At 43.1% G+C, this 107,460-nt stretch overlaps 2 protein-coding genes and 1 long non-coding RNA gene across 3 annotated transcripts; 2 read left to right on the top strand and 1 right to left on the bottom strand.

The window, feature by feature from the left end:
- Positions 1 to 27,832: 27,832 nt before the first annotated feature.
- On the top strand, positions 27,833 to 100,297 carry SIAH3 (siah E3 ubiquitin protein ligase family member 3). Its single transcript, XM_032790002.1, has 2 exons — positions 27,833 to 28,059; positions 99,582 to 100,297. The coding sequence occupies exons 1-2, from the start codon at positions 27,925 to 27,927 to the stop codon at positions 100,173 to 100,175; spliced, it is 729 nt and encodes a 242-aa protein (XP_032645893.1). The 5' UTR covers positions 27,833 to 27,924; the 3' UTR covers positions 100,176 to 100,297.
- Positions 51,216 to 51,860, top strand: LOC142046143 (apelin receptor B-like). The gene has a single exon (XM_075061890.1). It carries the CDS (start codon positions 51,216 to 51,218, stop codon positions 51,858 to 51,860), a length of 645 nt encoding a protein of 214 aa, XP_074917991.1.
- LOC142046101 (uncharacterized) lies at positions 63,634 to 87,548 on the bottom strand. Its single transcript, XR_012655024.1, has 3 exons — positions 87,441 to 87,548; positions 87,087 to 87,192; positions 63,634 to 63,848 (listed from the first exon to the last, which is right to left on the bottom strand). It is a non-coding gene; the product is annotated as an uncharacterized LOC142046101 (long non-coding RNA).
- Positions 100,298 to 107,460: the final 7,163 nt, after the last annotated feature.

Genomic DNA, 107,460 nt, shown 5'->3' with positions numbered 1-107,460 from the left:
TGTTAATATCGAATTTAGCACTACTCCTCTCGTCGGGGTGGAGTACAGAAATCGATTTAAAGAGCCCTTTATATCGATATAAAGGGCGTTGTAGTGTGGACGGGTACTGCGTTAAATCGATTTAATGCTCTTTAAATCGATTTAAACACGTAGCGTAGACCAGGCCTGAATCAGGGTAATGGCAATGGGATATGTAGCCTCTAAGAAATCAGGTTGAATGCAACTCAACCAATAGTTGTCACCATCTGACTGTAGTCTTGTAGCCTCTGTGAAATGAAAGAGTTGAAGTCAGTCCAAGTCCCACAGGACAGGTGTTCACTAGGTATCCTCCTTTTACAGTCAGAAGGGGGTAATGCATTGATGGGCAGGCCAGCTGAAATATCCTCTCACCCTAGAAGAAAGCCCTCTTGCTCAGGGTTGAAACACCTTGGTAGGGAAATTTGCACCGCTACTGCACATGTTGTAACTATTCTGCAAAATTCTCGTTCACTTTGAGAAGAGTGGACAAATTAAAAAAAAGACACGAAACGGTTAAGATTCCCATCAGGTTACAAAACCTCTTTGATTGTGAAAGCACCAATAATTTACTTTCCATTAAGATGCTGAAGCTTTTCAGCTGTTCAAAGGCTGACAGTAACTGTTTTCTAAGCAACGAACCCTTCATGTGTAAAAGTATTATAGGTAATGGAAAGATTAGGGAAAAAAAATAAAGTCCAGCCATCATCCAGCTATATAGACAACCGATGCCACAGTTACTGCATCTGGATGCATGTTACTAGGAACGTTCCGTAAAGCTCAGGAGAACTCCCAGGAATTGTTGATGTTATTTTTACAATTTTTATCTGTCAGCTTTCACAACGAGGGGGAGAGGGAACTAATTAAAGAGGAAGGTAGGGGCAAGTGTGACAATGATTTAGTGTTCCATAAAGCCTGGGATAGCAAAGATGAAACCTTAAAGGGAACTCCCAGCTTTCCACTTACTGACTTAGAACTTCCAGCTCTGTCACCTGCTTTTTGGTCCATCCTGGAGCTGTATTATAATTTTAAAAAATGACCTTATTACATGTGTCTGATGAATGGTCTTGCATGTGTTTGAGAATCAATGCCTTTCACTAGCATGACCCTTACCCCTGCAGGAGTCTAAAGTGCCGGGTAGAATGTATCTACAGGGACCACTGACCAACTACTGAAATGCAGCCACCCCCTGGGTGGAGTGCTGCAATCTTTCTGTGGCAGCAACAGTATGCAGCAGTTTTTTGAGGGGATATGAAGGATAACTTCTCTATCTAGGCTGGCTAAATTATCCCTGCTGGGATTTGGCCAAGATAGCACAATTAAGACTCTGCTTTTGCAAACGGATTATTTTTAATGTGAGAGTTAAAAGTGCAGGTTTGAAGATAGTAACAAGGATGTATCCATCCCTTTTTAACCTCTGTAGACAGAGGCCGATTCCATATTCCCAGCTGGAACTGGCATGAAACTTATCCATTCAAGGTATAGGCTTTAAACTAATGATGCATTCAGTATATCTGCATTACAGTGGAAATCATAGAGAAATACTTGTCACAATCACAGTTAATACTAGATTAGTTAAATATGATTTAATAATGAATTTCAATGGTATATAGCCAGGATCATCTCAGGGCTTTAAAACACTGGATGCTAAAATATTCAGTCTATCATCATAACCAAGATGACCATTACACTCTTTTGACACGTTCTTCCTATTGCCATTGCCTGCAGTTCCCTGATTTGTCCTCCTTTTCACCCAGGTCTTTCCTGCACAAAAGCGACTTAAAATGTGATTGTAGTCAATAAATGAGAGTAAAACTGCCATTGCAGGGGCTCCATCTTTATTCTCTTGCAGTGATTTCCATAGCAAATCTATCCAGAGCTACAAACTGCCCTGACAGCTGAAAATCAAGCTGTTGTTCTTTCTGCCTCATACTCAGCAAAATAAAGATTCTCCAGTTAGAAGCTTAATCATTCTCCTGATGATGCAATGAGGCTAGGGCTGCCAACCCTCCAGGGTTGGACTGGAGTCTCCCGGAATCAGCATTGATCTCCCAGTGACAATTGAAAACAATCTGGGATATTTTAATAGGATATTTTAAGAAAATGACATTACATCATGTTGGGGAGGGGATCTCCTGGAATGGCTTCAGTGAGAGTTGGCAACCCTAAATAAGGCAGACTGCTACATGATGGCTAGAAAGGTTCTGAAGTGGCAAACAGGACTGAAAGCATTTTTTTTTCTCGGTGAAGCAAGCAGATATGATTTGAAATCATTCATTGGCCAATGTGTAGAGTAAAAGTGGGCTATTTTATGATAGTAACTAGAAATACCTGGGATAAGATTCCCCCTTTCCCTGCAAAAATGTTGACAAAAATGGAATTTTTTTGTTTTCATTGAACTATTTCTGGTTTTCATTGAGAAATTCAAATTTTAGGATTTTGAGAAATGAAAAATCTTTGAGAACAGAGTTTCTTTTTTTGAAGATGTCCACTTACTCAAAAAGCCATTTTTCATTGAAATAAATGCTGATGACCAGTTTTTGACCAGCTCTACTAGTAATTTTTAATAGAGCGGAAGTTCTCTTTTCAAAACGAACACCTTTTTCTTTTAGAGTTATTTAATTTCTTTTGACTCCTGACAGTGCCCCATCCCTTACTCACAATACAGCTCAGTTTGTCAGTCACATATTAGACCCAGTGTTATGAAAACAAGGGCTGGGCCTAGTTCCACCATTCAAAACCTACAGCTCTTTAGAAGAAAAGCCAAGATCTCATGCTACCCTCACCCAGCCAGCATTCCGTTGCCCTGGGAAAGTCCTGGGGGAACAGAGGTCAGCAAATCCAGGCTCCATTGAACTGATTGGGGAAATGAGAAGTCCTCACTGAGAATGCCCTGTCACCAGCCTCCTCACGATTAAAACAAAGGGATAGGAGCTGAGGAGAATCAGCTGGTCTTGGCTCCTGTGGGATCACAGAGGAGCAGCACCTCATGATTGTTGTGAAAGGCTGGTAATAGACCTAAAAATATCAGCTATGGAGACAAGGCAAAGGAGATCCTCAATGAATGCTGCTAGCACCAGTTCTATAATACCCTAATCTGAAGCTTGAGTTAGAAGGCAAAGGATATCAGGAAAGATCTATTGCTCCTGGATTTGAGTCACTAACAACTTCATGATAAGCTTGCCAAAAAAGGAAAGTTTGGAGTCAGGGTATTAGCTGGAATAGTTGGTTGGACTGAGTGATGATTTCCCAAGCACAAGCTGGAGTATTGTGTATTTCATGTTTGCTGGTAGCTCTTGTCTCTGAAGTTCTTGGGCAGTGGCAGATCCAGCCTTCAACTAATAGGGACATGGGTCCCCCTCCATGTATGGCGATGCTGGCTTCTCTCAGTGCTCTCAGGACATTTGGTTGTGAGACTGGACTGAAATCATGTTCACTAACCTCTGCATGCAGTCCTTCACTGCAGCACTGGAGAGATTGTCTTAGATAGGGTGAACATATCCATAAGGTAGGGGGAAATGTCTTTGCAATAGGAGGTACTCGGGTCTGACACTGATTGAAAGCATTCTGAGTTGGTGATTAGTCAGACCATTTACTGTCTGGACAAACACCACTGGTCAAAGTTTGGTGGACACTAAGGTAGAGGAGGAGGAGGATTCCTTGGGCTCTCTCCCCATAAACAACTGGCATCTGGGAGGAACTACCCAATCAACATGTTCACACAGGATTACTACAAAAGATGGTCACTCAGAATGGATGATGGGAATTAGGTGGAAAAGAACAGAGCAGGGAAAGCATGCAGGGTCAGCTAATTTTGTAGCTCTGACACAGCAAATCAGTAAATGGAATGAGGTGCTGTAATCTACTTAGCATATGAAAGTGCAAGCCCTGGGTGGAAGGTAATTCAATGTTTACAGACAGGGAGTAATTTTGAGTGGATAGAATTTCTCTGGGTTCCCATTCATCTTCCAAACACAAACAGCTGTCAGAAATGAAAGACAGCATAGTCTAGTGAGCAAGGGATGGCTTGGGAAGTTAGGAGATGCGGCTTCTATTCCTGTCTTTGCCACAGGCTTGCTGTGTAAGCTTGGACGAGTCACTTCATCTCTCTGCCCCTTTATAAAATGAGGATAACAATGTTTACCTGCCTTCTGGGCATTGGAAGACTTGGCATGAAATCCTGCCCTATAAAAGTTATTTGGAGTTTTGCATTGACTTCAGGAGAGCCAGTTGTGATGCTAAGCATCCCTGTATTCACACCCTGCACACTACTGTAATAATCTTTGTACAAAATACACCTTGTGTGGTATCATTTGAAAATGAATAACTCATTGATCATTAACAATCTTCCATGATGCATGTACATGGTGAATATTAAGAGTTATGGACATACACTGGACTGAAAACTAAAATGCGTTCTAGAGAGGCGCATTGGGGGAGTTGATCAACAGGTTGCTTTAGACAAAAGTATGCATATTTGATTCTCTGACCAGTCCGATCTTCTAGCAATGACAACAAAGGTCCATATTTGCATGAAAGCGGAAACAGGACCATCAAGACAGCAAGGAGAGGAAGAGGCAAGAAACAGAACAATTTGCATTTCAGCAAACACAAGTAGGGGAAGAAAAGGCATAGAGCTTCCTTCACGACCAGACTCCATGTTGCCTTCCTAATAGCTTAAATACATTTTACTTTGAGGAGTAACCCTCAGAAGAACCCATTTCAAAGATTTATTGGTCTATAAAGACAGAGGTGGTGGTAGTTCTGAACATCCAAGTGAAAAGAAATTGAATCAACTGATTTTATACAATATTAGTGTATTATAAGAGTGCAAAAAGTGAGGTCTTCACTGAAAGCTAATGCCATACTGGTGATCAATATCATTGTGAAATGTATGTATTAACAATATGTAAGGAGTTATGGATACTCATTGATATTAGGTTGTACAGTGAGCCCAGACAGAACGGAATGTCACAGCTATCTACCTGTCTCCTATGTAAATTAAACATGGTGGAATCAGAAACAATGGAAGCTCTGTTCACATAGAAATCGTACAGAGGGAGGGGAAGCCCACAGGAAGGGAAGAACAGCATGAGGTCATTTGTCTCTTGAAACAAGTTCATAGAACTTTGGAAGATATAAGCAAGGACAGACGCCATCTTTGGCATCCACCACTAGACAGAGGCAAGAGGCCAGAGCTCATGCAAGCTGAGAAAGATGGGTCCTTCAACCAAGTAGGGGTTGAAAGCTCTGGAGCTGAATGTAGGTGAGAAACCTGCTTAGGCAAAGATCTTTTACCTAGGAAGACAAGGAACGCCAGCACCTTGTGCTTTTATGGAAGGTACTGACAGGGAAAGTCAGACATACCGGAAAGAAAATGATTGGTGAGAGAAAACATCTTGAACAAAGCTTGTATCTTGCTAGACTGCATTTTAGACTTTTAGAAGCATGCCCGGTTTTGTTTTACCTTCTACTTGACCTCACTTAATCCTATGTCTATTTTGTTAATACATTTATTTCCTTTTTATCATAAAGCAACTCAGTGCTGTGTTTAAAGGGAAGGGTGTCTTTACTCCCCAGTTAAGTTTACACAATGTGTTTTTGTGTCTTTAAAGGAATAAACAAACCACATTATTTCTGTGAACTGTCCAGGGAAAGGCTGGACATGCAGATCACATGGTTTTGGGAAAATCTGGAACTGGGAGTGAGTTGGGGGTCACCCTGCAAGTAATAACTAAGGCTGGTGGAAGCCAGAGTGGGGATATAGAAGGGCTGGACTGGGGTATGATCTGTATAGCGCACAGAAACTCAGGGTGTGACTGCATGCTGGCAGGCTGGTAGTGAGCATTCCAGGTTGGGAGCTATAACAGCAAAGCGTTGTGAGGCACCCAAGGTTATAAGACAGGTGGTGACACAATACCTCACTGGTCTGGATTGCACTCCCATATCCCGACAAGGTGTCACACAAGGATTTTGCCCTTAATCCCTTCTTCCTCCTTGTAGAGGGGAGAAACCTTCTCCAGCCTGGAAGGGGTTGGAAAAGGCCTGCAGAGGGCAAGGTAAAACCCTGGCTGATTGGGGGAAGTGGCCGCAGCTGGGGCCACACCCCAAACCGAGCAACAGGGACTTATAAGAAGTCCAGAGCAGCCAGGAGCAAACAGTCTTCCTCTGCCTGTAGAGGGAGATGGGCCTGGCTGCAGGGAGCTAGAGACAAAGTACCTGAGTGGAGCAGGGCTGGGGAGCTTTAGCATGGAAAGCCCCAGGCTGCGGTCTAGGATTGGGCTAAAAGGTACTGCGGGTTGCAGAGGGCAGCCCAGGGGTAGGCCAAGGCACCAGGTCCAAACCCCTTTGCCTATGATGAGTGGCTGATACTGCAGTCAGCCCCAGGGAATGGGGGCTAGATGGAGACTTGGCAGTAGCCAAAACTGAGGCAAAGTGGGGATAGTGGGTTGGGGGTTCCTGAGGGAGGGAAGACCCTAAGACTGAGAGGTTGCTGCCAGGGGGCAGCACCCCAGCTAAAAGGGCACCGGGGTCCAGGGAGGGACATGGGAGGGCCAAGAAGATAAGCAGATCACTGGCCTGCAGAGGGGACTCCAGAGCTGGAACGAGTTAATTCCCAGGAGTAACCAGCAGGAGGCACTGCAGGGGTGAGTTCGCATGTCTACACTCCTCCTAACTGCTCTCCACGTGTGTGTAAACTTCATTGAGATCCTTGGACAAAAAGCTGCTATGTAAATATCCCATTAGTATTATTAGATGGCAAATAAATGACACTTACCCCAGTTTCATTAGTTAGGATGTCACTTTCCAGGTGGAAACAGACTATAACCATGAATCATCTCATCATTTAGCTAACAAAATGGAAAATGCTGGCAATTAATGGGTTACGAGAATAAGGGTGACTAAGTATTTATAAATTGATATGGTATCCTGAGGGCACCACTATTTGTAATAAAGTGTGTTTCATAAACAGATCTGGCTCTGTGTTATAGTCCTGCGAAGCAAAGTGGAGTTGATCTGTCACAAATTAACTGTAAATGAGACTGACACCCTCTAACACAAATGGAGATACCCTCAGGGCTGCATTTACATTAATGACAGAACACTGGGAAATGATGTGGAAATGCAAGAATAAAGGATGCTTTCTTATCCACGGTGTAAATTTAAAGAGGACCCTGCAGACTGAGGGAAACTTTCATGTACAGGAGATGAAAACGATAAAAGTCTTGTTTGCTAATTAGTAATCAATTTGTGTGGAAAGAAGGTTTGCTCCATCCCAGCTCTCCTTCTTTACTGCAGCAAATTCAAAATCCTGATTTTCCTGACATGCATAGCTTCCAGAGGGTGCCATCTCGAAGCACGGTATTACACCATCATGGCAGGACCCAGAAAAAAATGAAACTGGGCTGGAAGCAGAAAAACGGTTTTTTATCAAAACACACAGCTCCTGTGTTGGATCTAGTGTCTTCCACAGGAGAGCAGGTGCTCGGATCGTTTTGAGATGCTGCATGTTGGTGTTCTGGTGTTTTGAGGATAGTGGGAACCCACCAAAGGGAGGAGGAGGATGGTGGAGAGGCAGCAGGAGAAGAGAGGAGATAGTTTTTGGAAGCATACAGTCACATGATGGAAATGGTGACAGAGGCCTGGTCTACGGTGGGGGTGGGTCAATCTAAGTTACGCAACTTCAGCTACGTGAATAACATTAATAATGTAGCTGAAGTCGACGTATTTAGATTTACTTACCGTAGTGTCTTCACCGTGGTAATTCAAATGCTGACACTCCCCTGTTGACGCCACCTGTGCCTCTTGCTCCGGTGGAGTATCAGAGTCGACAGGAGAGCCCTCGGTGCTCGATTTATCGCATCTTCACTAGATGCGATAAATCAACCCCTGCTGGATTGATCGCTCTGGAGGTAAGTGTAGACATGCTCAGAGACACCATCAGCAGCAGCTCCCAGGCCACCAGTGGAATTACTCATGCACTACAGCTTCATAATAAGTGCAATAACACTTCTTCAACCTTCCACACTTGATTCCTCCTCCCCATCCTGGAATCTCAGAACTGCTTCCCACCAGTACAGTATGGAAAGAGATGAGAACTGTCACCGCCCCGTGACCCACCAGGTGCAAGCAAGGAGCAGAGCTGACATTTAAATGCCATTTGTGTTCTGGTTTGCACAGCCCCAAAAGTGTTTTGCATGATTGTTTTCCTAATAAAGATCCTGTTCTGTAATTACATGTGCCTGCATAAAAAGCCTGGGAACAGAGTTCAATACATGCTTCATTTTATTACATATAGCCATGAATGCCAGACAACAATTTAATCAGATTAGAATAAGGCCAAATAGTGAAGAACATTTAACAGAAGCATCACACTATGTGGATTTCACTTCCTCTTCCTCTTACTGACTTCAAGGATACGTATGAGTGAAATACTGCACTTACCTTGTTCACCACAACTGCAGGACCATCACTAGTAGCCTTGGGACTCACAAAGAGTTGAGGAAAATGCCCAGCCTCAGCATCCCATGTGTTTTCGCAGCTTTCCCAAACAAGAGGGAGCACAACACAAGCAGCCATGGCTGTAGGGATATACTCCAGTTCTATGCCATTTAGCTTCAGTAGGAATTGCCATTTTCCCTTCAGTCTCCCAAACTGTCTGTGTCACATCACCAAAGTGGTACTAAAATTACCCTTTGTTGACATCCTCCTGATGTGGCTATGGCTGCATTAGCCAGAGTAGGCTGGGCTGCCAAGAATCACTGTTGGCGCAGATACACCACATATTTCTCAGCTGTGTTGGGGGAACAGAATCCCTGGTTGTCTCTTCCTTCCCAGGATGGAATTCTTTAATGTCCTAGCATTATTAACCTTGCCAGGTCAGCTAACATTTGCATCCGTAGAACATCATCCAGAGCAGAGTAAGAATTTTGATTGTAGAGCTCCATGGCCTGATTGTGAGGGCAAAGAATTGGGAAGGGTATTCTGTCAATAGCCCCTGCACAATTTGGGAAACTCCAGTATTGTCCAGAACCCTCCATTGTTTCAGGAACATGACTCACATGGCTCAGCAGCACTTGCTTCATGTTATGCCCACACCCAATACATCTTTGGATGCTGCTACAATCTCCTGTCTGTCCTTAGGTATCACCATCCAGACAATGGAAGATGCAGCCACCTGAAGGGTCAGTAAAGTCTCAGTGATGCAAAATGGCCACTATGCCCTTGATCATTATTATTATTTATTTGACATTCATATTGTGGTAACACCTAGAGACCTCATCCAGGGGTGGGGTGGGGTGGGGTGGGAGGGGTTGTACACAGTAAATGACAGATTTTGGAGTCAGAAGATTATAAATTTTGCCTAAGAAATCCCACCTGAGGAGGGAGCTGCAAAGATACCCATAGTCCATGTGTAACACCGACAGACCCCTGTTGTCAGCAGATGGGATTGAACCTGGGATTTCTGGAGCTAAATGCATGAGCCTCTACTGTATGAGCTAAAAGTCATGTGGCCCTTAGCTCAGACTGTAGCAGACTCATTAATCTCTCTCTAAGTGGTCTCACTGACACTAGGGGGAATAGAGCACTACACCCAGGAGGTATGTAGTTTCACTAGCATTGGCAGCTGCTGCTGGGTCACTATGGGATATCTGCCCAGAATGTATTATTAAAAATGTGAACAGCCAAAGAGCCAGGTCTGGCTGCGAAAACACATTTATGATGGCATAGAAGCTGGTGTGTCGACACAAATGGAACTCTGTAACTCAGGGGTCGGCAACCTCTGGCATGCGGCTTGCCAGGGTAAGCACCCTGGCGGGCCGGGCCAGTTTGTTTACTTGCCGCATCGGCAGGTTTGGCCAATCGCGGCTCCCGCTGGCCACGGTTCGCCGTCCCAGGCCAATGGGAGTGGCAGGTAGCCATGGCCAGCACATCCCTAGCCTGCACCGCTTCCTGCCACCCCCATTGGCCTGGGATGGTGAACCGCGGCCAGTGGGAGCTGCAGTCCACCAAACCTGCCAACATGGCAGGTAAACAAACTGCCTTGCCCTCCAGGGTGCTTACCCTAGCGAGCCGCGTGCCAGAGGTTGCCGACCCCTGCTGTAACTTGTGGCTGTAAAACTGGTCACATTCCTAACTGGTTATAAAAACTTGACTCTCACTGTTGTGTGACTTGGGATTTATGCCCATATTATAATCACACAAAATCAAAAGGTCTGGCTATGTTTAAAAACTCACGAACAGCATTACCCCAAACTGGCCATTGCACCCTCAGGGGTACGTCTAGCGACTATTTTCATTTAATTTTGCTTTTGTTCCATGCAGTGGTGTGTCTCTTTAAGGTTGGCTCTTAAACTGCAGACCCAAGCACTGCTGGCAGGATCAATCAGTAGGGCTTTTACAGAGTATGAAGCAGGCTGCTGGAGCTCTGCTAATAAAACATTCTTTCACTTGTGCTTTTGTGTAGGTGTTGTGTGTAGATTTGCTTCCCACAAGACTATACATTATGTAACTAATCAGCAAAGAAACGCCAGCTGGATGTTTTAATTTACACACAATACTAACCGTGTTGCCAAATAGTATCACCATGTGACCATGACTCTAATAATTCTGAGTGCTTTACTTATTCATGCTCTGTACCAATATTAACTAATCTTCATCTCACCTCAGCTGGGTACTAAACTATTCCTATCCATATTTTTCATTTGGCTAAACTAAAGCACAGAGAGGTGCTACATAACAAGTCAATGGCAAAACTAGGATTAGAACTGAAAAACTCCTAACTCCAGACCCTGTGCTTTTTCCTTTAAAGCCTGCTGTCTTACATTTCAGACATGCACATCTTGTTTAAATTTGTTCCGCTCTTTAAATCTAAGAGGGCCTTTATTTTTATGCTTTACTAACTAGCCCATTAAGTTTTTTATTGTTCCTATAATCTACTTTGTATTTTTTTGTTACCAACAGTAATGCAATGAATACATTACATGAAAAACAGAATCTATTTATTGGTTTGTTGTTAGTTAAAAATGAACGTGCCTAGGTGTACAGTGTGAAGTATGTATACTACGTTTATAAAAGCAATGAAAGGAATAATTAAACTAAATACATCACAGCCACTTTTTCAAACCACTTGAACTGGGATGTTTTGCACAGAAAATACTGATAGTCCTTTTGGCAAACTTTTAATACAATCATTTGGGTTGCACTTTAAATGCCTGGCATATTTCAACCCTGGAGGTAAATTAATCTCAGTGGGATTGCTGAGTAATTAAGAAAAAAGTGTCTCTAATGGTCTTGCTTCATGGAGAGGGTGAAATAACACCAGGTTATTCAGCTGATAATCCAACATCCTTGCATTTAAAAAAAAATTGCAATCCCCGCAAGGCATGTCATTGTTATTCTACATGGCGTGCACTGGATTTCAAATAACTCAGTATTTCAGTGTTACCTGTATCATGATTTTATAAATTTCCATTTAAAATGTAAAATAGTATAAATTCTCAGATTGATTTTCCTGTTGTCCACGGATCCCAAGTGTGATGGCCTACAGAATGCAGGTCAGACCTCATCTGTTTCATCTGGTCTTTGTGAATTGAGGTCAATAGATGGATGAGGATATCTCAATGACAGTGGGTAACAGTGGTGAGCTGTTTGTTCTGTAGCCAGTTGTTGCCAATAGATACTGATGGGTTTAATTTTTTAAGATGGGCCCAGATATTATCACAATGGGTTTGATATAAATTATTAAAGTATTTTATAAAACTGTCTAGAAATTATAATTTACTAGCTACAGGGAGTTCAAATACTCAGATAAAAACTTAGGTAGAAAACCAGGAAAAAACAAACAATCCTAAATGAATTACTGAATGACTACTTGATGTGGTAATGTTAGTATCTATGCAGTGTTAAACCTAGAGCTATCTCTTACAAAGTACGTTGTAGAATGTGACTTAGGACATGTCTACACTACAATTAGAGGGTGTGACAGCAGTTCAAGCTGACATACTCAAGCTAGCTTTAATCTAGCTAGCTCGTTGTCCCAGAACAGTGAAGCCATGGCAGTGTGAGCTGCAGTGCAGGTCCACCTGGAACCCTGGGTAGCTACTCGCAGGATGATCCTGTATTGAAACATGAACTGCCATGGCTTCACTGCTCTGGACCCAAACTAGTGAGATTAAAGCTAGCTTGGGTTTGTCATCTGAAGATGCAGTCACTCTCTGTGTGTGCAGTATAGACATACACCTCTTTTAGCAGTGACGATTAGGGATTTGTACACCAAGAGAGCTATCTCAAGTTAACTATCATGATTGAAAATCCGAGTGAAGACAAGGTAGTTTTTACCTCATTGTAGCTAGTGGAGATACACCATAGCTACAACCACCATAGCGTTGACCTCAGCTGGCTACATCAAGGCAAAAACTACGGTACCTTATCTCCATTAGGATTTCAACTCAAGATAGCTATCTTGATGTAAAAATACATCTCTTTTAGCAGTGAAGACATTGCCTGTAGCAGTGTAATGCCAGAGCATTAAATAAAGGACCAACATGATCATATCACAGAGACAAAATAGGTCACATTTTCAAGAGTAGTCAGTCAGTTTCTGGGACACAGACCTTTGATTAAGAGATTCACAGCAAATTAGAACTATCTTCCCTTTGAATGACTATTTTAAACTACTCCAACTGTTGTTGAATAAGGGATGATTGCAGGAGTGGTTCATTTTTGTATTTAAAAAATTGTCGAGAGCTAGAGACAGAAGCTCCTTTTTACTGGTGGTGAATATCAGAATAAATGAGTTGTATTTCAAAAGAGAGAAAGAAAAGCAATAGGGTCTTTCCAACAGCCCTGCTCCAAATAAAGGCTGCATCATGTCATCCACATTAAACTGACCTCCTCATTGAAATCCAGGCCATAATATGGCTTTCAGTGATTATTCTTATGATATAGACTCATAGACTCGTAGGTCAGAAGGGACCAATATGATCATCTAGTCTGACCTCCTGCACAAAAGCAGGCCACAGAACCCTACCCATCCACTTTTATAACAACCCCTAACCCATGACTGAGTTATTGAAGTCCTCAAAATTGTGATTTGAAGACCTCAAGCTGCAGAGAATCTGGATGGAGAGAGGAAAGGCGTAAAAACCTCAGGGCCCTGCCGCATATCCGCGCCTGGAGAAAATTCCTTCCCAACCAAATAGAGAGATAGCAAACCCTAGCATGTGGGCAAGACTCACCGCCTAGCAGCTCCATAAAGATTCTCTGGCAGTAATCAGATCCATCCCCATCCAACTCCCAATGAGGAGAGAAGACTTATCTGCTGATAATCTATCAACCCTGGAACACACTTTTTTAATGCATTAGGGCTAGCTTGAGCAAGCCTTACATTGATAGGAGCAGAATTACCTGGCGAATAGTTCCATTGAGGTATGTGCTTCAACAATGTGAGTAAAAGATTGTACAGGTCCTAGCCCTTAGGAAGTGGTGTGTGAGTGAAAATGTAAATCCAGGTGGACCAAGCTTGCAACATCAAATTACTTGTGTGTACCAATCAAGAACTGAACGTACACCTCTACCCCGATATAATCAACCGATATAAACACAATCGGTATATACGGGTAAAGCGGTGCTCGGTTGGGCGGGGGCAGGGCTGTGCACGTGTGGCGGATCAAGGCAATTCAATATAACCGGTTGTCACCTATAACGTGATAAGATTATTTGGCTCCTGAGGACAGCGTTTTAGTCGAAGGTAGAGGTGTAGTTGTCAGCAGGGAGGATGAGTATCTGTTTGTTTCTACAGCCATGATCAAATGGGTGAGTTGCTAACCTAACGCTCAGTCACTGTCCGACATTCAAACGTATAAAACAGATCTGGGTTGCGTATAAAGAGACCTCAGCCTGCTTACCATTCGCAAACACATGTTAAAAATTCCTTTAACCTTTTATTAAAGGATTTCAGAAAAGAAAGAACAAAACTGGTTAATGGCATTTGAAAAGTGAAATGTAATTAAGTAAAACTTTTGTTCAATAACATCCCTCATTCCCTCCCCGGTTCTGGAAGACGTTTTACGAAGGCAAAAAACCCTCTTGTTTTGACAGTCTCTTTACAGCGCTCGGCGGTTCATTTAAGGTACTTAGAAGCAGTCCCGTGATCGCCAGCGATTATGGGACGGGGAGGCATTGTGCCAGGGGGGCGGCAGGCAGCTCCAGTGGAGCTGCCGTAGTCGTAACCGCGGAGGGTACCTTATGGTCCGCGGCTCCTGTGGACCTGCACCAGGCATTTCTGCGGACGGTCCGCTGGTCGCAGCTCGGTGGAACCTGCACAAAGGCATTTCTGCGATGGTCGCTGGTCCCGCAGCTCCGGTGGACCTGCAGCAGGCATGCCTGCGGCAGCTCCACCAGAGCCGCGAGACCCGCGCGCGAGGCGGTGAAATGGCCCGGCACCTAGGGCGCCAGAAACCCTGGCACCGGTCCTGGTCTCTTAGATGGTATCAGTGATGGGGAAAGGTGGAGTTGTTGTTGTTGCTGCTGTTAAAGGTCCAATCCCATTTCATCTCAGGTGGTGTTTGGGATTCAGCTGGAGCTGGTAGGGGTGGAGTCATCATCTGGGTCCCTCTTTCAGGACATCTGCCAGTATTAAGACAAAGGCCTGTTGTCCTAGGAGATGGTGGGGGTGGCAGCCATGACTGTGAAGGTCACTTCAGTAGCCTCCATCTGCTTTTCCCCCCAAAGTTTCTTTCTTTAAGGACCCACAAAGGGAATGATGGGTAGCATAGCCCATCCCCTCGTGATTTTGTTCACCAGTTAGGCCAAACATCCAACTTATCAATTTTGGTTCATTAATTTCCAGTTCCACAACTCCTGTTTTTACCAACCATGATTTTAACATTGTCCTTGAGTTACCTCAGGAAGCTTTGTTTAGACTCATTCAGTTTTTCTGTCTCCCTTTCCTATCTTTTCCCATCAATATTTGTTATTATAGGTTACTGTGACATTTTACGAACTTTTATACACATTTTACAGTTGAGCTCACAGTGAGGGTAGGCCCAGTTATTACAACAGAACTTATGGATGCTGCAGGAAGCTGATGAAATGACCTTTGAGGAAATCTTTGATTTCTCTCTCTCTGTTACCCCATACATCCAGACCATATCCTCATGCATTCTCTTCTATAGCATATCTGAAAGCCAACCTTTTCCTTCTGCCCACACAGTTAAACTCTCAGTCAGACGCTGCTTGTCTCCTGTGTTGATTACTACATCCTCCTTCTCCTCTCTGGTGTCCCTAATACTACATCATTCTCACCATTCAAGTCCATACAACACTCAGCTGCTAAGATCAGCTGCTGCTCTGACCCTATCCGAAGCATTATTTTTCCACTTAAAATGCAAAGACATCATAAACAGATTGGAGCAGCGATGTGACTAAGATAACCTTCTGTAGATTGTCCGACCTTGGCATTTGTGCAGTAAGCTGGTAGTGGCAAAATATCTAAAAGTGCATTGTAGACATCATGACCTATTTCTAGGACATGAGGAACCTGCTGTTGAGAAACTAGTTTTTACATGTAGTTAAGAATGCAGGGTAGCTGCAGGGCATAACCCTGGATAAGCTAGATATCCTTCACTAAAATTGGCTGGCCTATGAGCACAGTATCAATCAGTTTCCTCCACTAACATCAACATAATTGAAAAGGTAGATTAGACTAAAGCATAGCCCATGAATTGATTTCATACCATACTAGTCATCTCTCTTCTCCTTTCAAGACTCTGAACAGGTGAAATAAGTGCATTGGCGTCAAACTCAGGCATCAGAAACCCATGTTCAAATCCCACCAACTTAAAGGGGCACGGCACACATGTGTCTGAGAGCACAGTCTGGCTCTTACAGCAATGGGGCCTATTCCATTTTCCGTGTGGAAAAAGGGGTCATGCCACATGGGTAAAGCAAAAATGCAGCTAACATCATTACAAATGAGAAGAGATGAGGAACAAGTAATTGAGAAATTTGGAGTAAATAATAATATGCTTAATTAGCCCCAGTCTGATTTAATCTACACCATGTTTATGCCAATTGACTTCAGTGGACTTAGTCCTGATTCACACTGTATAACTGAGATCAGAATCAGGCTCTGTGTGTTCAAAGTGCCGTGGGAACAGAAGCTGAGTCAGAGGAGCGTGAATTTCTTGAAGGAGGAAGAGGATTAGATAGTAAAGTATAGTTTGATTACAAGTGATCTTTCCTTCTGGACAAGAACCCCTTTTGTGTTGTCTCTGGCAAAGCTGTGTTTAACTTGAACTTGCCGGAGGATTTATTATCTGAAAAATACCATTGGCAGCCAAGCTGCATTTGGTGCATGTGGATGGGAAGGAGCACAATGCTAGCAAGCAGTCACCTGGATTGAGACACAGCAAGGATAAATGATTTACTCAAGGTCAGTGGCAGAGATTAGAAAGTTGGAGTTCTGATTGTAATATAACCCGGAGAGCTGTTCATGTGCAGAATAAATGCAGAGGGGTGCAATTTTCACCCTCCAGCACTAGTGGGGCAGCTGAAGCCACATCGGAGATTCACCACCAGGACAGGTCAGGTAGTGTTTGCATCAGTGCCCTTTCCTGGGGATTCAGCCAGGGGACAATAGCTCCCAAGGAGCCTTTCTGGCAGAGGTTCCCTGGGATTTGTGCTGAATCAGTGCAAGGACCACTCTAGCTATCCATGGCCTCAGCGGCCCATTCAGCAGCTGTGCTAGCTGGTTGTGGGGTCTTTGGCAGAACAGAGGTTGCAGGCACTTCGCAGTGCTGGAATCCCCCAACTACCTGGAATTTCTGCCATCCATTGAGATTCACCCAAAGAAGCAGGTGTAACTCAGGTTTTAGGGTGGTTCAGGGGTTTTCACCCAAATAAGGTAAGAACAAGGAGGAATGCAGCTGCAGAACAGTGCAGTCTTTGCTCAGCAATGTCATTGTGTGCACCCTATACAGCATAAAACTCCTGGGAGGTATTCATATCCAATGGGTACTCCCTTCCTACAGCGATGGGGGACATTTAATGGCCTTGCTAAATACTGTCCTCATGTTCACTTTAGTTTTTCTCAAAGAGGTTCGGTCCCTCACGTGTTAGGGAACCTATAGTTTGCACCAGTGGGGTTGACGCAGACCAAGTAATGCATAGCACCTCAGTATGCTTTAGAAGTCGCACTTTCCAGGGGTGTATTACAACTCACTGTAGACAAGCCCTAACTGGGAGTCTTGTCCTTGGAGAAAGGAATGACATGACTGGGAATAGTCTGTGCTTTATTTGTAATGGAAGAGGTGTTGGGGCAATTTTTTTACATTCATAAATGATGCAGCAAGCCCGGAGGAGCTGGGGCTATGAACTGCCAAGCCTGGAGGGGCCGGGGCTATGAACTGCCAACCCTTGAGGGGCTGGGGCTATGAACTGCCAAGTCCGGAGGTTCCGGGGCTGTGAACTGCCAAGCCCGGAGGGGCTGGGGCATGGCCTTGGCACAAATTAAGCCCTGGGAATAGTGCTGATTGCTTGTGCTTTCTGAAGCTGCTTATTATTTGCTATCATAGCAGAACATTTTCTCTTTCTAGGACTCTCTTGCTTCTGAAAATCATGCACTGACCCTCAAGGGGTTATGGTTCCCCCGCCCCCTGCGTAAACTTGGTGACAAAAAGCCTACAGTCAATTTGGGATGCTCTTAATTCTTGCTCAGTGAGAGAACCAAAATTCTGACTGCAAGTCAGCTCTGGGGATAAGAGCACAGTAACAAAATTATATGGTGACACCAGTGCTGTCTCCAATTTGCGATGCTGGCCGCTGTTTACTCAGGTTAAGTATAGCACTCAGTGCCAAATGCCAGAGCATGAACAAAAGGAGAAGCAGCCTTTCGAAATGAGGCATGCTGTCAATTGAAATAACTCAGACCCTAAAGCCTGTTAAAAATTAGAGGGACGCCTCATTGCGCGAGCTACAGCTCATGCAGAAACAACCTGTTTCTGGGCACTTTCTTTTCCTCTGACATAAGGTGATATGTGCTATTAGGTTACATTAGCTTTCTGAGCTGATGTAGCCCAATGCAGCATGACTCGCATGTGGGCACTATATTACACTGACAATTTAACCAGGCAGTAACCACAAAGAGGAAATCATGGCGGTTACTTTACCTAATAACAGCATGAAAGTGTGATGTGTCTTTATCAAGCTGTCGTGTTGCTCCTGTGCATTAAAGGAGACTCGCTCTCTCTGGTGTAACATTCACAGATAGAAGTGGCATGAGATATTGCCATAAACTGTCCTGTTAATAAACCAGCAGAGGGTCATAAAAAATGTAGCAGTTTGATGGGAACAAATTAAGAAGATGGAGGCAACTTCTTTCCCTTGGCACCAGACATCCCTCAGGGAGAAATGCAGCATTCCCCTCTTGACCCAGTGGCTAGAATACTCCTTACTAATAATAATCACATTGGAAAGGTGTCTTTTTAAATCCCTTATAGCATTAATGTCCTTCTGTGCCGGAGGGAGATATAAGTTTCTGCTGAATGAAGGTTAACAAGAAAAGTCCTGCTCAGCAGGTCTGTACTGAGTAAGTTGTGCAGGCAGCCCCTTTGACTTTTACCATGTGCCTGAGGAGAGAGCCGTGGGCCAAGTTAATGGATGGTACATAAAGAGGGGTTAGTTACAAGTTGATAAGAGGGCACTTATCCCTGAAGGGTTTAGATGACGGTGTTGAAAGCCTGCAGTGGCACAAACTGCCTACAATAAACTAAACAGACTTACATAGCCAAACAGGGGACGAGGCATTCTTTATGATTTGTATGACCATAGTACCTAGGAACCCAGGCATCGACCAGGATCCCATTGTGCTAAATGCTGTCCAAATACAGACCAAAACCAGCACCCTCACCCCAAAGAGCTCACAATCTAAATGCAAGACAAGACACAATGGATACAGATAGACCGACTGAGGAGTACAAGGAAACAACTGTACAGTATGGTCAGCATGGGAGGCTGTGGTCTTAGCACACTGGCAGCCTATCCATTGTCAATGTTTGTGTAGGTGTCACAGCAAAGGAAAGTTCTAAGGAGGGTTTTGAAGAAGTAGGTGGTTGGTAGGGGGGATGGTTGGTAGGGGAGCTTGCCTAGTGGTCAGGGGCTTTGGCTCCGTGAATGGCAGGCAGAATGTTAGTAGGGGAGCCTGAGCCCTCTCACTCTACTGGGCTCCAACCCAGGGCCCATTGAGGGCTATCAGTGATCTGACAACTGGGGTGCTTAAGCCTGTCCTCCCTGGGCCACTTCCTGCCACCTCCCTGCAATTGTCCCAAAGTTACTATCCGGGTTAAGGCAGGGTGAAGGGTGTCCACTCACCACAAGGCAACTCCTGGTGGCTGCGTGTAGTGTGGTAGCTTCCTTTCTCTAGGGGCAGCAACCAGAGGTGTAGTGAGCGCCCTCCGTACCCTCCGACCGGAGGGTGCCCCGCAAGGAAGGGGGGGCCCTAAAAGTGGCAAAAAAAATGTAAGGTATAACTAGGTAAGTGACATTTATTGACGCTATTGCACAATCCATGTCGGTTTTACTGACAAAACCGTGAAGTCATTATGATACATCATAATGCTATTGGCTACATCAGTTGTCCTGTCGCAGTTCGAATGTAGTGACCCATTTCAAGAATGTGTATTGCGCGTTCATAATGGCGGTCGGCAGATAAATGTTATTAATTTAAGTGTTAGTTTTTATCGTTTCCACACGCAAAGCGTGCTGTGATAGTCTAAGAGAATGTATAAGAGCAGAGCTAGTAAACGAAGCAGCAAAAGATGCCGAAAGGAACTTGAGACAAATTTCTAAAGTTGTTCAACGTATTTTGCACCTGGCAAATCCAACGACAGGTACAGGCAACATGAAACGACAGCGCTAGCACGTGAACGAATTGTAATCCAGAAGTATCCAGAAGTGCTTCAAGTGAGATTCGCAAGAGTGAAGCCAATTGTGACCAAACAAACTGTGAACAGATAGATTGCAGCTGCTGGCGGGAAAGAAGTACGGCCGCTAGCATCTGAATCTGAACCACTGACTAGATGATCCTAAGAGAGATTGGCCATCATAAATATCGAGACAGGCAGTGTGTGACGTTGTTGCAAGTGACACACCGCAGCAGAATGAGTTACAATTCTCATTTAACGAGGAACGACGGAGGTATCACAAGGAATACCATTCAATCGAACCATGGCAAATGGCAACGAAATAAAACGTTCATGAGATTAATGTACTCAGTTCAGAGCAGATGACCATTGTTTTGTTTGGTGTTAAATTATTTGGCACTGGTGACATACCCGCGACATCGGGGAATATCTGCTTGGAAAGCCCTGCAAAAAGACTCAGCAGCATGAAACGGCAGTCATCAAGACTGTATGGTGAAATGTGTTGAACCTTCGGTCCAGGCATAGTAAACCGTAACATTCTATTGACCAACCGAATGCAGGCTTTCTGAAAGAAAGAGATTTCTGGAAAATGTTTGCAAAACGCATGGTTGAGTCGTTATTTTCTTGTCCGGAAAGAAACTGGAGTTTCGAGGAAGTAATGAAAAGCTCGGCGATTCTTCGAATGGCAAACTTCTTGGACTGTTTGAAGTGCCTTGCAAAGTATTGAACTGTCCTCAGCAAACTTTTAACAGAAGGAGTTAAGAAGCAGAGACACACAATGTTCAGTACTGCAGTCCACAATCCAAACGAGTGATTCAACTTGTTGCCAGTAAACATAAGAGGCCAACATAGCAACAGCTTTAATAAAAGGCAAAATATTATTCAGTTATTTGGGACTGTACTCCCGACGTGTCACATGAAGAACGATGTCTGTGGTGTTACGCTTTGCTTGAATGCAAAGGTGAAGATGTGCAATATTCGAGAAGCGTTGTTGGTTTTCTTATGTTCATGATACAACGGGCGAAGGGCCTATTGAAGCATTTCTTGAAAAGGCAAACAATTAGGAATAGACATTGCTGACATGAGAGGCCAAGCTTATGATAACGGCGCAAATATGAGAGGAAAGAATAAAGGAGTTCAAGCCCGCATGCTAGAAATAAATGACCGTGCCTTGTATGTACCATGTGGAGTTCACACTTGGAATCTTGTGATCTCAGACGTGGCAAAGTCATCGAAATATGCCATTGACTTTTTCGGTAAGGGGCCCCGGACATATGTTTGCAGGGGGCCACGTTCTTTGTTGCTACGGCCCTGGCAGCAACTGCCCCCTGCTGTGGCATGGCCCTGTCCCCGTACCAGGTCAGTGCTAACCACAGGCACCAACTTTCTTCTTTTCGGGTGCGTGCTTCACCTCCTGTCTGCCCATAGGCTACATCCTCACTCCACATCTTTCTCCGAGGCCCCACCCTCGCTCCACCTCTTCCCAACCCCGCTCCACTCCCTCCCCGCAGCTCCTCCAGCAGGCTGCTAAAAAGCTGATTGGCAGGGCTCAGCGAGCAACTGATTGGTAGGTGGCTGGTGGGGGCTGACCACCCACTATTTTTTCCATGGGTGCTCCAGCCCTGAAGGACCCATGGAGTTAGCGCCTGTGGTGTTAAGACTTTTCCCTGCTGGGGTAGTCAAAACAAAACAAAGAGGATTTAACAAAACTCGAAATTCATATAAGCGCAGGAGAAGAATGCTTCCCCTCAGGCTATCTCTGTGGCAGGTCCTCCCTTCCCCCAGGGAGGGACCTTTGTGCAGTTGTTTTAGGGAAAGATTCTAACTTTCCTTCAGCTCTTCTTGGCTGCAGCTGCAGGATGCAGGTCTGCTCTCTTCCCTGGTCTGCCAGCAAGTGAACCACTCCCCTGACTTTTAACTCCTCCAGTTGGTGCATTTCCTGCAGGTGGTGGCGAGGCAGGGCTGGCTGAGCCCAGGGCTGTTCCTTAACCCCTGGTTGCCCAGTGTGGGGTTTCTACCCCCCACCACAGAGGAGAATGAGCTAGTTTTGCAGATGTTTACAGGGAGCTTTCTACAGACACAAGAGAGGCAGCATGGGAGAAAGCATTCAACTGAAACGATCGTTCATTAAAAATATCTCTATGCAATACTTTTTTCTTTGTTTTCATAGTAGTAATTGCCAGACCTCAGGACATTTTCTTTAGACAGACGACCAAACTGCCTCAGATTAAAAACTCCTCCCAGAGGGCCAGTCCTCATGAACTGATTCCTGCATTTGTTATTGCTCAAGTAAAAATGGTCTTCTCTTGTATTCTTTATCTTTGGAGGCTGTCTGATCAATGGCCAAAGCTAGTAATACTGCTATCCCAGCTGTTGTAAAGAATATGTTAGTGTTCTTTGCTAACTATTCTCCCTCTCCCCCCCAAAAAAAGTCTTTAAGACAAGATTTTCTAAAAATATATGCTCTAATTCAGTGGTTCTCAACCAGTAGTATGTGTACCCCTAGAGGTACACAGAGTCTTTCAGGGAGTACATCAATTTACCTAGGTATTGTCTAGTTTTACAATAGGCTACATAAAAAGCACTGGCAAAGTCAGTAGAAACTACATTTCATAAGACAATGACTTGTTTATAGTGCTGTATACACTAGACACTGAAATGTAAGTACACTATTCACATTCCAATTGATATATTTTATAATTATGTAGTAAAAATGAAAAAGTCAGCAATTTTCAGTAATAGTGTGCTGTGACACTTTTGTATTTTTATATCTGATTTTATAAGCAAGTAGTTTTAAGTGAGGTGAAACTTGGGGGTACGCAAGAGGAATCAGACTCCTGCAAGCCATCTGGAAAGGTGCACTGCTCTAATTCAGCAATAAATTATTGGGATTGATGCAGTAATTACTGAGTGCTAATAAATTACTATGTTATACAGGAGATCAGAATATATGGCCATAAGAGTCCATCTGGATTTTATATCTATGGGCCTGATTCTCCTCTCCCTTATGCTACTTTTACACTTGGTTGACTTCAGTGGCATTACTTCTGATTTACTGCTGAGAGCGAGTGGAAAGGTCAGGCATCGTGGATGCTTTTCCCCAACATAAGTGAGAACAGAATCAGGTTCCAAGTGTACAGTGTGGTGTACCATAAATGAAGACAGTGAGATTTTTAACTAAGGTTATAGGTACAAACCTGCCTACTCATAAAAACTTCCAGGAAATTTTTAAACCGAAAGTACAGCAGACAGGACTAGAGTTTTTAAGTTTGCATTCCAAAGGCACAGGAATGAAATCCATCCTTGGAAAGAGCAAGGGCTGAGTAAAACCTGCTAGGTTTAGGCATCTGAAACCTGCCATCTACTTCCTTTCTAGTTTATTGCTACTTTTTGAAGGCTGTACTGCTTGAAAGGTGACCATTCCTGTAGCAGGTGTCTTCCAAATGACCTGGTGAATGGACACATGAAGTCTCTTGCCAGGCAGAAAATGGATGTGCAGCTTGGCTCAGGTAGTGAAATTGCAATGCATTAGAACTAGTATCAGGTTTGAGAACAAATTAGTAGCTATAAAGGTCAGTATAGACTACGTACAAGGGGTTATTCCCCAAAGCAAAAGGTAGTATACTCCAATCCAGGCTGTACCTGCAAGGGGGCAGCAGCATAGCTGCTTGACCTGTGTGTTTCAAGGTACTAGAAATCTATAGTACCTGGGCCATATGCATACAGGGATGTCCTAAGTCAAGCAGCCTTGCCTGAAACTTACAGGGAGTCAGTAATAGGGTCATGCAAACAGGCTAATCACCTGCCTGAGTAGATACTCATAAAGCACTGCATCCTGCAGGCAGTGTTTGCCTCATCCTTCCTCAGGATCCAGGTTCTCACAAATGCTGTCTGAAAAACATTTAATTTCCTTCCACTGGAGCATAATGGAACAGATTCCAATATCAGTTATACAGGAATAAATCTAGAGTAGTTGATTTGAGTTCAATGGAGTTAATGCAGATTTAAACAGGTGTAAGTGAGAACAGAATTTGGACCAATATACCGAGAGCCTGTCACTTGTGAGAAGTAACCCAGAGAGAGCAAGATGTTGAAAGGAGGAAGAGAAGGCAGAATTTTAAAAGGTCGGCCCAAAAGGTGTCTAGTAAAAAAAAAAAAATCAAACTGAAATCTTTCAATTTAGCATTTTGCAATCTTTTTTCCTCATGCCTGAATACCTGCAGTTCCTAACTAGCGTCTCAATTTCACCACAGGAACTCCTGCTAAAAACAAAGAAGGCAAAATGGATATCTAGCCTCAGGAGCTTAGCCACCACAGTAATGAGTGCGTTAGTAGTAACTAGATAGCTCCAGGGTCCTAGCCTCCTTGCAGCCTCACCTCATGGCTGGCAAAAGCTCTGACTTCTCATGCACTTTGTTCTTTGCCTTGGTTATGCATAATTTATACGGACACTTTGCCTCTGCCAAAATGTGCTACCTGCGGGAGAGTTTAAAAATATTAACACAGCAATAGTCTCTTTAGGAACTTAGGTCTCATGCTGATACAAGCTAGTCTAGGAAATCGTATGACTGTGGTTCCTGGCTGGAAGGTCCAACATTCAGAGTGTGACCTCACAAATATCCTGAAACTTCTAGCCATACAAATTGGGGATGGTGTGGAATTCCCTGGGGAAACAAGTCTTGGGCTTGACTCACCTCTGCCTTGCACCTTGCACAGTTAAACATGCACAGTGATAGCATTTGGCACCACCTGCATTCACTGTGCATAAGTGTAAGTGACTACACAGTGGACTACAGCAGTGGAGAGACAGGTCTCCTAACTCCCCAGGAGGCTCAAACTTTCCACAGAGGTCTCGGTCAGCATGTACCCTACACTACTCAACCCTGTAACACGAGCAGCAAAACCTCACAATAGCATTTCCATCTGTCTCTGATGACATCAGACTTTGAGACTTGGGGGACTCCTGCAGCTGCAGCATCTGAACCATCCCTTTCAAGTTCTACAGTGTAGCCACTTGTTTTCTTCTTCAGACAATAAGTAGGGAATGTTGACAAATTAACAAGTGTTTTCAGCTTGCATGTGAATTTTAGAAGGAGCAAATCATGGTGGGAGTGGGAAATAAAGGTCCAATGAACACACCAGAAATATTTTAACTGTTACATTACAGATCTGCTGTGCTCTTTTTGTACAGTTGACCCTATAATCACATTAGGACCATGCAGTAACAGCATCATGTGAAGTATTATGCAATGATAAACACACCCTTACTGCACTGATGTCACTAGAGCTGTGCTTATTTACCAGATCCAGATTCTACTGAGGATCTAGCCCATGGTTAGATGATATGGAATTAAATTACCTTTGGATTTAGTAGTAGTGAGCTATAGAAACGAGGGATTCATAATTAAATTAAATTACTTGTATTGATCAAGTAAATCCAGTGTCTGGGCTGGATTCTCCTCTCACTCACACTAGTGTGTAACTCCCTTGCATTCAATTAATCACAGTAAAACTCATGTCAGTGAAAGGAGAATTAGGCCCTATATACTTAAAATAGAAATAAAGGGTATGGAAATTATAAAGTACTTATCCCTTATAGTTTATAGCTAGGTCCAATTCTGCAAAAGACTATTGATGAACATGAACATAAATAATAACCACAAGATACATTCAGTTGTATCCACACTCTTGCAAGTCATTTTCTGCAAACAGATCATAGCAGCGAATAGTTATTTGGAAGATTATTTGTGGAATGTGAAAGACTCATGAAAATGTCAGTATATTGCCCTCTTGAAATACAGTATCTTTGATAGTCCATTTAGAGCCAGAGTTAGTCACCAAGGCACTTTTGAAAATCACAGTATGCACCTATCTGCAACTTTAGGCACCTAAATATATTTAAAAATCTGGTCCTTACTGTTTATAAACATTTCAGCCATTCAATCACGGAAACAGAAATAATTCCATGTTACTTAAGTGATAAATCACACACCACAAGTAATGTACAACATTCGTTAGAACAAAACATTATTTGCAAAATATGTGCTTTGACAGCTCCTAGGTTGAAATATGTTCATATAAAGTGCATGAACAATTTCAAATAACAAATAAATTTTAAAAAATGGATAGTCTGTAGATAATTCATAAAGAGAAAAAGGCTAAATTTAATCAAATAAATTCATTATAATGTTTGCTCAGTTCTTCTTCAAGCTTAGTTGAAAAATATTCTCCATACATATTCTCAGAACTGCAAGGAATTTCTTTTGTTCTAATTCTCAAACAAACTTTTTGTTCCCCATTTTTTCTCTTTCCATAACCTACTGTACCAGAATTTCACGATATCCCACACATTTATCTAATCAAGGTTTTTGCAACGACCCTCTGCAGTCTGGCAGAGACAGTATTGATTTAGGAACTAGCAGTTGTGACAATTCAGTCACAAATTGGAGCTGGCTCGGTATGTGGGCTTGTCTGTCATGAGCAGAATTCTGATCCAAGCTGGTCTCATGTTTAAAAAAACAACAACAAAGAGCTACTTTTATCTGTTATGCTCTGAAGGAAAAAGGATTACAAAGGCTAAATAAGCCATCTGAGTACTTAGCCAGCAATCCTAAATAGCACCCTGATAGGAAGTACAGGCAGAGAGCTAATTAAATTAGCCTTCTTTGATTTATTGACAAGCAGAGCAACAGATCACACAGAATTGTCCCACAAAATGAATAAGCATTTTGAGCCACACATTTGCTATGGAACTTCCACCCCTGCAAAGTCCTGTCATGGGACTTAAGTTTAACAAGTCCTGATCATTTAGGTCAATGTCCCTCACTCACCGAAGCAGAGCCATATTGGTAATAATATAGCAAAGCATATTATTTTGCATGCATGATCTTAATCCCATTTTTAATGTCCAGGACAATCTAGTGGTTAATTAGCAATTTGCTGCCCACCACTATGCAAATGAATGACAAGTAAAAGCCTTCTGCATCTGTAATTGTTCCACTGATTTACAAGCCACTTTTCCTTCAGTGTTCGTTCCTCTGTGTGGGTGCATTCATGCATCATGTATTCCATTATTTTTAGAAGCATGCTCTGTGCCCTTTTGTGCTCTCCTAGTTCCAGCATCCAGTAATTACTACTTTTTGGATACCATGGACCTGATCCTCGGCTAGTGTAAATCAGAATAGCTCCACTGACTTTAATGGAACTATGCCAATTTACGTCAGCTGAAAAACTCGTCTTATATTTTTAAGAAAGATGTTTTAGGGCACTTGGGATTTCTTTGCTGAATAGTTGAGAATAAGATTCAGAAAAAGTCAGAGTACCATAAATCCTAATTGCAGCTTGCAAACACACATACATGTACATTTATTTATATGTACAGATCTGCTTCTGCTTTAATCCCTAGAAGAAATTGTAATACTTTCCTAATATTTGATTTTTCTCCTGAACTGCTTTTATAAGTATAACACAGAGTATACTTAATCCATTTGGCTACTTTCTCACAGTTTTTACTGGTGGGTTTTTTTAATGTTTTACATTTAGCCTTGGTATTAGAGAGCTCTTGTGTTAAATTAAGTCAATTAATAAATGGAGACATTAAACAATCAATTTTGTCTGCATATCTCCACAGCATTATGTATGGCTGGCTGTAATCACAAGATAAATGCAATGTGCTGATGTATGGTAATGTTCAATAATGCATTCTCCACCAGGCTCAATTCATCAGGGAGTTTTTGTAGGCGAGGGCGGGGGGGGGAAGCATTTGTTATTGGCTGTCTCTGGACCTCAAGGATAACATTCCGGTCCTTTTGATTGGCTGACCCACTGCTGCAAGATTCTAACCATCTTATTTTGATGATGAATATGAAGGCATGCTAAGCTGTGCAGGAGTGTAGTTCTCACAGGCTGCGCTCCTTCCCCAGTCTCAAAGACTGACAGTCTCCTTCCTTGCTTTTCTCACCAAACAACAACAACAAAAGTTGTGATGCTTTTCTTCACCCAGTGCTTTGGGGCTGTATTAGATCTTATTCATCTTAGGTTTCAACATTACAAGGCTAAGAGGGTTTTTTCAGCTGCTGGGCAACTTGTCTGTGTTGTAAACCCAACACACAGCCTAAAGGTGAGTTAAAAATATGTTTCTATTCCAGTGTTTTATGCTACTCATTTGTTTCTCCATAGGGAGTGAAATGATGCTTTAGCACAATAGGACAGATTGTTGTGAGCACATTACTAGCAAAGAGACTGTTTCATATGGTCTTTCTGTTTGGTTTACTTTAGAGCTAAAGGCAAGCAATCAGTGGCTACAGGGAATACTGTGAAGTTGTTGCTTCTCTCTCTAGTAGCCCACCCCCCCCTCTTCATCTGTGTATCAAATATTCCAGAGGCAAGGGTTTGGAAAAAATTGTTGGAAAAGTTAGTTTAATGAAAATCTGTTTCCTTTTGTGAAACAGTGCAAACACAGATCCTGGAAATCTTTCCTAACTGTCTGATACCAAAGGGTAATGTGCTGCTGACTAGCAAGCTGAAGAGGGAGAGAGGGAGGTTTTCTTTGAGAGTCTATTTCTTCTATAGGGAATTTGGATAATTTCATCTGGCATATAAAGTGCCCCATGTCATTTGCAAGGTGAACATATTTTAGTCATGAGTTTAAATTAGCCTTAATAAAGCAAAACCATTTATAGTCACCATAAAAATAACCCTCTTGCTATATTCTCTTAGTAAGTTTCTAGATTTCCATTGACTACGTGGCAGTAGCTGAGCCTATGCCAAACCCCAATGATTGTGATCTCATCTAGAGAGGAGCTAAGCAACTAGTGAGGCAAAGAGACTATTGGGAGTCTTTAATTGGTTTATTATGATAACAAATTAGCAGTTTTATTAGTGCCCATCTTGGTTGCTGGAGGTCCTCACCGACCTCTCTTGAACAGAATGTCCTGTCCTGCCATCTAAAACCACAGATGGATTCTTTAGGCAGACTCTTCTTTGGCTGTTCCAAAGTCCTTGTCAGGAACTCAAAGGGAACCTCTTCCCAGCATAGGGTGTTAGGGGATCCTTTGAGAGAACGGATCTCGCCTCAGAACTCAGGGTCAAAGGAAGGTAGGCATCTAAATGCCTTTAAAATACCATTGGTTATTGCCATCACAATCTTGTTTTTCATTATTCCAGAAAGTAGCACTCACAAAATGCAGACTGTTAGGAATGCTATTTACAGTGTCGGACAACACTATCTTGGAGAGTCCCACTGATGAGAAGAGGTTATTTCTAGAAGTACAGCCACTCCTGGAGGGTATGTTTCTAAGCATGCTGAAAGCATGTTGGGAACCCCCAGCAGTATGGATGAGGTAGGGCAGGGCTGCAAAGGGAACGTTTAACAACTAGCTCACTTTTCATCTCATCTCTTGCAAAGTGAGTCTCCCTCTCCCCCACCAATACAACCTATCTAAAAAAATGATTATCTTAAGGTTTGGTGTGACTGTTCAGAATAGGTAGGAACTATGTAGAAAGAAATATTCAGACTCTGTAAGTGGATGGAAGATATTTTAACAAAATGGAGAATTCTACCCTAACCCCTTTGATGTATCACAGTAGCAGGAGACCATCAAATCATTCTGCTTAAAACAACAACAAGAAGCAGCAAATGAGTGTCCTAGGTTATTGCCAGTTGAGGTACAGTGGAGCCTAGACAGGTGCCAATCCAGTAGGATGTAGAGTGCCCATGGAAGGCAGTGGAAGTTTAGGGTTCTCAGGATCTCAGCAGATTGGGCTTGCAGTTAATCAGAGCAATTTCTCTCAGGTTGGAGCTGCAGTCTGTACGTTCCAATGCTTTGAAACAATTTGGTGTTGCTCTTCTTTATCCCCAGAAATAAATAGTGTCTCACTTTCTGAGCTCATAGTGGCTGAGCCCTTCAGGGCCCTGATTCAGAGCCCACTGCCATCAAAGAGTCTTGCCATTGATCTCACTGGGCTTTGCATCAGGCATTACATGCAGAAGTCTCACTGAAGCAAATGGGAGTTTCAGGTTTGGTGGAACAGCAGGATTGAACCCATAACAAAAACTCCCCTTTCCTTCAATGGGAGTGGCTTATATGGCAGGTTTGCAGGATCAGGCCCAGTGAGCCTGTTTCACTGCATACTTTATAACACTAGGGGGATATGAGTGTGATCAAGAAACCATTTCAATATGAAAAAAACCAATGACGTGTACAGTGAAGTGTGCTGCCAACTTACTAATATATAAGTGCTCTAACTATTACTTGGAACTTGACACAGAACATGATACTGGTGAAATATTTCCATATTTGGTAATAAGAATAATAACTGTCACAGGGCAAGCATCTGAAGACTACAAGCAGATTGGGCCTCATAGCGCTAGGCACTGTATAAATATATAATAAATTACATAGATTATGAACTTTAGAAATAAAGTGTCCCAATATATTAAAATACAAGTGATGTATTACAGTACTTTAAAATAAAAAGCCAAATATACTCCTTAGGTGACTTACAGTATTATGACAAACTTTGATGTCCCATATTTGATGATCCATGTTTTGGTCATTTTAACCATAATTTGTTTTGGACAATCCTAAAATATAAATCAGGATGTAACAATGAGAATACAAATCTGACTGAGAACAAGGGCCATGAACACAGGCACTTTCCTCACCCAAAATGATGAACATTTGTGCTCACTCTAAAATTGTGATCTCTTTGGGCAGGGGTTGCTCTTACAGTAGCAACCAGATTTGTGCAGCGCCTAGCACAATGGAGCACTGATGTGATTGCTACTGTAATATGAATAACAAATAAGTTTTATCACATTTCTTTACATAATCAATTATCTTGACAGATCCTCCTTTGGTGTACACTGGCATAGCTCCACTGAAGTCAGTTTGTGCCAGGGCCCTGTTCCTGCACCATTAAAGTCAATGGGGGCTTTCAGTGCATGTAGGATCAAGCCCAATCTGAGGCTCTGTGGTTACACATCATGTACATTTGACATGATTCAGTGATCCTGTATTTATCAAGATGTTTACTTGCCAATGCAGTGCCAGGAAATGCTAATATTCTGCAGAAAGAGATATGTGAAGTTCCAGTCTTCCTAACATGGTGGTAAATCCAGGGGAATTTCAGTGAAGTCAATGGAATTACTCCAGATTCATTCCAGTGTACTGTAACTGAGATCAGAATTCAGCCCTAAGACTGTAAAGAATGTGCTACTTTACCAATTCCTTTAGTGCTGGTCTCTGTGTTGGCAGTAAAATACACACTTACAAACATATATTCGTCCTCAGGCAGAAAAGACTTAACTAGGGAGGCTTATGCTCCATTTAGAGTATTTTTAAAAAAATGCTAAAATATCAATGCAGATAGCTGTATTGATCCGCTGTTATTTTCTCTTCATATGACAGACTAACACAGGCAGCTGTAAACAAGAACAGACAAGATTACAACCATCGCCCTCAATTTTCTTTATTTGATGTGGGTATAAATAGGTTTTTTGAAGCCTATTTCTCTTTCTTGCAGCTTTTTGTACTTTCTCCTTTCATGAGCTTTCACAAGAATGCCACAAGCATCTTAAAACCAGAGGCATGTGCTGAGCTGTAATCAAAATTCACTTGCTGAGCAGAGAAAATCATGTATTTACCATGCTTCTATAGGTCACCTTCATTCCCAATCATATTATATCCATTACTTAGCAACCTGGGATTCCTTCAAGCATACAGACAATGTGATGCCTCCCTTTTGAAATAAAAGGCAAAACCATTATTATGTAGCTAGCCACTAGCTAAATGATTACAGTCTTTAAGACTATGATAATTAAAGGGGGTTGCTTAAAGAAGCAATGCTTATTGTGCCTGGATAAAGGCCATTTAGCTTACTGTGAAAGTTTTAAGTACTTTCTCTGCGTGGAAAGAACAGGAATGTATTCTGGTTCATGCGCAAAGAAGGGTCAATGTGTTTTCTTTCTTTTCTTTCCTTTTCTTTTCTTTCCTTCCATTAGTGATAACTCCACTGTACAGGTTCCTCAGCCCCTCTTACACCTTCCTTCCATCAGCCCTTTCATGTCTTATATTTCAATTCCCAAACAGAACATAAGAATGCAGGAAATTACAGGGATGGCAGAAGTGAACTCAAAAGTCTCTGCTTCTTTCCTTTTGCTGCAGCAGTTCAGCCTTACAATGGAGTATTTCCACCTTAATTATTTATTATTATTATTATTAAATAATAATGATGATAATAACAGTAACAGCAACAATAATATAATATTTTTATTACGGTTGTGCCTATAGACCCTAATCAAGATAAAGGCTGTATTGCGCTAGACACTGTACACACACTCATTATAAAAAGACAGCCCCCAAAACTTACATAAAGTCACCAGGGCATAAATTGTAACTCTAACTTGTTGTGATTAACACCACCTTCCTTTGTTTATTTCATATTCTTGGTGTAAATAAGTGTGTTGTTCTTATGAGACCATCTTTTCTTCTTTCTACAGGACCTTTAGGCTCTCGTGACATTAAATATGGTTCCTTATGATAAAGAGGTGCCTAAACACAGTTTAATCTTGTAGCCATTCGGAGTATTGCATGGCTCACAAGGCCAAACTGTTATAACCGGATCATAAAAAAACCCAAACAAATCTGCTTTAACTGAAGGAGAAAAGGGTTTTTAATCCTGTTATAATGCTTTGTCTCCATGCACACTGGTCAGCCAGACAGCATTGTAATCCACTTTATCCCCAACAGACTTTGAACCAGGATTAAGTGCCGTGGTATATTGTACACATGTGGGATTTAATTATTTATTTAGTGTAAGGAAAGAGAGAGAGGCAGCTTGAAACATGCTGCTAACAACCCACTCTGCTATATTGTCCCACTCTGCCCACCCAGAAGCCCTTCCTTTCTGGTTCAGGATTCCGACTAGTTTAGTTCATCAGGCAATTTCCCATATTAAGTAGTACTATGGTAACAATCACCACTAGAGGGCATTCAGAATACAATGTGTACACACATACTACATTATAAACATGGTTAGTCTGATAGTGCAAATGAGTCCTTATTAGCTTTAGGTTATTTCTCAATTAGTATTTGACACAGTGTAATTTGAAGAAGAGATAAAAGCTTTAGCTAAAGCCTTAAATGTGCGCATAGTGTCCCCAGAGAAGGCGCCAACCATAGCTGACTCGCTGCATCTCTTAACCACTGCCTCAGCTGAACAGGCTTCAAAATGTAAACCTGGAAATCAGCTTAATGACAAATAGCCAAGAAATCTCCGCAGTTTGCTACGTCTTTGTGCAAACGCAACCATCGTGATTCACGCACAACCCTTTTCCTGCATCAAAGGCACGTGGGAGCATGCTTCACTGACTCTCCCTTGGGGGAGACCATCTATTAATGCTGCTATCTGTCTAATCCCTGGAGTTCTTCCCTGTTGTAAGCCATTAACCCTGAGTTTATACACACACCCCACAGAGGCTTAGGACAGGGCAACAAGGGCTTCATTTTCAATGTCTAACACAGACATTACAGTGTAAAATTAGGACAGCTCAGAGTTTAAATGTAATCAGATAGAACAGCAATTGTGATCTCTCCTAAGAGAAAATAAAGCAAAAGAAATGGTGGGGAAAATAGCTTCTGACTTAATCATCTTAAACTGACCCCCCTCTTGTGGGAGATTAACTATTGCTGTTGTCTGTTGTGATACAGCATTGGGGGCAGGGGGAGGACAGGTAAATATGTTGTTTGGTGTTGAGAGGAATGTGATTTTAAAGAAGTTTTTATTAAAAAGAAAAAGTTCCTCACAAGAAGTTTCAAGTCAGGCATTTTCAACAGAAGACAGTGCAGTTATTATAATATTAGAGAAATACCCATCTTCTCAGCAGGGGATTTGACAGCAGGTGTTTATAACTAGCTATCTAATATGGTCCCACATGCTGATCCATCAGCTCCACCCACAACACACTATAGCCATCATCTTTCAACATAGTTCTTAAATTCTATTGCACATAATGGGCCAATACATCTCAGGAGAAATGTAGACTCATAGGGTGACTAATGCTAACACAGTAGGTGCAAATGAAAGAGATGCGTGAATGAAAGGCCTGACAATGTGAAATGAGTTGATAGGTCTCAATCCAGTTCCCAGTGGACATGTGTCGCACAAAAAATAATCACAGCTGGCACTAATTGACACGCTTTGTAGGTTACTCAGCAGAAAAGCCACAGATTAAATGCAATATTGCGAGCCCCATGCATTCAAAAATCATGGGTTTAGGCACTCCCAAATTATGAGTTTGGCTCAAAAATAATGAGACTTAAATAAGAATAACTGTTGGGCTCTTTTTGTTTTTTGGTGTTGGAGACTTTATGGTCTGTTTTCAAGCTTTTCTCTGCACCCACGAGGGCTAAAAATGTGCTTATCTTCCTTAAATGAAAGCTGAGATGCTCAGGTTCCAGCATGTGGGTTGGGGGCTCATAGCAGACCTTCAAAATTGCTAGACTTGCAATAAAATTGTCCAACTTGGCAACACTGCTATGTTCATGGAGACTGAATTACCTTCTCACCCTCCTTATAAATCAGGGTTAAGACATCTTCCCAGTACAGGGTGGGAAAGCTTTACACTGACACTGCCTATTCTGACCCAGTTCTGGGAATAAACAGAAGCTATAATAAATGTCTGACACACAGGCATACTGATAAGAGACTGGACTTTATTTCCTGGTTCTACTCATCTGACCTGGGTCAGGGTGACAAAGGTTCATACTCCTGCCATATGAGAAGGATCAATAACCTGGGGAGTCAGTTTACACAGAGAATTCCAGAGCTGTCAATCTGGCACCTCTCCCCTGCACATTTACACACACAAAAGAAAATAAAAGGCCACTTCATTTGCCTTGAGAGATGTTGCCCCCAGGCCTGTGCCTGGGAGGTGGGAAGGGAAAGAATGCAGTTTCAGTCTGATAGGATGAAGCTTTCTTTAGAAATCAAAAGTGATCTAGGAAATATTTTGCTCCTATTATGCTCAATTTTTATAATAGTTGCTGTAATGCAAGTAGAGATGAGCTGCCAAATTCAGTTGATCAGGATCCAGATCCAAACTTTGCCAGTTTGTATATGTTCAGAGCTGAGGTTTTTGTCTGGACACAGCTGTAAATGTGAGCAATTTCCTAGCATGCCCCTTTGTCCTGATAGGTGTTATATTTGGAAACTGAAAGTCTGACTATCAAGGCATTCAACACCTTATTGGATTGCTTCATTTTTATTTCTTTTCATAGCCTGCCTCTTTCTGTAAAGTACTTTCCTCTCCTTTCTGTTGTTCCTCACACTGCCACTTGTCTGCCGTTAGAAAACCTGAAGCAAAAGATTTTCCTGCTTGCTTTTTAGTAACCTGATTTTGGCCTGCTCCTGTCTCCACTGAAGTTAAACTCCACAGACTTCAGAGCAGGAGTGGGTTCCTGATTTGCAATTTAACTAATTGAAACAAAATTGGAATCATTTTTCTATGCAATCAATTCAGCTATTGATAGACTACACCAGCAAAACAATCACCAGTCAGAAGATATTCAGGAACTGTAAAAGCAGAGAGATTTAGCCCCTTTCACCTCATTGATGTGAATGGAAACATGTGGCTAAATCCGAATGCATCATGTACCTTCAGACGTTTGTCAATATCTCTGTTTATTGAAATTAGTTTCTAGGGATATATGGGTTCAGTGGCAGGAATGAGTATAGCTGCATCAGGGATAAAATTTCAGTGGTTCATGGAGGTTTTCTAGTAACCTCAGTGTGAGCGTCGTCTTCAACACTTAGCCAGACAGTCGGCCATAGCGATCGTTCGCCATTTGACCCGTTCCTACACAACCGCAAAGTCTTGATGGCCTGAGAGTCCGACACCACATACAAGATTTCTGCCTGATGCATGAAACATGTTCTACCCAAGTGTTCTATGTCAAGAGGAGGGGAGGGAGAAATATCCTGGCATTTCAAATGAGCTGCCTTACGTATACTCAGTGTACCACCTGAATCAAAAACAGTTAACGTATTTAGAAGGATTTCTGAATGTCTGGCAAACATTAATGGATTTATCCTCACATCATCCCCGTGCGGAAGGAATGTGTTGTTATCCTTATTTTACTGATGGTGAAATTGAGCTCCAGAGAAGTTAGGTGAGTTGCCAAAATCCTGCAGGAAATCTGTGGCACAGATTGAAATAGAATCCAAATCCCCTGACTCCCAAGCCTGGAGCTTACCAACACTATCCTTTCTCTGGCACTATCTGTCCATTGAAATGAAAGGCAAAACACAGAAAAATGGAGCACAAACGAGACAGAAAAATATTGGATCAAATCAGTAACCTCTCATTGTGTAGAAAACAAATAGAGGCTACAGATAAACAATGAGGTGGGCTTCAACAGAGCAGAGAAGAGCATCACCCCATCAGAAAATGAAAATATGCTTACAGTGTTAGAGGCTGCCATGTGGAAAATAAGCAACATAATAAGTGTGAAAACCTAGTAAAGAAACACAAAGGGGGTTCTGTGTCCTGGCTGGGGTAGGCAGAAGGTTATGGTCACCTTCAGGCTTTGCTAAATGAGAGTTTGAGATGGTAACTGCAGGATGATGCTATTGATAGTGTCAGAATATTTAGCATTGCAGAGCCACATGCTGCAAACATATTTGTACTGGACTTTAAGCACAGGAGTAGTAACATGAACTTAAAGGAATTGCTTAGAATGCTTAGAATTTAGCGCGTGTGTAGGATTGGGGCCTTAGTCATCTGTCTTCAAGTTAGAGGTATCCAAATTTCATTCAGCTGGAGCCTGTAGTAGGAACTTGCCAGGAACCTGAGAGCCACACTTAATATGTATAAAACAGAATAAAATTCAGCCACCTTCTCCTTTTGATAGGGAGGTACATGCTAGAAAAATTACTGGTCCCAGTGCTGCAATGCATCATCTGCTCCAATGAAGATGCAGGGTTGCATATTGGGACCTGTAGTCTCTACCGTCTGCATCCCTCTGATAATGATAAGGACAACTGTAAACTACATTTTAGAGCAGGGGAACGCAACCTATGGCACAGGTGCCGAAGGCAGCACTTGAGCTGATTTTCAGTGGCACTTGCACTGCCTGGATCCTGGCCACTGGTCCAAGAGGCTCTGCATTTTAATTTTAATTTAAATGAAGCTTCTAAAACATTTTAAAAACCTTATTTACTTTACATACAACAATAGTTTAGTTATATAATATATAGACTTATAGAGAGAGACCTTCTAAAAACCTTAAAATGTATTACTGGGACACGAAACCTTAAATCAGAGTGAATAAATGAAGACTCGGCACACCACTTCTGAAAGGTTGCTGACCCCTGTTTTAGAGTTATGTAAGCCAGGTTTGGCTTGTGGGCTGCATGTAAGTTTCTTCTTCCGAGAGGTACTAAGAGCTCGAGAGAAGATGTCTCTGATTATAGGTAGCTATCACCTAACAAGTAGTAAATCCAGCCAGGCCACTTCCAGGTCTGAGACCAAAACTAACAAAAAATGGTTTCTTTGGTTTGTCCAAAAGAAAATCTAGCCAAGATTGCCAGACCTCTTTAAGATAAACACAGGTGATATGGATATGATCACAGCATCCAAACATGATATGCAATATGATTTTACAAGAGTGTGCAAGTTGCCTCAATGTACAGATAAGTCACCATGCTTCCTGTCCCAAAAGGCATACAATCTAATTTCAGATAACATCAAAAAGAGGGTTGCCAAAAAAATAGCGTGAGGGTAGAGGACAAAGGCATGGACTACATCACTGAGATTGTGTGGTTACTCAGCGAAGATGTGGAAGATACTTAGCAATGTAAAACAGACATTTAATTTTAAAAAAGGGTCTATACACAAATAAATACATGTCCTTGACTCCTTTCTTGTAGGAGTCATGGAAGATGGAGCTCTTCAGGAGAAGTGGAGAATGGCTTTTCACACTAGCTCAGAAAATATGTAGGGAGGGCAGTTGAAGCTGATAAACAGGGCATTGACGCTGTCACGATTGGATTAGGAAAGGACAGTGTGGGTGGCTAGGCTGGATAAGCAGGCAAGGGCAGAGCTGTGCAGGCCCTGGAGTCCAAGTACAGGAAGTTTAAACCTGCAGTGGAGAAGGGGAGCCAGTGGAGTATTTTGAAGGCCGTCGGTGATGTGGGCAGATCACCAGGCTAGGAATATCATTTTAGCACCTAGTAACAAAGAGTCCTGTGGCACCTTATAGACTAACGGACGTATTGGAGCATAAGCTTTTGTGGGTGAATATCCACTTGCCTCTGACAAAGTGGGTATTCACCCACGAAAGCTCATGCTCCAATACGTCTGTTAGTCTATAAGGTGCCACAAGATTCTGTCACTGTTTACAGACAGACTAACACAGCTACCCCTCTGATTTTAGCAACTATGTTTAATAGGTATTGTAAAGCGGGGTCTTGTGGGTGTAGGAGAGACCAGAGATGAGAAGAATTACTCCAAAATATGCTTAGGGATATGTCAGTCACTCATTGATATGTACAGGCAATGTGAAATACATTACTAAATGGAGAAGACAGAGTGCTCCATATCCAGTTCCCTACAGCAAGCCATGTTTTAAGTAGAGCTGAGAGAATAATTTGCTCAATGAATTTAGCATCCTTCTCCTTGTGGAATGTCTGCAACTGGATCAAGGTTGCCTTGCTTAAATAAATGTTATAATTATTTTTTTAACTCTATGACTTGCTCACAAGCAGTTCTTTAGCAATCACGTTAAGGGAATTTTAGAAAATACCTTTCCCTCCTCTGGGCCACACAGACTTGTCTGAGGTGTCATTCCTAAAAATAATTAAGCTGTTTCTAATACTTATTGGCTGGGATGCAGAGTTTAAATTTAATTTTCTGTCCTCTCATTCCCACAAAGTAATTCTGTCTAGTTGGTGGGTCACGGTCCTACTTGCAAATAGGGGGCAGGGGTCAGATCCATGTTTGACTTTAATTTTCTCTGTGCCAGGGCTCTAGTGAGGGGCTTGAGGAACTGCTGTCAGGGTCCCATCCCCTGTAAAATACCCCACTTGTGCATGAATGCTTGACAGTGAACTCTTGACAATGAACTCTTCTCACACGCTTTTCAATGTTTGTAGACTGTGAACACAAAAAAGGCAGCCAGGTGGCTGAATCAAATTCATTTTAAACTGGAATTAATGCTTGCAGGCAGTTTTCTATATAGTTTCAACCAGCTCAAGATTTAAGGTATCTTGTGAAAACAGATATAAGCACTTGTGGTAGTTCTAAATCATTTCACCCAATTCCCCCTTGCAGCCTTACTGGAATCTTCCTTCCAATTGTAACTTTTGCCTGGAATCTCAGAAGAGTGTAAATCAGCCAGGAAATAAATAAATTTAAATTCATTTAAAATAAATGAAACTTTTACTGGATTTCTTAGTGTAACAGAAAATATTTCAGAAAGAGACTCAAAGCTAAGGTTATGAGAGGTGGTATAAACACAGCCACAGGCTTGTAAATAACAAAGTCCTGATTACCAAGCCTGAATTTTCCTTTCAGGCTGTTGGTGCAAGATGAAGACACTATCAGAAAACAGATCTGAAACTAGCTGAATCTCTCCAGTGGATCTGGCAGGGCAATAGTGGATAATTTAACATTTCAGTTAAACTGGAAACATTAGCTTAACTTGCAAGACATCTCTCAATAATTTTTCCACCCTTTAATGTATTTTTAATAGTGAGTCAATGATTAGAAAGAATCTTCCTTGATTCACAGATAAATCCAGCAGCAATAGTATGTTACCCTTGGCGGTGTCAAGGCACTAAGCCTGATTATTGTTTAAGCGAAAGTCACTTTGATTTGCCAGAAGCCAACCGACCTCCTTTAGCAAGAGAACTGAGGCCTGGTCTACACTACGCGTTTAAACTGACTTTAGCAGCGTTAAACCAATTTAATGCTGCACCCGTCCACACAACGAGGCCCTTTATATCGATATAAAGGATTCTTTAAACCGGTTTCTGTACTTCTCCCCGACGAGAGGAGTAGTGCTGAAATCGGTGTTATCATATCGGATTAGGGTTCGTGTGGCCGCAAATCGATGGTATTGGCCTCCGGGCGGTATCCCACAGTGCACCATTGTGACTGCTCTGGACAGCAATCTGAACTCGGATGCACTGGCCAGGTAGACAGGAAAAGCCCCACGAACTTTTGAATTTCATTTCCTGTTTGCCCAAGTGATGGTACAGAATGGCTTGGTAACAGCTTCATCATAGCACTGGGATCTGAGCTCCATTCAGCTCCTCCCTTTCATGTTAAAGAAGATTCTGTACTGCCTGGACTATCATAGCAGCAGGATGCTGGGTTCCTCTCCCCAACCAGTTAATGTCCTACCTGACTATCAAGAGCAAACCGGAGGGCTGCCCCCCCTCATTTTATCCACTCTAACAAGTCAGTGTTTCTTATTCTGCATTCTTAATACTTCATCTCTACACAAATGGGGGGACACTGCAACTGAGCCCAAGAAGTTGAGAGCAGGGAAGCACACGGGTGGGGTTGGTTGCAGGGGCACCCTCTAGAATGCATGTAGCTCATTGTTTCTTGCGTCGGAATCTGACACGGAGTGGCTGTGCTCTCTGGTTCTCTGGTACACTGGTTCTCTAGTACACTTGCACCATATTCTAGGCAGGACTGACTCTATTTTTAGATACCATAAAGGAGGGATTGACTCAGAGAGATATTCCCATTTTTGTCTTTGCGCCCCCGGCTGACCTCAGCCAGGAGCATCCATGACAGCAGCAGACAGTACAGAACAACAGATAACCGTCTCTGCTATCTTGCAAAGGCAAATGAATGCTGCTGTGTAGCGCTGCAGTACCGCGTCTGTTAGCAATATCCAGTAGACATACGGTGACAGTAAAAAAAAAAGCTGAATTGGCTCCATGGTTGCCATGCTATGGCGTCTCCCAGGGCAATCCAGGGAAAAAGGGCACGAAATGATTGTCTGCCGTTGCTTTCACGGAGGAAGGAATGAGTGACGACATTTACTCAGAATCACCCGTGACACTTTTTTGCACCATCATGCTTTGGGGTCTCAACCCAGAATTCCAATGGGTGGGGGAGACTGCGGGAACTATGGGATAGCTACATGCTAGCTACCCACAGTGCAACGCTCCAGAATCGACGCTAGGCTCAGACCATGGACTCACACCACCGAATTAATGTGCTTAGTGTGGCCGTGTACACTCGACTTTATACAATCTGTTTTACAAAACCAGTTTATGTAAAATTGTAATAATCCCATAGTGTAGACGTACCCTCAGACTAAAGACGCAGATGTTAAGTAGGGAAGGAAAGACCTTTTCTTGACTCACTAGCAGGGAAAAATAATTGACACTGAACCCAGCCTCTCAGCTCTTTATAAAAATAACCCTTTTTGTTCTTGCCTTTTACAACTTACATGAAAGTTACAGATGAAATAACATAATGCATGTAGTTCTTTTCATTCAGAAGGATGCCAAAGCACTTCGTATACTGTGGGCCAAATTCTGCTCTCAGATACAGCTCACCTAAAGCCTAACTGATGTACTTGTTTATAATTCATGCATCACTATATAATTTCTGAGCACTTTGGTGCTTGCCTATAACTGAAAGCAGAAAATAGAAGAAGCAACATGATATAATGGGTTGAGTCTTATGCTGGGAGCCAGTTTTGCTAGTACCTCACTGTCTGGTCTTGGGAAGTCCCTTAACCTCTCTGGGTCTTGCTTGGTCTCTATAAAATTGGGTTATTAATATTTTCTGACCTCACGTGGATGTTTTGACACTTGAGTCAAAATTTTTAGATGTGGGTGCCTAAAGTTAAGCTCCTAAATCTGTATGAAGGACCTGTAGATAAGGTCCATATGACTTTTCAGAAGTGCTGAGAAACCTGCTGATCCCACTGGCATCAATGAGATTTGTGGGTACTCAGCTCAGCTCACAATCTGGCTACATGTTCTTAGGAGCTGGAATATGAAATTTGAAAGTTAAGTGTAGGTACCCACATTTCATATTTGTGGCCCTAACTACTTCATGATGATTAACCTGTACTTTGAAAATATAAAACACTTAAAAAGTGTTAAATAATGCATGTAGGGATCATTCCTCCACTGTTCATACGCAGCCACCAATGGAAAAGAATGAAGCAATCATTCTGCACCAGCATTACACAGCACAGTTTATCTGTTTGTTTTTAGGAGGGAAAGTGAAGAAAGCTTTCCCCACCTGAAACTGTATGGAGTTGGGTGGCTGTTTAGGTAACAGAAAATTATGATCTGAGGTAGAAGTTAGCTGGGATATCATGGCTGGCCAGGATACGGGTACTAACAACCTTCCTCTTCTGAAAAGTGCCCGTGTCTCTTTGGGAGTATTCACACTCAGTATAGCTCACCGTGGATTACACCTTTACTTTTTCCCCAGTAAAGACACAATTTAACACCTTCTACCTCAATGTAGACTTCCACCTGGGGTAGACTTCAATATGCTACATTGAGGTAGAAGGTGCTAACTTGGGTTGTCACTAGAAAAAAGGTTGAGGGATCATGAAAGTTGGTAACTTCAATATATTTTTCCAAGTGAAGACAAATCTTTTAATGATTAGTCATGTCTCATCTATAAGAAAGACCTACCACAGCAAAGCATGCTGGGGCATTTGTCAGCATTGTACTAACTTAAGTGGGCAGAGTGGAGCCTACTGAATCAGAACTCTGCTGTACCAACCTTAGTTTTCCTTGGAGGTCTCTCATCCACATACTGACCAGGCCCTGCTGAGTTTGGGACATGACAAGCTCACAGCCTGAGGTGGTCTAGTTGCAGGCAGAATTCTGAATAAAGTGAGATATTTTCAACACAATTTAGCCTCTGACCTTTAAGTCTGGGACACATAAATCTCATTTACACCCATCCAATATCCTAATGTTACACAGTAAACGCAAAATCAATTCAATGCCCTTAAGGGGGTCTTGACGGGCAGATAACACAAGGGGATAACCCCAAACCTTTGCAGATTAGGGTAGAACAGGAACAGAAGTGCATGTCAGAAGAACCAGGCGTCACCCAATGAAATGAATAGGCAGCAGGCTTGAAATACAACTTTCATGCAGCCAGCCTGGGGAACTCATTGCCAGGGGATGCTGTGAAGGCCAAAAGTATGACAAGGTTCAAATAAGAATGAGATAAATTCATGGAGGAAGATAGGTCCATCAATGGCTATTAGCCAAGATGGTTGGGGTGCAACTCCATACTCTGGATGTCCCCAGCCTCAGACTGCCAGAAGCTGGGAGGGGACAACAGAGGATGAATTACTCAATGATTTCCTATTCTGATCATTCCTTCTGAAGCACCTGGCATTGGCCACTGTCAAAATGGATGGACCATTGGTCTGGCCATTCTTAGTGCTTATGTCAGGGAATGGTCTCTATACAGGTGCAATGTGGTTCAAGGAGAGCTCTTACTTTATCCTGTCAATGTGTCTTGTTTTTCAGTTTTATCAACAAACATCTTACACGGTGTTTGAAATTGTGTACGAAATTTGTATTGTTTGTATTCATGTTATATCACCACAATCAACTGTTTTCTCATCGTGGCTTTTTAAAAAAAAATAAAATAAAAGGGGGGAGATTTTGAAAAAAGATAAAGGTCTGAATTACCGAAAGAGACACACATCTCCAACATCTCCATTAGTGAGAGAGGTACAAGTCATGCAGCAAATTCCATCCAAACCACTGTCTTGCTTTCCTGTAAAACAAAAACATTACTGGGAGCAAAAATTCAAGTGGAAATTGAACCTTTCCATTGTCTTGTGAGAATTCTAGAAATGTAAGGCTGGAAGGGACCTCTGGAGGTCATCTAGTCCTTCCCTCTACCCTGAGGCAGTATTAAGTAAACATAGGTCTTCCCTGACAGATGTTTGTTCAATCTGTTCTTAAAACCTCCAGTGACAGGGATTCCACAACCTCTCTAGGTATCCTATTCCAGTATTTAACTACCCTTGCTGTTAGGAAGTTTTCCCTAATATTTAACCTAAAGCTCTCTTGCTACAGTCTAAGCCAATTACCTCCTGTCCTACTGTGATGCTATCTTGGAGTGTCCAGAACTATAAGCCACCTTGTTACCTTCTGCCTCAGTGAAAGTGAGATTTGCTGTTGCTAAACTGTACCTCAGCTCCCTGACACTCTGTCTTGTTAGCTAGCCTAGCAAACTCCTCAGGACTCTGCCAGTACTTTCCTTTCCTGGCAGGGAACTATGGTTGCCCCCAGTTCCTCTGCAGCATCCAGCCCCTATCACTGGACACTCACAAAAATTACCAGGTGCACTGTCTCCAAAGAGACAGAGTACACACCCGTCTGCTGGTTCAGTAAAGGATGCATGCTTCACTTAATATAATAGCACTGAGATGGATCTATAATAAAACTTACTGTTTTATTAACAAAGAACAGAGATTTAAGTGATACTAAGCAGAAATAATATAGATGGAAAATGGTAACAAAAGTATGATCATCCTTTCCAGTGACTAAAACTTAGTGGATTGCATTCCTTGGCTCAGATATGTTTCTTACCTAAAGCAACTTTCCAGCATCACCCCCACACGTAGCAGGAGATCCACAGTTCATACAGCAAATGCTTCCTCTTTGTTCCCTAAGTAATGGATAACTAGGGGTTTATTCCCCTTCTATTTATAGTCCAGTCAAGCTTTGAAATGTGTAATTTTGAAGTGTATCCTCAGATAAAGTTTTTCTCCCCTACTGTTGGTGCTTTCAGAAGCTTACAGCATGTTATTTCCTCATGCTCCTGATAACCTGCTCTTCTGTTGACTTAGAATGCAAATGAAGCATCCTTTGTGCTGGTTTCAGAATACTTGATTCACAATAGATTCCAAGGCTGACAGGTAAATCCATATTCCTTTGTTTAGGACAAACTTGTTTAACAACTCTGCCACCAAGATGTATTTTAGGAACATATTTCCAGCACACATGCATAATTCTTTACACACCATCTGTACATACATCACACAATAATAATAGTGACTGCTGTGTCACCAGCTTTCATTTGACTCTTCATACAATACTCTTTGTAGATAAATACTGTCGTGAGTTTGTCAAGCGTAATATGGGTAGTTGTTACATGGCAATGAACCCTTTGTCAGTGGGTATTAAGGGGCTCTTAGGGTCACCTCTATCCTCAGTGGACAAAGAGAACAATCGATCACCATTCTCTTTATAACAACCTCCTAGATATCTGAAGACAGTTATCATGTTGTCTCCTCAGCCTTATCTTCTCTAGGCTAAACATGACCAAATCTTTCAACATTTCCTCATTGGTCACGTTTGCTAGACCTCTTTTTTTTTTTTTCTCTCCTTCGGACTCTCTCCAATTTGTCTACATCTTTCTTAAAATGCAGTACCCAATAATGGACACAATACTCTAGCTGAGGTGGCACCAGTGCCAAGTAGAGCAGAACAGTTACCTCCCATGTCTTATGAATGACATTCCTGTTAATATAGCCCAGGAAAGAGACATATTTCTTAAACTCAAAACTGCTAAGAAAAAGAAATGTGTGTGCATAATGGGATAAATCCTTCCCCAGGCAGTGGCCTGAACCACTGGGCTGTGGGTTGGAGTATTCCATAGGGGTGAAACAGAAGGAAATCTCCCCTGGTTGCTGAGCCACAGAAGAGGATCTCCTGCTCCACTGAGAGCAATGGCTGGCAGATTCATTTAGCAGCAGATCTCTTGTCCTTGCCCTGTCTCTCCTGCAGTCATATCTCATACTGCCTGATGACAGCAGGCAGGGAGTTCCTACATAGCAATCAGGGGTGTGTATTCCTGGCATAGGGTCATCAAAGGCTTCCCTGTACATTGGAACTATTCCGCTGCATCTCAACACTGCTAGGTCAGTCTTTCCTCCAAACACCAAAAAAAAAAAAAGTCAGACATTATGGGCCTAACCCTATGGAAGCATGTTTTGCATTGTATAACACAAATGACCACTAGGACGCCTGTGAGGGATGCTCCAGCTCTTTATCCCAGTATTTAGTAATAACTTTGAGATGCAAAGGGTTCTTTTTCATCATATATGGATGGCATGAATCTGAAGAGTTTGTGAGAATCTTTATTACACCCTGTTGTGATGCTGGCGGACCTGTGTGCCAGCTCATGCCAAGGCCCCAGGCCTCCCGCAATGCCATCTAAGGCATAGCTGGAAACCAATCTGGCTCACCTGTGTGTTAGCATTGTTAAAATAGGTATTAGAGATATATGAATGTGTTTACTCTTTAGGACATGCTTATAGGATGCTGGATGTATTAATCTTACTTATAAAGTCTGTATTCCATGTTATAGGGTAATAGTTAAGTGTTTGCTCTGTAAGTATAAAAGTGTTTGCTCTGAAACTGTAAACTCCCACAGCCAGGAGAGAAGCATTACCAGCTGTGAAATACCAGTTCACCACAAGAGGTGTTATCTCCTCTCCAACAAAAGAGAGGCTATAGACACCAGACAAGCCATTGTTGAACATAGAGGATATAAGACTTTGTTCATTGCTTCTCCCACACCCACGAAGAGGGGACATGCACAAAAGCTCTTCCCATGAGTTTGAGTTCTTGGGCAAGGGAATAAAAATCCCTGTCAAGAAGAAATAGACATTACTATGCTGCTTGGGGAGGGGAATATTTCTCAGCTTAAACAGGGGATCCTCAAGCTGTTTGGATTGGGGTAGGCCTAAAGGACATATAGGGCTTGCTTATTACAGCAACTTCTTTTTGGAACCTAAGACTGTCACTTGTGTGTGTGTGTGTGTGTGTGTGTGTGTGTGTGTGTGTGTGTGTGTGTGTGTGTACACATGTTCGTCTAGTTACCTGCTTTATCCTTGTAAATAACTCTTGTTTCCTTTTTTTGGTTAATAAATCTTTAGTTAGTTTATTATTGAACTGACTAGAAGTGCAGTCCTTGGTGCGTGATCTGAGGTGCACTTGGCCTGGAGTAAGTGACTGGCCCTCTGGGGGAATAATCTGAATGTTCTTGTAACTTGTGGTGTAAAGGACCATCCATCACAAAGGCAGACTTGCCTGGATGGCAAGATGGACAGGAGTGCCCAAGGGGACTGTCTGTGATGCCATGTTAAGGCTGTTATAGTGCTAGAGGAGTTCACACTTGATACTTGATTGGTGAAGCTAATTATAGAAAACATAACCAATTGGAGGTTTGTGCCTTGGGTTGTAACAGTCTGCCTGAGGGTGGCAGCTAATGTTCATGAGCAAGGCTAAGATTAAGTCATGGAGGTCATGGAATTCGTGACTTCCAGAGACCTCCATGACATTTTCCACTTCAGCCACTGCAGCTCCCAGCTGATGGGGGTAGGGGGTAGCGGGGGGAAGGGCCTTGCAGCTCCCAGCTGCCGCAGGTGGAGGAGGGACCCTGCAGCTCCCAGTCGCTGTGGGCAATGGGGGGGGGAATCTGGAGCCGCAGCATCGGTGAGTGCTGGACCCTCTCCATCTCGCCATTTTGTCACAGTTATTTTTAGTAAAAGTCAGGGACAGGTCATGGCTTCTGTGAATATTTGTTTATTGACTGTGACCTGTCTCTGACTTTTACTAAAAATAACCATGACAAAATATTAGCCTTATTCACTGGTACTTCACAGGTGTCGGGCAGCCCTCTGGCTCCTGGACCAAAGAGATAAGTCAAAAAATGTTCCTGCTGTATATACTGCTATATCACTGTGGTAGTGAGGTTATACTGATGTTGTTGGACCTTCAAAGGGATTTTCTTCTCACCATCAACCAAGTAAGTCTCACTGTATGTTTGGTTGGCTGCCAATCTGTAAGTCAGAATTAGCCCAGACAGTGACTTCTGTATGGTTTTGGGGTGACCTACTTGCCCAAATGGCACTTGCTCTCCTGGTGGCCACTATGGAGGGTACCCTGTTTTCTCTGTAAGGTACAATGAGGAATCAAAGACTCCTAATAGGGGATTGGTTTCATTAGTTCTGTTTCAATCCTCACCTATATGCAGATGTTGTTACTCATGGGTTGGAACCAATGAGAGGCCTGAGGCATGACAGAGGTAACATAAGAGTTCTGAAGATCTGTGAGCCTGAAACCACTCTTATCAATGTGGAGTTGAAACTTCCTCTAAGATAGCCCAGGGCATTGTGTTGGACTCCATATAAAAGGTCTTAATAATCTTTTATAATAAGATGGAGACATGATGACAGGTAGCTTACTCAAAATGTACAAAAAATCTAGGTAAGATATATAGTTTAACTGTGTTAATGTAATACCCTCCCCCCCCCCCGCCCCGAGAGACAGTGCCTCCCACCAACTAGTATCCTCCACTAGCTGTAGAAGGGTGGGTTCTAAATTCATTTTTACAAGATTTTCTAGATTCCTTGGTGTATTTATCCCCAAGTATTTAAATACCTCTGCTTACGAAATGGCCACTGGGAGAAAAGCCTGCTAGAAGGCAGCTGAGTAATCCCAAGCAGTTCTGACTTTTCCCAATTAATTCTATAGCCACAAAAGTTAGCCAAAATCCTGGATTAATGCTAGAAGGGAGGGGGGATTGCGGTTTCAGGATTAGTTATAAATAAAAAGTTATCGTTGACATATAGCAGAGATTGGCAACCTTTGGCCAGTGGCCCGCTAGGGTAAGCACCCTGGCAGGCCAGGCCGGTTAGTTTACCTGCCATGTTTGCAGATTCAGCTGATCGCGGCTCCCACTGACCACAGTTCACTGCTCCAGGCCATTGGGGGAAGCAGCGGCCAGCACATCCCTCAGCCCATGCCGCTTCCCAGAGCCTCCATTGGCCTGGAGTGGCAAATCGCAGCCAGTGGGAGCTGCGATCGGCTGAACCTGTGGATGTGACAGGTAAACAAACCAGCCCGGCCCACCAGGGTGCTTACCCTGGCGAGCTGCATGCCAAAGGTTGCTGATCTCTGATCTAAGCCATGCCGGTCTTTAATAAATCCCACCTGGTTTCATTATATGATGCTGGGCACAAATCCCTCCAGACTGGCTGTCAAAATTTTGGCCAGTATATTCACATCACCATTAATGAAGGAAATTGGTCTATAGTCTGAGAATAACATGAGCTGCTGCCCTACCTTGGGAATAACTGAAATCTAGGCTTCTGGCCAGATTGGAGGGGATCGGGGGGAACCACCTTCTTACAGAGATGTGTTGAACAAGGTAGTCAGTTTACCTGCAAAGGATCTGGAAAAAATGTTTACAAAAAACAGGCAAGCTGTCTGGGCCAGGAGCCTTACCCAATTTCATGGATTTCAGGGCCTTAATAAGCATGCAAGTTGATAGTTCTGCTACTGGCCCACAATGAGTTGGAATATTGGTATTTTACCAAGGAAAATTTCCAGGATCTTGTGTGAAGGGGCAGAAGTTTTGTCTTACCAGAAAATGTACAAACTCAGCTTGAACTACATACGGCTTATTGAGTTTGTACCTATTTTTGGCAGAGTGCCTAGCTATCCTGGAGAAGGATGTTTAGTGTGTTTTCAGTCCAGCTCTGACTTTCCTTTCAAGGAGCACTATGCTTTCCTTTTTCTTTCCCCCCTTTTTCTGTTAGCTGCAGCAAAGCTAATAATTCTGCCTCTCAGGCAGGCTTTTTAAGTTTCTTAAAGAAGCTTGTCAGAGGGAGTTGATGGCTCACAGGTACCCAGGAAGAGGTCAATTTCCTTCTTTATAAGCATTTCAAAATCAGAGCCAAAAACCAGTGAGGTATTAAACCTCTGTCTATTTTTGTTTCTTGCCAACTGTGTCAGGAGTAAATTGTAGGATTGTCAAGGTTCCTTCCCCACTCTGAACTTTAGGGTACAGATGTGGGGGACCTGCATGAGAAGCTCTAAGCTTAACTACCAGCTTAGATCTGGTCTTGCTGCCACCATTCAGATTTCTTAGTGTCTGGAACACTCTCTTTCCCCCCAAAACCTTCCCCTCCCTGGGTAGCCTTGAGAGACTTCACCAATTTCCTGGTGAACATAGATCCAAACCCCTTGGATCTTAAAACAAGGAGAAATTAACCATCCCTGCTCCTTTCTCCCACCAACTCCTGGTGGATCCAGATCCAACCCCCTTGGATCTAAAAACAAGGAAAAAATCAATCAAGTATTAAGAAAAAGGCTTTTAATTAAAGAAAAGAAAGGTAAAAGAAAATCCTCTGGGAGAGATTAGCATAACTACTCTCACAGGCAACAGATTCAAAACACAGAGGATGTTCCCCTGGGCAAAACCTAGTTACACAGAATTACCCAAATACCCAATTTGATTCTTCCTCTAATTGCACAAGACAGGTTACAAAGAAATAAACATAAACCTATTTATTCCTTTCTAAAACTTACTACTCTGATAAGAGGCTGGTTCCTTGATCTTTTTCACTCTGGCTGAAACTGAAACTGACTAAACAAAGGAAACTTCCTTCTTTCCTTTTGAAACATCTTGTTCCCCTATTGGTTCATCTGGTCAGGTGTCAGCTAGGCTAGGTGAACTTCTTAACCCTTTACAGGTAAAAGAGGCATTAACCCTTAACTATCTGTTTACGACAAGGATAATGGGGCAAAGTCAGAGATCACCATTGTACCAATTGAGGAATTGGATATGGCTGGAGCTAGCTGCCTTGAAATTAAGAAAAAATTCATTCATGAATATGTATAATGGACAGGGGAGAAAAATAAGTAATCTCTTTCCATTGGGTGCATGATCCTACACATAATATTCAGGGCTGACTCTAGATTTTTTGCTGCCCCCCAGCAAAAAAAATGTTCGTCATCCCCCCTCCCTCTCCCCTTTTTTTTTTGGCTTTTACACATGTTTACACTTTGCAATGTTTTTGTTTTGGTTTCGTTTTTGTTTTGGCTCACCCAGTTTGGGGTCTGGAGCGATTCCACTCACCCCTCAACCCAAGCAAACAGGAGCCCCTCTTGTTCTCTTTCTGTCTGCCTTCCAGCTTTGCTCTGGGCTGGGAGGCAGGGGGTGGGCGTACTCTGGAAGTGAGGGGAGAAGTGATTTACCTCAGTTTGGCTGGGATTCTGGACCCGGCTGTGCCTGGGGAGGAGGGCAAGACCCTGGCCCAGGACAGCCTGGCTCCCCCACAGGCTGGTCTCGCAGAGCAGCAGCCAGGGGTGGGTCTCTGGACCCGCCACAGGGGGTAGTGGCAGAAGCCCCCTTTATAGGCAGTGGGCGGTGACGGTGGCAGGGCACAGTGCAGGGCCATGGAGGATGCAGCTACTGACCCGCTGGGTGGCGAGTCCTACTATTACTACGGGGAAGCGAACGAGAGCAGGCGAGGCATGCACTGTGAGTGGCCGGTGGACTGGGAGGTGTCCTTCTCACTGCTGCCTGTGCTCCACATGCTGGTCTTCATGCTGGGGCTGTTGGGCAATGGGCTGGTGATCTTCACCATGTGGCGGGGCTGGCGAGCCAAGCACTACTCCGCAGACACCTACATTGGCAACCTGGCGCTGGCCGACCTGGCCTTCTTGGTGACCCTGCCACTGTGGCCCGCCCACACGGCACTATACTTCCACTGGCTTTTCGGCTCAGCGCTGTGCAAGCTCAGCAGCTACCTGGTTCTGCTCACCTCTGTCTTCTGCCTGGGCTGCCTCAGCTTCGAGCACTACCTAGCCATCATGCGCTCGCTGCCACATTCCTGGCAAGTGTACCCTCATGCCTCTGTGCTGCTCTTGCTGGCCATGTTCTGGCTACTGGCCAGCCTACTGGCCCTGCCCACCCTGCTGCTGCATGACACGCAACCTAGCCCTGCTGACAACTGGAATCTGCCCCCGGAAATGTGCTGCCCCAAGCACGTGCTTGCTTTGCTGGTGCCTAAGCCAGTCCTGATAATCTTACATCTTTAATCATGGATTTTGGTGCTCATCTGGACCAAGTTGGCTTGCAATTAGTTGGGGAGGATCTATCTATTATCCTTTATGATGAGGATGTGTGTATCTTTGTGCATTCAACTAGGGAATGCCCCAGGGCCCATTGACTGGTCCATAAACTCCTTCCTCTCTCCCCTCCTTCTTTTTCCTTGCCATCATACTTTCCTTCCCTACCTTGTCAGCATCATCCCCCTATTGGTTGTAAAGTACTGATTGGGTTGATTTTAGAGTTTAATGAAATGATTTTGCATATGAATCATAGCACTTTGCAGTATATTACCAATGAATAAAAAACACTATAAATTTATAATTATCTTTTTGTATTGTGATGTTTTCACTGAAAAGCAAAAAATAAAAACTCTTTAATTAAAAACCCCATTATTAGCCTGATCCTGTTCTTAATAACATGGTGCATTCCCTATCGATGCCAGTGAAAAGTGAAATGCACAATTTTATTTTTGTTTTTGCAAAACACAACTATGATTAAAAAAATTGTTATTCAACATGAGATTAAGGTGTAATCAGTCTCTGCCCTTTCAAGATTGCAAGCGAGAATAGAAATTTGAAGAGACACCTCTCTACAGTGAAAAGAAAACCCTACAAAACAGTAGGAAAGACTTTGTTTCCACCTTTCCCTTGCCTGCTATTTCTCAATACTGTCAACCCTGAGAAGTCTTAATAACTGTATGAGCTTGAGCCAGCCAAGAAGCAAGGTCTTTAGAGCCAATAAATTCCATCCTGAGAAGTGAGGCTCCTGATCTTCCAAGGTTTGAGTCTAAATATAATCAATTGATGTTATTTAATTACCATAAAGCAACTGCCCTGTTGTATCTAGAAATAGATCTATATTTGCCATTATTTTACAGTGTGGTAATTAAATACCAGTTGCTTATTTAAAAATATTTACAGAGGAAAAGTCACAGAGATGGATCTCTTCTTTGTGCTCAGTAAATATGTCTACAAAAACCAACTGGCATTTAATCAGCTTGCGTATGGGTTTGCTGCTGAAAAAAAGCTGTTCAGAAGAACTGCTTAAAGTCTGACACTGAAGTAGTTCCTCAAATAAAGACAAATCAGCTGCAGATCAGCAACAATCTCTTGCTTTATTACTGCCTGTTTTTATAGTTCACACAGGCTACTGCCTTCATATACTTTAAGTTAGACTATTAACCATATGTGTATACATAATAGAACAAGGTGCACTAATTTAACCCTAAATCAATCTTTAGATACAGTAAGCATCCAAAGAGTTCTATAATATTACTAGCCTATAACCATAAAGGAAGAACAAACTGCTGTCGCTCACAAACCTTGGTGATACCTAATATGATTTAATAAGGTATTTATGCTAATTAGGGTCTGACAAAGTCTAATAATAATAATAATGCAAAAAATAAATAATCAGTCCCTCAAAGATTCCACCTGTTGTGACTTCAGCAGCCAGGAATTCCAAGAATGAAATGATTTCTTCATTTCTACAGTATGCTTAAGACTCAACCCATACTGGAAAATTAGAAAGAACTGCTCCTTCAGAAGAGTGTCTGATGTGCCAGTTGTCATGCTGCTGAAAATGGGAGATATGTGTCTGTTACCTAGTTGTTACATTTACGAATGTTTAACAACTATTTGATACTTCATGGCTGTGCAATAACTGTCTTCTTAAGCCTAAATCAAATGCACATTTCAGAGACTTAGGGGTGAGGGAACACATACTCCATTGTTTTCCATTAAGTTTGTCCAGTCAATTCATCATATACATTGCTGAAAATATACATCTTAAAGAATGAACAAAGCTGCTGGTGGTGGTACGGGGTGGGTAGCACATCCTACTTCCTTGCTCAGCACAGACTAGAAGCTCTGAAGAGGTAACAGCAGTGTGGAGCCTGGGCAGGAATGTAGGATGATTTACTTGCCTCCCTGAGTATGGTTTAAACTATCCCAGCCATGAATGCAAAAATGGCTACATAGATTTTAAGGCCAGAAGGGAACTTTCTGATCATCTTGTCTGACCTCCTGCATCACACAGGTCAGAGATTCTCACCTAGTAACTCCTGCACCATAACTTCTGCTTCAGCTATAGCATCTCTTTTAAAAAGACAGATGACCTTGATTTAAAGACCTCAAGTGACAGCAAATCCACCACAGCCTTTGGTATTTTTTCAACAATTTATTATCCCCATGGTTAAAACTGGAAATAAAGGCACAGATGTTTAATTTAATATCTAGTTTCAATGTCCAGTGACTGGATCTGTTATGCTTTATTCTGCTAGATTACAGCATCTTGTATGATCAGTTTAGATACCTAATGTCTTTTGAAATCATTGGGAGTTAAGAGCATAAATACCTTTGAAGATCTGGGCCTAAAAGACTGATCAAGTAATCCCTTACCTTTCTTCTCTGATGATCTTACTCTTCCCTTTGATATTGTATCCATGACTCAGAAGAATTGCTCTGAAGAACTTAAATTTTTACCTTTGCCAAATAGCCAGGTTTTTAAAAGAATGTTCCTGGAAAGGAAATCCTCCAGGCTACTTGCAAATACTCTTATCTCCACTTTAGAGATCAAGAAGCTGAGCCCAGAGAAATCAAATGGCTTGTTGAAGTTCATCCAGTAAAACCTTGTCTACACTGGCACTTTATAGCACTGCAACTTTCTCGCTCCGGGGTGTGAAAAAACACCTCCTGAGTGCTACAAGTTTCAGCGCTGTAAAGTGCCAGTGTAGACAGTGTTCTGATTGCTAATGAACACACCACAAGCTGCCTGGCAGAGCTCGTTTAGTAAAAAAAATCAGAAAGGAAACCTGTTGTAGTATCCCCAGGCAAAGTGAGAAATTGGCACTTGAGTTGGGTGTGTAAGGAGTGGAGGTTACTTATTTTTTTTCTTCAGAAAATCAGTCATTGTGCAAGAAAGAGATATTTGTGTAACTGTGATACAGCTTAAAACAGACATGGACCAGAAAGGAAACTTCAGGCTCAAACATTCCTGGATGCTGGAAAACATCTACTTCTGGATCTAAACTTTGCATTTGTGGACCACCTCTACTTAAAACCCAAGGTGGGCAAATTGGTTTGGAAAAATAGAAATCTTCTTTTCCTGCCCAATCCCACTTGCCCGATATTCGGGGCTGGTGCAACCATTTAGGCAAACTAGGCGACTGCCTAGGGTGCCTAGTAGTTGGGGGCACCTAAAAGTCCCCTCAGGTGAGGAGATGGAGTGGAGGTGAGCTGGGGGGGGGGCACGCAGGGAGGGCTCCCCGCAGTAATGGGGAGGGGCACACAGGGAAACAGTTCCCCGCCCCAGCTCACCTCCACTCTGCCTCCTCCGCTGAGCACACAGCCCAGCTCTAAGTCTCCTCCAATCAGCGCTGCAAGCCTGGGCTGGGAAGAGAATTAGAGCAGTGCCAGCGTGCTCAGTGGAGGAGGCGGAGCTGAGGTGAGCTGGGGTGAGCTACCCAGGCAGGGTTAGCTGCTGTGGCAGGGTTGGGGGGAGAGGGGGGAAGTCTCCCTGGGCAGGGTTAGGTGCCGTGGCGGGGGCGGGGAGAGGGGGGAAGTCTCCCCGGGCAGGGTTAGCTGCCATGGTGGGGGGAGTAGGAGAGGGGGGAAGTCTCCCTGGGCAGGGTTAGCTGCCGTGGCGGGGGGAGTGGGAGAGGGAGTGGGAGAGGGGGGAAGTCTCCCTGGGCAGGGTTAGCTGCCGTGGTGGTGGAGGGGAGTCTCCCCAGGTGAGGTTAGCTGCCGTGGGGGGGGGGAGTCTCCCCGGGCAGGGTTAGTTACTGTGAAGGGATGGGGGGGAGAGGGTTTAGCTATCGCGGTGGGGTGGGGTAGTTACTCTGAGGGAGCTCCCCAGGTCAGGGGCTGAGTTAGCTGCCGGGGGGGCGGGGTTAGCTGGGTGGGGGGTGCAAGGTGGAAATTTCACCTAGGGCACAAAACTTCCTTGCACCGGGCCTGCCACTATTCCTCCAGACCTATTGCCCATTACGGCAGCTGACCAAACCGTTGTGAAGATTCTGAAATGTTCAATTCAACTCCTCCCCCTCCAATGTCCATAATTTTTTCACCTCTGCCTGCCACAGCACTTGTGAAATCCAGCCAGAAGCAAAAGTGCCAAAAACCACGAGAAAGACCATTCTTGTGGCGTTTTCTGCATTGAAAGAATAAAGAGCTTGTGGTGAAGCCACTGCAAGGGGATTTGGGAGATATGAAATCAGTTCCTGGTTTGGCCACAGAATTTGAGAGAGATCTGACAGGGGATAAGATTTTCTAACAGGAGATAAGATTTTCTTACCTCACAGGGGTGCTGTGAGGATACATCCATCAATGCTGAGGTGCTCAGACACCATGCCTTTGGGGGCCATGTTAGATTCACTGTATGACTGGAAGCAACTAATGCAGGAAATTTCTTGAAGGAGCCTGTTGGAAATGCAAAATTTCTAGCTCAGTTTTACAGACTCGAGTGTTTCATTCTTCTTCATTTCTTCTTTGTTCTCAATTACGAAGAGAAGGAAAATAAAAATACTTTTTAGATCCAAACGTAAACGAAGTGTTTGGAACACAGAGTAAAAATAGGTTGTTGAAGAAAATCCTGATTTTGATATAGGCAGAGTTCAGGAGATTTCATTTGAGGAAAACTATCATGGTCATGGACCTTGCTATTGTTACTCCTTTTGTCCCAAATGGTTAGCCAATATTTGGGGTCTTGCCAGGTTCTTTCCCTTAGCAGAAATTAATTTTATGAGTCTCATATTTCTTTGTTGCAATCCTGTTTATTTACAAAGAATGTACACAAAGTCCTGTTTCCCTGAACACAGTATGACTCAAACAGCAGGAGACCATTTCTTTGCTCTCAGTTCTAAGCATCTTTCCAGTCAACACTCTTCCCCAAAGCGCTCTCAGTTTTTAGTTAGCCAGAAAAACACTTGTAGCATGTTCCTATCTCTGGTACTTCCCTGCTGCTTTCTCTGTCTGCTTCTGTAATGTTTCTGCTACTGCTGCTGCTTCTTCTGTCACCTACACACACACACACACACCTGGTCTACACTAGCAAATTAGATCACCTCAGCGATGTTACTCAGGGATGTGAAAAATCCACACCCCCAAGCAGCGTAGTTAAGTCAACTTAAGTCTTCATGTAGACAATGGGAAGTCAGTGGAAGACTTTTCCCATCAGTCTAGCTACTGCTTCAGGGAGAGATGGATTAACTGTGCCAACAGGAGAACCCCTCCTGTCGGTGTAGTTAGCATCTACACTTAGGGTGACCAGACAGAAAGTGTGAAAAATTGAGACGGGGGTAGGGACTAATAGGCTCCTGTATAAGAAAAAGTCCCAAATATAAGGACTGTCCCTATAAAATCGGGACACCTGGTCACCCTATGTAAACTTGAAGTGCTAACAGCAGTGCAGCTGAAGTTGTACCACTGTAGTGTTTCAAGTGTAGACAAGCCACCCATGAGAGCGCGTGTGCGCACGTGTACACACACACACACACACACACACACACACACACACACAGAGTTCCCTCAACCAATATCTCCCTTCATGTATTTGCATTCAGCCCCCATTCAAATCCCTCCACCTACATAGCTCAGATTTCTGACCAGCCTTATATGTGACCTGTGTTTTGGGTGGTGGCTTCAATTGATTCAGCTATCTATTCCACATTTGACTTGTTTTTTAGATTTCTCCTGAATGAAGGGTGGCTGCTATGCCCACCAGCTTCAGTGAGTTTTTGGCCAATTCCCAGCATAATACTATGGATAAGCCTCTTTTGCAACAGCCTGAATATACTCCTGTGTTCTGCTGGCTTCATTTCAGCTTTAATACAGTGTTCACACTTCTCTTTGAGTACAATGACCATATCAGTTCAGTTATTGCCTGGCATAGTAAGGGGATCAGACACGCTCCCTGGCTCCCGTATACAACCTTTTAGCTGTCATGTTGTAATATATTAGAATAAACTCTTACAACAATTAAGATTCAGACATTGGAATTAAAAAACACTGGCATTACACACACAATGTGAAATTACAGACATGTCTACCTGAGTAACTACATGTACATGTGTTACCTAGTTTATGGAGTCCAGGAAAAGATACAAGGGAAAGAAAATCATTTCATGACCAAAAAAAATAAAATAAAAAAATCCTGGAGTAATTCTTTGCCTCTGTGTAACCCCTGATGGCTTTCCCTCAGCCATGGGTCAACTTTCCTTTATTTATTTTGTTACTTAAAGCTGTAATGAAATCAGGAGAAACCCTTCTGTCTCCTTTGCAGTCTAGCTTCCCTTGTATCATGCAGATGTTTGTGGAGAAAGGGATAATGATTTAAAAGCTCTAATTCTGTTATGGCCTGAAGCCTCTCTGTGATCTAAGCTGATTGTAATATGATTTGGGAAAGATTTTCTTACTTAGACAGGGTCAATTTATCTTGGGGAGCGGGAGTGGTAGGAAGCATTGGCCTCATTGTTTAGCACTTAGAGTAGAGACCTGTTAATGCAGTGCTCCTCACTATGTCATAAATCTGTGGTACAACTATTTATCTTATTCATTCCTGCCTTCTTTATATTTATCATGAACTGGACTGGCAAGATCCTTTACAATGTGCCGTATATAAAAGGACACTCCCATGTCTGGAGACTGAAACTGAGATTGCACCAGACTGGGTAGGATTATGGGGAAGATATGGCCCTGATTTATCAAGCACCCTAACATTGATGCTGTGGGGAGCAGCACTAAACCAAGAACATTTAGCAGTTACATGGTAACATGGTGCACTTCTCTGTCAGGGGATAGCAGAACCACACAGCACCATGTCCCTATACAACTAAATGATGAGATGCTTATGTTGTTTCATAGATTCCAGGCCAGAAGGACCATTGTGATCTAGTCTGACATCCTGTGCTACACAAGCCATAGCACTTCTACTCCTAGGGGAATTTGGCACCAAAAATTAAAAATCCTATGCACAATATTTTAAAACTCTGTGTATGTTATTCTGTCAACAGAACACTATATAATCATGCCCAGTTTCAAATTTTGGTAATTTCAAAATACCTGTCAGCAACTATGTCTGTAACAATACAGACAAAAAGATTCCCCCAGGAATGGAGAGTTACAGAAAGCTCTATGACATCCCAGTTCCTGTTTCTCTGCCCCCTCTCCCTTGGAGCCCAGCTGCAGCATGTCGCTTCTCCCCCTCTGCACAGCCCAGACAGCCACAGCTCCTCCCCCTTCCCCCCACCCCAGAGATCCAGAGGGAGAAAGCCTGATGTGGGTCCTGGGCTTGCATGGAGTTTTCCGCATGCTGACTCCTTCCTTAATGTCATTCTAGGAACTGTAGCTGCCTGGAACCCTTCAGCTCCCTTCCCCTCCCCCCAGCAGTGTCTATTTGCAATCTAGGGAACTTGACTGTGCTGGGTCCAGTGGCCCCTAGTGGAGGCCAGCAGCTCTGCAGCCCATTTCTGGTAGGCGAGAAAGGAAATTCTGCACAGAACATTAATTGTGCACAAATTCTGCACTGTGCCATGGGGTAGAAGTCTCCTAGGAGTAAACTTCCACAAAATACTTCCTAGAAAATATCTTTTAGAAAACATCCAGTCTTGATTTAAAAATTGCCTTCAAAGCAGAATCTACCCTGAATTGTTCCAATGGTCAATTACTTCACTGTTAAAAAAATTACACGTTTCCAGTTAGAATATATTTTGCTTCAACTTCCAGCCATTGGATTGTATTTCCTTTCCTCTGCTAAACTGAAGATCCCATTATTAAATATTTGTTCCCCAAGTAATCACCCTTTAACCTGATCTGTTAAGTTATAGATGGAACTTCGCAAGTCTATCACTATAAGGCATGTTTCCTGATTCCTTAATCATTCTTGTGGCTCTTCTCTGGACCCTTTTCAATTTGTCAACATCCTTCTTGAATTTTTTATTTCAGAAGAGATTGCACCATGCCAAAAACAAAGGTAAAATAACCTCTAGTCCTACCTGAGATTCCCATTTATGCGTCATAGGATTGCATTAGCCCTTTTGGCCGCAGTACACTTGGCCCTGGTCTACACTGCGAGTTTAGGTCAAATTTAGCAGCATTAGATCAATTTAACCCTGCACCCGTCCACGCAACGAACCATTTTTGTCAACTTAAAGGGCTCTTCAAACCTATTTCTGTGCTCCTCCTCAATGAGGCGATTAGCACTGAAATCGACCCTGCCAGGTCGAATTTAGGGTAGTATGGATGCAATTCAATGGTATTGGCCTGCGGAAGCTATCCCAGAGTGCTCCATTGTGACCATTCTGGACAGCACTCTCAACTCAGATGCACTGGCCAGGTAGACAGGAAAAGCCCCATGAACTTTTGAATGAGCTCCAGCACGGACCGAACAGGAGGCTCTGCATCTGATTGCTGTATGGGGAGACGAATCTGTGCTAGCCGAACTCTGTTCCAAAAGATGAAATGCCAGAATATTTGAAAAAATCTCCAAGGGTATGAAGGACAGAGGTTATAACAGAGACCCACAGCAGTGCCATGTGAAACTTAAGGAGCTCAGGCAAGCCTACCAAAGAACCAGAGAGGCAAACGGCCGCTCTGGGTCAGAGCCCCAGACATGCCAGTTCTATGATGAGCTGCATGCCATTCTAGGGGGTGCCCCTACAACTACCCCACCCCTGTGCTTCCCTCATTCCCCACCCCTCATGGGCTACATTGGCAGATATCCCATTTGTGTGACGAATTAATAAAGAATGCATGAATTTGAAACAACAATAACTTTATTGCCACTGCAAGTGGAGATCAAAGGGGGGACAGGAGGGCAATTGGCTTACAGGGAAGTACAGTGAACCAAGGGGGCGGGATTTCATCAAGGAGAAGCAAACAGAACTTTCACACCATAGCCTGGCCAGTCATGAAACTGGTTTTCAAAGCTTCTCTGATGCACAGCGCACCCTGCTGTGCTCTTCTAACCACCCTGGTGTCTGGCTGTGTGTAATCAGTGGCCAGGCAATTTACCTCAACCACCCCCACACCATAAATGTCTCACCCTTGCTCTCACAGATATTGTGGAACACACAGCAAGCAGTAATAACGATGGGAATATTGTTTTTTCTGAGGTCTAACCGAGTCAGTAAACTGCACCAGTGAGCTTTTAAACCTCCAAAGGCACATTCTACCACCATTATGCACTTGCTCAGCCTATAGTTGAACTGCTCCTTACTACTGTCCAGGCTTCATGAGCCATGGGAGCAAGGGGTAGGCTGGGGTAGGTGCGACCATGCAGTGCTGTCGAGTGGGAGAGCAGCCTGAGGCAGAAGCCTCCAGCTGGCATGGTATTCCAGGCAGGCCTGAATCGCCATTAGACAAAACTTAAAGAATAGAATTACCTGGAGTCATTCCCATTTTTGTCCAGGCACCCCTGATTGACCTCACCAACACTGGCGAGGAGCACCTATATCTGCCCAGACGCCCCCAACCAACCTAACTGAAGTTGGCCAGGAAAATCCACAGGGCGATGATGACGGTTAGCAGTCATATTGCACCATCTGCCATCCGCAAGGCAAGGCAAGGCAAGGGAATGCTGCTGTATAGCACTGCAGTACTGTGTTTGCCAGCAGCACCCAGGAGACATACAGTGACAGTGAGCTGAGTGGGTTCCATGCTTGCTGTGGTATGTCGTTTTTGCACGAGTAACCCAGGAAAAAGGCGAGAAATGATTTTTTGCCATTGCTTTCATGGAGGGAGGAGGCCTGATGACATGTACCCAGAACCACCCACCCCATCAGGCATTGGGAGCTCAACCCAGAATTCCAATGAGCAGCGGAGACTGCAGAATAGCTACCACACGCAATGCTCTGAAAGTCAACACTAGCCTCGGTACTGTGGACGCACACCACCAATTTATCGCACTTAGTGCGCTTACATACAATTGACTGTATCAAATCAATTTCTAAAAAATCAACTTCTATTAAATCAACCTAATTTTGTAGTGTAGACGTACCCTTGGAGTACATGTTCAGCTAATTATCCACTATAACCCCCAAATCTTTTTCAGAGCCACAGATTCCCAGGACTGAGTCCCCTATCCTATACATATGGACTGCATTCTTTGTTCCTCCATGTATATATTCAGCTATATTAAAATGCGTATTGTTTGCTAGTGCCCATTGTAGCAAGTGATCCACATTGCTCTGTATTGTGACCAATCCTCTTCATTATTTACCACTCCCCCAATTTTTGGCTCATCTGTAAACTTTCAGTCATGATTTTGATCAATAACCTGGAAGAAAACAATGTTGACTAGCATAGGGCAGCAAACAAATCCCTGCAGGACACTCCTAGAAACATACCTGTTCAATCATGATTTCCCCATTTACAGTCATATTTGAAATTTTATCAGTTAGGCAACTTTTAGTATTTAAAGTGTACCATGTTAGCTTTATCGCATTCTAATTTTTTTTTAATCAAAATTTTGTGCGGTACCAAGTCAAATGACTTACAGAAATCTAAGTATTTCATCAACACTATTACCTTTTTCAAACCTGTAATCTCAAAAAAATATCAAGTTAGACAGGATCTATTTTCCATAACCCTAAGCTGATTGGTATTACTTATTACCGTCCTGTAATTCTCTATCAAGTCCGGTATCACCCATTCCATTATCTTGCCGGGGGTTGATGTCAGATTGACCGGCCTATAATTACCAGGGTCATCCTGTTTGCTCTTTTTAAAATACTGATATAAGATAAGCTTTCTTCCAGTCTTCTAGAGCTGCCCTAGTGTTTCAAGGCATTGGAGGAAAAAAATCAATATTAATGGTCCAGCAAGCTCCTCAGCCAGCTCTCAAAACTCTTGGAGTAAAGTTATCTGAACCTGCTGATTTAGAAAATGTCTATCTGTAGTTGCCCGTGTTTAACATCCTCCTGAGATACTAATAGAATGGAAAGAGTGTTGCCATTAATCATGTGACAGGATCACATACTTTTTCCTAAAAACAGAACAGAAATATTACTGATAATTCTAACATTTTCATCTAGTAATAGACCAATAGCATTATTGGGATTTTATTCTTAATATACTTGAATGCCTTATTGTCCCTCCCTCTGATGGCCATAGGTTTCTGTTTGTGTTCCTTTGATTCTTATTTTCTATACATCCTAGCTTTGATTAATATTCATTACTAGCAACTTCTTCTTTCTTACATTTCTTTATAGCTGCTTATACTTCCCTTGTAAACCAGGTCAGTTTAACCAGTACAACCCTCTCGAGTGTGGCTTTTTGGGTATCTAGTCCACATTTGTCCCTGCTGATTTGGCTTGTAACTATTTACAGGTTTGTGAATTTTGGTCCTTTTAAGGTACTGTGGACGTATATATTAAAACATGATCACAAGTGCCTAATCTGCCATTGATTTTTAGTTCTCTGAGGTATTAATTTAGATAGAATAAATGGGCTAAAGGTATGAACATAACCCAGTCACTGTCCAACATTCAACACTGCTAAACAAGATTTAGTGTTTGGTATACAGAGACCCCAGTTTTCTTAGTACCATAGCAAACACACTGTTAAAAATCCTTTTAATCTTTTATTAAAGATACAGAAATGAAAAAACAAAGCTTTTGAAATATAAAGTACTAAATAAGGCTTCAATTCATCAGCCCTTGCTCCCTGTTGCTGAAGAGAGGTTTTAGAAGGACCCCTTGCTTGACAGTCTAACGTGGCAAAAAAAGATATTTGGGGGAAGAGAAAAAGTTGAAATAATCTGGAGCTGTTAAAATCTGATCCTGTTTCATTTTAGGTGGTGTTTGGGGTTCAGGTGAAGGCAGTACAGATGGGGATGCTATTTGGGTCCTTCTCCCTGGCCCTCTCAGGACATCTCAATCACGAAGGCCCAGGGTCCCAGTAGATGTTGGGGGTGGCAGCCATTATTATGAAGATCACTCCATGTAGCCAGTTTTTCTCCCCAAGTCTTTCTTTAAGGACCTGAAAAAGGAGTGATGGGCAGATATGACATTACCCAAGTTACAATCTGGACTGTTGACCACTGTGCCCCTCAGTTCTCTAACCTGGGGTGTCTTTTACACTGCTTCACTGTGAGAGCTGCCGATCCTGGCTTGCTCACACACACCCTCTAGCATATAAATTGTTCTGCTATATAATTCAGATAAGAGTACCACCAACAAATTCTGTAGCCTGATCTATAGATTATGAATAAGAATTCCCATTTATCACTTTTAGAGTAGACAGGTTCTTATCCCAAGATCAGGTCCAGTATTATTAAAATTACACAGTTGGGAACCCCAATGTGCACAGGTGCAAAACTCACAATAGGAACTCTTATTTACAAATAATGGATTAATACATTGTGCGGTCACACACACTAACACAGTAAGGTAGAAAGAGATAATACAGAAAGTACATCTGAACATCCATACTCACATCATCACTTGCAGAACAACCTGAAAATGTTAGCCAACCACCTTGTTCATCTTCACCAGTGGCCATCATTCCAGCCCTCCCTAGGACTACATTTCTCTCCCCTACTGCCCTAGGATGCCACTTTCATAAAGCGTCACTCTTATGTCACCATGTCTAATGCATACTCAGTAGGGATTTCTCCCTCTTCCTTATTTGTATTTCCTTCCCTTACCAATATTAAGGTGTCTTTCTATAGGTTAGTATATTTATGATTTCACCCCATTATCACATATGTCAATTCGTTGCCATGGCCCTCTTGCAGTTAGATGTTCCATTCAAAATCTTCCAGAAGCTGGTGTTAGTTCATGTTTCTATGGTTAGGTGATGTCATTATGGACAAAATTCCCCCTTACATTCAACTTCCAGTTCCTCAAAACTTATGGGTTACCTACGTTTATATGACAAAGTTCGTAGGCCTCAAGCCTCATGCTAACTTCTGAAGCCAATGTTTTAAAGGATACAGACCTATAGGTTCCTTGCCTTACTGCTGAATATAATAAAGCAGAATATAATGCAAAGCAGAGAATACACTAGAGGTAAGCTAGCCCACTGGGCTACAATTCACACTCCCAGACTTGTGCAGCAGATGCACATTTATGAAGACAATACAAGCTCATAGAAAGTCTGTCATTCATTCATAGAAAATGATATGTACAAACCCTGTTATCTCAAATGGAGTTTCCCAAACACTTGAATCCAAACACACCGTACTGCCCAGCTTAAGCAATAAAACAAGTTTATTAACTACAGAAAGATTGTAAGAAATTACAAGTAATGAGGCATAAATTCAGAATTTGTTACAAAGAAATAAAAGATAAAATGCAAATTCTTAACTTAACAAGCTTAGTGAACTCAAAACAAAAGGATCGCTCTTACCTCAAATTCTAGCCACGATCTCTCCCCAGTCCAGCAATGCTTCCTTTGTCTTTCAAGTGTTGTTGATGACATGAATAGAGATGAAGGGAGAGATAATCTGGGGAGTTTGCTCAGTTTCTTATAGCAATTCTCTCCTTTGAGAATCCTCTCCAGCTGGGGATCAGGCTGGAAAATCTATGGGATGGGAACTTCCAGCTGTTTTTGCCAACATGTGCATCTCTCACGCCCTTTTTCCTGCCAAACAATGGGAGCTCAACTAGATGCTAGTCCGTCTGATTTTTGTTGACACTTGGCTGAGGCATCAGTTTGCCTTTTGTCTGAGGAACTGGTTTGTGCCTGCTTTTTTAAATTTGGAATATATCTCAGCAATGTAAAAGTCTACTACATGCACTGTTGCCACACATTTTACCAGGACAATAATGATCAGCACATTATGAGTTTTTAAATGATCCCTCACAAAGCATGGATTTTGTACAAAATCAGTTATAGTTTTGTAAAAAGGGTGAACATAGGGATACAGACTCTCACAGTAGAATAGCCCGTACCTCATCATTTTGTTCACCAACTATGCCTGATTTCCACACACCAATTTTGGTTCATCGATTTCTTGTTCCATGCTTACCAAGCATGATTTTAACAGTCCTGAGGACTTTTTGCTTGGACTAATTCAATCTGTCTTCTTTTTTTACCTTTTCCCATCAATGTTTGTAGTTTTAGGTTACTATAAGGCCCTAATTGTAAATTCATAAGCTAGATTTGTAGGCACAGTTTTGACAATAGTGATCAATTCCTTTTACCTGTCAAGATGGGTTCTAATATAGAATTCCCCAGGTTGGAAGCAACACACTGACTTAGGAAATTGTCAGCTATAATAGGAAATTCTGATGGTTTAGTACTGGCCGCATGAGATCTCCAGCATGTCAAATTGAAGTGCCCCACGATCACAGCTCCTTCCCCCCCCACCACAGACCCATTATAGCTAAGTGCTTAAGGTGATTAATAAAGAGCCTGACACTTCAGCTTCACAGTCTTAAAACTAACAAGCTCTAAGACTTTGCAGAGTTCCAGGGAGCTGCTGTAAAATAATAATTTAGACAAAAAAGAATCCTCGAAGAAGGTTTAGCGAAAGGGCTGTGATTTAATTACTGACACCACCAACAGGGAACTGCAACTGTGGTGAGTGGCAGATTGAACTGATCACAGTATGCCGTGCATGGAAAATTGTTCTTCTAAGCCATCTCTTACTGAAGGAGGAGGAAAAATCATGAAGGAGAAACATGAAGCTGCCTTGTGTTCTGGAGCCAGAGGAGAGATGACATTGGCAGAATGCTTGTGTAATTAAACATACATTTGGTGTGGTCACGCCTGAGGTGGATTTAAGGTGGCTGGAACCCACTCTGGATAGGGGCATGAGTGAGACAAATGTAAAAAATGAGTGGTAGGAGAGGAAGGGAGAGTGGAGGGAGGAAAAAGGAATAATGCTTCAGGGCTAGATTCTGCCACCCTACACCGAGTAATACCTTACTCCAGAAGTATTTGTTGGTTTCAGGGCACTTCTTGCATGGTTAGGGCACTACTCAGCATGAGTAAGGACAGCAAAAGCTGAGCCCACCTAATGGTTGTAAAGAGCTTTGAGATCCTTAGCCAAAGGGTGTTCTCTAAGTGTAAAGAATAAAAATCAGCTCACCTGAATCTGAACTCTCAACAAGCTTGCTCTGATGGAAACCCATTGGCCTGTGTCTGTTGTGGGCATTTGCACCTGTGAAAAACTGGTATAAAACACAGCTGTTTTGGTCTGGCTGCTTGTTACACTTGCTATGCAGCCACTTACTCCTGTGCAAAATGGATGCAAAAGTCTGATGAACTGGACCCCACTGACTAATGCCCTCTCTGTACTTTTGCACCAGCACAACTGAGATTAGACTCTGGGCTAAGGTACTTGGAGTTTGGTAGAGTACAGACTAGAGGCATTTCCCTCTCAACACTTAATTGGGTTATTAACTTTGTTTCCCAACCAGAACAGCTGGAACACTACAGAAAATTCCAAGGATCACTTGGAGTTTTACTTCAAATACACATTTTAGAAGTGAGCTATTACAGCAATATTTGAGTAACAACCTAACAGTGGGCCAGATTCCACAACTCACATGGAGCAGTACTTTTCTCAGACAGTAATCCTAGTGAACTCAGTTGATTTCAGTGGGACTATCATGGAGTAAGGCGCTTCACAGCCTGAGTAAGGGTAGCAGAAACTAGCTCTGTATTGGTAGAACGAAGTGTTACCAGTTCAGTCTGGTGTTCCCAAAGCCATATTTGTCATATTTTTTATTTCGTGGCAAATGCTCTATGGCCATGCATAGCCAAAACATAGTGGAAGTGTCTCATCTTCACTGCATAGGACAGACAGGCAATGGACACCTGGAACAAGGGGACCGCACACTTGTGGGCTATGCTGGCCTTCCCTAATGCAGGAAGCAGGGGGAGTGGGTATGATGCCTTAAACTAAAAGACAGGAGAAGAAAGAGGCCATGTCTAATTCTCCACTCCCACACTACTCATGATCTGTAAGAACAGCCATAGCCTGGCTGCACACTAATTACAGCAGGCTGTAGATTCCATCCCACTTTTTGAATCAATGTTTCTAGTCTCTTTACTTGACCTGTGCATGATTTCCCATTTGTCCGGCCAAGAGTTAATCATTTCACACTTCAGTTCAGTGTCAGAGGACAGTACCTGTTCTATGATTTATAGAGGGAGAGGATTGTATAAGAACGTTCTGGTCTCAGACTTTGTAGGAGACAGATAGCTGCATCCCAAAATGTGGCAGATGACGCTGTGCTCAGTTTATGGGGTGATAGTGTGAACTCCTTTACATTTCTAGGTATCTGACCTAGCGGGGAGCGAGGGACAGATTTTTAAAGGTATATGGGCACCTGAGGATGCCAATAGGTGCCTAGTGGGATTTTCAAAAGTGACTGGGTACCTAGCTTCTATTGATGTCAATGTGAGTCAGGCACTTAGATGCCAAAGTGGGATTGTCAAAAGCATCTATCTGCATCTTCAGATGCCTGAGGTCCTTTTAAAATCTGGTCCAGAGTGTCTATCAAATCCACAATTTCCATTTGCCCTAGTGTGGAAGAGGACATCCAAAATCAGATACTTCAGAAATGAAGCTTTTGTTATTACTCTAAAGTCAGTACATCCCTTAAAACTAGACCAGAAGGGTTAGGTAAGCTCAGAAGGGACATTCACTAAGGGATTGCTTCGTGGAGAATGCAGCAGAAAGCAAACCTGGCTTTCTATCTGTTTATCTTATTACACTATCCATTCTCTTGGTGTCTGACACTTGCCAAGGACACCCAGTGTTATGGGGCACCACTCCACCTGCCTGAGCATGGGGAAATCTTGTGTGCATCTGCTGTGGATCAGTTCCCTGAAACCACCAGCCTGTGGTAACACAATCACTGTTGTCTAAGCCTCTGTAGGACTCACTCTCTCTCAGTGAACATCATCAATAGGCACACACCAACCCCCGATTCCTGAGTGTTCCCTGTAGCATCTAGCCCCTTATCCACTGAACACTCAATTACCAGGCCTGCTGCTTCCAAAGGAACAATATACCACAGGTTACTACTCCTTTAGAAAACATCTCTGCCGAAAACTCAGCACTTCAATGTAGTTATAGTGAAAACAAAAAAATAAAATTAACAAAGAACAGATTCAAATTATAGCGAATAAAAATATTGGAAATAAGTGGTTATATATAGACCATAGCAGGCTTTTTAGATATGGAGCTAAAATAACCGGTGTGACACAGGCTTTTATTAAAGACTTTGTATGCATATATCAGACCCAGAGGATTCCTGTAACCCTTATGAACCCTTTTTGCCCAGTGCCAGTTGCTAGCAAAAGATTGCTGAGTTAGTGTCCTTGTGGTACCAGATGATATAAAACGGTGTCTCTCAACCTTTCCAAATTACTGTACCCCTTTCAGGAGTCTGATTTATCTTGCATACCCTCAAGTTTCACCTCACTTGGAAAGTGCTTGCTTACAAATCAGACAAAAACACAAAGAAGTGTCACAGCAGACTATTACTGACAAACTACTTACCTTTCATTTTTACCACATAATTATAAAATAAATCAACTGGAATATAAATATTGTGCTTACATTTCAGTGTCTAGTATATAGAGCACTATAAACAAGTTGAATGAAATTTTAGTTTGTACTCATTTTGCTAGCATTTTTTATGTAGCCTGCTGTAAAACTAGGTAAGTAGCTAGATGAGTTGATGTACCCCCTGAAAGACCTCTGCATCCCCTGGCTGATATCCACTGATGTAAAGGACACCAGACAAGAAACCTCAGTCTTATGAGCTGAATTCAGCTAGTTCTAATACCTTGTGGTTTGAGTTGGACTGATTCAGTGAGCCCCACAAAGGGTAATTGGAAACAGGAGTGGGAAACCAGCCTATAGGAAAGGGTGGGAGGACTAACACCCCACATCTTGCTGGATAAACAGATACTAGTCTTGGGTTATGTGCAAATACAGTGTAATAGACAGATATAGGGGACATCCACCCCTCATATAGAGGTGAACAAGGGAATCAGATTGCAGCACTTCACAGTATGAGGCTCTGGCCCACTAAGTGACATTTTAATCTCTTGTTTAATGATTTTTCTATTGTTTTCCCTAATGAGTTTGCTTTTATTTAAGGGGCCCCAAATTTGGAGTTATTGACTGTTGTGTTTGTGGCTTTTCACTCTTGGGCACCATAGAAGAGGCTGAGAGGTAAAAATCTTAAACACCACAGGTATGGCACCTCCTCCAGGTCATTCTGGGGGAACAGCTCACATGGTCAACCTCCCTTCCTATAATAGCACACTGTCTCTCCACCTCTCTCAGTAGTTTGCAGCGCCTCTCTGGCAACACAAGCTGCTACTGCCACCACTTCCTTGTGACTTGGACCTCCAGCCAGGTCATACTACATATTTTCCCCTTCTAGAGTATCCAAATTTTCCTTCAGCAGTCTTCCCATTCACTGCCTTGCAGTGCCACTCCTTCAGTGGCTGGTAAGGGAACCCAGGACCATCCTCTACTCCAGGTTCTGGTTCACGGACCCTCTTACCAGCAGTCAAGGTCTGTTCCCTTCTAGACCTTGCTACCTTTCTCCTACCTTCCTGGCTTCCCCACCTCTGAGTTTGCCACTCAGAACATACCACCTTTCTTTCAAGGACTGACTACAGACTTTCCCTAAAGCCCCTTCTGTTGCCAATTTCCTGTCTTTATAGTCCCTGCCCAGCTCCTTCTGCCGCAGCTGGGCTTCCTCATTCAGTTGAGGGATTGCTTTGCTTAGCCACTTGGTTCCTCTCAGCTGTGGCCTGTTGGGTTAATTAGCCCCCTTCTTAGCCTTCATTAACCCTTTCAGGGCAAGTATCGGGCAAACACCCTATTGCACCATGTCAAAACTGAGACGCAAAAGGGTCTCTTCCATAAGAAATGCTGTGGCCATGCTGACTGTGCCCAGGCTGAGAACTTTGAAGGTGGTAGGATTCATATGAAACAAAAAGGTTACAGGCTAGAGCCTTACTTACTGTAAACTGGTTGTATTCACTTCAGTGGAGTTACGCTGACTTTCATCAGCTGGGACTCTGGCTCTGCATTCATTCATCATTCATATTTCTGTCCATTTTTCAAACTATCTGCTACGTCTATAATTGGATTTTTTTTTTTTTTTTTTACAGTGACATGGTCACAGAGGGAATATACAGCTCCAGCAAATAATTGTGGTTCTGGCCTTTTAGCTTCAGATCTTTTTCACAGAAACAGGTTGAGGTTTTTTTTGTTTCGTTTTTGTATAAGAAATTGGAGATAAGGCTCTAGTAAAATATTATGTCACGTAGGCCCAGCTGGGTGTATTTACTTCCGCTGAATCTGAACCTTCATGTATCTGTATTTGTGCTGTTCAGATTTGGACATATAACTAGAAGGCACATTTACTAGAGATACCCCTGCTAAAGAGAGCCACTTGGTACCAGGGGACAAATGACATAAAAGAAAAGTAATTCAGTCCAACACCAGATTAATTCCCTGTAACTAAAACTGATTGTTCACATAAATCTCACCCTGCTTTTAAACTAGGACATAACCTCAGCGTAATTGATATTTCGTGCTTGAAGTAAGGACAAAGAAAGCAATTTGGCACACATAAGGATCCTCTAAGTTTTTCATAATGAAATTTTTTTGTTTTAGTAAATGAGCTCTTTTTTTTTTAAAACTTTTGACCTGGTCAATCATATCTCTGTCCTTCCCCCCGCACACCCTTAAGTTTTGGTGCCAGTAGCTGTAATGTATCAGGAATTCTCTCTTGCAGACAGGTGCCAGGCTAAGCTGAATTTCATTTCTTTATCTCCCCAAATGCAGGAAATTGCATCGCTATTTCAAAGCATGCAGAGGTAGGACTCCCCCCAGTTTCTGTGACACATTAGTGCAGATTCTCCTTGCCAATTTCAAATGGAGGCATGTACAGAAAGAGGCTTGAGAGCAGCACGAAGGTACCCGTATGTGGGAGCCAACATCATATAGTTCTGTGAGGTGGGCTGTGACCCTGCTTTTGAACATGAACTCCTTTCAGTTCCATCCTTCTTATGGCCCTCTCGGCCCTCAGACACAAGGCCAGCTCCAGGTGCTCTTAAGCGGCAATTTGGCACCAGGTCCCTTGGTTCCTCTTGGAGGGAAGGACCTGCTGCTGAAGTGCTGCCAAAGAAGAAAGCTTGGGGTGGCAAAAGCCCTGGAGCCAGCCTTGCTCAGAAACATGGGAATGAAAGCAGCATAAAACCGCACATAGATAATTACCATTCTCTTTCCCTTACTGTGGTGTGTCATCACAAGATGATCACCACTTAAGATCAAGACTTGTGACTGGTGAGCTCCTCTACTCCTGTTTTGATCTTTAACCACTGCCCACAGTGGTGGTCTCTTAAGGCTGGAGTTGAGGCACCTAGGTTGGGAGGGGAAGCTTACTCTGCCACTGGATCTCAGCTGGAAGTACATCAGCATTAAACCATACAATGTAGTGCAGCACTAGGACCTGGTTTGGATTTCAGTCCCTAGGATTGTCAATGGAGAGCTCTCACAAATACTACAATTATTAAAAATCCTGAACTATCTATGAGAGAGGGAGAGGTTCATGTTGAGGTTTGAAATGTGGTTGCACTACACGTTTAGCATCTACTTAACATGCTTTATGATACACATTGACTCTTCTTTCTACAATTTATGGGCATAGTATTTCTAACAGGAGAATCACATTGATTTCAAGGGTGCTTTGCACAGTATTATAACTATTCCATTGATAGTGAAGTCAAAGCTCCAATGGCCTTTTATGTCAACAAAAGGGCTACAATACAATTTGTGAATTGAAATGGTTCCAGAAAAGCTGCCAACACAATGCACAAGACAGAAGAAAGGGTTGTTTTTTTTAATAAAGAAGAAAAATATAACTATATCTGAATGTAACTCTGTCGTAGCTTCCTACTCAGATTTGAACCTTAGCGTTCATAAACTGAGAAGCTAGCATGAACCCTCTAAGCTTAATTACCAGCTTAGATCTGATATTGCTGCCACCAGTCAAGTGATTCCAGGGCTTGGCTCCCTCTGGTCTCCCAAAACCTTCTCTGGGGGACCCCAAGACTCAGAAGCCCTGAGTCTTACCACAAAGGGAAATAACCCCCCTCCCCTTGTCTTCTCTTTACTTCCTCCCCAGGCTTCCCCTCCTTGGGTTATCCTGGAAGATTACTGTACTTAAACTCCTTGAATTACAAAACAGAGAGGGCAATTTACCTTCCCCCCTCCTTCTTCCCCTGAGGCTGCACAGATTCACCCTCCGTAAATCTAACACAAAGAGAATTTCCCTTCCCTTCGTTCCTTAGCCTACCCAGAGAAAACTCAAACAGGTCTTAAAAAGAAAGCTTTATATAAAAAGAAAGGAAAAACACATAAACATAGTCTCTGTATTAGGTTGACAATACAGGGTCATTCTTAAAGAAAAATGAATAACAGCCTTATTCAAAAAGATATCCAATTTAAAACATTCCAGCAACCACACATGTAAATACAAAAACAAAAAGCCTATTGTTTTTTCTACCATTGTATGTACAACAACTTGGAAACTGAAGATTAGAAGCTTGAAGATAGAAAGATCCCTCTCATAGCCGAGAGACAGACAAAAGACACAGACCCAAACATTCCCTCCCTGATTGGTCCTCTGGTCAGGTGTTTGGTTCCCTTTGTTAACCCTTTACAGGTGAAAGAAACATTAACCCTTAGCTATCTGTTTATGACAAACTCACAGGAAGAAAAGACTTTCATAGGTAAGGCTTATTAGTTTTTCCTCCCACATTAACTTAATGTTTAGGAAAAGTGCCAGAATGGAAGCCCTAGAGTCTGAAGGGATTTATTTACCCGCTGAACATATACGATATGGACAGCTGAAGTCAAGCTGCACTGCTCCACCCATGTGTCTCAGTCCTGACCTGCATGAAACCCCACAAAGCATGAGAAAGTAGTGTAGTGTCCATGCAGACTTGGTCCTCTCAGGACTATCAGCAAGAGTGTGAATTGTGATGGTTGTTTTTGTCATGCCAACTCCCATGCACTGGCAATGGATGTGGGACTTCCAGATTCATAACACACAGCCAGTCAGATGGGAACAACCTGTGGCCACTACTGGCCCAGGGTGGATTTACCTGGTATCCTAGAGGTGAAAGACTGCATGTCTGCTGTTACCAACCCCTGAGACCTCCAGGTCTCCTGCACAACGCTTATTTGTAATTCACCCCCTGGTGTTTCAGTACCCTGACGTGTGTAATATGTAACAACCATCTGCTGTTGAGAGACAACAATAATGCCAGAAGCATGAGAATGACAAAATGATTTATGAAGGAAGTTGCTGTGGCTTTATCTTTAGCTCTAGATCATTTAAGTTGCCCTGGATGTTGTTCTACCATAATATTCTGATGTACAGCCCCCTACCCAATATTCTGTCTTATATAGTACTGTAACATTGTTTCTTGAAAGTCCTATCATGCCTTTGGGGCTTTGATTTCTCAGCCTGAAGCATTCACTCTCCCTTAGTCTTCTGCCAATGCCCTTTCAGGATCGAGGAATGGGAGGATTCTAAAATAGTGATCCCCCCACCCCCTACCTCTTTACTGGCCTATTTTATCATCCTAGTTAATAAAATAATAATAATAATAATTAGTAATGTACTTTGCCTAGCACCCAGCTATGACAGTGATGGGTGTTTATATTAGCGATAGAAACATATTTCTCCTGCTTGGTGTTTGACATTGCATCATTGTGAATATAGAAGAAAGCAATACATGGAGAAAGATGCAGTGTGCTATGACCTCTATCTTCAAAATGCAGAGACCCTAAATTTCACTGATGTCTGTTACACTGGGGCAACTCAGGAGTAACTGAAATTGTTGTCACACCCATAAGTATTTAACATAACACCAGAGCTCCACTGCAAGCTATTACTTTGAATTATCTCTGGCCACTTTAAACCATGGCTGATTCAGCTCCTGCACATTTTTTTCTACTACTGAAGAATGTTGTTATGCTAAATGGCCCTGGAGTGAAAGGAAGGGGGAGACGTGGGCCTAGTTTTTCCAATTACTTAATGTATCTTCAGTATCGATGCCTATCTGTTATTGATCAATACCAGGAAAATCTCAGCCAATTAGAGTAAGACTGAAGGCTGTAGCATGGCTCCCCTTTGCAGGCCTCCATGTAACTAGGAACCTGAAACAAATGACAAGTAGGCTCACAAAAGATGGAAAATGGAAATACAAAGTCTTTTGTGACCTACATGTCCAGCTTTGCAAAGCTGCTTTCACAGCCTCGGGTCAGGAGAGGTCAAATCCCATAAAAGAAGCAAAAAAAGAGAGGAAATCTTTAAAGAACTGAAAGACAGCCTGTGTGGTGAAGGGATAAGATGGGAAATGCGGGGAGAGGAGAGGCGTCATCTCCACAGCTGCTTTAACAACAACAACTAAAAAAGCAGCAGGACCTGACTGTGTCCTTCCCTTCCCTCTGTATAGTCACTACACCCTTGCAAAAGAGGTACAAAGCAGGTGTAAAACTCTCCTGGGCCAGATGCTAAACTGGAGTAAATTAGTTTCAATGGAGATACACCAATTTACACTGGCTAAGGATCTGGCCCTACCATTCTGATTTGGTACCATTTTAAACTCACGTTGCACTTCCTTTGCATAGGTGTAAATAGCCAAACAAGGGGCAAGGCAGACGAAGGTCCCTGTGTTCATAGATACCTCTTGGCCTGAAGGCTCTAAATCCAAAGCAGATTACATACTGGTGCCCACACTGTAGCTAGCTTTGTATGGATGCAAATTCCCACCTTGCATAACCCTACTTGGGCAGGGGGCATGATGCTGGTCTTTGGGCTTCTCTGAGCACAAAGGAGAGGTAATGCTGCTAGTGGTGGAACACATTGCAGAAGAGACAAAGTCATGGCTCTGCCATCCTTCCACACCATAAGGGTAGTGGAGGGGGATACAATACAGCTCCAAGAAGGTGGTGGAGAAGCCAACTGATTGTAGCCAGGGCATTCATCCCACATATGTGCTACACAGGCAGGCGGGCAGGCTGAATGTCTCCAGAAACTGCTGGTGGTGTGATGGGCTTCTGGACCCTTCCCTATCACTTGAAAGAAAGAAACTAACTTTTAACAGTCAATCCTGTCTTAAAATATAAGGGCCAGATTCTGCCACCCTTAGATGTTTGTTGTACCTTAGTTTGTGAGTGGTCCCAAAGCTGCTGGCAGAGTAAAGTACTACTCAACCTAAGTAAAGGACAGCAGAATCTAGCTTTTAGTGATTTGTGGTCCCAGGGATGGATTAGCCATGGAGTGCTTCAATCATTTTAAAGTTGTAAGGAATGTTTCTTTTTCACCACCAAGGATGCTTTTTAAAGTGCAATTTTGTCACTTGACAGCAGAGACCTGGTTTGCAATCAGACGCAGGCAATGTGCACAGGAGTCCAACTAGACTGCTGTTGTTGGAAATGAATTGGCCTATCAGTTTAACTTGTTTTTTAATCAAAAGACCTCAGTGTGCAATTTAGCTGTGTGCAGTGATGTAGGCAAAGGGTGAAGCAAAAGACAAGAGCACTTATCTGTATATATGAAGACTAATTTTAGTACTGAACTGCATCACTGCTATATTACACTTCCAGGTAGCAATGCAAGGACATCAGAGTGAGAGGTAAGTCCTGCCAGGTTCATGTGACTAAGGCCTAAGGTTCAAGGTCTTGTTCTTAGTTAGTTTTCCTGTGTGTTGTGCTAGAATAAGTCTCTCATAAAGACCAGGTTCTCTCATTATCAAATTCAAGTCTTGTGACAGCCATGCTAGGGCCCTTAATTTCTTGTGTTAAACCAACAAATGAGATGACCCAAGTGTAATCTCTAATAGGTATCATGGGTCAGTAATCATTCATTTGTTCTAGTGCTTTTCACATGAAGGTCAGAGATGAGAATTTGTCCTGATAATGACAACAGCGGCAAATTAGTTTTATTCCACAATTAAATCTGGAGGCTTTAGAATTGGTATGGCTGGCCCAAGCCTCAGCTGGTTACACAGTGTCCTACCCCAGTGCCAGCTCATGGAATTTTGTGCCATAGGCAAAATGGCAATAGCTGCCCTTTTCAACCCATAGCCTCTCACAAAACAGTTAAGGGCTAGATTCTGCTTCATATAGTTATACTGAGTTGTGCCTTATTCCACAAGCAGCTCCACTGTATTCAGTGGGACTGTTCAAGGAGTAAGGTACTTCTCAGCCTGAGTAGCGTATCAAAACTATTCCTATAATGTACCTAATTGGTTGTTGGCCAGTTCTCCTCGTTTAGTAGAGCTGTTGCTTGGACATCAGGACTCCTGTGGCTGAAGCTCGGTGTGTCTGGATAGGCCATGTTCCATTCCTGTGACTTTAGAAGCCATGGGCTAAGACAATCTTGCACATGAGAAACAGGAGAGCCTTGGAAGATTTTTATAAGAGACAGAATCTGCTTAACAGGAAACAGGAAGTGTTCTCCCTTTTTCCACAAATGCTAATCCCCAGCAAAATGTGGTCACCCACCCATTAGAGACAGAGATGGATAACATGTGTGTCAGATTTTCCAAAATAGCTCAGCGGGCTGAGTGCCTAACTCCCAGTAAAAGGCAGTGGGAGTTAGGTGCTCAATTCCCTTAGGCTCTTTGGAAAATCTCACCCTTCAAATATAAATGCTCCTTTATAGACCTTTGCGTCTCCCAGAGCATCCTATGTTGTCCATCTGTTTAGATGCTAAACTCCTCTGGATAGAAGCTGTACTTCCTTTGTAAAAGTGGCAAAGGATCCTGTGGCATCTTATAGACTAACAGACGTTTTGGAGCATGAGCTTTCGTGGGTGAATACCCACTTCGTCAGATGCATGCTTCCTTTGTGTGCCTGACATACTGTCGGCTCTTCACAAAAAATTAAGCACGGTAGTAGGAAAATTTCATTTAAACAGAGGGGTTCCAAGACTCCATTATTCTCATAAAACTGAAGCAGCGGATCCTGTACTTTGGTTACTTGCACTGTGCTTTCAGCAAGATAAGTTTATATATCCAAATACAAAAAAACTAACACCTTAGAAACCTAGTGATGTGAAAGGCTCTCAGGATCGGGGTGGGATATGGACAGTGTCTTTCACCTTCGGGTTACCAGCTAAAATCCAGCCTGGGCTCGCAATGATCAAACATTACCACCATTTGAGGACCTATTTATTTTCCTTTGACACATGAAAGATTGCCCACTGCCTGATGTAAGTCACTAGAAATGGGAGAGCAGTAAACCGAACCAAGAGGACGCACCCCATGTTCCAACATGAAATGCCAATTTCCAGTTCCCGGTGGAAAATCCTCACCACAAAAATGCCCTTGTCAGTTGGCACATTTGCTGACAAGGTGGCTCAGGTTCCCCCAGTTTAGGCTTGAGGCAACTTGGCTGGGCAGTGTGGAAAAACCAAACATCATGGCTGTCTGTGCTGTATTTCTGCAGACAGAGCTACTCAGTCTCCAGAGCTGTCAATCTGGTACCTTTCACAATTGTATTGCTTAATGTAAAAGAAAGAATTTTTTTAAACACATAAAACCTCTTAAACTTTCCCTCTATTAATAACCATAATTTGCTTGGTGTAGGTGGAACATTGTCTTCTCTGACTAAATTCAGCCTCCTTTATTCCCCTCTACTTGCACTCCTCTGCCTGGGAACAAGCTGACTTCTGGAAGCTTTATACGCAGAATTCAAAGGAGAGGTGGGAAGAAGAGTAGATTAATATTCTGAATCTAACAAAAATATTTGTGGCTTAAATCACTCCTGTTCCCATGGAAATTCCCTCTTCCCCACTACAAAGGTTTTACTAATGATGCAGCAACATAATTTATAAGGAGTGAGTGAAATTTCCATGAACTCTGGTTTTTTGTTTCTAGAACCTAAAGATATTTATAGGGAGGAGTGTTTTTTCCTCTTAAAATCCTGAATACTTAAACTCAAGTCACGCTCACAGAAGCCAATGAATTAATGATAAATTATGATCAATCTTGTACTATAGAGACTAACTATGGTCAATTTTGTACTATAGACTCAAAACTGACCCCTCGCTAAAAAATGTAAATATGACAAAGAAAAAAAATACCCAAACACAGCTGAATCGGAGGCAATTTCATTATTATTATTTGTGCTTCTACAGCCCTCAACTGAGCATGAGGCCATATTGTGTAAGGTGTTGTACATACACATAGCTAGGGACAGTCTGTTCCCTGAAAAACTTCTAAATAGAGAACCTAGACAAAGGGTGAAGGGAAGAAATATTATCCCTCAATTTACAGATGGGGAATTGAGAAAGACTAACTCACAGAAGGTCCCTGGCAAATCTAGGAATTGACTTCAGCTCTCCTGCATCCCAGATGATGGGTTTAACCATAAGACCAGCCTTTCTTTCACAATTGATATTTATTTTTACAGTGCTCAAAATCATGTTAGCATACTAGGCACTTAGGCCCAGATCTTGAATGGGAGTTGGGTGCTTAAATACCTTTGAGGATCTGGGGCTTAGGGCTTACCCCAGTTCCCATGGACATCATGAAAGTTTTTCTACTGTCACTAGTGGGATTTTGATCAGGCTCTTCTAGAAAATGTTCTCCCCCTACGAGCTGACATTTTACACTTCAAGCACAAGGCAAGGAGTGAGGGCAGCAAAGAAGGAGGGCACTGGGTCAAGCAAAGAAAGGCTTCCAGCAATAAGATCTCTCACACACACTTACTTGGTTTAGTTATCTGATAACTCAGTTAAGATTTTTTTTAAAAAAAAGATAACTATGTTTGATTCACTTCTTATGGAGATTCTGAAAAAGGTGAGTCTTAACATAGGATTTGAATGAAGAGACCAGAATTGAGAGGTTCTTTCCGTGTACAAGAGGTTGGACGGGGGGAAAAAAAAGTGCCGCTTGTTGGACCTGTGAACAAACAGGAAGTTCAGGCTGGAGTCACTCATGGAGTACAGGCAGTTAAGGGGGTCGACATGTAAGATTATGTGCAATTATTTAGGACCCCGAAGGTTTTTCCTCTGTTCTCTTTTTAACAATCTTTAACACCATGGTTTCTGCCCATGTGGGACAAATGGACCAGATTAGCAGACTAATACCTCAGTTTTACCAACTGCTTGTGCACACTCTAACCTATGTTTCTCCAAACCATGGGCCAGATTCACAGCTGTGCTAGAGCTTTGCTTGCTGCAGTTGAGATGATAGTGAGCAGAGATGGTTTTAATCCACTCTTCACTCTCAGATCCCTAGGCTACAGCCCCTGGCATAGACGGAGCAACCTCAAAGCTGGTTACACTGCCCAGGGATCACTAGAGAGCAGTATGCTCCAACTAGGGGACACTGACAGCTAGCCAAGTTCCCTTCACCATGGTTGACTAGGTAGGGAGCTAGTGGCACCACCTCTGCTCCCTCAGGGTTTCCCTCTTGATGGAGGCATCCTCAACTGCCTCCTTTGCACTGGTAGAACAGGACAAAGGGGCTGGAGTAGGGACCAGGTTTTAGCCTTATGACATCAAATTGTGACTGGAGATGGACCTGAACCCTATTTTAAAAAACCCGCAAACACACACCCTCCTCCCTGAAAGTTGGAGAAGTGTAGATTTCAATATGGAATTCACAGCTCAGGCCCCTCTTTATAATGGGCTGAAACAATATTAACACCGAATCTAGAGTGCTCCAGACATTAGAGGATTAGGAATTAAATCCCATTTCAGCTGTGCACTTCATGGCGTGGGCCCAGCTGCTCATGACTGCAGGACAGTTGCAAAACTGGAGTTTGGAGCAACCCATGCTGTGCTGTGGCACATTCAAATCCAGCATGTTTAGGTGATTCAGAAGGGGAACCTAGGACACCAGTTAGAGAAGCCTGACATTCAATAAAATCTCTATCAATGAGGGGGTTTGGAAACCCTGGTTCGGGATTTCTTTTCTCCTAGTAAAAATGAATGTTTTACGTCACAGCCCTGCACTTTCAGGACATGTTCTTGAAAGAGTTTTATATTATTACATTTAAATTACCTTATTGGGAAAGCTGGAAATTGTCTGATTTAAGGAAAGAATTTCTATTGTCTGAGTGGATTTGGTCTAATTATCTCAGCTGACACCAATAAATCTGCTTTCCTCTCAGACATGCTGTTACTGTAGTAACTTGTAAATGAATATTGGATGATGAGTTATTAGAGCCAGTCTGAACTGGTAAGTTTAAAAGCACAGCAGGAAACCAGTTCCTCCTTTTCTTTTCCTTTCCATATTAATGTCTTTCCTGTGTGACTAAACCAGAAAACCATCAGGTCAGATCCAGGGCCCCCCTGAACCCTTCATGTCCCTTTCAAACTGAGCAGATACAGCCCATAACTACTTTATCTCTTTGCTTTCAATTGAAGCCCTAATAGCTTTGCACTTTGTAATAAGATCTGTATGAAATACGGACCAAATAAAGAGTGAAACAAATTGTCTGCTACATCCTAATTTTTGTACTTGGCATTCTTTGCAGTGCAGCCCAAGTCAGAGGCAGCACCACCAAGAAGCAGAGCAGAGGCCATATTGTGACTCTGGAGTTATCAGCTGCTAGTTAAGGACACCAGCAGATTATTTCCCTGCACAATTATTTCCTTGCACTGCTGGTGGGACAGACTAGCTATACATCACCCCTTACCTGGGACAAGATATAAAATCTCAATCGAGTCCAAAGGGAAGAAGAGGATAAATAAAGAATATCTTAATGCATAAATAGCAGCATGACAGCATAAAATAACCTATACTAAAGGTTATATTCACACCACTGTCCTATGCCCAATCCATCATCAGTGTGAAAACACGTGCATAGAATACTCCTAATTTGTGCAGTATGTTGGCTGCAGATTGCACCAACTGTTTCAGGTGAAACCACTATCCAGCTGTGCCTAGGCTGATGTCAACCAGGCTGCCTTGGAACTCCATGGAACATTTCTCCTTTGCTTTCATGCATGTTATGCAATCAGTGATGTCTGTTGCCTTCACTTCTTGCTTTCAAGCTCCTGAATGCACATTCCATCCCCATCTTGCACCTACTGAGTGCATAGCTGAACCTGCATCTCTGCAACATTTATTTAGTCAGTTATGAAAAGGTGTCATTGGCTGAGAGAAAGGGAGGTATGCACAGTCCCCCAGAATTACAGTGGGGATGGAAACAACATCGATGCCCCCTCCAGCCTAGAAGGGAAAGAAGGGGAACCCTCTGCAACTCCACTCTCTCATCTTGGCCTGGGAGGGGGATGGGTGAAGAGTGCCAGGAGCTGCAAGAAGGGCGGAGGTGGGGCTGGAAGAGGTGATGTGGGGACAGAATGGATGGAGAGCTAGGGGACAAGATTGATTTAAGGTTTGGGGAGCAGAATTAATTACTGTGAAGGGGATGGACAGATGTGAGGGTAAGAACACCTGCAGTGGGGGCCAAAAAAAGTCACATTAATAAATTTGGGAAGATTGGCCACACACACACGATGGGCAAGGGGAAGGGAGAAATCAAAAATCAAAAAAGTCTGGCCCAAAACCCCAGAATATAACAGATTCATGGAAATAAAGCAGCGTATGTGGTCTGTAGATTCACAGACTCAGACTATAAGGCCAGAAGGGATCATTGTGGAACCCAGCTTTGGATAGTTTCTGCAACTTTGACTTAAATGTAATTCCAAGCCTCTCCACTTTCAGCTCCTTGAATTCTTCACTCCAGTCAATTTCCTTAACTAATTTCCCAGCCTCCCTTTAAAAAAATTAAGTTTGCTCTTTTGAAATCAAGGATCCTAGTTGCAAACCTATTTTTATTTATCCTTCCATTTGGTTTAAACTGATTTAACTCATGATCACTCAAATGAAGGTTGTCCTGTACACCCAGGTCTTCTATGAGGAGGTCCTCACTAATTACCAATACAAATCTAAAATGCCATCACCTCTTGTTGGTTCAGTGGCTATTTGGTGAAGAAATCTGTCAGCTATCACATTGAAGACGATTTGGGCTGTATCATTATAGTAGCATTTGTCCTCTAATCAATATATAAGAATTAAAATCCCATGATCACACAATTTTCAGTAGTATTTATTTCATTAGAAATATTAACGAAGAAGATTCTATTCACATCCAAATTGGATCTTGGGGTTCTGTAGCAGACCCCAAGCGCTATACCAGTGTAGTCTCTGTTACCATTCTTCCCCAAAGAAGAAATGAAAAGAGATGGAACAGATAAACCAAAACAGATTCATTTCGTTACAGTCTAGTCATTAAAATACAACACTACTCCACCACCTTTACTTTGTCTTGCCTGACCAGCACATATCCTTCAATTCCAGCCATGATTACTATTCCACCATGTTTCCATTATCCCTATATCATCTGGTTTCATTTCCAGGATCAGTAGTTCTAGTTCCTCCATTTTGTTAGAGGCTCCTTGCACTGGTGTACAGACATCTTAGTTGTTTCCAATTGGCCTCTAGGGATAGTCATTTTCTACCAGTATCATCTCGCTGACTTATTGATCTTGGCACTATCTTTCCTTTTGTTGTCTGTTCTCCTACCTTATGTTGTTCCTGTCTCCATTGCTGTATCCTCTTTCACTGGATTTTCCTCCGGCTCAATATTGGAAACAGGCATGGAGATTACATCAGAATCTCCTAACAGTCTCCCCCCAATTCTTAGTTTAAAGCTCTTTTAATCTTTGTGCCAACTTGTATCCCAGAAATCTTTCCCTCCCCTCTCAGATGGAGTGTGCCTCATGAGAATAGTGCTCTAGCCACTGGGAGGCATTTACGGGAAACATCCCGAAGATCTCCCTATAGCACCATTGCCTGAGTCCTCTGTTGATCATCATCTTTTATATGAAAAAAACCCACCTTCATGAATTTTTGGAGCTGGCAATACTGCAGCCCTATGTACATACCCATGAACCTTCCACAGTGATCTGTGTGATTTGTGCATTGGCCTGTGAAACCCAGGGTTGTGAGTTTAATCCTTGAGGGGGTCATTTAGGGAACTGGGGTAAAAATCTGTCTGCGGCTTGGTCTTGCTTTGGGCAGGGGGTTGGACTAGATGACCTCCTGAGGTCCCTTCCAACCCTGTGATACTGTGAAGGCATGCCTGATCACTGAATGGTGCCCTTTTCTGTTAGTGTAAGTGCATGGGTTCCATCAGTGCCTCCTTTAGGTCAGGAACCTCAGCTATTTACATCCCTTTGATATCTGACAATGGCCACCTTGATCACATTCCTGCAAAACAAAATGCAAATTTTCCACAGTGGGTCCTGTTTTGCTACAGCCACAAATTGGTACCCAGCTGATCTATTGCTATCTGGGGCAACCAAATTCTACAGGGGTGATCATCTTTCTTAATTTTCATTAGTTGTCTACATTCAGGAGTGGCGCCAGGGTTTTTGGCGCCCTAGGCGCAGGGCTGGCTCTAGACATTTCTCCGCTCGCTGGTCCTGTGGCTCCAGTGGACCTGCAGGAGGTCCACCGGAGCAGCCTGCTGCCCTCCCAAATCCTGGTGCCCTAGGCGACCGCCTAGGTCGCCTAAATGGAAGCGCCGGCCCTGTCTACATTTAGGGGAGCTCCTCCTTGTGGTCTGGCACTGCAGTATCAGGGCTAGCTCACCACAGAGGCACAGAATAGTCTCTTTCCATATCCTGATGTCACACAGTCACTGCAGCTCATCCGAGGTCTTAAGAACGACTCAGTCACACCTGCCTGTGGTTGTAGTGCACACCCAAAAGCCACACTTTGCCCACTGAAGATCAACTGCCAGTACAGCACAGAGCTGTCTACTCAGGCAGTGGTAAGTGCATGAACATTGCTTCATCATGAATCAGACGGGTGCTGACAGAAAATCCTTCATCTGCATTCCCACTGCCTCACAAATGCTTTTCAAAAGCTCCAGCAGACATCTTTCTTGCTGAGGAGGGACAGAGCAGAACATTCACTCTGGCGTCCATTTTGAGAAAAGGATGATGAAATCATAAAAGTAATCAGGAGACTTAAACTCCCATCGTTCCTCAGTGAAAATCATATAAGTCTTCCACCACAGCTCCCCAAAGCTCCCAGAAAACATGCTGAAATTTCCCAGAAGTCTCCACTTCAGCAAAGTGGGACAAGAACTGAGGGATAGATACCTGGAAGGGAATATGGTACAGTGTTAGCATGGACACAGAACAAAACTGCTGCCAACCTGCATCAAAAACAGCATGAGTAGTTTGGGCGCACAGTACTGTTGGGGCATACCTCTGTGATACCCTACTGGTTCAGTTACTAATGGTGCAAAACTCTAGCACCGACAAGGCTTAAAACAGCAATTTCTCTCCATATACAGTGGTGCCTCATTAGAAACATTAACACATTCCAGCAGCACAGTGCCACCGTCTCATGCCTGATTATGTTGCAAACTGAGATGAGCAAAATGAGCTTGAAATTGTCCTCTCAGCACCATTTGATAGTGGAGAAAATAACTCCTTCCACTACCAACCCCCTGACTAATATACAGTACTTAAGATAGTCTGCTGATGCATTCATAAATTAATAGGATTTCATGTAATTAAAATTTTAAATAAATCTCTATCACGGGCTCTGGTTTTGGATTTCTTAATTTCAGCTATGGAAATTTGGCTTTTGACATTGTGGGTTCCCCCTCCCCACCCTTTTCTTTCATCCATCAGATTTATAAAATCTCATTAGCATACTAAAAAGAACAGAAAAGAAATTAAATGAAGCCCAGAATTAAAAGGATCACTAGTTTCTTTATGTTAACTTTAGAGCTTTACTCCCTACATGGAAGGTATAAATAACATGTGGGTGTAGAACAGTGGGTGGCAAAGCTTTTATGAGTCAAATGGGAGCTAAGAATTAGAGAACTAGTGGAGATAGTTTCTGTGTAGCTGGGGAAATAGGGTGGGGCCCATATAAGCAGAGAAAAGGAGGATGTCAGGAAGAACAGTCTGTGAAATGTGCTACTTATCCTATGGCACAAGTTAATAGATCAGGTATATTAGATAATAGATAAGGAACATTTATACAATTTTTGATAGAAAAATCACAACCTCTCTATAGAGGATGTGGAGCTCTGTCCCTTAAGCAGCCTGCATCAGCTAAGGAAAGAAGGTTCATTTGGGGCCTTCTAGCCCCTCCCACGCGCGCACACACACCAGGGGCTTCCTGGGCAGCAGGCTTTGTTCCTTTGCTTAGGGCTGTCAACTTTCTGATTGCAGAAAACCGAACATCCCTGCCCCACCCTCTGCCCAGCCCCTTTATGGAGGCCCTGCCTCCATCCACCCCTTCTCCAAGGCCCCACCCCTGCTCACTCCATCCACTCTCCCTCCCTTGCTCACTCTCCCCCACCCTTGCTCGTTTTTACCCAGTTGAGCAAGGGGTTGGGTGTGGGAGGGGGTGAGGGCTTCAGAGTGGGGCAAGAAATGAGAGGTTCGGAGTGTGGAAGGGGGCTCTTGACTGGGGCAGGGTGATAGGGTGTGGGAGGCTGTGTGGGCTGTGGGTGCAGGCTTTGGGGTGAGGCCAGAAGTGACAGGTTCAGGGTACAGGTGGGCTCCGGGTTGCAGCAGGGGTTGAGGTGTAGGAGGACGTGAGGACTCTGTCTGGGGTTGCGGGCTCTGGTGTGGGGCTGGGGATGAGGGGGCTGGGGTGTGGGCTCTGGGAAGGAGTTTAGGTGTGAGAGGGGGCCTGGGGCTGGGGTGCAGGCTCCAGGCAGTGCTTACCTCAGGCGGCTCATGGAAGGGCCACACATTGAACAACAACAAGAATTAAGTAAGCACCATCCAATCTGTGCAGTGAATGAAGTGGGGGTCCTCTGGAAAAATGTGATCATGCAACTGAAGACTGTTATCTCATATTACATACACACATGGAGTTCAAATAAAGGTTGCATGGGGAATGATCGGCTTCAGGCGATACCGAGGCACAATTGGAATTATCTTCATGGCACGACAGATTCAGGAGAAGTTCAGAGAGCAACACCAGGAACTGTTCATGGCATTCATTGATCTAACCAAGGCCTTTGACTGTATCAATTGTGATGCCCTATGGAAAGTGCTGTGTAGGTTTGGCTGTCCCCAGAAATTCATTTCTATCAGACTATTCTATGATGGGATGACTGCCACCATTTTGTGCAACAGCTCAGAGACCAAACCATTTGTCATTTGCACTGGTGCCAAGCAGGGCTGTGTCATTGCGCCAGCCCTCTCCATTTACCTTGCTGTGATCCTGATTCACATCCGTGACTACTTTCCTGATGGAATCAGGATTGAGTATCATATGGATGGTCAACTCCTCAGTCGCCGACATCTCCAAACAAAATCTAAGATCACAAGAATTGGTATCACTGATTCAGAATTTGGATGACCGCGTCATTCTTGCACACACAGAGGCCAACCTGCTAAGTACACTAAACCTTTTTGCAGATGCCTATCACAGCCTGGGCCTGTTTCTCTCAACATCGTGAAAATCAAGGTACTCTACCAGCCCTCACCTGCACAAACTATTCTTTGTACTACACAAATCACCATCAGTGGAGAACCTCTGCAAAATGTGGACCATTTTCCATACCTTGATAGCCACCTCTCCCAAACAGCCAGCACTGACACAGAAATTGAAGATAGGATCCTCTGTGCCAGCACATCCTTTGGAAAACTACTGAAATGAGTCTTCAGTGACAGGGATTTCCAAACAGGCACCAAAATTTTGGTTTACAGTTCAGTTGTCATCCCCTCTCTGTGCAAGATCTGTGTAAACTATAGAAGACATCTCAAGTGGCTGGAGTGGTTCCAGTGCTGCCTCGGGAGGATTCTTAGGATCAACTGGAAAGACCGACACTCTAACATTAGTATTCTCTCTGCAGTCAATATCAGCAGTATAGAAGGGCAGGTCATGAAACACCAAAGCCGCTGTGCTGGCCACTGCGTACATAGGCCTGACACTCTTATCTCAGTTAAGTCAGGGAAGAATAATGGCACACTGTGGGGCCATGTGAGTACCCATAGCATTGCCGCTGACTTGAAGGTATAAATCATCCCCTCACCCGCAACTATTTCATATTTGGGGATGATTTATACCTTCAAGTCAGCAGCAATGCTATGGGTACTCACATGGCCCCACAGTATGCCAACATTTTTATGGCTGACTTAGAACAACGCTTCAACTCTCCCTCCTCTGCTTGTGCTAGATTGATGACAACATCATCTGGGCCCATGGGAAGGAGGCCCTTGAGGAATTCTACCAGGATTTCAACAATTTCCACCCCACCATCAACCTCAGCCTGGACCAGTCCACACAAGACATCCGCTTCCTGGACACTACAGTGCAAATAAGCTATGATCACATGACCACCACCCTATACCAGAAACCTACAGACCTCTATACTTACCTACATGCCTCCAGCTTTCATCCAGACCACATCACATGATCCATTGTCTACAGCCAAGCCCTAAAATACAACCAAATTTGTTCCAGTCCCTCAGATAGAGATATACCCCTACAGGATCTTTATCAAGTGTTCTTAAAAACTATAATACCCACCTGGGGAAGTGAAGAAACAGATTGACAGAGCCAGAAGGGTACCCAGAAGTCACCAACTACAGGACAGACCCAACAAAGAAAGTAACAGAATGCCACTAGCCATCACCTTCAGCCCCCAACTAAAACCTCTCCAGCGCATCATCAAGTATCTACAACCTATCCTGAAGTACGATCCCTCACTCTCACAGACCTTGGGAGACAGGTCTCCTCACTTCCGACAGGCCCCAACCGGAAACAAAATACTCACAGCAACTACACACCACACAACAGAAACACTACCCAGGAACCATTCCTGCAAAAAACCCCATTCCAACTCTGTCGCATATCTAGTCAAGGGACCATCGTCGACCTAACCCATCAGTCCATCAGAGCTCGCTTCCAGGCGTAGTCAAGTTCTTAATTCAAGTGCAGCCACACATTAAAAAAAAGAAAAAAAAAAAAAAGTACACAGCCATCAAAACACCTCTACCCTTCAGATAACGAACCCAATACCATGATTCAAAATGGACAAAGCATTATGGGGCTGGCCGCCCGGGACAAACCCCTTCCTCTCTCCTGAGGGGCTCTGTGCAATCTGGCCCTGGACGGCGAGAAAGACTGCAGTAGCACTCCCTTCACTAGAGACAATTGACATCAAGTGGCGGGTGTGGGGTCACATGCAAGACGGGAGTGTGGGTCATGGGAGGAACTCTTCAGTGAGCACTACACTCGCTCTGTGATCATGAGGCATCAGGAAAGAGCAGCAAGAGAAAGAGACATACTCTCCAGCGGTCTATGTGTACATCAATCTATCTCTCACAGCTTAAGTTTACATGTCCACTAGACCAGGCACCAGACCCCTAGGTACTGGCTGCAGGGAAAAACTTAAGAGCTATTACAGAGCATCAGACCAGTCAACATTCCATGTCCTATGAATTCACTCCTGGGAAAGCTTGTGTGAGGTACCTTCTGTGTATCTGGGTAATTATATATCAAGTGTCTGATATATGTTATTCAAGGTGGCTATTTAAAATATACCAATCTCCTTAGACCTGAGACCTTGAATGAAAGTCATCAAGTCCAGCCCCCTGCCTTCACTAGCAGGACTAAGTACTGATTTTTCCCAGATCCCTAAGTGGCCCCCCTCAAGGATTAAGCTCACAGCCCTGGGTTTAGCAGGCCAATGCTCAAAGCACGGAGCTATCCCTCTCCCAGGTAATATCTTTTACTGGCCCAGCTTCTGTTGATGAGAGAGACAAGCTTTTGAGCTTTCACAGAACTGTTCTTCAGGAAGAAGAATGAACTCCATGACAGCTCCAAAGCTTGTCTCTGTCTGTCTCTCTCTCATCAACAAAGGTTGCTCCAATAAAAGATATTACCTCACCCACCTTGTGGCTCTAATTTCCTGGGAACAACAGGGCTACACCAATCCAGCATACAAAAAATGCAAGATTCACCTGAAAAGCAAAGTGACCATCATCACACCAGAACACTATTTTCACGATTCATCTTAGCATAATATCATCACACCAAGGAAGTAGCACTATCAGCACAATGAGATAAATATAACCACATGTGCATGCCAAAAATTCACAGTACAAGCACACTGGGATCCACATAGCAGGATAGTAGTGTCAGTTTAGCTGTCAGTCTCTGAGTTCATCCCCACTAAACTACGTCCAAAGTTTCAGCTAAACACAAAGGCACTTGCAAATAGCTGTACTAACAGCAGGATCTATACTGGCACAATAGAAGGAGTTGCATGTCAGGGCATTAATTCCCAAGCCCAGTACAAGGCAATATGGGATCCAGGCACCAGGTCCTTAGAATGAGAATTTGTACTCACAGGAGAGTGGGATGAAATTAGAGAAGTTACAGAAGGCAACTCCCAAGAAACAAGGCATTGATCAAATGGCTGGGTGGATGTTAAACAACCATCACCAGCCATTGTGTGCAGCAAGTGAATGACAATTAGTAACTTAATGACCACCATCACCAGAGAATTACTCAACCCTGGGACTCAGCCTCTCCCTCCTCCCAACATGATCACAAGCCCTTTCCTTAAGAGACAATTCAGGTTTCCCCTGATAGAAGAAGGAAAATCAGGCTACCTCTCTCTGCACCCCAACGTGGTGCCTGGACTTGTAGTATGTGTTTAGTTTAATCCAGTCCATGTGCTCTGGCAAACACAACAGCAGACAGTTCGTTTCAGCCTTTCCTTGGGAGACAATTCCATCCACACCCCCAAGGCAGAGATTGTACTGCTATAAAGATTTCCCCTGATAGTCTCAGTTTTCCTCTCTTTTTCCTCTCCTATCCCCCAGCCCTATCCCTTCCCCACTGCCTCTTCCCTTCCACCCCTCATCCCCTAAGAGGCAGTCAGCCAGATGCCAGGGAGGGGGAACCAAGCACACTACATGGCCACTGTCTCTGAGAGGCAGGTGTCTCTGCCTGGGCAGGGAGGGCAAGCTGGGACACCACACCCCACAGGAGACCAGAAGATGCGCCTCCCCCCCACAAATGCCTGTCCTGGTCCAGCTGCCAGGGTGCAGGGGATGTTTTTGGAGATGCCTCTGGCTGAGCCCCCTGCCCCCCACTATGCAGACAGCCATCCCACCAGCAGCCAGGTGCTGGCTCTCACAGTCACCTGGGGGGTTTCCAGTCCCCCCCCCCCCCATCACAAGAAAGACCGCCTTTGAAATACACTTACCAGCTGCTGCTACTGGCTGCTTTTAGTTGGATGAGAGGTTAGGAGCTGCTGCTGCAGAACCAGAGAAAGCACACCTGCCACAAGAAGCAGGTAGGTGAAGGAGATGGGGTCTCTCAACTGCTCAGCCCCTTGCTACAGGAGCAGTTCCCCTCACTGATTGGCTGGTGGCCAAAAACCAGCTAAACAAGCACTCACACTCCCCTAGCTAGTTACCCTACTGCCCCCACCCTGGCCAAGCAGCTGATGGCTCACGGGCCCCATAAACTATTGAGTGGTGGGTGGTTGCCCCTGCCCCCTATAAAGGCATGCCCCAACCAACCCCCTTCTTCCCCAAGGCCCCAGCCTCTCCTCCTCCCCAGGAGCCCTGCTTGCTGGAGCTCAATTCTTTCCCCCTCCCCTCACTGATTAGCTGTTTCCCTCCTGCTGGGAGGCAGCTAATTGGTGAGGCAGGGAGGGGGCAGGGTTTATGCAGCACACTAGGGGAAGCCAGAAAACCTGCCTGCAGGAGCCCAGCTTTCTGGAGCTCAGTTCTTCCCCTTCCCTCCCTACCGAGGGATCAGCTGTCTCCCTCCTGCTGGGAGACACAGCTGATCAGCCAGGGGGTAGGGTATACAGCACGCTGGGGGAAGCCAACCAGGCCAAGCTTCAGAGCGGAGAGTGGGCCCCACCCCTGGTGCCATGATAACCCCACCTAAGGTGTGACTTTTTTGAAAATGTGCTGAGGGGAAGCAGCTGATTCCCCTGCACCCCACTAGCTACGCTACTGGCTCGTTCACTTGCACATCTACCAATGTGATATATGCCATCATGTGCCAGCAATGCCTCTCTGCCATGTACATTGGCCAAACCAGACAGTCTCTATGCAAAAGAATTAATGGAAACAAATCAGACATCAAGAATTATAACCTTTGAAAACCAGTAGGAGAGCACGTCAGTCTCCCTGGATGCTCAATAACAGACTTAAAAGTGGCCATTCTTCAATAAAAAACATAAAAAACAGACTTCAATGAGAAACTGCAGTGCTGGAATTAATTTGCAAACTAGACACCATGAAATTAGGTCTGAATAAAGACTTGGAGTGGCTGGGTTACTAAAACAGTAATTTTCCCTCTGTTGATACTCACGTCTTCTTGTCAACTGTTGGGAATGGGCCACATCCACCCTAACTGAATTGGCCTCGTTAACACTAATCTCTCACTTGGTAAGGCAATTTCCATCTTTTCATGTGTGTATATCTATACCTGCCTACTGTATTTTTCACTCCATGCATCTGATGAAGTGGGTTATAGCTCATGAAAGCTTATGCCCAAATAAATTTGTTAGTCTCTAAGGTGCCACAAGGACTGCTTGCTGTTTTTGCTGATACAAGCTAACACAGCTACCCCTCTGAAACCTTAAAAAGGGAGGCATCAACCCAACAAACTGGGAGGATTCAGTTCAGAAAATACTGGTGCCGCACCATACCCCATGCCACAGCTCTCTCTGTTTCCTTCCCCTCTTGTCCTGTACCCCTATGCCAGGGATCTCCAGTTTTCTAAGGTTCCACTCCCAGAATTTCCTCTTAGCATTAGGGGTGGTGGGGTCTTGAATATCTGCCCGCAGAGCTCTTAGGCTCTTGTAAGTTCTGACCTGCCACCTATGTGACCCCCTTTGGTTGCTAGAACTAGAAGCTGAACTCTACCCAAGGACTCGGGGATCCAGTTGACTCCCTGCTTGTATTTAAACTGAGCGGAGGAACAGGAATTTGTGCATTCAAGTGGATTTTTCCTGTTTAGAACTGCTTTCTTTACACTACCTGCTCCTGCTGCTTGACTCTGATCTCCTGGTAACCTGACCCTGCCTGCCTTGTGACACCGACTCCTCGTATGCCCTCTGGCCTCTTTCAGACTCTGACCTTCTGGTATTGGACTCAACCTGGCACTCAACACTCACTCTGACCACTAAGTCAGATTGTACTCATCCCAGTCATGACACCTATTCAGTCCCAGTTCCCCCAGATTCCAGTCTCAATCCTCTCCCATGGCTCCTTCTTCCATTCTACACACCCCGCCTCCCCCCTTAAGACTGGATCTTGTCCACTCTGCAGCTCAAATCAGACAGCTTGCTCCTCAAACTGACCAGTCTCATCTGGGGGTAGGGGGGATGGGAACATATGAGGGACAGGCTCCCTGTTCTTAGTACTGGTGCCCAGTCCCAATCCAGCCCACAGCAGCACAGAGAAAGTCCTACTATGCTTAGCCTGGTGCATGCTCAATGTGATGGAATCTTGGGGGAATTTGTCTGTTCAAGTATCTTCTGAGGATATTCAAATTTGATTTTTCAGATGCTTATAACTTAGCAAAACTTGAGTGGAATGTCACAGGAACAGCAAAAGGCACATCTCTGACACAAAGGCTGCCCCCCTGCCAAATTTCAAGTCCTTGCTCCAAAGCAAGGAGGGGGGTGGACATTATGTTGTTCTGGGGGGCTTCACCCCCCATCTTGAGATTTAAATAGGCTTATCTCTTTTACCAGAGCTACATTCACTTAAAAAACATTTGTGAAAAGTGTATTTATTATGGAAGTTTAATAACTTGGTGATAAATATTTGTTGAAGTTTAAGAACTGTTAGAGGTCTGTCATTTTTATATTGTAACTATTGAACCTCAATAAATATGGTTTTAATAATTAAATGGCATTTAATTAAACACTTTTTAACTCCTTGACTGCTGCACCTTGACTGCTGCTGAATGTCCCAAGTTCCATATTTGATGCAGAATGAACATTCTGAGCTCTGCTGGGATGTACCAAGAACAGTCTGATGTTTCATTGATTTTAAATGGTACATCAATAAGATTCTGCAGCACAGCTAATAGAGTGGAGGACAAGCAGCAAATTGGTTACATTTAATCAATTCCTTATTTGAGAAACTTCATGTATAGTGTGGCACCCAGATTATATGAACGAACATCAAAACGGCATGAGGGAGAAAATTCAGACATTGTGAACTTTAGAACTAGAAATCATTCATAAATTGGGAAGAAATATATAAGTAACATGTGAGGTGTGTCATAGATGAGGTGTGCAGGGGCTGGGGAGGGCATGGGAGTCTAATTCAAAGAGAACTTTATCTGCCTTAAATGACATGTAAAAATATGGGAGCGAGGGTCTACCAAGCCCATTGTAATTCATCACAAAAGTTCAAGCACCCAAGGAAGCAGTCATTTGTGTCCATAAAAGGAACAGCGTCTGCTTCTCACCTGAACAATTAGTAAAATTCCAGTTTATCAAGGAGCCCTTGGCTGTCACTCAACCTATATTTTCACAAAAAATCAGAAATGTAGGTCTGCAAGTGACTTCGAGAAGTCATCAAGTCCAGCTTCCTGCGTTGGGGTTGGAGCAAATAAACCTGCGTGTCCCTGGCAGGTGTTTGTCTATCCTGTTCTTAAAAGCCTCTAGTGACAGGGATTCCACAACCTTCCTTGGTAACCAATTCCAGCACTTAACTATCCTTGTAGTTAGAAAGATTTTTCTAATATCTAACCTAAACTTGCCTTGCTGCAGATTAAGCCTATTATTTCTTGTCCTACCATTAGTGACGTGGAGAACAACTGGTCACCATCCTCTTTATAACAGCTCTGCACATATTTAAAGATATAAGGTCCTCCCTCAGTCTTCTTTTCTCAAAACTAAATATGCTCAGGTTTTTTTTAACATTTCCTTATAGGTCAGGTTTTCTAAACGACTTATCATTTTTCTTGTTGCCCTCTAGACACTCTCCAATTTGTCCACATCTGTCTTAAAGTGCAGTGCCCCAAACTGGACGCATTACTCCAGCTGAGGCCTCACCAGTGCTCAGGAGAGTGGGACAATTACTTCTCGTGTTTTACATACATCACTCCTGTTAATGTGCCCCAGATTGATATTAGCCTTTTTGGCAACCGCATCACATTTTGGCTCATGCTCAGTTTCTGATCAACTATGACTCCAGATCCTTTTCCACAGTATTTCCTCCTGGCCAGTTATCTCCCATTTTGTATTAGTCTATTTGATATTTCTTTCCTAAGTGTAGTATATTGCACTTGTCTTTATTGAATTTCATCTTGTTGGTTGCAGACCAATTCTCCAATTTGTCAATGTCATTTTGAATTCTAGTCTTGTTCTCCCAAGTGCTTGCAACCTCTCCCAGCCTGGTGTCATTTGCATATTTTTTCCACTTCATTATACGAGTCATTAATGAAAATGTTGAATAGTACCAGAGCTAGGAGAGACCCTTGTGGGACCCCACTAGATATATCCTCCCTGTCTGGCAGTGAACCATTGATAACTATGCTACAGTCTTTCAACCATTTGAGCACCTACCTTATAGTAATTTCATCTAGCCCACATTTCTCTAGTTTGTGTATGAGAATGTCATATGGGACTGTGTTAAAAGCATTACTAAAAATTAAGAAAAATCACATCTACTGCCAAAATGGCAGTATAGAGAGAGTGCAGTCTTCTGGGAAGAGCAAGATGTTGGAACTCTTGAGTTTTATCTTCTGCTCTGCCTCTGATTTGCTGGGTGACCCTATGCAAAGACTCCCATTGACTTTGATTTTAAATCAGGCCCATGACCTGTCTGAGCAAATAAGCCAGGATTTTGTGAGAATTAATTAATGTTTCTAAAGCACGCTGTAATCGCTGGGTAAAACCCAGTTATACAAGTATCCAGAAAGAGCTGACTACTAACAGCAGTTGCTCTTCTGTCAGCAATCCTTATTGGCCAGGTACGGAGAGAGTCATCCCTGCTCACTAAGCATGATGTTCTCATTTTCCTGTTAGCTAACAGAAACGAATAACCCTACAGTTCTCAGTCATTACTAAAGCAGAGGCCAAATTCTTCTCTCACATACATTAGTGTAAATCTAAAATATTCAGATTATTTATATCCCAGTAGTGCTAACAGGCCCTAATGAAGATCAGGGCCCCATTGTGCTAGGTTCTATATATGCGCTTGTAGTGACACTGTCTGCTTCAAAGAATTGACAGTCTATATAGTCCAGACAGACAAATGGTGGAAGAAAGGAAAGATCATTATCCTTGTTTTACAGCTGGAGAATGGAGTCATGGAGAGATTAAGTGATGTGCCCAAGTTCAAACAGAAAATGTGTGGAAGAGATAGAAACTGAACCTGGATCATCTTCATCCTAACAACAAGCCCAAACATTCTCTCTCTTGTTTTTGCAATTCAGCTGAGTTTGCTATGTATTTATAAATATGCCTTTTGGCAAAAGGATCAGTTAAGGTTGCACTTGATTATTTGTTTTTAAAGAGAACCACAGTCAATAAGCCCACGAAAGCTTATGCACAAATAAATTTGTTAGGCTCTAGGTGCCACAAATACTCCTGTTCTTTTTGCGGATACAGACTAACATGGCTGCTACTCTGAAACCAGTCCAATAAGTCTTACCTAAAAAAAACATGACAGAAGGAAACTGTTTGTGTGGGTCAAAGATGGGGAAAAGTTCATAAGTATTCATCTGAACACTTAAACTAATTCACTATTGTTATATTCATGCCTCTTTGTGTGTGTGTGGGTGGGTGCAACTCATGCCTGTGCGGAGAACCAGCAAAAGGCCTATATACCACATAAATCTCAAGGGTTTCAGGAGATATTCTAGCAAATGAGTTTTCTGGCAAGAATGTTCATTGAGACTATGGATTTTTAACAAATCTTGCAAAATATTTGCAGAAGTGAATTTTGAATTCATTAGTGTAAGTATTCATACCAGAAACTCAATGCTAAGGATTGCTGTTTTCCAGTCAGACAACAGAAGCCCACCATGTGACCTTCATGTAATCAACTTATCTTGAAGTGCCAGTATTTCATACTAATCTGACCTGAAACAAGATACTAACGTGGCATTCTTCACTGAAATGATAAAACAAATCCTTTCCAATACTGAATATATTTGAGAAATTCACAATTTGTTTGTGGAAAATTCACACAGCTAGGAAGAGGTAAAATTCAGTGAATTAAATTATTCACTACAAATTATTTAGCCAGCTCCTGAGCCACTAAAGAATGATTGTCATAGCATGATATTTGCCGAGACATGTCTTTTTTTTTACCTTGACTGCGATTCAGATGGATGAGCTACCATTATACACCATGCTAGTGTAACTTATCAAATTAGGAGAATACATTTTTAAATTCAATTACACCCTCAGTGGAAATGGTTTCTCTGACTCTGGTAATCTTTGGAGAGAAATTATACACAGTTAATAAAGCTTTACATTTAAAAACCCAATTTTGAATGTTATTCCAGAGGTTAATTTAAGATCCATCTTCCAAAATGGAAGTTGAATAAAATTGTTAGAAAGTTGAAATTTGTTGAGTGGTTGAGAGGTTTATCCGCATGTGAGTAAGAGTTCATTAGTTTTAATTAGTATAATCACTAATGTTGCATTAACAATTTGCTGAGTGAAAGTAATTGCTCACACACATTGTATTAGATGGGAAGATTAGAATTCATTTTATGAAGCAATTAGCATTCCAGCGATTTAAAAAAGGGCCTTTTATGAGCTGCTGTTGCAACAACCTGCTTCACCAAAAGATGGTTTAAATTAACTATAACTTTCATCCAAATAAGAAGAAGGAAGAAATGCAGGATAACTTGTCATCCCTCTATGATAAACAGGCCACTAAAGACAGACACCTTAAGGTAGTTTATAATGATCTACTTTATTTTCCAGTCAATGCTGGTTATTTATCAGTCTTTGGTTCAGTATCTTGTGGGACATTTTAAATTCTTGGATTTTAACACAACAAAATACATACATAATAATTTGGAGTAATAATTCTCCAAAGCAAGTACTAGATGGTTCAGTACATGTTTAAATGATCCATTACTGTTTGTATCAAATATCCAAGAAAGTAGATGTACGGGGTCTCAGTGAGTACCACTTATTACACAGCAGTATATTTAACATTGTTCTCCACCCATTGTAGCTTTAGAGGTTACATATCAAAATTCAACTGCCTGAAAAGCCTGGACTATACAATCATGCCTTTCAAGTGAATATTGATCATTTACATAGTGGGGCAATTTACGAGTGGATATCCCCCAGGATGTCTGGTGACAAAGTCCAAGTAATGTTGAAATAATAATGGAAGGAGACTTCAGTCTAGAATGTGGGATAGGGTGGGATAGTTAGGCCTCAGCAACTTGACATTCACAAGCGAACGCCAAATGGCCTGATAAATTCCCAGTTCTGCTAGAGACATAATCAGGAGAGGGGCGGATGATAGCTGTTCTGATACACACTGTTGTTTCCTACCTCAGGTGAAATGTGTTAAAATGAGCAGTATTGCTGGACAAAGTGTCAAAATATTATATCAACACATTCATTTCAGCACATGGTTTGTTCCGTAGCAGCATGCTCATTGTCTCTCATTGCTTTTGCTGGTGCATGAACACCTCCCATGTCTGAAAATGGGTAAAGAGACTTGGGTTTCAAGTAGTAAACTGCTACGAGTGTTGAGAGAACTTTGAAGGGTTGAATACTCACTGCATTCTGTTTCCTCTGTCATTCACAAAATTCTATGCTGAGGAGGTGTTGGCAGGTCCCCTCAGAGCAGTGGATCTTGGAGTTAGCTCCCCATTGAGATGTATGAGACAGTTCCTATCGCTCAGAGCTATTGTTTCAGGATGCCCGCAGACTGAGGCAGAGGTCACGTCATCAATTAAACTCAAAAACATAAATTGAGTGTTTCTTCACAACCATGAGGATAGAAACTTGTATTTTTTTGTAATGCAAGCTGAAATGTTGACACAATCATCAGGATTCCAAGAGCTGGTGTCTCTGTACATGGGTTGTTGTGCCACTGCCTCAATCTGTCATGTGTCCATCGTTAGATATATATGGATAAAAAGAGCAAGATTTAGGCACAAAGTATTTTTTTCATAAAAAAAAATACTGAGGCCATCATACACAATGAAAATTGATTTTGGTTCACAAATTATGTGTTATACAACACGCTATTTCAGATTTAAAAAAAGTTCATGTTTGCCAGAGTGTCTCATTAAAGGGTAATAAAGCTATAAATATTGCATCTCCCTGTTAGGAGCTCTAAGAGCAATAACTGCATAAAATGCCCCATACTCTCCTTGTTTTTTTCAAAATACAGATTTGTTTCCCTTGAACTAATGCAATTGCTTTTTAAAACACATACATCACTTTCATTTAAGATGATTTATTGCAGTCCTGCTGGTTTATCTTTTCCCCTGCAGAATGAGACAGCTGCTGGCACCTTTTGCTGTCTATACAAGTCCACATCTTGCTCACAGTGGGTATGTCTGATCTTAAAGGTGCTGAGTTCCTTTTGCTTCCATTGATGTCAATAGGATTTGCAGGTGCTCAGCACCTCTCAGGACCAGGCCCTGTAAGTATGTTCCAAGTCAGTGCCTGGAATGGTATCCCCAGCTTTCATCATGTTTTTTTTTCTCTTCTTCTTGCAGTATGTATCAAACAGGCATGCAGTCGGTCAGACCTCCACAGAGCAAGGCAGCCTTCGTTCCTACCATCCCCCTGAGACAGTGCACGACCCGCAACTGATTCCTTGCATGTGCCCTCTGTTTTCTTGTCAATGGGAAGGCCATATAGAAGTGGTGGTATCACATCTGAGACAGACGCACCGAATCAACATCCTTCATGGGGCAGAGATTGTTTTCCTGGCCACAGACATGCACCTCCCTGCACCAACAGATTGGATAATAATGCATTCTTGCCTGGGCCACCATTTTTTGCTTGTGCTCAGGAAGCAGGAGAAATATGAAGGCCACCCCCAGTTCTTTGCCACCATGATGTTGATTGGCACCCCCATACAAGCTGATAACTTCACCTACAGGCTCGAGCTCAACAGGAATCAGAGGCGCCTGAAGTGGGAAGCTACCCCGAGATCGGTACTGGAATGCGTTGACTCTGTCATATCAGAAGGCGATTGCCTTGTCCTTAACACCTCACTGGCCCAGCTCTTCTCTGATAATGGAAGCCTGGCTATAGGCATTGCAATAACTGCGAGCAAAGTTCACACTGCTGAAGCAGAAATGTAAAGAAGAAAACTCTGTTCTTCAGCAGCTTGAGAAAGCCAGAACTAATGGACTTTTTTGGGGTCTCAGGTCTTTTGTGCTCTTTCGTACCTATCCACAGTGGGCATTATGTAAACGTCCAGTGATTAAGGCCTTTGTGTAATGTATTCGCTGTTTTGTTAATACAATTTTACGACACATTTTAACGGTGATAATCAAGTTGTTGTCTCCATCAAAATAAGCTACTGAATCTCTTGAGCAGAGACTGCCAGCATGGAAAGAACCAGCAGGGTGACTTGTAGGATTCTTGGTTTGGATACACTATGCAAATATATTTCCTTTATTGTCTGCCTAATAACCAAGTCCTAATGTAGCTCTAAGTTCCTGGTAGTAAGGTGAAATATTTTCTTTGGGACAGAGGCTTCTGCTTGACCCATTTGTGGGTGTCACTCATTAGCAACTTCATAGGAAGTGGGGGACTACAGTTAGTTTGCTTAAAATGGAGCAACTTGCAGCTGTCCAAAGCTTTAAGACACTGCACAAGAAGGTGGCAAGCTCCAGCATGCAATACTCCATCAGACATCAGCAGATGGTCTGCGTAGAACATTGCATCATATGACCCACCATCTCTAGGAGCCATTATCACTATTTAAAGGCAAGGGGGAATCATAGACCTAATATCAAATGGCAGATCATATTTATCCCACAGTTATTGTTTATTAACAACAATAACAGCCATGATCATTTAACACTGATAATAAGATGGAGGCTAAAGCCCACAAACAAGTTGGGCCACATTGTGCTAGGCACTATAAAAACATATAACAAATGGCAGCCCTCTCCCCAAAAAGCTTATAGTCTAAGGGCATGTTGACACTGCAGCTGGGAGTTTGCCCCCCAGCCTGGATAAACTATGGTTGCTCAAGCCAGCACACTGGAAATAGTAGCGTGGACATTGTGGCACAGGTGGTGGTATGTGTTAGCCACCTGAATACAGACCCAGTGGGTTGGGTGGGCTTGTACTAGGGCAGCTCCACACTGCTATTTTTATTGTGTTCGCTCAAGCAGAGCTAGCACATACCATCTACCTGGATTGGAAGGCATGCAGGCAGCTGCAGTGTAGACACACTCTAGAAGACATGTTTTGGCCTCTCATTATATAGAACAGGCACTGATGAGCCATTCATCCCTTAGATTACTCCGTCCACTGAAGAAAAACCCACTACCTCTACAGAGTATTCACTCCTCACTGATCCAGGGCCTGGAAATCTAACCTTTTAAATCAGATAACACCACCCAGTTGGATGTCATATTGAACCAAATTAAGTTATATTCTCATATCGCTCTCAAGAGTGACTGGCTTGCTAGAGGAAAACCAATCTGTCTCTAAAATCAAGGTATCCATAATCTGTAATGAGGACTTTCATTGTTTAACATTTATTTTCTCAAATATTCAAAGGGCATTTTTCAGAAAAGAAATCTAAAGCCCGCAAAAGTTTCCAGGAGAAGTGTTGCAGCTTGATTGTGCTGTTGTATTCCTGGCCCTCAGCCTCACGGCTTTCACTCATTAATACAGATTGTAAAGCGACAGCTGGAATATCTATCTGCAATATGAATCTTTTTTTCCTCCAACTTTACATTCCCCTCCTTTTTCTATACATCCCCCCTGCTCAAAAGTGTTCATAGGAAACCAAAATTTGTGGGTTTTTCATAGAGCTATTATTCTGTGATAGCTCTTGATTCTGACCCATTTCTGGTACTGAATCAGCTCCAATACCCTGGATCTGAGGATCCCCAAATTTAAGGCAAGTTCAGATCCAGATGTGGAGTTGAACTTTGTGTCTGACCACTGTTTATAGAAGGATAAACTAAAGGTACATCTTCACTTTGAAAAAAGATGTGTTCTTAGCTTGAGTGCACTAAGAGTTTACCTCATGTTAGTTAAGACAAGGTAGATTGTAATTTTCACATGTATTAGGTTGAGTGGGAGAACCTAGGGTTTACTTTGACCTACTAAGTCACATGAAAATTACAAACTGCCTTGTCATCACTAGCTCTTTACTCATGTTAGTTACCATGTATCAGCTAACTCAAGATAAGAACACGCCTTGTTTCCTAGTAAAAACAATGCCAAAATCTCCAGATCCAAGTGCCCCTCTACCAATGGGAAAGTCTGGATCTGAACAGTCTAGCTCAGGCCCCACTCTGCTTATCCGTAAAAATCGGTAGTGGAACCCTGCCTTTAATTTTTTCCTGATTCTGAGGTGAATACCAGGAAGATAATACTGAGCTACAGACATTCATTGACTCTTTACCTAGGATTCTATCCCAGCTGGTGGCACTGAAAATCAAAGAGAAGTCAAGATTTCCTCAACAGGCTTGGGCCTGCCATTCATAAGTGGATAGAAATGAAGTATGACTTCTAAAAAGGAAGTGTCAGTCTCAATAATGGGATCACAGTGGTACAGTGTAAGCTGTAGCGTAGTTCTCTGCTCTAAGAGAATTCTGGTTGGAATGTGCTGGTTATATTTTAATGCACTAAAATGAAAGGAATTTCAGAGCAGCTTATTTTTTCTATACACAATTAAATATTCAGAACTGGAAACTGCTGCACATTTTCTTAAATAACAGTAATAAATAAATCATTGGCATATTGTGGATTTAAACTGGAGTCTGTAGCTCCTCAGGCAAATGATCTTTTACTGAACTTAAATATATCTATCTATCTAGATAGATAGATAGATATACAGCTCCACTAGCTTAAACCAGCCCAGGCCTTTGTATGCTAAGGTAAAAGCATATGAACCTGATAATGAAATAGCTTTCTATTCTGGGTGGGGATGACAGACCGCAGAACACAAAAGGTATAGCTGCTCCCCAAATTAATCATGGTCAATCTAAGTGGTTCCCTTTACATGGCTTCTTTTGGAGTATCCTGCTAAATAAAACTCAAATGTTTTCAGATTTGTATAGTATTTCTTGACATAGAAGGCATTCTAATTGATTCATTGTTCAAAATGCATAACCAACCCTTTGTGCCACAAAGTGAAGGTGAAGTGGATGATTTCAGTGGGAAAACAATGCTGCAGAAATCAGAAAATGTTGGCAAATAGAACCAGTGAAATTTGGTTTGCATGCATCCTTGAAATGGCCTTACTATAGGTTTTTATACCTCTCCTGTCATGGCTGAAAGGCAACCAGGGCTTGGTTTCACAAATGAGAACCTGGATTTTTCACTTCTGGAACTAATATTATACTAGAACACTCAGTGCTTCTAGAATACATTCCATCCAAGGATCTCAAAACCCTTTGGAAGCTTTGATGAATTAAGCCTTACATATCTGAGAGGTAGATAACTATCCTCGTTTTAGTAATGAGGAAACTGAGGCTGAGCTAAGTCAGCCTTGTAAAATTCTATTTCCTCACTTGCCTAGGGTGAGAATATTTTTTTGACAAATGAGAAAAACAGCATTAGTGCCCCCCCCCCTCCATTATCTTCAGCTTTCATGGTGAAGGGTATTGTGACGGGTTGGATCACAGAAACCCCCTTGGGAGCTGCCAACTGATGTGCCAGGACTACCTCTGCTCCTGTTTTCCCTGCCAGCTCAGGACCCCAACACCCTGTCTTGCTGAGCCAGACACTCCCATCCTCTCCAACAAAGACCCAGGATCTGACTTACTTGCCCCAAAGCTGCAGGCTTCACTGGAAGCAGCTCACAGAAGTGTGCTTGTCTTTAATACTCAGATGTCCAACTCCCAATGGGGTCTAAACCCAAATAAATCCGTTTTGCCCTGTATAAAGCTTATGCATGGTAAACTTATAATTTGCTCACCCTCTAGAACACTGATAGAGAGAGATGCATGGCTGTTTGTTCCCCCAGGTATTAATGCATACTCTGAGATAATTAATAAGTAAAAAGTCATTTTATTAAATACAGAAAGTAGGATTTAAGTGGTTCCAAGTAGTAACAGAGAGAACAAAGTAAGTTACCAAGAAAAATAAAATAAAATGTGCAAATCTATGTCTAATCAAACTGAATACAGATAAGATCCTCACCAGTTCCAGAATGCTCCCTTTTACAGACTAATCTCCTTTTAGCCTGGGTCCAGTAATCACTTACACACCTTTGTTCCAGTTTCTTCCAAGTATCCAGAGGCGGCTCCAGGCCCCAACACACCAAGGGCGTGCTTGGGGCGGCATGCCACAGGGGGCCATCTGCCTGTCGCCAGTCCACCGGTTCAGATCTGGTGGACCTCCCGCAGGCATGCCTGCGGAGGGTCCGCTGGTCCCACAGCTTCAGTAGAGCCACGGGACCAGCAGATCCTCCGCAGGCACGCCTGCAGGAGGTCCATCGAAGCCACGGGACCAGTGGACCCTCCGCAGACACACCTGTGGGAGGTCCACTGGAGCTGCGGGACCAGCGACCAGCAGAGGGCCCCCCGCAGCATGCCGCCCTGCTTGGGGTGGCGAAATGTCTAGAGCCGCCCCTGCAAGTATCCTGAGGGGGTGAAGAGACTCCCTCTTTAGCCAGCTGAAGACAAAATGGAGCGGTCTCCCAGGGTTTTAATAGACTTTCCCTTGTGGGTGAAGACTCCCTCCTCACTCCTATGCAAAGTCCAGCTCCAAGATGGAGTCACCTTGGCAAGTCACATGTCCATGCATGACTCACAGAAGCCATTGTCCACATGGTATCCTGTATGTCTCCAGGAAGACTTTTTATGTGGATTGGAGCATTCCAAGATCCATTGCTCCCCAAGTGCTTCCTGATCGGGTACTTAACCCTGTGAATTCCTCCCTAAAGAAGCTGACCAAATGCCTCACAAATCTTGCTTGATTTCTAAGCAAGTACACAGCCAATATTCTTAATCTCAAGTACAAAGTGATATATGTGTACAAATAGGATGAATAAGTACAGTAGACCATAACTTTTACAGAGATATGTTACATGGCACAGGCAGCACAAAACATATTCCAGTTATGTCATATTCCCATAAAGCATTATGGGGTACAGTGTCACAGGTACATGAGTAGAATTTGGGCCTAGCCTAGTAAATTTTCATGATACTCCTATAAGGCTGGGCCAAATGAATTGCCCACAGTCAGATTAGAAAATTTAACTTCCATTCCCTGCTCTAACCAACAGAATGTTGCCTTAGGGTCTTCAGTAAGAGGACACTAGTCCTTTTAGCCCATCCCAGCCCCCCATCCAGAATTAAGCCCAAACCATATATATAGATGACTCTTTATAAGTCAATTAAGTCTCATCAGCCACTCATCTTGCTTTCAGAATAATGGGGGAGCCTGCTCTGGGTGGCAAAATGGAGGATAGTTTTCTTCCTGTTGGAACATTACTTCATAACATTACATTCCCTCCAGTATAAACATAAACAAACCAACAAAACCAGGAGAGAATATGAACTCTGGAATAAAATTTCTAATGATTTGCTTTAAAAAAAAAGATAGATATCACTGCAGAGTGCCTCGCTCGTCATCTCTAAGGAGTGAAGCCTTGAGGGCCAGTACTGAGGCACTGGTTACCTTTCTGTGCATGTCATTCATGCTACAACACGCATACCATAAGAGCATGCAGCGGCATCTGATAGCATATGTTAATGTGGGTTCTACTCCCAAAAGTGACTATGTCAAAATGACATCTCCTTACACAAGAGATCTGCTGCCTGTGTGTAATCAGAGTCAGAGCTATTTACTTTAGACACAAACAGAAGTTCTCACTACCTTTTAATCCAGTGAGCAGTACATACACACCTCAGATAGGAGAAAGAGACCTGGCTCTCATATTCTGACACATGCATTCATTGAAAGAGTTGTTAGGGCAAAAGCCTGTCTTCAGTTATCATTGAAGACAATGGGGTACCACAGATGAAAGAAGGGCAACAATTTGAAGACATTAGGGATGCGCATATATATCCAAAGGCATGATCTGGCCTTCAGAAAGAATCGTTAAATCACAGTAACTGTTCTCTGAATGTATTTGCTTCTGCAGAGGCACACAGTGGAAACTGTGTGCTGTTGTATTAATTTTGATGTAATACATGAGTTATAGACATTGGAGCTTGGGCTGGGGTTTACTTCTTCACCATTATTGAACAGTCCAAACCCAAGCCCTGCAAGCCCAAGTCAGTGGCCTCAGGCCAGCCACAGGTGTCTAATTGTGGAGTAAACATACTCGAGGGAGCCAGCATCATGTTCTGCAAGCATCACCAGTAAGCACCCAGCCCACCATGACTGATCCAGACTCCATAGGCAACAGTTTGGGGGTTTCTATTCTAGAGGTTACCTCAAAGGAGAAAGATCTGAAAAACTCAGAACCTCAGACTTAGGAGCCCTTGAACCTGAGCCTCGGACCCATGCCTCCATGAGCCTTTCTTCCCTGACAGATCAGATTCCTTGTTTACAGACAAAGGGCTTGTCTTCACTACCAAGTTAACTTGACTTACAACTTTGGTGTTACCCCTATCTTGAGTCCTGTTCACACATAAAAATCCTTAAATTGAGTGTGATGGTACTTTTAATTCAGTTTGACTGGCTCATTAGAGAATACAAGCCTACAGACTGAGTTAGCACAACTCGTCAACTAACATGACCATTCTGCAATATGAATGCAGCCTAGTGTCACTAGTTACCCAATGCCTTTTCACCATTCCCCCTGTGTGTCCAGAAGGGACAGACAAATTCTCTCAGAATTCACTGAGGAAGAATTCACTGAAAGGCTCAGCTTACGGCAGCGCAAAAAACCCTGGAATGTGCCCCCAAATGTCATAATGCAACTCACAAGCAAGTGCAGTGCCGGTGTGAACATAGAAGCTCAGGTGTGCCAATCTCAGTTGAACTAGGCTAACTCGAAAGAAGTAACGAGCATATGTAACAGTGAAGATATAGTCACAGAAAAATTTAAGCACTGGTCTAAGTAACTTGAATCTTGGATATATGCCAGGGGAATGCTCTATTTGCATCTTGGATTCTCCAAAACCTCTTCTTTATTAATGGGTGTGAGTCTCAGACACCTTTCTTTGGTCCTGGATATAAAAGCACAACCATTAGATGAGTAAGTGCCCTTTAACCGAGCACTTTAAGCACTAGGGCTGTTAGGGCTTGGCTACACATGGAAATGTGTAGCGCTGGGAGTTACAGCTGTGGTCGTACAGCTGTGTAGGAACAGCGCTGCAGTGTGGCCACACTGACAGCTACCAGCGCTGCAGTGTGGCCACATTTGCAGCATTTGCAGCGCTGTTGGGAGTGGTGCATTGTGGGCAGCTATCCCAGCGTTCAAGTGGCTGCAACGTGCTT

This window comes from Chelonoidis abingdonii, chromosome 1 (assembly GCF_003597395.2).
Source record: "Chelonoidis abingdonii isolate Lonesome George chromosome 1, CheloAbing_2.0, whole genome shotgun sequence".
Lineage (NCBI taxonomy): Eukaryota > Metazoa > Chordata > Testudines > Testudinidae > Chelonoidis > Chelonoidis abingdonii.
This window is presented reverse-complemented; position numbering and strand designations above follow the sequence as displayed.

Coding starts and splice junctions, on each gene's coding strand:
- SIAH3 (XM_032790002.1), top strand. CDS start 27,925: ATGCTTTTCTTCACCCAGTGCTTTGGGGCTGTATTAGATCTTATTCAT. Junction 28,060..99,581: donor ACCCAACACACAGCCTAAAG/GTGAGTTAAAAA, acceptor TTCTTCTTGCAG/TATGTATCAAACAGGCATGC.
- LOC142046143 (XM_075061890.1), top strand. CDS start 51,216: ATGGAGGATGCAGCTACTGACCCGCTGGGTGGCGAGTCCTACTATTAC.